Below are 144179 nucleotides of genomic sequence, written 5' to 3'. Positions count from 1 at the left end.
AGGGATGGGAATACCTGTGAGTAGAAAAAATCCATTTCAGTACGTTTGGGATAGGTTGCTTTGTCTATACAACTATCTATCTATATACGTCTGTCTGTATACCCGTGTTTATGTCTGTAACTATATCTGTTGAAGACGGCTATCAGAATTTGACTCATTCAAAGTCCGGAAGTGATTTGCTTAAATAAATACTATAACCTATATGTAAAAGTATGTTTCTGAGTAGCATGGGAGAACCTAAACCAATGTAAGCATCAATTTCTTGTCTGTCATAATCATCATGTGTGATAAACTGGTGGAGCTCAATTTATGTAACTTTTAGGGCTCAGTAACAGTTCTGTGCTGAGCTATACTGGAGCCTGAGGGTAAAAAGAAAACTCAGTAATATTGATCCTGACTTTGTTGAAGGTTTTGATGTTTTGTTCATCATGGATTTTGTTTGCATTAACTTTGATTTTTAAAAATATTGCCCTAAATATTATGTATCTTGATAACTGAGATTTTTGGTATTCTCTTAAATTGTGTGCCCAAGGGGAGTGCCTCATTGGCTTCACCTTAGTCTCAGCTCTGACACTGACTCTATTTAGAGTTTCTTAGGTAAAAGAACTAGAAAACTGAGTGGCGATTTATTCATGGAGAAACCAAGACATAGATTAGATTATTTGCTGTAGTCATACAGTGACCTAACTGGGGATCAGAAGAATTTCTCCTCACTCCTAGTCTTGTATCAAATCATAGGTGATACTCCCTTGTTAAATATTTACTGAAGTCTGATCCCTTCACCTCAATTCCAATTTCACATATTCGATTAGAAAAATGAAATATTTCTAACATTTTCAATATTGCCTCTCCAATTTTTTAATACTCACAAAATCAGTACAAATTTCCCAATCACTAACAATTCATTCCTCATTCCTGACCTTTTAGAATTTTCTGTATAGGATAAGCACTCTATTTTAAAACCAAGAAGGAAATTAATACTACACTGGAGTGGAATTTGGATTTTTTTCTGCATAATTCCTTCATTCCTTTCAGAGAGATTAGGGACCAAAATCTCTGAATCTTTCTTTTTAGCCTACTCCTAAGAGCAACCCACTCCAGTGTTCTTGCCTGGAGAATCCCAGGGATGGGGGAGCCTGGTGGGCTTCTGTCTATGGGGTCACACAGAGTCGGACACGACTGAAGTGACTTAGCAGCAGCAGCAGCAAGAGCTTTTCAGTTTAAAAGTAAGATAGAAGGGCCAGAGGGTTATGGAAATTTAGTGCATCGAAATGTTTGTCAAACCCATTGGAAAAACAAACAGCACATCCTGGAGCTATTACTGGTACAGCAAATAATGAGTGACATTCAGAGTTTATGCTGTTTGCTCTCTGATACTGCTGGAACGAGTTTACGTCACACATGGGAGTTACCAAGTGGTGACTCTTTCTGGGCTGACCAATAACTATTTGTTCTTCAGTTTATTATCACAATGAAATAAAATCTTTATTTTTTGTAGTTCAGATCACTGGGGAAGAAAGAAACAGACCCATGAGAAGAGAGCATCATTTTAGCCCAGCATTTTCCAAAGTTATCCCTTGAGGGTAGTTATAAAAATGGTTTCTTGGAAAAAAGAATTGGAAAATACTGCATATTAAATGCCAGTATTGGAAATGTACATCCTCATTAGCATAGGAAGGCTCTGAGAAATCCTTCAAGGGGAAACAAAAGTCTATAGCATTTTGTTTAACCCAATTTTTTGTTATAGAAACTTTTTTGTGAAACAAATGCCCCCAAACTTAGAGTTTCAAAACAATAATCATTTCCTTGTTTTTCATAGTTTCTATGAGTCAGGAATTTTAGAAGGACTCAACTGGGTCGTTGTGGCTTGGAATCTTTCATGTAGTCCAGATAGGTGGTGACTGGTGCTGGAACAGCAGGTAGGAGAGATGGGAATCTCTCTTCATATCTCATTAGGGCTTCTCCTTGTGGTCTCTCAATTTAGTCTCTATTGGGCTTCCCAACAGCATGGCTCCCTCAGGGCAGCAGGATTGTTCCATGGAAGCTCAGAGTTCCAAAAAAGTATTTCAACTCACAAGGTGAAAGCCACAGTGATATAACCTTGAAAATAACCTTAGAAATTATGCAGCATTACTTTCACTGCTTTCTGTTAATTACAGGTGAGTCATAAGACCACAAGAACAGGGGAATTCAATTCCACATCTTTCTGAGAAAGTGGCAAAGTTCCATAAGAGCCTGTAGACAGAAGATACTATTGCTACTGTATTTGGAAAATACAGAACCCTGTTTTTCCTATGGTATCTATTCAGTGTTGGTTCCATGAAACATACTTTGTGAATTTGCTTTAAGCAGTTATCACCAGAGCTGCTTCTGGTGGAAGCAGAAGTAGAAAGACAGACTGATTGGTCAAAAACATCTGTCTTCACAGATTCTGGAGATACCGAGATATGCAAATCACAAAAGAATTACTTGGCATGACTGTACTAAAAGGTAACATTATTTAAAATCCTACGTGAAAAAAAAGATATCCTATGTGGATGTACCCACTTAGGTATTTAGATTTCATGACTCAGAAAAGGTTAATACTCTATCCTTCTTCATTGGGGCCAGTGACTGAATCAGGTTGTATGGAATCTCTTGGCACTTAGATTCTAGACTGCAGTAGGTTCACAAGTGATCTACTATAATCTATAATGGCCCTGGACAATATTCTGCAAGTAAAGTGGGTCTTTAACAAACTGAATGTCTTTGAGAAAAATACCAATAAGCCACTGGTGTTTTAGAGAGACATACCAATAAGCTACTGGTGTTTCCTGAACCTCCTAACCCTCAAATTCTTGTCCCAGGGTCTACTTATGGGACAACCCAAACTACGATATACCATTGTTAGGAGTGGAAAAGTATTGATACTTAAATATTTGAAATATTGTGTATGGAATTGCACCAACACCAATAGCACAGAGAAAATCAGTTGAATTTTGCAAACAGAGTGGGGAGAAAGATTATTAAATGCATTGTTAGAGAAATGGAAGGACCTTGTTCGATTGAAAAGCAGTAATTTACTCAAGAGAGCTAGCTTGAGAACAGTATCCCCCAGCTGGAGGTGACTCCCAAAACATCAGGTACTAGATTTTCAACATTTGAAAGTTGGGGGCTTAGATAAAATCTTAGTCATCACACTAAAACCATCTCCTCAGAAATGGAGGACTTGGTGATATGTCTCTCAAAACTTGGCTACCCTGCCTCATAAATATTTTTTCCCATCTCAGATGTTCTTCACACAAGCTTGTTTTCAGGCTAAGCCTAGTCTAAGGAACAGTCACTCATTCTAAAAATAATGAACAAGCTTCCACTTAATATCTCACTCATGTGAACTGTAGGCTTAAATGAGAAAAGGGCACCTCTTTTAGAAATAAATACTCCAGAATGATAACAATGTTTGACCATAAAGCAAGAGCCGTTTAATCTTAATTGATTTTAAGTCAAAGTACTTAAAATTCATTTCCACACTTAGTGATGAATTTTTATTGCTTTTATTCAGAGTCCTCTTGGCCCTATTGGAAAGTCATCTGACAAGGGTGAAGAGTATATAGTCCATGACATACACAATAACTTGCTTTTTTTCTTTGTTTTTATTTAAAGGTCATGACATCTGGTCCCATCACTTCATGGGAAATTGATGGGGAAACAGTGGAAACAGTGTCAGACTTTATTTTTTGGGCTCCAAAATCACTGCGGATGCTGATTGCAGCCATGAAATTAAAAGACGCTTACTCCTTGGAAGGAAAGTCATGACCAACCTAGATAGTATGTTAAAAAGCAGAGCCATTACTTTGCCAACCAAGGTCCGTCTAGTCAAGGCTATGGTTTTTCCCGTGGTCATGTATGGATGTGAGAGTTGGACTGTGAAGAAAGCTGATCACCGAAGAATTGATGCTTTTGAACTGTGGTGCTGGAGAAGACTCTTGAGAGTCCCTTGGACTGCAAGGAGATCCAACCAGTCCATTCTAAAGGAGATCAATCCTGGGTGTTCGTTGGAAGGACTGATGCTAAAGCTGAAACTCCAATACTTTGGCCACCTCATGCGACAAGTTGACTCACTGGAAAAGACTCTGATGCTGGGAGGGATTGGGGGCAGGAGGAGACGGGGACGACAGAGAATGAGATGGATGGATGGATGCCATCACCAACTCGATGGACATGAGTTTGAGTGAACTCCGGGAGTTGGTGATGGACAGGGAGGCCTGGCGTGCTGTGATTCATGGGGTCACAAAGAGTCAGACACGACTGAGCGACTGAACTGAACTGATGGCTAATGCCTGTGATATTGCATGCTCAGTCACTCCGTCGTGTCAGACTCTTTGCAACCCTATAGACTGTACTCACCAAGCTCCTTCTGTCCATGGGATTATCCTGGCAAGTATTTTGGAGTGGGTTGCCATTTCCTCTCCCAGGGGATCTTCCTGACCCAGGGATCGAACCTGTATCTCCTGCAGCTCCTGCATTAGCAGGCAGTTTCTTTATCACTGAGCCACCTGGAAAACCTGCCTGTGATATTAAATGATACAAATCTAGACTACAGAACCTTAGAGGACAGGAACAACATCTCAGAGAGTGTGTTTTAATTCTTCTTTGGAACTCTAGTCCCACAAAGCACCTGTGGGAAAAATACGTTATTTTTAAGCACATTAAAAAAAATGTAGCACATTATCTTCTGCATAGAGATTTATGATAAATGACTTGTATATCAAAATCCCTGAGATATTCTACAATGAGGACATTTACTAAATATTGTCCAACCTAGTGTTATACAACTTACTTGATTATGAGACTTTTGGGGGTAAAACATCAATTAACATTCATGGAGCTATCAACGTGTAGATGTGCTTTCAAAATGCCATCTCATGCTGGTAATATCTTATTATCTGGCATTTTGAGGGAAATAGTTTATTCCACATTTGAAGATTTTCATAACTTAAGTTTCCAAGATGTATGAGTAAAAATGACAAAGTAGACCTTCAAATGTGCCCCTCCATCAAGGCAATGAAAAAAACTGGCAACAACTGTCAGAATCAACTTTTTCAGAACTCTAACTTGAAGCAACCCTGGACACATTTATACGAAACAAAACAGCTGAATCTCTATAGGAACAATGAGCTTTGTAGTGTTTTTTAACTTCAGTTCAGTTCAGTTCAGTCGCTCAGTCGTGTCCGACTCTCCGCGACCCCATGAATCACAGCACGCCAGGCCTCCCTGTCCATCACCAACTCCCGGAGTTCACTCAAACTCATGTCCACAGAGTCCGTGATGCCATCCAGCCATCTCATTCTCCGTCGTCCCCTTCTCCTCCCGCCCCCAACCTTTCCCAGCATCAGAGTCTTTTCCAGTGAGTCAACTCGTCGCATGAGGTGGCCAAAGTATTGCAGTTTCAGCTTTAGCATCAGTACCTCCAATGAACATCCAGGATTGATCTCCTCCAGAATGGACTGGTTGGATCTCCTTGCAGTATAAGGGACTCTCAAGAGTCTTCTCCAACACCACAGTTCAAAAGCATCGATTCTTCGGCGGTCAGCCTTCTTCACAGTCCAACTCTCACATCCATACATGACCATGGGAAAAACCATTGCCTTGACTAGACGGACCTTGGTTGGCAAAGTAATGTCTCTGCTTTTTAATATACTATCAAGGTTGGTCATAACTTTCCTTCCAAGGAGCAAGCGTCTTTTAATTTCATGGCTGCAATCAGCATCTGTAGTGATTTTGGAGCCCAAAAAAATAAAGTCTGACACTGTTTCCACTGTTTTTCCATCTATTTCCCATGAAGTGATGGGACCAGATGCCATGATCTTTGTTTTCTGAATGTTGAGCTTCAAGCCAACCTTTTCACTCTCCTCTCTCACTTTCATCAAGAGGCTTTTGAGTTCCTCTTCACTTTCTGCCATAAGGGTAGTGTCATCTGCATATCTGAGGTTATTGATATTTCTCCCGGCAATCTTGATTCCAGCTTGTGCTTCTTCCAGCCCAGCGTTCCTCATGATGTACTCTGCATATAAGTTAAATAAGCAAGGTGACAATATACAACCTTAACGTACACCTTTTCCTATTTGGAACCAGTCTGTTGTTCCATGTCCAGTTCTAACAGTTGCTTCCTGACCTGCATACAGGTTTCTCAAGAGGCAGGTCAGGTGGTCTGGGATTCCCATCTCTTTCAGAATGTTCCACAGTTTATTGTGATCCACACAGTCAAAGGCTTTGGCATAGTCAATAAAGCAGAAATAGATGTTTTTCTGGAACTCTCTTGCTTTCTCCATGATCCAGCGGATGTTGGCAATTTGATCTCTGGTGCCTCTGCCTTTTCTAAAACCTGCTTGAACATCTGGGAGTTCATGGTTTATATACTGCTGAAGCCTGGCTTGGAGAATTTTGAGCATGACTTTACTAGCGTGTGAGATGAGTGCAATTGTGCGGTAGTTTGAGCATTCTTTGGCATTGCCTTTCTTTGGGATTGGAATGAAGACTGACCTCTTCCAGTCCTGTGGCCACTGCTGAGTTTTCCAAATCTGCTGGCATATTGAGTGCAGCACTTTCACAGCATCATCTTTCAAGACTTGAAATAGCTCAACTGGAATTCCATCACCTCCACTAGCTTTGTTCGTAGTGATGCTTTCTAAGGCCCACTTGACTTCACATTCCAAGATGTCTGGCTCTAGGTCAGTGATCACGTTATCGTGACTATCTTGGTCGTGAAGATCTTTTTTGTACAGTTCTTCTGTGTATTCCTGCCACCTCTTTTTAATATCTTCTGCTTCTGTTAGGTCCATACCATTTCTGTCCTTTATCGAGCCCATCTTTGCATGAAATGTTCCCTTGGAATCTCTAATTTTCTTGAAGAGCTCTCTTGTTTAATTACCCACCCCCAGCTTAGTGATCACCTGGAAAATAACAGTCCACATTTCTGATACTAGAAAGAGCAGACAGGAGTTCCTTCCCAAAGAACTGTCATTATTTCACCTATCCAGTGATTCCTTGTAAGACCTCAATCAAAAGATTTGTTTTTATTTGGCCTCATTCAAACTTGAGTACCAGAAGCATCTCCTAAGAGAGCATTTGGTAAATATTTTTACAGTACAGCTTCTTGAGGCAGTGGAGAACAGCTGACACAAATAATACACTAACCAAAAGGCTCAAAAGGAAAGAGATGTACATGTGCAAAGCTATGTTAATAATCAAAAAATACCTGAGAAGGTCCATGTTACTCACAGGACTTGAGGGTCTGTGAAAATATGAAGTAAAAGCTAAGGCAGAGTTACTTACCTGACTGAATATTGACAGCATGCTTCGACACACACAGGGAGTCCCCTGGAGAATGTAATGGTTCCAGATGTTTAGGAAACATTTTGTGAAGTCATTGGCTAACCACTAAACTAACTGAGCAGAGATTTCAGCAGCTGCAAATGATAAAGAATACAGAATTTAAAAATTATTTCATAGAAGTCACTAAACAATAAACACCAACAAGAATTATAAATAGCAACAACAACAGACTCGGAAGGGGGAGAATCTGAATTGTAAAGTTGCCTTATTATATTATTTTAAATGTCCAAATTTGGTTAAATTTTTGTTAACCAAAATTATGTGACATGTAAAGAAACAAAAAAGTAAAACCCATACAAAGGGAATTAAATCAATTAGTAAAAACTGTCCTGGAGGAATCTCAGCCATTGGGTTTCCTAGACAAAGACTTTAATTCAGCTATTTTAAATATACTCAAAGACCATGTCTAAAGAATTAAGGGAAAAGTCTGATGATAATGTGTATATCAATAGAAAATATTCATATCAATTAGAAAATACCAATAAAGGTAAGTATAAAAAGAAACCAAATAGAAACTATGCAATAGATAAGTATAATAATTGAAATGCAAAATTAGCAGCATATTTGACCAGGCAGAAGAAAGGATCAATGAACATGAAGATAGGTTAACTAAGAGTATCTAGTCTGAGGAAAACAGTGAAAAGAGAATGAAGGAAAATGAACAGAGCCTAAGAAACCTGAGGGGAATCTTAAAGCAGATCAACATGCATATAATGGGGGTTACAGAAGGAAAAGAACAGAAAGTATATTTGAAGAACTAATGTCCCATAATTTCTAGAATGTGATGAAAAACATTAATGTATACATCCAAGAAGCTCAATAAATTCCAGGTAGTCTAAACTCAAACAGATCCATATCTGGATAAAATCATCATTAAAGACTAGGACAAAGAGAAATGCTTGAAACCAACAAGAGAAAAACTCATCATCTATAAATGATGTTCATTAAGATTAAATGAGCATCAGAGCTGATTTTGCACCAAAAACTCTGAAGGCCAGAAGTTAGTAGGGTGGCATATTCAAAGTACTGACACACATAAAACTCAACCAAAAATTCTAAATCCAGTAAGAACTATCCTTCAAAAATGAAGGCAAAATTAGAAATTATTACCTTACAAGAAACAATAAAAAGAGTTCTTTGAGCTAAGTGAAAAGACAATAAAGAGTAATGTGAATCAACAGAAACAAATAAAGAGCACTGGTAGTTAAGTAAATATTTACTACTAGGTGAATTTAATGGGGCTTCCCTGGTGACTCAGAAGGCCAATGGGTACATGAAAAGGAGTTCAGCACATTAATTATTAGAGAAATGCAAATCAAAACCACAATGAGATATATCTCACACCTGTCAGAATGGCTATCATCAAAAGACCATAAATAACAAATGTTGGCGAGGATATGGAGAAAAGGGAACCCTCATACACCGTTGGTGGGAAAGTAAACTGCTGCAGCCACTTTTGAAAACAGTATGGAGGTTCCCCCAAACCTAAAAACAGAGCTATCATATGATCCAGCAACTCCACTCCTGGATATACACCCAGAAAAAATGAAAACACTAATTCAGAAAGATATATGCACTTCAGTGTTCACAGGACTGTCATTTACAGTAGCCAAGATAAAGAAGCAACATAATTGTTCATCAACACATGGATGGGTGGTTGAGGCCTTGCAGGATATAAAGGTGCAAAGGGTTCTTTACTCCTTTATAAAATGACACAGCTGGGCATTTACATTTAAACTTGCATTTTTTGGAGGGCTTCTATGGTGGCTCAGAGGTTAAAGCATCTGCCTGCAATGAGGGAGACCCAGGTTCAATCCCTCAGTGGGGAAGATCCCCTGGAGAAGGAAATGACAACCCACTCCAGTATTCTTGCATGGAGAATCCCATGGACTGAGGAGCCGGTGGGCTACAGTCCATAGGGTCGCAAAGAGTCGGACACAACTGAGCGACTTCACTTTCACTTTCACTTGGTAAACTATCATTTCTTATCACATACGAATGCCTCCTCTACAAACCTGATGTTTTTATTCGGACACTGACTGGTGAAAGTGAACGTGCCTCAGTTGTGTCCGACTCCTTGCGACCCCATGGACTATACAGTCCATGGAATTCTCCAGGCCAGAATACTGCAGCAGATAGCCTTTCCTTCTCCAGGGGATCTTCCCAACCCAGGGATCAAACCCAGGTCTCCCGCATTGCAGGCAGATTCTTTACCAGCTGAGCCACAGGGGAAGCCCAAGAATACTGGAGTGGGTAGACTTTCCCTTCTCCAGCAGATCTTCCCCATGAAGTAAAATCTTAATGGCCCCAACATTCTGCTAGCTCATGTCTCCTGGGGAAGTTTCCTTTAACTGACTGCCCCTAAATCTGCCAGATTTGTAATTCCCACTAGCCAAGTGGCCACACTCCCACTCATCTATAGTGTGTGTCTCTCAAAGAAGACCCAGTGATATGTCCGTCTGTCTGCAGAGTCCAGCAGCTGCCTTTGTCTCTGCTGTCTCTGCTCTGGCTGCTTATGCTGTTCCTCCGCTTTTTTCTCCTAATTTCCACTTGCCATGGTGATGGGGCCACCACCCTGTCTCTTTGGACACCCAAACTGTGAAGCTGAACTATTCCTGATTTCAGCCACTCTGCTATTCCTTGATATTATCTTTGGGACCTCGGTCACTTACTTCTTTCTCTAGGAGTTAGGGAAAGCCTTCTATTTCTTGGGCATAGCTTTTAAAAAGTCATTCCATTTGGTTTATTGAACACCTAATGATATAGCTCTTTCAATTTTACCATCTCTTGGAGTTTCTAGAAATATATTCTTTTTGTTTTATTTCAAACCCTTCTCACCTCCAGAGCCCAGAACTGGTATATCCAGAACCACTGCTCCCTGGCCTTATAACATAAAGTGTGAATACTCTGCTCAGGCTGCCATAGCAAAATAGACTCAGTACAAGAAAACAATGAAATGTATTTCTCACAGTTTTAGAAGCTGGGAAGTTCAAGATCAAGGTGTCAGCAGTGTTGTGTTCCAATGAGAGCTCTCTTTCTGGCTTGCAGATTGCTGCCTTTGTGCTGTATTCTTAAAGAGGGTGTGGAAGGATGGGGGGACTGCAATGCTCTGGTGTCTGTTTTTATAAGGGCACCAATCCTATCATGATGGTCCCACCTTCATGACCTCATCCAATGTTTACTACCCAAAGACCCCATCTTCAAATACTGTCTCACTGGGAGTTAGGGCTTCAACATATGAATTTTCAGTTCAGTTCAGTCACTCAGTCATTTCCGACTCTCTGTGACCCCATGGACTGCAGCACACCAGGCTTCCCTGTTCATCACAAACTCCCAGAGCTTGCTCAAACTCATGTCCATCAAGTCAGTGATGCCATCCAACTATCTCATCCTCTGTCATCCCCTTCTCATCTTGCCTTCAACCTTTCCTAGCATCAGGGTCTTTTTCAATGAGTCAGCTCTTTGTATCAGGTGACCAAAGTATAGACGCTTCAGCATCAGTCCTTCTAATGAATATTCAGGACTGATTTCCTTTAGGATGGACTGGTTGGATCTCCTTACAGTCCAAGGGACTCTCAAGAGTATTCTCCAACACCAGAGTTCAAAAGCATCAACTCTTCAGTGCTCAGCTTTCTTTATAGTCCAACTCTCACATCCATACATAGCTTTGATTAGATGGACCTTTGCCGGCAAAGGTCTTTTTAATATGCTGTTTAGGTTGGTCATAACTGTTCTTCCAAGGAGCAAGCATCTTTTAATCTCATGGCTGCAGTCACCATCTACAGTGATTTTGGAGCCCAAGAAAAGTCTGTCACTGTTTCCATTGCTTCCTCATCTATTTGCCATGAAGTGATGGGACCAGATGCCATGATCTTAGTTTTTTGAATGCTGAGTTTTAAGCCAGTTTTTTCACTCTCCTCTTTCACTTCATCAAAAGGCTCTTTAGTTCTTCTTCACCTTCTGCCATAAGGGTGGTGTCATCTGCATATCTGAGATTATTGATATTTCTCCAGGCAATCTTGATTCCAACCTGTGCTTCATCCAGCCCAGCATTTCGCATGATGCACTCTGCATATAAATTAAGTAAGCAGGGTGACAATATACAGCCTTAACATACCCCTTTCCGAATTTTAAACCAGTCCATTGTTCCATGTCCAGTTCTAACTGTTGCTTCTTGACCACATACAAGTTTCGCAGGAGGCAGGTAATGTGGTCTGGTATTCCCATCTTTTTAAGAATTTTCCACAGTTTGTTGTGATTCACACAATTAAAGGCTTTAGCATAGTCAATGAAGCAGAAGTCTGTCTAATAATGTCTAATAATGAAATAAAAAACATAGAACAGGTGTCAGTTTGGAATGTGTGCAGTGTGAAGCATCTCATGCACATTATTAATTACTGTTTGAAGTTGTGCAGCTTCTTTTTAACGGTGCTTCAGTGATTTCATCTTGTGAAAATGGAGATTTTATATCTGTAAATGATACTAGTTTAGGATACCTAAATATAGACAATCAACTCCCTATAATTAAAAGAAGTCCATGGACTCCCTGGATTCCAGGTATTATCACCATTACTACTTCTTAGTTTTCAGTGAAGTAGGAGGCCATGGTGGTAGCTGTGAGTTACTGGAGGCAATTTTGCTCTCCTGGAAAGTTAAATGATGTTCTTATACATATTTGTTGTTGCATTTTTAAAATTTCAAATAAAAGACTGCATTGTTGTTGTCTTCTTTGTGGAATCACAAAGCTGAGTGTGCTGAAAAAGATGCAATAATACAATTCCTGTCATTTCATTTAACTGATATGTTTTAAATATATAATAAATTCAAAATAATTACAATGAGCTATTTGTAGTGAGGGATAGAAAACAATATCTAAGACAAGTCCTTCCCTTGAGGTACTTGTCATCTAATTAGAGAAAAAAAAATCACACACACATACAGAAATCTAAATGGCATGCACATCCTTTGAAGAAAAAAAGAGATTGTTAGAGCTTTAGGAGTGGAGATGGCTTTTTGGGAAAGGGTTTAACCTTGAAGGACTGGTAGGATTTAGGTAGGCAGAAAAAATGAAAAGAAACTCCAGAAGAGAGAAAATTCTTCTACACTGTGATATATTTTATATATATATACACATATACATAAAAGTGTGTGTGTGTATTAGAGTTTACATTTGCCAAAAGTTTCCCTATACATCAGATTCTTGGCACAGTCCTGCGAAGTGCCTCAGGCAGGTATTAATATTCCCACCTACTGAATAGGACATTTTAAACCAAAAAGTAACTTGAGAGCTTACCAAGTTAGTTACTAATGTGGGGATAGGAACTGGAAAATTGTAGTCAGCTGCAGGTTATTTTACATGGCCTACAAGCTAAAAACGGTTTTTACAACTTTAAATGGTTATAATTTAAACGGTTGTATAAAAGTATAAAAACCTCTATTATACCTTTGCTATTTTTCCTCTTAGCCTGTGATCAAATACAAATTACATCCCACAAAGCCTAAACTATTTACAATGTGGCCTTTTAAGAAAGTGTGTCAACCACTGATTTAGGATTTTCATAATCAAATAAAATATTTTTAGGTTATTGTAATGAAATTAAGATATGGAATTAGTACAGTATACTTAAGTATGTGTCATGCTGTAAATACAGTTTTGTATCTTTCCATCTGAAATATTTTTATTATAGTATTTTTATTATAGTATACTATTATTGTAGTATAATATCTGTATTATTTTTTCAAAATCATTGTTTTGATGCTTGCTTGCTATTCCATTATAGAAATTCAATATTATTTATTTAAACATTATCCTATTATTGAGCATATAGATTGCTGATTTCACTCATGAAGAATATATAACAGTAAAAAATACCCTTGCACATTTACATTTTATTACTTAATTTGTATAAAGCCCTAGAAACAAAATTACTAGTTCAAAAGTTACAAAATGAACAGCCTAAAGGATTTCAAATGAATAATACTATGTTGCCCTCAGAAAGGCTATACATTTTATTCTTCTAATAGTGATGTATGAAAGTGCTGAGTTTGCCACACCTTTGGACTTCAGTGCTCTCAAATATTTAGCCAACATTATGTCAAGAGTGTCTTATTTTGTTTTGCTGATGATATATATTTTAAGGTAGAATATATGAGGATATATAAAGCATACATGCTTTTAGATATGTCAAAATGATAAAACCATAAAGCTCTTAAACTCAAAAATCTCTAATTAAAGATAATATGTGAGATAATCATTTATCAATTCAAGAGTCACAGACAAAGCTCTTACAGAACTCACCTGCTCTAAGGTGGCAGTTAAGTTGTGACCCACTGATGTTCCAGAAGAGAGAAAATTATTGTACTGAGTTTCTTCCTGTGGAACTGTGTGTTTAATTAGATATAGGGTCCAGGAATGGATCGGAATGGGAAAAAAAATTGGGCCATATTGGAGAGACATGAAATCAAACTACTCAGGTATTTTTCACTCATTTATCATAGATGTATTTACTGCACATACATAGCACTGTACTTGCACATTAGTATGCTCACAACACACTCTTGGGTTTACAAAATTGATATGCTTCCCCTGCTGTTTACAGTGCTAATGCTAGTGTTAGTCACTCAGTCATGTCCGACCCTTTGTGACTCCATGGACCGTAGCCCACCAGGCTCCTCTGTCCATGGAATTCTCCAGGCAAGAATACTGGAGTGGGTAGCCATTCCCTTCTCCAGGGGATCTTTCTGAACCAGGGATTGAACCCCAGTCTCCTGTAGTGCAGGCAGATTTTTTACTCTCTGAGCCACCAGGGAAGCCCTTCTTTCTAGTTATACTTCCATCCATGGTCTCCATCATTTATGCAGCAGGTGGTAGACGGAGTAAACTTCTGAGTCCTGCAAACTTTTATATGAGAAAAATCAAAGTAAATAGAAAGAAAGATATAATAAATTTACTGTGATTCAGTGGGTAAGGAATCTGCCTGCAATGCAGAAGATGTGGGTTTGATTCCTGGGTTGGGAAGATACCCTGGAGGACAGCATGGCAACTTGCTCCAGTGTTCTTGCTTGGAGAATCCCATGGACAGAGGAGCCTGGTGGACTTTAGTCCATAGGATCACCAAGAGTCGGACACGACTGAAGAGACTGAGCATGAATGCACACAATTATAGCTCTGAAGACTCATTTGAATTTAGGCCCAACTTGATTTAAGTCCTATTACAGATGGAAATTCTCTCTCTGCATTTCTTTTTGTCTTTCATCTGTGAATATCTGGATAAAGATTGCAGTTATGATCCCTTTGATGAACTTGTTATAGATTCTTGAATTTCACTTATAACTATCTTATTAACATATAATGAAGAAAAAATTGAATATGGGGTATGCTGGGGCTAACGATAAGCCACTGTTAGATTTTTACTACTGATTTTGTCTCTGAGATAAAGTAGCTTCCTTGGGTGAAGGAGAACTAACAAAGGGCGATTCAGCTAGAACCACAGTTTCCTGGGTTACAGATAGTGCTGAGCTTTGAAAGTCAGATCAATTCTCTAACTAGGAGATCATCTTCATTTTGGAGGAGGTTGTGTCTCTCATTACACAGCAGAAGCTCCAAAGAGAGCTTCATAAGGATAGAATGTTGCCAACAGGCAGAATTGAAGACACTTTTTTTTTTCATTGTGGCTTGTCTCCAAAGGCCAAGATCACACTAATTAAAGCACAGAGGAGAGAATAACCCCTAATTTAAGAGCTTATTATGCCGCATTTTCAGTTTCCTTCTGACACTGAGATTTTAGGCAGTGTGTGTTTCCTGGAAACTATGGCAACATCTCCATTTTTTGTTGGCTTTCCAGGCACTCTCTTAGAGTATTTCAGGCCTCCTTGTTGTCTTGCATTTATATTGCCTTGGACAGAAAGTTCATTCAGGTTTTTCTGTAAGATGCAACGGAAAAATCCAAATGAACTTTCTGACCAACCCAATATTTTACTCCCATTTCTTAAAACATTCTGTTGATTCAAATGTTCATTCAAAACAAGTACACTGTATTTTTATTGCACCCAAGCCAGTACTTCAGTAGTTTAATTTACAGAGCGGTGACTGAGTAGATAAATGTATGCCAGGCACTCAGGAACATAAATGTCTCATTGTTTTACTACAACTCTTGGAGCTATGATACCTCTTGAGCAGAGCCTCGCTAATTTTAGCAGGATTTACTCAATGATGAGAGAAAAGAATGTTTTGTTCTAAAAGTGATAGTGATGAGAACTTCCAGAGACCATTAAATAATGTGAGAGAAAAGTGTTACAGCAGTATAAAACCTGTCTTTGCATTGCGTTTCTCACATTAGCGAATTTGTTTTCCTAGAAGCACCAGTCTTGTGCTCATGAAAATACTCAGCAGAAATCTGTGGGGGCAATAACGAGGTTTTTATGTTAACATCTAGGTTAGGTCCAGAAATGAATAAGAACAGTTATACAAAAACAGTCATTCTATTCATTTACTAATAGACTATCGGAAATGAGAGGCAGATTCAGTTCAGTTGAGTTCAGTTGAACCGTAGCACGCCAGGCCTTCCTGTCCATCACCAACTCCTGGAGTCCACCCAAAACCCATGTCCATTGTGTTGGTGATGCCATCCAACAATCTCATTCTCTGTCGTCCCCTCCTCCTCCTGCCCCCAATCTTTCCCAGCATCAGGGTCTTTCCCAATGAGTCAGCTCTCCGCATCAGGTGGTCAAAGTATTGGAGTTTCAGCTTCAACATTAGTCCTTCCAATGAACACCCAGGACTGACCTCCTTTCAGATGGACTGGTTGGATCTCCTTGCAGTCCGAGGGACTCTCAACAGTCTTCTCCAACACACAGTTCAAAAGCATCAATTCCTCAGTGCTCAGCTTTCTTTATAGTCCAACTCTCACATCCATACGTGACTACTGGAAAAACCATAGCCTTGACTAGATGGACCTTTGTTGGCAAAGTAATATATCTGTTTTCTAATATGCTGTCTATGTTGGTCATAACTTTCCTTCCAAGAAGTAAGCGTCTTTTATGATTTCATGGCTGCAATCGCCATCTGCAGTGATTCTGGAGCCCCAAAAAATAGAGCCAGCCACTGTTTCCACTGTTTCCCCATCTATTGGCCATGAAGTGATGGGACCAGATACCATGATCTTAGTTTTCTGAATGTTGAGCTTTAAGCCAACTTTTTCACTCTCTTCTTTCACTTTCACCAAGAGGCTCTTTAGTTCTTCCTCACTTTCTGCCATAAGGGTGGTGTCATAGCAAATGACAAATCTTTATTTCTAGAAAAAAAAACAGAAGGAATATCTTTGCAACTCTGGGTAGACAGAGACTTCCTAGGTGGGTCACAAAAATATAAACCATAAAATAAAACATTAAGTTGGATTTCATCAAAACTAAAACCATGGTCTCTTCAAAAGACACCATTAAGAAAAGGAAAAGGCAGAGCATAGAATGGAAGAAAAATTGCAAAGTGTATAGATGACAGAAAACCTGTTTCTAGAATATATGAGGAATGCCTACAACTTATTAGGATGGCAGCTCAATAAAAAATGGGCACATAATTTGAACAGACATTCCCTTCAAGAGGATACAAGAATAGGCTAAGCATATGAAAAGTATACATCAGTAGCCATCAGGGAAATGCAAATTAAGACCACAGTGGGATATGAGTACACACTTACTTTTTACACTTTGAGTAAATTTGAGTAAATCACTGTGATGTAAACTTGCTGACACAGTCTTCTTTGTAAATTTTTCAAAATTTCCTTATGACTTCCTTAGGAATAAGAAGCCTTGAGTTTTCAGGGCTCATGTGAAAACTCAGAAGTTCTTGCAGGACCATGTTTGTTTAGGAGAGTTCCTAAACCTACTAATTGGTCCCTCAGTGGTATGCCATTACTTGGATATCTAGTTCCATCTTAATAGGCTTATCAGATCTTTCTGGGGCAGAGTAACTTCAGAGTTAAGTCAAGCTCTGAGGAAGGGTCTTGTACCCGCAAGGAGTCCTTGCGGGTCGATTACAACAGGCTTCCAACAAAAGCCTCTCCCATTTACTGGGTGAAAAAGAGGTTAAGTGGTAGTGCTCATTCCCTGTTATAGGAAGTTGGGGCTATTTAGGATAGGATGCAGCGGCAAAGAATAATTTCTCATGACTCATTATGCTTGTCATTGTCTATCACGAGATTTCCCAAAGTATGTTCTCAAGAGCACTAATTCTGTGGATAACCCACAGAAATGGGAAAAAAAAAAAAAAACCTAAAAGCTTCCATAGTCAAATACATTTAGAAAATATTAAACAAGTATAAACGTCATTCTTTATCTTAGAAGGGATATGGTAGGATTCTTTTCCAAATGTATTTGTGTTTTAGAAACGTATTTGATCACAATAGTATCTTTCACTCTTGAGAAACAAGCTCTAACAAGATTATCTCTGATTTTTAAAATCCTTGAGCAGCCATAAAGCAAGCTAATCTTTCTAAAAAGTCGTGCTGATAGCTACAAGCAAGCTCTCCTTACCTACCAATTCACTGGCTCTCAAAGGCTGCTCTGTTATCTCCAATTCCTCACTAGCTGTTTCTGGACACTAAAACTGAAAAGAAATGCCTTCTATTTCTTTCTTTTCCTCTCTTTCCCCTAATTCTTCAAAAAACAAAAATTAGAGACAGATTATATAACCTTTGCCTTCCCCTGAGTATATTGCTAGAAATATTCAAAAGCATTCCTAAGTACCTGGTGAGGTACTTTAAACACTTAAAAATACAAAAGGCAACTCAATAGGGCTCCTTTAGGAATCTTTTTATAAGCTCAAGATGTGAATGATTTCTCAACAAACAGACTAGAAAGTCTAGAAATAAACTCCAATATGTACAGGAATTTAGTATATGCTAAAGGTGGTATTTAAATCCATGAATAAGAGACTGTTAAATAAACAGTGTAGAAATAAACTAGGTAGAAAGTCAGAAAACAATAAAGTTGAACCTACAATTCACACCTAACACAAAATAAATTCCAGATGAATCAGTTTTAATATGAAAAATAAAACTGTGAAAAAGACTAATAAAGAAAAGGAAAAAGCATTTCTGTGGCCTGAGCTGACATAATACATACTCAGCAGTGTCCTTGTAAGTGACGGGTCACAATAAAATTGTAGAAACTCTGGTAGGAAAAGCAAGATCCAACCCTTCCCCTGAGGCTGAGATACAGTTTGATTTGGCAGAAGAGAAAAAAACTAAAAGATGTTTGATATTTTCATTTTTTCATGACAATGAGAAGCTATTAAGTAGTCATATGATCAAGTGTGGCATATCTAGGGGACAGTAGGAGCCCTGATGGAGATTAAAGGGAAAGATGTTCGGATATGTAAGGAGTCAGATTGTAGAGGATTTGGGACGCCCAGATGAAGAGATTACCTTGGATTCTCTTTTTATTGGAAGAACCCCTACTAGGGGTTGATGAGCTAGGGTGCAGGCTTTCTTAATCTCAGGACTATTGATATTTTTGACCAGATTATTTTTTTGTTATGGGTGGCTGAGCCTGTACATCCTAGGATGTTTAGCAGCATCCCTGGCCCCTAGATACTAGCAGGATCTCCCACTTTTTGAATTGTGACAACCAAAAATATCTCCAAATATTGCCAAATGTTTCCTGGAGAACAAAATTATCACTAATTCAGAACCACTGAGCTCCAGAATGACGGAATAACTGGCATTTTAGAAGGACTGTCCAGCTGTGTTTGTACTGGGTTGGCCAAAAAGGTCATTTGAGTTTTTCCATAATATCTTACAAAAACCTGAACAAACTTTTTGGTCAACCCAATAGAATGAAGAGAGAGACCAGCAGGACAGGAGCCTGAGAGAATGTATCAGAGGCTGGGCATGGTATATTGTTATAATAATTGCCCCCGATGAAGTACATCTCCCTGTACCCATGACCTTGTATAATTTCCTCCTCTACTGACTTAGGGCTTGGCCATGTGACTAGTTTTGATCAATGGAATATCAACAAACATGATACAAGCTGAGGCTTGAAAAGCATTTGTGCATTGGGACTTAACCCTCTTGAGACACTGCCACCATGTGACAAAGCTGGCGCCAACCTCCTGAAGACGTATGTCCAGCTAACAGCCAGCACCAACTTCAGACATATGAATGAGGCATTCTAAAACCATGCAGCCATGATAACCCTACCATGACTACATGATTCTAGGCAGGCCAGCAGAAAACCCACCTACACTGGAGCCCTGCTCAAGTTGAGGGCAATGAAATTATGAACAAATAAAATGGTTGATATTTTAAATCACTAGGTGTTTGTTGTGCTGTTAGGTAGTGAGAGATAACTGTTATAGTATGTCTGGAATAGATTTGAATCAGTGGAAATGAGACGATGTACACAGACATTTGTAATAATCCATGTTTCTTGATGACTTTTCAACAAGGGTTAACTGGAAGGACAGAGCAGGACAAAGAATACAAGAATTCAGAATTGAGTGCAAAGATCAGAGTGAGTTAAGGAAGGAAGTTGCAAGAGCAGTCATTAAAAAAGACTTCTGCCTAAGCAGTAAAAAATAACATTAATTTTATCTATTTTAAAAAACACCGATATTTATTAATTGTTAACAGAATAATGATAATATTTCAAACATTCAACTTAGGTATATTTATAAAGCTTTAAAGGTATTACCAAGCTAGCCATTTCTTCATAGGGAAAAAAAATATCAGCCTTTAGAATAAGCAAGAAAGCACATAAACTCAAAATCAATAACAATCTATATTGAACTAATAATAAAACTCATTTTAGTGTACTACCATCTACTTGTATAGAACAATATTCACTTACTGATTAGATTGCTAAGGCCAGGGCTTCTAATGGAATGCCTCTCAGGTGGCACTAGTGGTTAAGAATCTGCCTGCCAATGCAGGAGACTTAAGAGATGCAGGTTTGATCCCTGGGTCAGAAAGATCCCCTGGAGGAGGGCATGGCCACCCACTCCAGTATTCTTGCCTGGAGAATCCCATGGACAGAGGAGCCTGACAGGCTACAGTCTATAAGGTTGCAAAGAGTTGGACACGACTGAAGCAATGCATGCACACATAATTTATCAGTTAAATTTACAGATGGCAATTATCAATGGTAATTACAGCTTGACAGATGTTGTGAGTTGACTTTATCTATTGTACTATTCAAAAGAAACAGTTCCTCGGATGTTTAGCACTTAGCTTTCTGTTTAAAAACATCCGCTTGAGGAAGTGTGTCAGTCAAATCCTCTATTTTTATTGTATTGAAAACAATCAAGTGATAAGAATAAAGAGAATCCAGAATGAAAAGAAAAGAAAATGAAAAGGAAGAGGAACCAGAGATCAAATTGCCAACATCCACTGGATCTTCGAAAAGACAAAAGAATCCAGAAAAACATCTACTTCTGCTTTACCTACTAAGCCAAAGCCTTTGACTGTGTGGATCACAACAAACTGTGGAAAATTCTTCAAAGGATGGGAATACCAGACCACCTGACCTGCCTCCTGAGAAATCTGTATGGAGGTCAGGAAGCAACAGTTAGAACTGGACATGGAACAACACTGGTTCCAAATCAGGAAAGGCGTACATCGAGGCTGTATATTGTCACCCTGCTTATTTAACTTCTATGCAGAGTACATAATGAGAAACGCTGGGCTGGAGGAAGCACAAGCTGCAATCAAGATTGCCGGGAGAAATACCAATAACCTCAGATATGCAGATGACACCACCCTTATGGCAGAAAGTGAAGAAGAACTAAAGAGCCTCTTGATGAAAGTGAAAGAGGAGAGTGAAAAAGTTGGCTTAAAGCTCAACATTCAGAAAACTAAGATCATGGCATCCGGTCCCATCACTTCATGGCAAATTGATGGGGAAACAGTGACAGACTTTATTTTGGGGGGCTCCAAAATCACTGCATTTGGTGACTGCAGCCATGAAATTAAAAGACGCTTGCTCCTTGGAAGGAAAGTTATGACCAACCTAGATAGCATATTAAAAAGCAGAGACATTACTTTGCCAACAAAGATCTGTCTAGTCAAAGCTATGGTTTTTCCAGTAGCTCTCACATCCATACATGGATGTGAGAGTTGGACTATAAAGAAAGCTGAGCACCAAAGAATTGATGTTTTTGAACTGTGGTGTTGGAGAAGACTCTTGAGAGTTCCTTGGACTGCAAGGAGATCCAACCAGCCCATCCTAAAGGAAATAAGTCCTGAATATTCGTTGGAAGGACGGATGCTGAAGCTGAAACTCCAATATCTTGGCCACCTGATGTGAAGAGATCTCTTGTCTTTCCTATTCTGTTGTTTTCCTCTATTTCTTTGCATTGATCGCTGAGGAAGGCTTTCTTATCTCTCCTTGCTCTTCTTTGGAACTCTGCATTCAGATGCTTATATCCTTCCTTTTCTCCTCTGCTTTTCGCTTCTCTTCTTTTCACAGCTATTTGTAAGGCCTTCTCAGGCAGCCATTTTGCTTTTTTGCATTTCTTTTCCATGGGGATGGTCTTGGCCCCTGTCTCCTGTACAATGTCATGAACCTCCATCCATAGTTCATCAGGCACTCTATCAGATCTAGTCCCTTAAATCTATTTCTCACTTCCACTGTATAATCATAAGGGATTTGATTTAGATCATATCTGAATGGTCTAGTGGTTTTCCCTACTTTCTTCAATTTAAGTCTGAATTTGGCAATGAGGAGTTCATGATCTGAGCCACAGTCAGCTCCTGGTCTTGTTTTTGCTAATTGTATAGAGCTTCTCCATCTTTGGCTGCAAAGAATATAATCAATCTGATTTTGGTGTTGACCATCTGGTGATGTCCATGTGTAGAGTCTTCTCTTGTGTTGTTGGAAAAGGGTGTTTGCTATGACCAGTGCATTCTCTTGGCAAAATTCTTTTAGCTTTTGCCCTGCTTCATTCCGTGCTCCAAGGCCAAATTTGCCTGTTACTCCAGGTGTTTCTTGACTTCCTACTTTTGCATTCCAGTCCCCTATAATGAAAAGGACATCTTTTTGGGGTGTTAGTTCTAAAAGGTCTTATAGGTCTTCATAGAACCATTCAACTTCAGCTTCTTAAGCGTTACTGGTCGGGGCATAGGCTTGGATTACCGTAATATTGAATGGTTTGCTTTGGAAACGAACAGAGATCATTCTGTCGTTTTTGAGATTGCATCCAAGTACCACATTCAGGCTCTTTTGTTGACTATGATGGCTACTCCATTTCTTCTAAGCGATTCTTGCCCACAGTAGTAGATATAATGGTCATCTGAGTTAAATTCACCCATTCCAGTCCATTTTAGTTCACTGATTCCTAGAATGTCGACGTTCACTCTTGCCATCTCCTGTTTGACCACTTCCAATTTGCCTTAATTCATGGACATAACAATACTTTGGCCACCTCATGCAACGAGTTGACTCACTGGAAAAGACTCTGATGCTGGGAAAGGTTGGGGGCGGGAGGAGAAGGGGACGACCTAGAATGAGATGGTTGGATGGCATCACCAACTTTGTGGACATGAGTTTGAGTGAACTCCGGGAGTTGGTGATGGACAGGGAGGCCTGGCGTGCTGTGATTCATGGGGTCACGGAGAGTCGGACACGACTGAGCGACTGAACTGAACTGAACTGAACTGAATGCAATATAGTTCTTTACAGCATCGGACCTTGCTTCTATCACCAGTCACATCCACAACTGGGTATTGTTTTTGCTTTGGCTCCATCCCTTCATTCTTTCTGGATTTATTTCTCCACTGATCTCCAATAGCATACTGGGCACCTACTGACCTAGGGAATTCCTCATTCAGTGTCCTATCATTTTGCCTTTTCATACTGTTCATGGGGTTCTCAAAGCATGAGTTTGAGTGAACTCCGGGAGTTGGTAATGGACAGGGAGGCCTGGCGTGCTGTGGTTCACGGGGTCGCAAAGAGTAGGACATGACTGAGCGACTGAACTGAACTGATGTGAAGAACTGACTCATTGGAAAAGACCCTGATGCTGGGAAAGATTGAAGGCAGGAGGAGAAAGGGATGACAGAGGATGAGATAGCTATGGCATCACTGACTCAATGGACAGGAGTTTGAGTGAACTCCAGGAATTGGTGATGGACAGGGAAGCCTGGTATGCTGCAGTCCATGGGGTCGCAAAAAGTTGGACATGACTGAGTGACTGAACTGAACTGAGAATGAAAAGAAATGAAATACAGAGTCATAACTAAAAGAAGTGAAAATAAATAAAAGGAAGTCTTAAGAGTGGAGGGACTTTATATGAATAAAGTAAAAATTATCCAAATACATTTTCACAGGCTGTAAGAATCACCAAAGGACACATACACATAAGTCATACGACAAAGTGAGGGTCTCTCAGAAATAAGACAAAAATTTTTTAAAAGGATAAAAATAGATGAATTTTAAAGATCTGATACTCAGGAAGCAGCCAATATCAAAGACACAATGGCACTGTTGAAATACAAGATCAAAGGATAACATCAGTTCAGTTCAGTTTAGTCGCTCAGTCGTGTCCGACTCTGCAACCCCATGAATCACAGCACGCCAGGCCTCCCTGTCCATCACCAACTCCCGGAGTTCACTCAAACTCATGCCCATCGAGCTGGTGATGCCATCCAGCCATCTCATAAGCTGCCTAATTTCCATAAGATTTGTTTAAAGGGAAAAAAAGCTGTTAATACCTCAGTCCTTGTTTAAATATTGCTGCCTGAAAGATTCTGGTTATTAATTTTCTCTCAGGTTGAGGAGACAAGGACTGAGAAAAATTACTTGGATTCGAGGATCTGGAAGATCTATGTGATTCCTAATGTGCATCAACTAGTTGGAACTCGATGTTGGACCGACATGCATTAAAGAAAGGCCATGGGACTTCCCTGGTGGCCCCGTGGTTGAGAATCCGCCTGCCAAGGCAGGGGACACGGGTTCCATGCCTGGTCCAGAAAGATCCCACATGGCCAGGGCAACTAAGCCCCCATCCTAGAGCCCGTTCTCTGCAAAAAGAGAAGCCAGGGCAATGAGAAACCCCCATCTCCTGGCAAGTATAGAAAGCCAGCACACAGCAACGAAGAACCAGCGCAGTCAAAAATAAATGTTTTTTTTTAAAAAAAGAAAGCCCGTAACTTCAGAGAACGGGGTCTTCTGGTAAATCTCACACTTTGGTTTGGGATATACATATGTTTACCGATTTTCCAAAATCAGAAAATAATACGATACACATAACGTTAACTAATTTGCAATCCTACCCCTAACCTTCCTTTCCTCTTTCTATCCAGTAGATAGCTTCTCATACCAGCGCTCGATTTACCGGAGCAAACACTGTTTACGCAAAGGGCCTGGCAACGCTACTGCCTCCCCCCAGTTCCAACCGGGTCCACCAACTGCAGAAGCCCCAAACCCAGGCTCCAGAGCCCTGCACGCGAAAACGTGGGAACTGGAGCCGGTCGCTCCTCCTCCCCGGCGGGGCGGAGCCGGGCACCTCCCAGCCAGTGCGTGCGGCCGCGCGGGGCTCTCAGTCGCGGCAGGCGCTGCTGAGCGGGCCGAGGGTGGCCAGAGGCGCGCTCGCACGGCTCTGGGACTGGCGGAGCCGGCCCAGGTCGGCGCGCGAAGCCGCGTCGGAGCGCACAGTACCGACCCACTCAGGCGCTTCGCCCCGCCCCGACGTCCGCGCCAGTGGCCTAACCTGCCAGACTCGCCGAACTCGCCTCAGCTCCCAGCGGCAGCAGGTGGCCCCGGACTCCCTGCGGTCGCCGCAGCCGAGGTGGGCCACGCGCCCCGGAGCCCTCGCGAGCGGGATGGAGGCGGACGGGGACCTGGAGGAGCTGGCCCGGCTGCGCTCCGTCTTCGCCGCCTGCGACGCGAACCGCTCCGGGCGCCTGGAGCGGGAGGAGTTCCGCGCGTTGTGCGCGGAGTTGCGCGTGCGGCCGGCCGACGCCGAGGCCGTGTTCCAGCGGCTTGACGCGGACCGCGACGGCGCCATCACCTTCCAGGAGTTCGCGCGCGGCTTTCGCGGGGCCCGCCGCGGGGGTCCGCGCCGGGGCTGGGGGCCGCGCGAGCCCGCGCCTGCCGCGGCCCAGGTGGGGTCCGACCCCGGGTCCGGCGAGGAGGGCGAGGGCGACGAGGACGCGGCAGCGGCTCTGGCCGCTCCCTGGGACCCGGCGAGCTCCGGCCAGGCTTGGCAGGACTTCCAGGCGCGACTCGGGGACGAGGTCAAGTTCATCCCCAGGTACGAGTGTGGTTTGGAGGGCGGGAGGTGGTGGTGTTGTTTCCTGTCCTTCCCGGGACCCTGACATCTCTCCCCCTTACCTTCGGAGTGTGCAGACCCCGTGGATCCTCTGTCTCTCCCTTGTCTCCATTTACTGATTCACTTTAACTTTTCCCAGATGAGACCCTTTAAGGAACGAGAATCCGCTCAGCTGCAAAGGGCACTTTGTTAGTTACACAGGCCACAGTGAAACCCGCAGCGTCCGGGGATTCTTCCGGGACACTGGTTTAGGAGTGCTCCCCAAACCTCAGCGACTTGATTATATCGTCTCCTATTCCTGGCCTCCAAGCTGCACCCGCAGCGGCAGCCCGGAGCAGTGACCTGGGCCGCTAGCCAATTTGGCATTCTCAATAGTAGTTTTTGGTATTTTCTCCTACTACGTAGAAAACAAAACCTTGGTGTGCGTTTATTTTGCTGCACACAAATATTCATCACTGCTACGTGCTGAGCATTTACAAGTTCATTCGTTTAATATTCAGAATAACTTTGGGGATGGACTTTCTTATCTTTGATTGATGGAGCAATTTCGACCTAAAGACGTTAACGGACTTGTCCAGTTGCTGAAAGAGCAGTATTTGATCCCAGATGTTGTGAACTGAAAAACTGTCACTTTTTATACCACAGAATAAAATGATAAAATAACACAATAAACTACTCTTGTGGCTTTGACAGAAATAGCATAGGATCAAGTTACTTTTCAGGCAAAAGGGGGATGCCTGCAGGTTCAGGACTTGGTGGGAAAGATACTCAGGTTTTATTGAGATTAATTTGCGTCTGTCTCTGCTTGGAGTCATTGTATGTCTTGAGCCATTCTCACATCTTCCTCGGGCGCAAACATCTTAATACTACAAAATGTTTTTCCGTTCTCTGGATTTTCATTGAAATTGTATGGGTCTCTGGCTGTCATTGTTGGAAGATCTGAAAGGCATCACTTTGGTCGACAGTTCACATATCTGAGACCGAAGACTGAGAAAAGGAAATAGCTCTGAAAGGCAGCAGTGACCTGGCTCACCCATTCACAGCTTACACCTACAGGGCTAGGAGTTCTCACTTCCTCCACCGCCCAGCTTCTTCTCCCTCCAGTTTAAAAAGTTCAGGGAATACTGGGCATGGAAAGTGACTCACTGCAGTATAAGAGGGATGGTGTAGAGAAAGTGGGTGTGATACCCATCTCTCCTATTATGTACAAATGAGTGAAAATGCAGTGTCTCCATCAGGGAAGTTAAAAAAACTTTGTAAAAAATATATATATATACTTTGAATCAGCTTCCATCTGTAACTTGTTTTGGGTCCAGCTAGGTAAAAAAGGAAACAATATTAAGAATAAGAAAAGGCACACCCATACCATATTTTATACACACACACACACGCACACAAAACTACTTTTCAGAGTTGTCAAGTCTCAGCAGCAGATATTTGACTCAGCCTCTAAATGATCAAAATTATCTTGTTAAGGTCAGCATACAACCAGGATTTAATATTATTGGTGGCATTATTCTTATCACAGTGCCTTTCCAATTCTTGAGAACCTATTAAATTTAATGGCACCAGTGTCACCTGGTAGACTTGTGTCCTAAGCCCCACCCCGACTTCTGTGAGATTAACAAATACAATATTTGCCTTCCTGTACTTGTTGAAGAACTAAACTGAGTCACTTCATCTGATTGTTTCTATGGCAGCCATTAGCTGTTTGGGTAAATTGGGTTCCTTCTATTCCACTTCCTCATATAGCTATTCACCTTCTCTTTCTCCCATTCAAACTTGATAAAAATCTGTTGTTATTGACAATGCCATTGTCATTATTTTAGCCAAATTAATTCTGCAAACATTATTGAGTGCCTCCTTTGTGCCAACCACTGTCTTAGGTACTGTCCTAGGCCCCTGGAGACAAAGAGCAGGAGGCCGTGGTTCATGCCCTCAAGAAGTTCATAGTGTGAGTAAAACGTTTCTCAAAAATTTCCTTAGAGGGCATGTAAAAGCGGAAAAATTATTTGCAGGAAACTCCACATATGGTGGGCTTCCCTGGTGACTCAGTGGTTAAGAATCCGTCTGCAGTGTAGGAGTTGCACAAGGCTGGGGTTGGATCTCTGGGTTGGGAATATCCCCTGGAGGAGGGCATGGCAACCACTCAAGTATTATTGCCTAGAGAATCCCATGGACAGAGGAGCCTGGCGGACTACAGTCCAAAGGGTCGCAAAGAGTCAGACATGACTGAAGTGACTTAGCACAGCACGACTTGTGGGCATAGCCCAACAGACTGCCGGCAAGCAGGAACTTTCTTTGAAGTTTTGAATTTTTATCTCAAAAAAGAAGTCATATATTTGTTCATTTTACTGTATAATGTCTTGGGACTTGGTTTAACATAAAATATTATATTTTCTTCCAGAGAAAAAACTCTCTTTTTGGGAAGTGTGCCATTTCACCTGGTGCCTTAATTTCCCACCTGGCACTCCGTCTTCCTCCGGATAGCACCCTGTCCCATGCCTGTCTTTGGGGAGTATTCATGTACAATTTTAAGGAGAACAGATATCAGATATAGGAATGTTTGGTTCCTATAGAGACAAAACTGGGAGTGATTGGTGATTTTCACTTCAAAGATCATTCAAGCTCTTAGACCAAAATGTTAAGCAAATTTGGATTAAACTCCTCAGTAATTGATAATTGTGATATTAGAGAAAAATAATTTGTACTGTGAAAGAATAAAAATGGTCTCTGGGATATGTGTTAATACCCTCATAAGTTGGTTTTCTCTTAGAAAAGCAAGGGAGTCTTTGCCTTCAAGCCTGGGGAGGGAAGCGTCCCGAGTAGCCGTGTGACCTGTTAACCTGAGGTGGACGTATATAAATGGTCCAGAGGGTCAGGATGGGCCATTGCCACTTCCTGGTAAGCTGGAACAAGGTCGGCCAGCAGGTGAAACCAGAATGGGCAAGGCAGGGTAGTTATGTAAGAGAATTCCAGAAGGAGGGTTGCATCAGGCCAAGAAAAATTCATGAAGTAGAGAGAGAATGTTTAGGGAGAAACAGAGAGCAGACTTGTGGAGCCAATTTCTGGGGCCACAGGAATTATCTTGGTGAAAGGAAGGTTTTTACACAGTGGGTACTCAATAAGTATTTGTTCAGTGTTCTTTGATTGTTTGCTTCATATCCTGAGAATGCAGTTAGTTCATGCTGTATGCATTCTCTTCTTTTGTTGGTTCCCTCTCTTTATTTGCAAGTTCCTGATGAGAGCTCGTGTGTCCTGAGATTGGCAAGGAGAGAAGGATACAAGGTGTGTGCGTGTGTGTGTGTGTATGCATGCATTGACCATTTGACCGAGGAGGGGGCATGGCAGGAATTCATCTCCCTTGTCTAGTCAGAGCCAGAACTTTTCAGGGTGTTCTCAGTTCCATCTGTAGAAATTTTGAGTGTCATTTGTGGACTGATTAATAATTTAGAACCCCACATTCTCATCAACAGAAGCACAAGGGTCCGGCTGGCACCAAAACCACAATGGACTTGTGAACGGGCACAAGTTTTGCCACAGTGTTTGGAGCAGACCCAGAGTGAGTGCCTCTGGTGTGATAAGGGTTCGCACAGCTGATGACCTGCCAGACAGGGTTAGGGTGGAATTTGTTCAGGCACCAAAATTAGACCCACACAGTCAGTTGTTTCACATGGTCTGTGCCCTTTCTACATGCACAGTGTTGAAGAAGTCTTCCATTGAATGACTTAGAAACAAGAAATTTAATTGAGAAGAACCAGAACTATGCACGTGTGAACTGTTACGTGGATCATTAAAACAGCTCGCCTCAGCATGTCTGTATAACTATGAGGATGACAACTAAAATGGAGTGGAAATACAGCAGCTGACACCAATCCCATTTAACTTGTAGGACGAAGCTACAGTAGGCAGAGGCATAGTTTCCTTTACATTTCCCTTTCTTGGGGTCCACTTTCGGGCTCTGATTGTCTTCTTTTGTAACAGTGCAGTTGCTTCCTAAGCCCACTTCACCACTTCATGATATGGTGCTTGGCAAGATGGAAAAGGGAGAGGAGAGAGGGATGCACAGAGAGGTAAACACAGGGAGAGGGCTGGAGAGCCAGCGTGAGGAGGGCAGGGTGAGAGGAGGCAGAAGACCAGGAGGCAGATGGAGAGACACTGATGATTGATTAGCTAGCACCTGAGTTTCCCCCTCTTCCCACTCAGTGTGGTTCTGGCCCTGAGCCAGCTTGAGGTGCGAGAGTTAAATTAGCTCTTCTCTGCTTGAGTGCTGCTCTTAAAAGTATCTTCCATATGTGAGCATCTGATGCTTTGGATGGTGTTTGTAGTGTTTAAAGATAAACATATTTGTCACTCATGTGACTAATCATGTCTGGTGTTCGTCCAGAAATAAAGATTGGGTTGGACCTCAGTCCTGGAAGACGTTCAGAGATGTTTTTGACCATGTGTGATGCTTACCTTTGGCACTAACTTTGGGGCCTATCAGTGCTAGCCCCAAGCTTTCCAGAGATTTTCTGACTCTTCTTCATTCAGAACTGGGAGTGTGTGTGTGTGTGTGTGTGTCTGTGTGTCTGTGTGTGTCTGTGTGTGTGTGTGTGTGTCTCTGTGTGTGTGTGTGTCTGTGTGTGTGTGTGTCTGTGTGTGTGTGTCTGTGTGTGTGTGTGTCTGTGTGTGTGTGTGTCTGTGTGTGTGTGTGTGTGTGTGTGTGTGTCCTAGCCAGGCTCCTCTGTCCGTGGGGTTTCCCAGGCAAGAATACTGGGGTGAGTTTTCATTTCCTTCTCCAGGGATCTGCCCAACTCAGGGATCAAACTGGCATCTCCTGTATTGGCAGGCAGATTCTTTACCACTGAGCCACCTGGGAAGCCCACGTGTGTGTGTGTATAATACATATATGTTATATATTTTTATGTGTCTGTCTGTCTCTATATAAATTACATATGTCTTTATTTCTAACTGTTGCTTGTCTGTTGCTTTTTGTTTTTTCTTTTCACAATTATCTGTGTCATTACCCTACTGCTGAGTGGGAAAAACCTGTCTGTTAAAACCACAGCCCTTCCTTGAACCTTCCAAACCTTACTCCTGGGCCCGGCAGGTGTCTCTGTGTGGCTTACCTTTTATGAGCTCTGCTTGCTGGTGGTGGCCCCTTCTGGTTCTGATATTGGAATTTCATCTCAGGGTAGCTTCTTTTTGGCCTCCTGGCCCCAGAAAGGTATTCTGGCCTTCCCAGCCTTAGGGGACTGTCAGCTTTGGCCATATGGACAGGGGGCTGCTCTGAACCTCAGATCTCACTGACTGTTCAAAGCACTGCTGTCAGGTTTTGAGGAGAAATTGTTTGCTCTGCCCTTATGGTGTAGGTACCAAGTAAAATGCCTAAGACGGGATGCCATTGGAAGACTACTCTCCAAGAACTACAGACTCTTCTCTAGCTTGTCTTTTAGCCTGAATTTTTCATTTACTCCTCTCCTAAATCATTGTTGAAATTCAGTCGTGCTACTCCTATCACTTTGCGTGTAAAACCTGTTTCTGGATTTCTTCCCAGATTATATGATTTGATTTTATTTGTAAAACAGAAGTAGCCAAATTTGGCTAATCTTCCTGAGATGGAAGCGTAGAGGCTGATGGCAGAGCCTTTAGATGATGGTGAGGTTAGGGTGCCAAGGTGATTCAGATGTCAGCATTTTTCTCCTAAGAGAATATACACAAGATCCTTTCTTGCTTCCCATATCACTTGTTAAAGTTTAGTTGTACCTGACTGCAGTCTATTGTTGGAGGGAAGAAATGGGAAGAGACGATTTATCATGGGTATTCAGGCTGCTTCTATCTAACTCTTAGTCTCATATCAGGTTGTAAAATGGAAAGTAAATACTGTTTCCCAGAGGGAAGTTGTAATGATGGAATGACATGTATGATTTCTTTGATATTAGTTCCTCAAAAAAAAACTGTTTCATTGCTTCAACTGGTAAATATGTGGGGTCTTCCAAATTATAATTGCTTATGTCAGAGTAATTATAAAAAGAGAAAGGTGAATTTTAACTCTTGTGGCCTTCATCTATATGCCTTATAAAAGCAAGACAAATAGATGCAGTAGCTCAGGCATGTTTCTTTCATTCTTTCTCTAATTCCCCCAGTATTCATGTGCCTGCCAGTGTCCCAGGCACTAGAGAGACTCCCTTGCAGACCTGACCTTGACCTTCAAGGAGCTTATTGTCTCACCTTTTTGAATACCTAGGAGTTTCTGACACCCAAAGGAGCTGAGATGCAGTATAATAAATACAGAAAAATGCCTCGGGGCATATCTCCAAAATGTAGAAATTTCATGGCAAGATAGTTTCTCAAACTGAGGGCCCTTTGGGTCTTTACGTGTGTGCTTGGGAATCTTAGAAGTCTAAACAGTTTTGTTTTCATTTTATGTTATCATTATCTGATAATATAAAACAAATTAATTTGAGCAGATTTGGAATCACCTAGATGACTGTGACATGACAGATTTGACTGTTTCAGAACCTGCCTCTGTGGTATTTAAGGTTGTGTGGCATCCACAGCACTCTGTTCCTTGTCATGGGCTGGTGAGGAAGGCACAGCTGTGGGCCTAGTGTAGATGACGTGTCCATGTAAATTGAAAGTGACCAGCAACACAGAGTGTTGGGTTGTCTGCGTTCTCAGTCAATAAGTAATTGGGGAACAGGGTTTTGACCCTGAGAGTGTGGCTGGAGAGTGCAGCACACAGGCTTCCAGGACCATGATGCTATTGGCTTTGGGGCTGTGGTTTCAGTAGCGGAGTGTCCCTTGTCAGATTAAATAAATGTTGCTCATTCTTACTCCCTTGATTTTCCAAACATGTGTTGGTCACATAAATGCTTGGGAGCTGTAGGGATAAGGAGTTTATATCTGGTTTATGTTTGTTCATAGTTAAGTTACATGATATAAACAATGTTTATGTAACCTCTGGAATCCATAGGAGACATTTTCTTTAGTAAGGCCTACATGTTTATCAAGTGGGAGAAATACCGTTCCAAAAGGACTTGAAATCCTCAAGAACTATATAAGATGGAAAACATTAGCTTCCCTGGTTTTCATTGCATATCAGTCTTGTCCATCATTTAAATTGAAGGCATAATACAAACCAGCAATCCCACTGCTGGGCATACACACCGAGGACCCCAGAATTGAAAGAGATACGTGTAGCCCAGTGTTCATCACAGCACTGTTTACAATAGCCAGGACATGGAAGCAACCTAGATGTCCATCGGCGGACAAATAGCTAGGAAAGCTGTGGTACCTGTACACAATGGAATATTACTCAGCTGTTAGAAAGAATGCATTTGAATCAGTTCTAATGGGGTGGATGAAACTGGAACCTATTATACAGAGTGAAGTAAGTCAGAAAGAAAAACACCAATACAGTATACTAATGCATATATATGGAATTTAGAAAGATGGTAATGTTGATACTATATGCGAGACAGAAAAAGAGACCCATATATAGAACAGACTTTTGGACTCTGTGGGAGAAGGCGAGGATGGGATGATTTGAGAGAACAGCATTGAAACATGTATATTATCATATGTGAAACAGATCACCAGGTCAGCTTCAGTGCATGAGACAGGGTGCTCAGGGCTGGTGCACTGGGATGACCCTGAGGGATGGGATGGGGAGGGAGATGAGAGGGGGTTTCAGGAGGGGGAACACATGTACACCTATGGCTGATTCATGTCAGTGTATGGCAAAAACCTCTACAATGTTGTAAAATAATTAGCCTCCAATTAAAATTAATTAATTAAAAAAATAATAAATTGAAGGCATAATATCAATATTGTGGAAGAAGTTCAACTTAAATTGCTCTCAGTCTTAAGGATCATTTTTGTTATTTGCCCAAAGAAGAAACTCTTCCTGCCTTTTTCCTATGTCATTCATTTACTGTTTCATTTAAAATACTTTTGTAATCCATGTGTGCCTGGGACTACACTAGAAACTGGGTGCTTTAAAATTGTATCCAGTCAAAAAATCAAAATTTCTTGGCCATTTGGTCTCTCTCCAGAGGTGATGGCACCAGGGAATGTAATGAAGAGGGAAAATCACAAAGTCTGGGTCCAGCTCTCAGTGGGAGTCAGGAAACAAGCAGATGAACTTAATTCAGGGAGTTTGTTCTTCTCTTTAGTGGAGCAGTCATCGTGTGTGTTAGTGTTACAGTTCCAACAAGAGAGACTCTCGGCTCTGATCAGATTATCTCCTCAGTCCCTCTGGTGGACTGTGACTGATGTAATGGACTGGGAGCTCATGGACACCAAGGCCTCCAGGGCTAGGCTGGTAACACTGACCTGGTGGAATGGAGTTGGGGCCCAGTACCCACCTCTGCATCATCTGCTAGGAGTATAGACGCACATGCTGCCATGCAGGAGGTAGGCCTGGTGTTGTCACTGATGCCAACTTACAAAGGATGGAAAGATATCCAGATGTTATGTAGGAATTTCCAATTTTGTGTTCTCTGTGAAGGACAGAGCGCAAAAGTGGGAAAGATACTTTTCCCAGTTTGCAGCTCCTGTTTCCTACCTGAGAACATGCATTTGTAAGTTCAAGTGTCAGATGTGATCTTTGCTTTGAAGGTCGTGTTGATGTGAACATGTGGTTCCGTGGCACTCTAACTGAGAACCTTAACCATGCTACTTCCTCCCCGTCCAGGTTTGTGGGATAGTATTTTGACTCAAAGGTAGTCTATCTGTACTCTCTTTTTTGCTCTTGCATGTTCTTGTACTTTCCCCAGTTACCAAGTTCAGGCTCATCAGATGTTACTGTTCAGTATTTTCTATCTCCCAGTTATGCTGCTCTGGTAAGTGTGTCCTTGGGGAAGGAGGGCTGAGCTCTGAAAGCACTGAGATGTCCAAAACACCTTTTACCTTGATGTCTTTCCTTCTTGTCATTTGAAGCTGAAAGTATTTGTCACAGATTTAAGACATAGAAAAAAATCAATTGGCATGGAATAAAAATAAGGGAATTTAGTGATAAGAGGTTATATTTTCTGGCAACATAGTGGTATATCCTTTCATTATTGGAATATTTTGTCTTTCAGTCAAAAGATTTTTGTGAGGATGAAAAGATGCTCATCACTAACCATGAGAGAAATGCAGATTGAAACTGCAGTAGATCATGTTGATGTTTGGTAGAAACCAACACAGTACTGTAAAGCAATTACCCATCAATTAAAAATAAATGTTTTTTTTAATTGCAATGGAAATTGCCACTTATTGGCTGTTATCAAAAAAACAATTATAAGTGCTAGTGAGAATGTAGAGAAATCGCAACCCTTGTATATTGTTGGTGGGAATGTAAATTGGTGCAGTCACTATGGAAAATGGTATGAAGGTTCCTCAGAAAAGTACAAAGAGAACTGCCATATGATCCAGCAATCTCATTTCTGCATGTATATCCAAAAAAATTGAAATCAGGATCTTGAAGAGCTATCCGCACTCCTATGATCATTGCAGCACTAGTAACAATAGCCAGTAGGTGCAGACAGCTCACATGCCCATTGACAGATGAATGAATAAAGAAAATGTGGTATATACTTACAATGGAATATTACTCAGCTATACAAAAAGAAGGAATTTTTGCAGTATGTGACAACCCTGATGGACCTGAGGACATTATGCTGTGAAGTAAGGGAGTCTCAGAAGGACAAATACTGTACAGTTCCACTTATATGAGGTATCTAAAGTAGACAACTTTTAGAAAGTAGAATGGTGATTGCCAGAGGCCAGGGATTAGGAAATGAAGAGCTGCTGTTCAGTGGGTTATGGAACTTCAGTTGTTCAACATGGAAAAGGCTCTACAGATCTGCATGAAAATAGGTATGTAGGCAACAACACTGCACACTTCAAAGTTTGTGAAAAACGTAGATTTATGTTATATGCTTCTTAACCACAAGAAAAGCAAACATGTAGAATGTAAAACTTCTTTTTTTTACAGAGGTAAGATATCTGGATAGCTACAAAGGCTCTGTGTCTCATATCTACTTGGATCAGTCCCGAATATAGGCTCCCTCAAGGGTTGCCCCTTAAATGTACTCACAGCTGTCATGTTTAGGTAACTGAGCAGAAACATTTGTGATAATGACACATTCTGGGTGCTCCTTCCCACCACACATACTGAAAACAACCACTCTCTTCAGTTTTAGTTTTAGGGGACATTTTATGGGAATGTTCAGCCATGATACTCCCTCATGAGCATTACAATTATGGAGCATGCTCAAGTGGCCATTTTGTTATAATGGTACCTCTGACCTAGAGTGTTTTTTTCTTTAATGTCTGGTTAGAAAACAAACAAGCACAAATCAGTTCCTTATTCTGAATCCGGATGCAGTGGTGGAAGTCTCACCTGCTGTAAGCCTCCTGTGACTACCGGGTCCCAAGGTGGAGGAGTGGTGGGAGGTTGTGGCAGGAGGTGGCAGCCTGTTGCCCATCTCTGTGGGCATGATGGCTGCAGTTTTATCTCCTGGTGTGACCTCATAATTCTTGCTCCTGTAGAATAGAGTGACAGTCTTCCCTGGCTGAGGTGGAAGAATTCCTGAGGAGTCAACCAACATTTGCTTAGAAAATCCATGTTTTTATGATGCAGCGATCCCACTGCTGGGTATACACACCAAGGAAACCAAAATTGAAAGAGATACATGTACCCCAGTGTTCACTGCAGTATTGTTTACAATAGCTAGGACATGGAAGCAACCTAGATGTCCATCGGCAGACAAATGGATAAGAAAGTTGTGGAACATATACACAATGGAATATTACTCAGATATTAAAAAGAGTGCATTTGAATCAGTTCTAATGAAGTAGATGAAACTGGAGCCTATTATACAGAGTGAAGTAAGTCAGAAAGAAAAACACCAATACAGTATATTAATCCATATATATGGAATTTAGAAAGATGGTAACGATGACCCTATATGCGAGACAGCAAAAGAGACCCAGATACAAAGAACAGAGTTTTGGACTCTGTGGGGGAAGGCAAGGGTGGGATGATTTGATAGAATAGCATTGAAACATGTATGTTACCATATGTGAAATAGATGACCAGTCCAAGTTCAATGCATGAAACAGGGCACTCAAAGCCAGTGCACTGGTATGGCCCAGAGGGATGGGATGGGGAAGGAGGTGGGAGGGGGGTTCAGGATGGAGGACACATGTACATCTGAGGCTGATTCATGTCAATGTATGGCAAAAATCACCACAATATTGTAAAGTAATTAGCCTCCAATTAAAATAAATTAATTTTTTAAAAAAACTACAGATTCCTGGATCTCCTCTCAGACTTGACAATGTAAGTATCTAAAGACAAAAAAGAAAATCCATGTTTTAAGACATTCGTATGCCATGTTTTGTAATGGACTTGCCATAAACTAGTGTTCATGTTTGTGATGCAAATATGTTTTCTTTTCCTCCTTGGCTATATGTTGGCATGGCATGTACTTCAGTCTGGCAGATATAGTTAGGTTGGGGATATTAATGAGTGAAGTATAGTCACGCATTTCTGCTCTAACACAGTATCTGTATTTCAGAAGAACCTGATGTTCTGCAAACACACAAAGGGTGTGTGAGGGAAAAAATAGGGATGGGGCCAGTCTCTCTGTATCTATACAGATTTGTATCCATAAAATTCAGAAAAATAATAGCACAATTCTTAAAAAGTCACAGATGCCTAATAGAAACATGCAACAGTCCAGAATATCAGTACAAACTGTTACTGTTTTAAACAATAAAAGTATAGTATTTTGCAGTTTATTTTTTAAGGTGAAGGTAGCTTCATGGATGGAGGTATATGAGTTTTGGTTGCTGAGTTATGGGGACAAGACAAAATGCACAAAGACAAAGCATGTGGACAGTTTGTGCCAAGAAGACCCCAGGGAGTGGGCATCGTGTCTAGCACCATGTCCACTTGCAGCCAGCTGCCTTCAGCTGTGGTAATGGGCTTGCATTGGGTGGCTGTTACCTGGGCACAGAGCATTGACATGCTGGGAAATGCAACTTCCAGTTCTGCATTATTCACCTATTAATGTAGGGGAAAGCTAATTGATGTTGTAGGAACATGCACTGTGTCTGAGCAGTCCTAGTCGTGGGTACAAATTCATCGGAGACTAAAACAAGGCACCAAGCCAAAAATGAAGGTTAGACTGATTCTGTGTGTATGAGTCCAGAGGTTTTACATTGGTCTAATCCTTTTCAGTTCAGTTCAGTCGCAAAGAGTCGGACATGACTTAGCGACTGAACTGAACTGAACTGAAAAGAATAATGCGTTGCCTGTCTGCCGAAAGATTACAGTGAATAAGCTGTCTTCAGGTGAATAGATATCAGTCCACAAAAGTCCACAGATCTATTAGATAGGCTGTTACAATCCTGATGAACTCTGATGAGAATTATTATAATATTATGTTGTAGGTGAGCATTTGGACCATTAAAAAGTGACCTATTCTGTTGAGTAATATTTAAAATTAAGGTTCTTATTCAACAACTGAATAATAATTCAGTTCTTATTGAATTCAGTTTTGATTCAACTGTTTTAAGCAGTGCTAGCATATATTCCGGAGAAGGCAATGGCAAGCCACTCCAGTACTATTGCCTAGAAAATCCCATGGATGGAAGAGCCTGGTAGGCTGCAGTCCATGGGGTCGCTAAGGGTCAGACACGACTGAGCGACTTCACTTTCACTTTTCACTTTCACACATTGGAGAAGGAAATGGCAACCCACTCCAGTGTTCTTGCCTGGAGAATCCCAGGGACAGGGGAGCCTGGTGGGCTTCCGTCTGTGGGGTCACACAGAGTCAAACAAGACTGAAGTGACTTTGCAGCAGCAGCATATATTCACTGTGAAGCTGGTACATTTGTTTGTGTGATTAACCCCAGTGAAAGTACAATGATATAAGCCATTGTGTTAGTAGGCTTCACCAAAGGAATAGAGCCAATAAGATGTAGTGGCTAGGGAAGAGTATGGGGAGTGTGGGGGGAGCAAGGGGGGCAAGGTTGGATTTATTTTGAGGAATTAGCTCACACCATTGTGGAGGCTGGCAGGTCTATAATCTGCAGGGTAGACCAGCAGACTGGAGACCTAGAGAAGAGGTAATACAACAGTTTGAGCCCCAAAGCAGTGGGCTGGCAGAATTACCTCTTCTTTGGGGGTACTCAGTCTTCATTTAAAGGTCTTCAACTCATTAGATGAAGCCTGCCCTACATTCTGGAGGGTAATCTGCTGTACTCAAAGTCTTAATGGATTGAAATGTTAATCTCATGTACAAAACACCTTCATGAAGCAATTATTCTTCAATTAAAAATAAATTTAATTTAAAAAGGACCTTCATAGCAACATCCAGACATGTATAAGCAAGTAATTAAGCACTGCAGCCTCGCAAAGTTGCCACATAAAATTAACCATTGTAGCTACTAACAAAAGTTCTCCAGATACTCTGTTTTTGAGATTCCCTGTTTTATGGGAATCACCTCTGGAGAGATCAGAGAGCATTTTTTATTGCTCCCAACTTAGAAAATGTGCACTAGAAAATTTTCAAATATTTGTTTAAATCTGAAAAAAAATCCCACGTACATTATATTCCCCTTGTACTGTTTCCAAATGCCTAAACACTTCCAATTTTCTGGGGCGGCTTTAAAGTTTATTAACATTTTTCTATCTGCCAAGAAAAGACTTTGCCTCCTTGTGTTCATGGCTCTGAGGTGACCCCTAGGGAGAAGAGGGCTTATTCACCCTGGTGTCCACCCCTCCATGCCCACCCTCCAAGCTCACTCATTAAAATGTCCATAACCACGCTGAGCCCCTCATGGAAGACACATCTTGAATTTAAGCAGCCTCAGTCATCTGGCAAGTCACACCAGCACTTACCATTGCTACACTCCCCCAGGCAAATGAACTGCCTGCTCCCCACCTTAATTCCCTCCCCTCCTCCCTTCCTTCTGCATAAGCTGTGGGAAAAGCACTGTGCTCAGAAGTCCTTGAATGAGAAACAGTACAGAACTCCGTAGGGTAGGAAACAGTTCTTACTTTACTGTCCCCAGCTACTAGTTCTTGTCCCTGAGTTGGTAGCTTAATAACAGGGGTGCAATCCAAGAGGCATAGGGAAGCCCAGAATGTTCCACCAGATCTAGGTCCTAAAATTCAGCCATAAGAAAGCGATGAGCTCCATGCTCAGACTCCCAGGACCAGGCATTATCTCGCTCCCAGGAGCTCAGCAGACACTGGTTTTTAAATCACATCTTTTCTCTGCAGCTTGAGGCCTCAGACCAGGGGCATTGGCCACCCCTGGGAGCTTCTCTAGCAATGCAGACACTAGGCCCCACCACAGACTTACTGAAGCAGCTGTGCTTTAACAAGGTCCCTGGGTGATTTGTATGTCTTAAATGCTAATAAAGAAATGGGAAGTGAGAGTGTGGGATGTGGTCGAGAGATCCTGTTAAAAAGGTAAAGGGGCTTCCCTGGTGGTCCAGTGGTTAAGAATCCACCTTCAATACAGGGGACGTCAGTTTGATCCCTTGTCTGGGAGGATCCCAGATGCAGTGGAGCAACTAAGCCCATGTGCCACAACTACTGAGCCTGTGCTTTAGTGTCCGTTAGATGAAACCTGCACGCCGTAGAGCCTGTGCTCCACAACAACAGAAGCCACTACAATGAGAAGCCCGTGCATCACAACTAGACAGTAGCACCCACTCTGCAACTTGAAAAAGCCTGCTTGCAGCAGTGAAGACCCAGCGCAACCCCAGAAAAGTAAAAATAATTAAAAAAAAAAAACAGAAAAGCCCGAGAAAGACAATGGGGAACAGAGGTAGAAAAGATAAACATCACCTGCTTCAAAATTTTTGCCTTGAACAAGCACGGAAATAGAGGAAGTAATCAGAAAGCTTCCAGCAAACAAAAGCCCAGGTCCAGACGGCTTCACAGCTGAATTCTACCAAAAATTTAGAGAAGAGCTAACACCTATTCTACTCAAACTTTTCCAGAAAATTGCTGAGGAAGGAAAACTTCCAAACCCATTCTATGAGGCCACCATCACCCTAATCTCAAAACCTGGTAAAGATCCCACAAAAAAGGAAAACTACAGGCCAATATCACTGATGAACATAGATGCAAAAATCCTTAACAAAATTCTAGCAATCAGAATCCAACAGATCTTCTTAAGAAGATCATACATTATGACCAAGTGGGCTTTATCCCAGGAATGCAAGGATTCTTCAATATCCGCAAATCAATCAACGTAATACACCACAGTAACAAACTGAAAAATAAAAATCATATGATTATCTCGATACGCCCGGCTCCGGTGGCGCAGACGCGGGAGACGCCCGGCTCCGGCGCAACCGACCATGTGCAGAATCGTGGCTGAGATGAGCTACCCCGCGCCCAGGGTTAGGGCGGTGGCCGAGAGGAGCTGTACCACGTCCAGGAGGCGGTGGCTGCTTGGGCACCGGAGGGCCGAGAGGAGCTGATCTACATTCAAAGCAGGAGGCGCGGCCTTGAGGAGATACCCCTCGTCCAAGGTAAGGTACAGCGGCTGCGCCTTGCTGGAGCAGCTGGGAAGAGATATTCCACGACCAAGTGGAATATAAGAATCCAGTGTTCTGGGGAGGAAGGAACAAGATGGCGGAGGGATAAGATGGCAGGACCACTTTCTCCCCCACAAATTCATCAAAAGAACATTTGAACGTGGAGTAAAGTCCACAAAACAACTTCTGAATACTGGCAGAGGACATCAGGCTCCCAGAAAAGCAGCCCTTTGTCTTCTAAAGGAGAGAGAAGAAATCCAGCTCCACCCACCAGAACACCGACACATGCTTCCCTAACCAGGGAACCCGGACAAGTCACCCGTCCAACCCCACACACAGCGAAGAAACTACGTAATAAAGAGAACTCCACAAACTGCAAGAAGAGGGAAAGGCCACCCCAAGCAAAGCAATATAAGCAAGATGAAGAGGCAGAGAAATACTCAGCAAGTAAAGGAACAAGATAATTGCCCACCAACACAAACGAAGAAGATATAGGGAATTTACCTGATAAAGAATTTCAAATTTTGATGGTGAAAATGATTCAAAATCTTGAAAGCAAAATGGAGTTACAGATAAATAACCTGGAGAAAAGGATTGAGAAGATGGAAGAAAGATTTAATAAGGACTTAGAAGAAATAAAAAAGAGTCAATATACAATGAATAATGCAATAGATGAGATCAGAAACACTCTGGAGGGAGCAAACAGTAGAATAACAGAGGCAGAAGACAGGATAAGCGAACTAGAAGATAGAATTGTAGAAATAAATGAAACAGAGAGGAAAAAAGAAAAACGAATTAAAAGAAATGAGGACAATATTAGAGTCCTCTGGGACAATGTTAAACGCTCCAACATTCGAATCATAGGAGTCCCAGAAGAAGAAGACAAAAAGAAAGACCATGAGAGAATACTTGAGGAGATAATAGTTGAAAACTTCCCTAAAATGGGGAAAGAAATAATCACCCAAGTCCAAGAAACCCAGAGAGTCCCCAACAGGATAAACCCAAGGCGAAATACTCCAAGACACATATTAATCAAATTAACAAAGATCAAACACAAAGAACAAATATTAAAAGCAGCAAGGGAAAAGCAGCAAATAACGCATAAGGGGATTCCCATAAGGATAACAGCTGATCTTTCAACAGAAACTCTTCAGGCCAGAAGGGAGTGGCAAGACATACTTAAAGTGATGAAAGAAAATACCCTACAGCCCAGATTACTATACCCAGCAAGGATCTCATTCAAATATGAAGGAGAAATCAAAAGCTTTACAGACAAGCAAAAGCTGAGGGAATTCAGCATCACCAAACCAGCTCTCCAACAAATGCTAAAGGATCTTCTATAGACAGGATACACAGAAAGAGTGTATAAACTTGAACCCAAAGCAATAAAGAAAATGGCTACGGGATCTTACTTATCAATAATTACCTTAAACGTAAATGGGTTGAAATTTTCAAAAAGGCTAGGAAACAATTCTCATAGCCATCAATAGTTCAGTGTTGAGTTCATGAATAGTTTTTAAAGTTTGGGACAAACTGTAGTATTTGCTATTTGAAGTACTATTTGTAATTGGCATATTACGATGTAACATTGGTCTTCATTTCCATCTTAAAACGCCTAAAAATGCCTAACAGGTTTTTAGATTTGTGAATTTTAGTTGAAATGTATTTTACGATGTTACTAAACCTGCAGAAATATTGAAATATTTCAGAGAACTTATTCACTGTACATTTAATTTATTTTATTTATAAAAGTTATGAACTGTAGAAAGTTTTACTTGTTGGGTCAAATGCTTGTTGCTTCAAATGCTTGTTGCATTTGAAGTGCTAGTTACAAGAAAATCAAATACCTTCAATGTATAAATGCTATTAAGTTTTTAAAGGACTCTGGAGTATAAGTAAGTTTGTTTAAAGAAATTTAGTCTGTTCAACTTGAAAAAAATAAATAAAATTGGGGAAAAAAAATCATATGATTATCTCAATAGATGCAGAGAAAGCCTTCGACAAAATTCAACATCCATTTATGATAAAAACTCTCCAGAAAGTGGGAATAGAAGGGACATATCTCAACATAATAAAAGCTATATATGACAAACCCACAGCAAACATTATCCTCAATGGTGAAAAACTGAAAGCATTTCCCCTAAAGTCAGGAACAAGACAAGGGTGCCCACTCTCACCACTATTATTCAACATAGTTCTGGAAGTTTTGGCTACAGCAATCAGAGCAGAAAAAGACATAAAATGAATACAAATTGGAAAAGAAGAAGTAAAACTTTCACTGTTCGCTGATGACATGATCCTCTACACAGAAAACCCTAAAGACTCTACCAGAAAACTACTAGAGCTAATCAATGAATACAGTAAAGTTGCAGGATATAAAATCAACACACAGAAATCCCTTGCATTCCTATACACTAATAATGAGAAAATAGAGAAATTAAGGAAACTATTCCATTCACTGTTGCAACGAAAAGAATTAAATACTTAGGAATATATCTACCTAAGGAAACAAAAGACTTGTACATAGAAAACTATAAAACACTAGTGAAAGTAATCAAAGAGGACACTAATAGATGGAGAAATATACCGTGTTCATGGATTGGAAGAATAAATATTGTGAAAATGAGTATACTATCCAAAGTAATTTATACATTCAATGCAATCCCTATCAAGCTACCAACAATATTTTTCACAGAACTAGAACAAATAATCTCACAATTTGTATGGAAATACAAAAAACCTCGAATAGCCAAAGCAATCTTGAGGAAGAAGAATGGAACTGGAGGAATTAACCTGCCGGACTTCAGGCTCTACTACAAAGCCACAGTCATCAAGACAGTATGGTACTGGCATAAAGAGAGAAATATAGATCAATGGAACAAAATAGAAAGCCCAGAGATAAATCCACGCACCTGTGGACACCTTATCTTCGACAAAGGAGGCAAGAATACAAAATGGACAAAAGACAGTCTCTTTAACAAGTGGTGCTGGGAAAACTGGTCAGCCACTGTAAAAGAATGAAACTAGAACACTTCCTAACACCATACACCAAAATAAACTCAGAATGGATTAGAGAGCTAAATGTAAGACCAGAAACTATAAAACTCCTAGAGGAGAACGTAGGCAAAACACTCTCTGACATAAATCACAGCAGGATCCTCCAAGACCCACCTCCCAGAATACTGGAAATAAAAGCAAAAATAAACAAATGGGACCTAATTAAAATCAAAAGCTTCTGCACAGCAAAGGAAACTCTAAGCAAGGTGAAAAGACAGCCTTCAGAATGGGAGAAAATAATAGCAAATGAAGCAACTGATAAAGGATTAATCTCCAAAATATACAAGCAGCTCCTGCAGCTCAATTCCAGAAAAATAAGTGACCCAATCCAAAAATGGGCCAAAGAACTAAACAGACATTTCTCCAAAGAAGACATAAAGATGGCTAACAAACACATGAAAAAATGCTCAACATCCCTCAGAATCAGACAAATGCAAATCAAAACCACAATGAGATACCATTTCACACCAGTCGGAATGGCTGCTATCCAAAAGTCTACATGCAATAAATGCTGGAGAGGGTGTGGAGAAAAGGGAACCCTCTTACACTGTTGGTGGGAATGCAAACTAGTACAGCCACTATGGAGAACAGTGTGGAGATTCCTCAAAAAACTGGAAATAGAACTGCCATATGATCCAGCAATTGCACTCCTGGGCATACACACCGAGGAAACCAGAATTGAAAGAGACACGTGTACTCCAATGTTCATTGCAGCACTGTTTATAATAGCGAGGACATGGAAGCAACCTAGATGTCCATCTGCAGATGAATGGATAAGAAAGCTTTGGTACATATACACAATGGAGTATTTTTCAGCCATCAAAAAGAATGCATTTGAATCAGTTTTAATGAGGTGGATGAAATTGGAGCCAATTATACAGAGTGAAGTAAGCCAGAAAGAAAAAACATCAATACAGTATACTAACGCATATATATGGAATTTAGAAAGATGGTAACCTGAACCCTGTATACGAGACTGCAAAAGAGACATAGGCATATAGAACAGTCTTTGGGACTCTGTGGGAGAGGGTGAAGGTGGGATGATCGGGGAGAACGGCATTGTAGCATGTATATTATCATAAGTGACCAGTCCAGGTTCGACGCATAATACAGGATGCTTGGGGCTGGTGTACGGGGATGACATGGAGGGAGGATATGGGGAAGAGGGAGGTGGGAGGGGGGTTCAAGAAAGGGAACACATGTACACCCGGGGCGGATTCATGTCAATGTATGGCAAAACCAACCAATATATTAATGTAAGGTAATTTGCCTCCAATAAAATAAATTAAAAAAAATTTTTTTTTGCCTTGGGTTGCCTCTGAACTTGAAATCTGAATTGTGACATGTTAGTGATTGAATTCCCCATGAAGGTAAGAAATTTATACTTCATCAAGTCTGTTGTGTATTATTTTGGCAGTGTGTTCTTCAGAGACAAATAAACCTACAGAAAACTGCACGGAGCTTGGTGTACAGCTTGCTGACTCCACATTGACAGCATCCAGATCAAGAAACAGCATGTTGAAATAACAGCGTGAATCAGTTTTATGTATACATACATCCCCTCCCTCCAGAAAGTAACACACTGTTGTAGTGCAATTATACTCCAATTAAAAATAAATAATAATATTTTAAAAGAACTTAAAAAAGAAACAGCATGTTAACTAGAAGCCTGTGTGCTCCCTTCCAATCACTACAGTCCCTCCCTGACCTCCAGATCTGATCTCCTATGTGTTTTTTCCTTACTCCATGGTTTGGCTTCTTGCACTCAACATTATGCTTGTAGCTCTGTCATTTCCACTACTGTAGAGTATTCATTGTGTGAAGATATAACTTATTTATCCACTTCACAGTTCATGGCCATTTGAGTCATTTCTACTTTGTGGCTATTACATAGCGTGCTGCAATAGGCCGTCTGTCACACATCTTTTGGTCAGCATATGGACTCACATAATGCCTTTCTTTCTCTTTTCCTTTTTTAAAAAGATTTATTTATTCTTTTATTTTTGGCTGTGGTGAGCCTTCGCTACTGCACGCAGGCCTTCTCTAGTTGCAGAGAGTGGGGTCTACTGTCTAGTTGTGTGGTGGCTTCTCTTGTGGAGCACAGGCTCTAGGGCACATGGGCTCTGTAGTTGCAGCTCATGGGCTCTAGAACAACAGGCTTAGTAGATGTGGTGGATAAATTGAGTTGCTCCATGGCATGTGGAATCTTCCCAGACCAGGGATCAGGCCGGTGTCCCTTGCGGATTCTTAACCACTGGGTCACCAGGGAAACCCCACCCAGTGCCTTGCTTTTAATAACTGTTTACAAAATAACTTCAGCTTTCCTTGCTAACCCAGGGTCATCATTATGAAGTCGAGTTTCATCCTGGACTAGTATAGTGTATCCCCAGCATTTGTGGGGATGGTAGTCCGACTTGGCTTTTTGAGTTCCTGTGTGCATTTTCTGTTCTTGCTGTCAGGCTGCTAGGTTATAGTTTACTATTGTCAGATCCTCCTTCCTTCCTTCCTTCCTTCCTTCCTGGGTACATTAGTATGCTGAAGATGCAGAAAGCAAAATGATCAGATATACTAGAATTGTGTTTTTAAACCCCCTTTTGAATGCAGGTTATTCCTGTGCCAAAGCAAGGTGGCTCACAGGCTGCTGTTCACGGTTTCTTGATTTTCAGTCTTCTTTTGAATTCTTTATGGTACCAGATACCTGAGTTTCAGATAGCTGGAATGCTGCCCTTGTTTTAAAGTTATTATTATTTGTAGTGTTGTTCCTTTTCCATTTTTATTTATATTTTAATTTCTTGCCCCTTTTTGTTCATTCTGAAAGTTCCCCAAGGTATACACTGCAATTCTAAATTGTCTTTGTAGAAGTTATACCATCTAGAGAAGTAAGCACAAAACATGCATTTATATTATTATGAATACATGTGAGAGCTGAGATGAATCCACAGGAGTCTGACAAGATGTGAATCTTGGGCCCCTGGCCTGAAGGTTGGTTATTGAAATTATTTTTAATGTTCTTTTTTTGAGTGTTGGGGAAATGCTACAAAAACTGTACATGGAGGTAAACAGATACTACTGCTGTGTGGGTTCCTCTTGGCCACTCGTGGATTATCATAATAACCTTTTTACAGCTCCTTCTTTAGTACCATTTGTATTTAAAGCAATCATTCAGCATTTATTTCCATTTTGTTTCGTAGCTATTAGGCCATTTGTACTGCTCAGAAGGGATATTGCCCACGTAGGTGAGAGAGGGTAGCTCATACCTCAGGAACAAGACCTGGAAAACAGGGAAGGATAAAAGTTTGGGGTGAAAAATGTAAACTGAAATAAATGTAAATGCACAGCTGACTGAAATTGCTTTTTCATGATCTGATGAACCAGTGAATTAAGATGATGACTCAGTTAAGACTGGTTTCTCTTTGCATGGCTCTCCTGAGTGGTTGAGGTCAGATTCCATCAGAAGATAGGATTTGTAGATCTGCAGGTCATTTGCTCTTTTCATGAGCGTGGCTCCGGGAGCACAAAAGTAGATTCTTTTCAGCACAACTGATCCTGGTATAATGTGACAAAGTCACACTTAAACAGGATTTTTGGCTACCATTTTTTTAAATCACATTTCAGAAAATCACTCTATAGTTCAGAAAACCAGATGAAAAGTAATTAAACTTTCCTGCAGTTTGCTAGGGAAGGAATGAAGGGCAAAGTTGATGAGCAGTGGACTCTTATCTCAAGAAACTTCCACCTTGTGGAGAATACATCCCAGGCATTGTTGAATGAGACCAAGAGCCTCTCAAAGGGTTTTAACTGTTGGAATGTTGAAATTGAAGATGTCAGCATTTTATGTTAAGGTTTTTTGATGTGGACAATTTTTAGAGTCTATTGAATGTGTTGCATTACTTTTGTTTTATGTTTTTTGGCTGCAAGGCATGTGAGATCATAGCTCCCCAACCAGGGATTGAAACTATACCCCCTGCATTGAAAGAGGGAGTCTCTTAACTGCTGGACCAGGGAAGTCTCAGCAACATTTTATTTTAAAGGAGAAGTGTGTTCAAGAAGATTTATAAGAAAATCTCTACAACTAATTTTGTTTTAGTTTAATATTTCTTGGTCCACATCTGCACAGAGAGACTGAAAGACCATTATTGGTTTATCTTTGTGTTCGATGGTTAGGTAGCAAGGTAGGTAGGTAAAGGCAACGATTCTAAAGGTTGATTAAAAATCTTCTGTGATATTTTTATGCAAAAACTAAAAAAATACTAAATGTTTACAAATTGTTTTAAGATAGCTCAAAGATGCCATGTTAATATAAAAGAAATTCTCATTTTAATTGCATGATTTTCAGAGCAAATTCTTATAACCTGTGAGAAAAACTTTAAAGAAGGCCAGAGCAGGTCGTGTGTAATCTCCAACAGATCTTCTTGCCAGTATGATGTATACTCAAGTTTAAGGTCGAGATTTAACTTTTGAAGAAAATGTGACTGTAGCTTATGCACCTAACAGTTCTATAATGACAATAATAATTTAGAGTGAAATGCCAGTCATTCAGTAGTTAGTAGTAGGTATTCAATGTATGTTAAAGTATGGATTTAAGAAATAAATTTACTGCTGAGGTAACAGAATACACCTGTATTGTGGAATATGCTAATTTTAGGAGAGAAAATGCGTTCTTTCTTCGAATTCATGATTTTGCAGTATGTCAAGAAGTTGGGAGATTTTAGAAAGACAAGCAAATCCTTATCTTGTATAGAAGCTGGTGATGAGTTATCTTTGTAATACAATATTTTAAGTCCGTGTTGATCTTCATAAAATCATGTGATTTAATTCATGTTTTTGAAATTCACATATATATGTAATAGTATTTATAAACTTAAGTATAAATATTACTTTAAGATGCATCCTAGTTTAATTTCTTGAAATATGTTTGTAATTCACAGCATTGTTGTAGCCCACTCAGCTTGGAGTTCTGATTTCAGCATCCTCAACCCACAAAAACACAAGTCCAAGGTGGAGGAAAATGAAGGGGCCTCTGTATATCAGAAATATTAGAAATCCTCCCAGGACAGTTTCTCCAGTTGACCATTTCTGACTCTTTTCAGCTTTCTTAGTAAATGTTACATAGCAAATATTGGACACTTCCCCTGCTGGAAACAACGTGAAAATAAAATCAAGGCAAAAGGCAGTCAGCAGGTTGAAGAGGAGTGTAGATTTTGAAATCTCTTGCCTGTAGATATCAGATGCAGTCTGGTGTGTTTTCTAGAATCTCTCCTTTCTCACTGTGTTCAGAAGGGGATTGACCTGTTTCAGCTTGGCAGTCAGATTCACCATAGTGTGTCTCCTTCCTGATCCTGTGCCCTGAAGTCCCCTTTGATCCCTCCTCACCACTGTCTTCTTTACCCTCCGTAAGACAGAGTCCTTCGCCTGCCTCAGATCCAAACAAAGCTCTACCTTCTTCACTTTACCTCCCACTGTGTCCTCCTTCCCCAGGCTCCAGCCTCATTCACTTATTCATGCAGGATCTGTTGCTGAGTGCTTCAGGAGATATAGAAAGACATCCACAAAAAACTCAGTACATAGAGTTTCAGATAAAATGTGGCAGGGGAAGAATCTTCTTGTGGTTGAATCAGTCAGGGCATGCTTCATGGAAGAAGTGACTTTTGGGAGAGTCTTGACTGATAAGCAGGGTTTGGTTTCTAGGTAGGAAATGCAAAAAGTTTGGGTTTTGGTCAGAGAGTAATATTAAAAGATAAAGCTGTTTCCCAATTCTTTTCAGTCTCAAAAATTGAAAACAAAAATAGTTAAGGGATGGGATGATGTGAAATCAACTAAGATAATACATCTGTCTCCTTTGTTGAAAGTTTATGTGTTGTGTGTTGGGCATGGTGCAAAATACTTGGAACTGTGAGCACCTGAGTTTAGAAAGTGGGAAAGTTGAAGGAGATGAGATAGGCAAGTAGAGTGGCCATAGAATGAGTTTCTAAACCAGAATTTTCCTATGAATAAAATGAGAAGGACTAATATACTTTAAATTACCTAATATTATCTAAATATTATATTATTTTCTGACAAATTATTTTTATTATATATGTTGTCCTTTAAAAGAGCTCTGTATAAAAAGTTTTTTAATAAATAAAAGTTATTTCTAAAACTTAAAAACTTTAGGTGTATTAGCACAAAGAAAATCTTTTGTTAATTCCATGAATATTTTAAAATTACATAAACAAGAATAGTTAGTTTTGGAAAATAGGTAAGTGTTTTAATCAGTTACTTTTTCATGTGTACCTCTAATACTTTTCTGAAGAATATATATATTTTTCAATGTAACCTTATTATGCTTTTTCCCCCATAAAATTGCTTGTAATCTATTTTAGAGTTATATTTTATGATTATTAAACTTGAAATTGTTGGAATCAGCAACTGACTCTTCTCTGTAGGTCATAATATTTTAATTAAGAAAATTATTCTCTGTACAAGGACTGAAGAGCACTTTAAGAGCAAATTATGTGATAGTTGAGTTCAGTTCAGTCGCTCAGTCGTGTCCAACTCTTTGCAACCCCATGAATCACAGCACGCCAGGCCTCCCTGTCCATCACCAACTCCCGGAGTTCACTCAAACTCATGTCCATCGAGTCGGTGATGCCATCCAGCCATCTCATTCTCTGTCGTCCCCTTCTCCTGCCCCCAATCCTTCCCAGTATCAGAGTCTTTTCCAGTGAGTCAACTCGTTGCATGAGGTGGCCAAAGTATTGGAGTTTAATTATGTGATAAGCCTAGAGCAAATTCTACAAAATGGAAGATATTCTCAATTTTGTTTTTCTTTTGATATTGACATGTATAAATATTGACTTCTGTAACTATTTCAGCTCTTGATTGTCACAAATTCTGTTTTTGCCTCCCTTCAAAGTACTTTCTTTGACAAATATCTTGACAAGTTTCTTAGTTTTTATGAGACAAGACTTATCAAATAAGTTGTCTCTATTGAAGACCCTTGAATGTTTTCCCATACGTAGATGCTTCAAAATTATAGGCCTTTTCAAATTCATTTTATTTTGATACAAGATGTAAATTTAAAAGATGTTGATGTTGATGCTTCTTCAGTTTTGTGTCTTGTGGTTCATATGGAGAATAAATGTTGACAGACTTTTTTATAAGCTTACTTTTTTCATATTTATTTAGCTTTGGTAGTGCTGGGTCTTTGTTATTTCACAGGCTTTTCTCTAATTGAGGCAAGCAAGGGCTACTCTATAGCTGCGTTGTGTAGACTTCTCATTGTGGTGGCTTCTCTTTTAGAGCACAGGCTCTAGGGTGCCCAGGCTTCAGCAGTTGCACTGTGCAGGCTCAGAAGTTAGGCCCACGGGCTTAGTTGCCCTGTGGCATGTGGGATCTTCCCAAATCAGGGATCAAACCTGCATCTCCTGCATTGACAAGTGGATTCTTTACCACTGCACCATCAGAGAATCCCCTGTAAGCTTATTTTTAAGCTTGCTGCTGCTACTGTTGCTATTGCTAAGTTGCTTCAGTCATGTCCGACTCTGTGCCACCCCATAGATGGCAGCCCACCAGGCTCCCCGTCCCTGGGATTCTCCAGGCAAGAATACTACAGTGGGTTGCCATTTCCTTCTCCATTTTTTTGAAACTTATAGAATCTTAAAGAAGCTTATAAGAATTTTTTCAGATTTACAGAAAAATTGTGTAGACAGTACAGAGAGTTTGTATATAACGTGTACCCTCGTTCCCCCATTATTAACATCTTGCATTGGTGTAGTACATTTGTTAAAGTCATTGAAATGATATTGACGCATCAGTTCAGTTCAGTTCAGTTCAGTTCAGTCGCTCAGTCGTATCCAACTGTTTGCGACCCCAGAATCACAGCACGCCAGGCCTCCCTGTCCATCACCAACTCCCAGAGTTCACTCAAACTCATGTCCATCGAGTCGGTGATGCCATCTAGCCATCTCATTCTCTGTCGTCCCCGTCTCCTCCCACCCCCAATCCCTCCTAGCATCAGACTCTTTTCCAGTGAGTCAACTTGTCGCATGAGGTGGCCAAAGTATTGCAGTTTCAGTTTTATCATCAGTCCTTCCAATGAATAGCCAGGATTGATCTCCTTTAGAATGGACTGGTTGGATCTCCGTGCAGTCCACGGGACTCTCAAGAGTCTTCTCCAGCACCACAGTTCAAAAGCATCAATTCTTCAGCGATCAGCTTTCTTCACAGTCCACCTCTCACATCCATACATGACCACGGGAAAAACCATAGCCTTGACTAGACAGACCTTGGTTGGCAAAGTATTGTCTCTGCTTTTTAATATGACACATCAGTAGCAAATAAAGTCCATATTTTATTCACATTTCCTCAGTTTTTCCCTGGTGTCCTTTTGTAGTTCCATCATTCCATCCAGGGCACCACATTATACTCAGTCGTCATATCTCCTTAGGCCCCTCTTGGCCATCTTGGACAGTTAAATATTTCAAGCAGATTACACATTTATCACCATCTTAATTAAGGACAAGAAATTTGGTGCATTAAGCATGCACTTTTGTTTTGTGAAGTCATTGCTTCTAAAAGGATTTATTTCCAAATATAAAAAGCATTGCCAATACAATTAAGCGCATCACTACGAACAAAGCTAGTGGAGGTGATGGAATTCCAGTTGAGCTATTTCAAATCCTGAAAGTGCTGCACTCAATATGCCAGCAAATTTGGGAAACTCAGCAGTGGCCACAGGACTGGAAAAGGTCAGCTTTCATTCCAATCCCAAAGAAAGACAATGCCAAAGAATGCTCAAACTACCGCACAATTGCACTCATCTCACACGCTAGTAAAGTCATGCTCAAAATTCTCCAAGCCAGGCTTCAGCAATACGTGAACCGTGAACTTCCAGATGTTCAAGCAGGTTTTAGAAAAGGCAGAGGCACCAGAGATCAAATTGCCAACATCTGCTGGATCATGGAAAAAGCAAGAGAGTTCCAGAAAAACATCTATTTCTGCTTTATTGACTATGCCAAAGCCTTTGACTGTGTGGATCACAATAAACTGTAGAAAATTCTGAAAGAGATGGAAATACCAGACCACCTGACCTGCCTCATGAGAAACCTATATGCAGGTCAGGAAGCAACAGTCAGAACTGGACATGGAACAACAGACTGGTTCCAAATAGGAAAAGGAGTCCATCAAGGCTGTTTATTGTCACCCTGATTATTTAACTTATATGCAGAGTACATCATATGGAATGCTGGGCTGGAGGAAGCACAAGCTGGAATCAAGATTGCCAGGAGAAATATCAATAACCTCAGATATGCAGATGACATGACCCTTATGGCAGAAAGTGAAGAGGAACTCAAAAGCCTCTTGATGAAAGTGAAAGAGTAGAATGAAAAAGTTGGCTTAAAGCTCAACATTCAGAAAACTAAGATCATGGCATCTGGTCCCATCACTTCATGGGAAATAGATGGGGAAACAGTGGAAACAGTGTCAGACTTTATTTTTTTGTGTTCCAATATCACTGCAGATGCTGATTGCAGTCATGAAATTAAAAGACGCTTACTCCTTGGAAGGAAAGTTATGACCAGCCTAGATAGCATATTAAAAAGCAGAGACATTACTTTGCCAACAAAGGCTATGGTCTAGTCAAGGCTATGGCTTTTCCAGTGGTCATGTATGGATGTGAGAGTTGGACTGTGAAGAAAGCTGAGTGCCAAAGAATTGATGCTTTTGAACTGTGGTGTTGGAGAAGACTCTTGAGAGTCCCTTGGACTGTAAGGAGATCCAACCAGTCCATTCTAAAGGAGATCAGTCCTGGGTGTTCATTGGAAGGACTGATGCTAAAGCTGAAACTCCAATATTTTAGCCACCTCATGTTAAGAGTTGACTCACTGGAAAGACTCCGATGCTGGGAGGGATTGGGTGCAGGAGGAGATGGGGACGACAGAGAATGAGATGGCTGGATGGCATCACCAACTCAATGGACATGAGTTTGACTGAACTCCGGGAGTTGGTGGTGGACAGGGAGGCCTGGCGTGCTGTGATTCATGGGGTCACAAAGAGTCGGACACGACTGAGCGACTGAACTGAAGTGAAAAATGGTTAAATCACAGTAGCAAGGATACTCTAGTTACCCTCTGTTGCTCTGTAGCAGGACTCTCCACCTTCTGTTTTCTATACCCATTTCACATACATTGTGCCTGTAATTTTCTAATTTCCCATCAGTTTGGTTGAAAGGCTGCCCTGCAGCACTGTGCATCTACAGGTAGCATCACAACTGGTGGGTTCTCCCGGTGGCCTGCAGGGCAACCCTCTCCATCGTTCTCCATCAGCATCGAGACTAATAGGAGTGATTTGTCTCCAGCTTCTCTTGCCTATGCTTAATTTGTCTTATCAGTGAGTATTCCTGTTCCCCTACTCCTGAAAGGAAAATCTTAGTTATATTGTGTCTGGAGAGAATCAGGAAAGGAGAGATGAGTTATCACTGATTGTCTTCTGATTTAGCTGCACGTTAATGAGAATGTTTCCAACTGCACGGATATCTCACTACCAGCTGAACGCCAAAGGTGAAAAGCGAACATCCACCAACTCATCTTGGCTTATTTTAACACAGCTGTTAATAACTTTAATGCATGGTATAATAACAGTTACTGTTAATGTAACTTTTTGATTACCGAAAAGGCGAAATGATAAATGCTGAAGCAGACTGAATACAAGACAATAGGCTTAAACTGGAGTTGTTCCTGGCAAACTTGAGAAGGTGATAGATGTCATATGAAGGGAAAATTTAACATAGAAACTGACATGACACTCTTTAGTTTCTTCCCAGTCCCTCTCTTTCTTGCCAAAATGAAAGACATTTTCAGCGAAAAATAACTATAATACACCTAATTGCGCTAACATTACTAGATTATGCCTACATTTGACTTGACTTGAGGTAAATTGATAGAAGAGAAATATTGGGAGAGTAGATGTGCATTATAAGTTAAGAATTCTGAAAGAGGTGCATATTCCCACATATACCTGTTTACTGTCTGCATATATAAGCACATTGACAATGTGATGCCCATAAATGAAAAAATTTGGTATGGACCCAAGATGTGAGCAAAGGTTTATTTTCCTGGGTATTGCCCCATCCCCATTCCTGTGCTCAGGGCTTTATGCTAATAGACTATAACAGGAATCAAAGTAAGGCCCATTTGGCCCTTTGCCTGTTAGTATAAATAAAGCTTTATTGGCGTACAACCAAGTTCATTCATTGTTGTTTATGGCTGCTTTCATGCTACAATGACAGAGTTAAGTAGTAACAACAGCGATGGTAATATTTTATATCTGGTGCTGTGAAGAAAAGGTTTACTGACCCCTAGACTATATACGTTTTGCAGACTGACCTCAAGTGTGACCTAACTCTCATTTGTCAGTTTCCTTTGCACTGGTCCCAGAAGACAACATTTCTGTCCATGGGGCTTCCACACCACACAACTTTCTTCCTTTCAGCCTTTTTCCAAAACACAATGTATTGATAGAAGCAGACAGGAAATTACCACCTACTTCTGTCTAACTCATTTGAATAGAAGAGTCAAAAAGAATAACAGGTTGTAACAATGGCTATCATTTATCAATTACCTACAGCGTGCCTTGTGCTGTTGAGTGTACTTCAGTACAGTTAATCCTCATTTTCGTGGTAGGTGCCAGTACTATACCCACATTGTACCTGAGGAAACTGGAGCTCAAGAGATTGTTTTGCCCTGGGTCAAGAAGCCAGGACGTGCTGAGGAAGCATTTGAATTTAGCCAGGCTGTCAGGCATACCCCATGTGCTATTCCTTCCTGACTTCAGAAGCCCTCAGCTATTTGATGTGGGCCATCTCTAAATCTTCAGCACAGTGCCTCTTGCTGGCTCTGTCTTCCTCCATTGGCAGACTCCCAGTGAAACTAAATTTCAGTGATTTTAAATAGAAAGCAATTTTCAATTTGAAATGTTTCTAGATTTTTAATACATCTCGTTAACATGCTCATCTTCCAGGAAGTTTCCATTTTAAGCCTTTATGAGGAATTGTTACCCAAATAAGTACTTGTGAGTGCATGCTCAGTCACTTCAGTTGTGTCCAGCTCTGTGTGACTCCATGGACTCTGTCCATGGGATTCTCCAGGCAAGAATACTGGAGTGGGTTGCTGTGCCCTCCTCCAGGGACCTTCTACTGCCTGTAAGTACTTAGGCAAGTAAGACATTTTGAGAGTGGCACGAACCCAGGAGGAATTTTACCTACAGAAGGTGTATTCGGGCTGGGGGAACTGGGGGATTCAACAGTGGTTGAATACCTGGACCAGGTCATGCTCTGACTCTGCAGCATCAAAACAGCTGGAAAAAGCCCAGACCACTGGACTGGATGGCTTTCCCAGTCTGGGCAGAGCAGCACCAGGTTGAATAGACCATTGTTTGTTTTCTCTAGAAGGGAGAGCCAGTTACAGGTGGCCAGCACGAGGCTGTTAGCAGGCAGAGGCACATCCTGTCTGGAAAGCAAGCCTTGAACTAATGCTGCCCTGTTCTAGCAGCGCTGCTGGAGTTTGGCTGTTGGAATTTATTTTTCACGTAGTTGGGGCTTATTCTGCAAGTACGTGTACTATGTAATGAAAACACATTTTGAAATCATTCATTTTCATTTAACTTGTATGTCCCCTCAATTGACATATGATAGTCTGTTCAAGGCAACTAAAAACATTTGCTGGTGTTACCTGAATAGGAATTATTCTTACTTTCAAAGAGAAATAACTATCAGATTTTTAAAAAAGTCTTTATTTTATAGCAATTTTAAGTTCACAGCAAAATTAAGAGGAAGGTCTCCAGTACTCTTACCTGGAAAATCCCATGGACGGAAGAGCCTGGTGGGCTGCAGTCCATGGGGTCGCTAAGAGTCAGACACGACTGAGCAACTTCACTTTCACTTTTCACTTTCTTGCATTGGAGAAGGAAATGGCAACCGACTCCAGTGTTCTTGCCTGGAGAATCCCAGGGATGGGGGAGCCTGGTGGGCTGCCATCTATAGGGTTGCATAGAGTCAGACACAACTGAAGCGACTTAGCAGTAACAGCAACAGAGATCTCCCATATATCCCACTGCTCCCACATGTACACAGCCTCCCCCATTAGCAACAACTCCCACCAGAGTGGTGCAGTTGTTGATGAACCTACATTTATACATCATCACCCAGTTCCTTATTTTAGATTGGGGTTCAATCTTGCTGTTGTACATTCTGTGTCTTTGGACAAATGTACAATGGTATGTAACCTTCCTTATGGTACTATACAAAGTATCTTCAATGCCTTAAAAATCCTCTGTGCTACACCTATTCATCTACCTCCCTGCTCTCCAATCACTGACAACCACTGATACTTTTACTGCCTCGAAATGTTCTGTTTTTGACAATATCATGTAGTTGAACTTTGGCCACCTGATGCAAAGAGCTGACTCATTGGAAAAGACCCTAATACTTGGAAAGATTAAGGGTAGGAGGAGAAGGGAGCGACTGAGGGTGAGATGGTTGGATGGCATCACTGACTCAGTGGACATGAGTTTGAGCAAGCTCCAGGAGATGGTGAAGGACAGGGAAGCTTGGCATGCTGCAGTCCATGGGGTCACAAAGAGTTGGACACAACTTAGCAACTGAACAACAGTAATAATTTAGTAATATATATTTAAAGTTCCTCCATGTCTTTTCATGGCTTGATAGCTTATTTATTTTTAATGCTGAGAAATACTCCATTGTTTGACTGCTGAGTAATATTCCATTGTCTGGATGTACCACAGTTTATTAATTCATTCACCTCCTAAGGGACATCTTGGTCACTTCCAAATTTTGACAGTTATGAATAAACCTGCTGTAAGAATAAATCTGTGTGGACATATGTTTTCATCTCCTTTGGATAAAAACCAAGGAAATTGATTGCTGGATCATATGATAAAAGAGTATTTAGTTTTATTACAATTTGCCAAATTGTCTTCATAATGGCTATACCATTTTGCATGCCCAGTAGCAGTGAATGAGAGTTCCTGTTGCTCCACATCCTCAGTAACATTTAGTGCTGTCAGTGATATGGATTTTGGCCCTTGTAATATATGTATAGTTAGAGTTCATTGTTATCATTTGTATTTCCCTGATGACATATGATGTAGAGTATCTTTTTCATATTCATTCAGTTCAGTTCAGTCACTCAGTCATGTCCGACTCTTTGCAGCCCCATGAATCACAGCACGCAAGGCCTTCCTGTCCACCACCAACTCCCAGAGTTTACCCAAACTCATGTCTATCGAGTTGGTGATGCCATCCAGCCATCTCATCCTCTGTCGTCCCCTTCTCCTCCTGCCCCCAATCCCTCCCAGCATCAGTGTCTTTTCCAGTGGGTCAACTCTTCACATGAGGTGGCCAAAGTATTGGAGTTTCATCTTCAGCAACAGTCCTTCCAGTGAACACCCAGGACTGATCTCCTTTAGGATGGACTGGTTGGATCTTCTTTCAGTCCAAGAGACTCTCAAGAGTCTTCTCCAGCACCACAGTTCAAAAGCATCAATTCTTCGGCGCTCAGCTTTCTTCACAGTCCAACTCTCACATCCATACATGACCACTGGAAAAACCATAACCTTGACTAGATGGACCTTTGTTGGCACAGTAATGTCTCTGCTTTTTAATATGCTGTCTAGGTTCATCATAACTTTCCTTCCAAGGAGTAAGCGTCTTTTAATTTCATGGCCACAGTCACCATCTGCAGTGATTTTTGGAGCCCAAAAAAATAAAGTCTGACACTGTTTCCACTGTTTCCCCATCTATTTCCCTTGAAGTATTGGGACCAGATGCCATGATCTTAGTTTTCTGAATGTTGAGCTTTAAGCCACCTTTTTCACTCTCCTCTTTCACTTTCATCAAGAAGCGCTTTAGTTCCTCTTCACTTTCTACCATAAGGGTGGTGTCATCTGCATATCTGAGATTATTCATATTTTTCCCAGCAATCTTGGTTCCAGCTTGTGCTTCTTCCAGTCCAGCGTGTCTCATGATGTAGTCTGCATATAAGTTAAATAAGCAGGGTGACAATATACAGCCTTGACATACTCCTTTTCCTGTTTGGAACCATTAGCCATTTGTATATCTTCTTTGATGAGCTATCAATTAAGATCTTTGACCAATTTTATAATCAGGTCATTTTTCTTATTATTGAGTTTTAAGAATTCTTTTTATATATTGGATAACAGTTCTTTATCAGATGTTTCTTTTACAAATGTATTCTCCCCAGCTTTTGTCTTATCCTTTCATTCTCTTGACATTGTCTTTTGCAGAGCAGTTTATTTTAATGAAGGCTAGGTTATTGATTACATCTTTCTTGGATCATGCCTTTGGTGTTAATCTAAAATGGCATCACTATATCCAAGTCTATTCTGATTTTCTCCTAGGCTTCTCTTCTAAGAGTATGATAACTTTGCATTTTACATTCAGATCTGTGATCCACTTTAAGCTAGTTTTTATGAAGATTATAAAATCTGTATCTAGGTTCATGATTTTTCATGTGGATGTCCAGTTGCGCCAGCATGATTTGTTGAAAGACTGTCTTTGCTTGATTGTGTTGTCCTTGCTCCTTTGTCAAAGTTCAGCTGACTGCAGTTACGTGGGTCTACTTCTGGGCTGTCTCTTTGTTCCACTGATGTGTTTGTCTATACAATCAGATTTTAGTTGTCTGTAATTTTACATGTTTTATAATAAAGGAAAATAGAAGTTCATGAAAATTCCTGAGGCCCCACATTGCTGGATTAAATTATAGTAGACTGAGGTTTACCTTTATATCTGTAAACTTGTTCCACAATCCTTTGCTTAATTCTCTGCTTGAGCCAGAACTTTGTGAAGATGGGAATAGTTAAGATGTAAACTTGATCGTGTCGTCTCCTTCTTTAAACCTTCCAGCATCTTACTCCCCTCTCAGGATAACTGCCTCCTTGCATGTCTTATCTTTATCATGCTTTCAGGCTCTGTACAGTCACCTTGCTCCTGTTAATACCTCTTCCAATCTAATGCTGCTGGCCCCTCCCCACTCCAAACTCCCCAGCCTCTTCCATTTACAGGAACTTCTCCTGGCCCCTCCCTTGCTTCCAAACCCTTCAGCCTATGGTTATCGGTTCCTGGGAGAGGTCCCCCATACCCTACTTCTGCCTCATTCGCATCTAGTCATGTTTCAGGCCATCATCCCCCAAGGCTTGGTCTCGTTCACCTGCTCTGGGCTGTCAGAGCATCTTATACTTAATCTTCATGGCGAGCCCCATGAGGAAAGGTACTCAGTCTGTTTCTTAGCATTTTATTTCCAGGATCTAACATAGTGCCCTTTGGATTGTGTGGGTATTTCATTTCCCATGCTCGGATGTTAGGGTCATAGCATCAGTCTTCCAGCCATCCTTAATGTAGAATGATGTAGACATTGGCATTGAATACTCTTTGCTTTTGTCTACAGAAAGTCATTTAAAGTTTTAAATATATATAACTCATAGTTTAAGTAGTTTAGCTCTGTATTTCAATGCTTTAAACAGCAAAACATGGAATCTAAAGGCCAACTTTTCTTACCAACCTTACTGGTTCACCATGTTCTTTAGCCTGGAGTGGTGTTGCCTGTACTTGACTATTTCCCAGGGTTGTCCTGAGACTAGAGGGGTCCAGGCATTCTAAATACTGGCCTTACTACATTGTGTGTTAGTCGCTCAGTCTTGTCCAACTCTGTGTGGCCCCATGGACTGTATGTAACCCACCAGGCTCCTCTGTCATGGGATTCTCCAGGCAAGAATACTGGAGTGGGTTGCCGTGCCCTTCTCCAGGGGATCTTCCCAAGCCAGGAATCAAACCCAGGTCTCCTGCATTGCAAGCAGATTCTTCACTGTCTGAAGCCTTACTCCATTACCAATATAACAGTTCAGTTCAGTTCAGTTCAGTCGCTCAGTCGTGTCCGACTCTTTGCAACCCCATGAATCACAGCACGCCAGGCCTCCTGGTCCATCACCAACTCCCGGAGTTCACTCAAACTCATGTCCATCGAGTCGGTATGCCATCCAGCCATCTCATTCTCTGTCGTCCCCGTCTCCTGCCACCCCCAATCCTTCCCAGCATCAGACTCTTTTCCAGTGAGTCAACTCGTCGCATGAGGTGGCCAAAGTATTGGAGTTTCAGCCTTAGCATCAGTCCTTCCAATGAACACCCAGGATTGATCTCCTTTAGAATGGACTGTACCAATATATAAACATAGACAAATATGTGCTCTTCTAAGTAAAACGTTAATTCTGTGGAAGTGTGTGACCTTTAAATTTTTTTTACCCATCTTAATGATACCTATTTTTTCTCCTAAATTCAGATAATTTCCCTCTCAGCTTTAATGGAAGTATTTACAATTTGCAATGTCTATTTCCCAGGGATAATCTTACATTTTTAAGTTGTGACTTTTTCATCAGCAGTTTGCCTCTAGCATTGTCTTTCTTACAAAGTCTTGTAATTTATTGAACAAGAAGACGAAAAGTCTCAGACTTTAGACAGCTAAAACCAGTTGGTAATCCAGGGCATGTTTTTCTCACTTCATTTGATCTCTTTCCTTAACATTTTAGTGTGAGCAACTCTCTCTGAAGAGAAGGAAAAACTGTTTTTCATCTTGGCTGACTAACGCATACAACCCAACCGTGAAGTTTTACCCAGTATTTGTCCAGTACACCTGTAAACAGGTCTGCACAGTGTTTGTGAATCCAAGCCCAGTTGTCTTATATGAGACCCTGGATTTAATGAATTCAGAATGTTCAGAGCCTGTCACTACCGGGCATCCTTTTTAACACCCAGAGGTACCACCCTGGGTCAGGGCCAGGAGAAAACAAGAGCTATGTGTACACTGTCGTGTGGTCTGCTTGTCTAACCTTTGACGTCAGCAGTGAGGACACTGGGAGAGGCTGGTGACTCCTGTCCTCTTGGAAGCAGAACAGAAGACTGTCTTGGCACCAAGTAATGGCACCCAGCCTGTTGAGCTGAAGAATCCATAGGTGTTTAGCTGCCTGTACAGGGTCTTACATAGAGGGACCAGGTATCATCTTTTGTTCAGATAAAGTATTTTTTGTTTTTGTTTTTGCATGAGGTGTGAAAATCTCCAGCTGTACTGCATTCCAGTCTCTTGGCATAATCCCAGTGGGTCTCCAGTTTCACAGATATGGACTAGATGAAACAAGCGGGCAAAAGGAGGGGGAGTTAGAAGTGTGCCCCCTGTGTACAATAGTGCTTTCCCAAATAGCTTTAGGTAAATAAGAATTGATAAGGTTATCTCATCTTAGTCATGCCTTCATTCTTTAAAGGAGTACCTTTGTAATATAGATGGTCCTTATAATAGTAATACCTATCCTCCTCTAAAATAATTTTCAAAACATCTTGGTCCATCAATTATTGTTATTGGAAGTATGCCTTTCAGACCCTGAATAGCACATTAGTGCTTACCCTAGGCCTAGAGATAGCTATTCCCTGAGAGCTAGACTCTGGAGCCAGATGGGGTGAATTGGAATCCTGGCTCTGAGACCAGGATGGTACTAACCTCCTTTCCTCTGTGGTGAATAGCATACCAGTGGTAATGTCTTCATAGGGTTGTCATAAACGTTAAGTGACTAGTACATGTAAATGCTGAGATCACCCCTGGGACTACATATGCAAGGAGCTTAATAAATGTCTGCTTCACTATAAAATACTTCAGAATAGTCTTTTATTCCCTTGAAAGAGAGGAGATGGTGGCAGTAAAGATTTACCTTCGTCATAGAAGTTTTATTGTTTAGTTAATATGAAGCTATCAAGGAAGGAAGGAAGAAAGTAATTTAATCTGGAAGATAATGATTAAAAAAACAAAATAGGAAAATGTAGTGCCAACTTTTTAAGTCCAAGTTGACTTTTACAAAGAACTTCCAAGTCTTAAGCTCTGCAAAATACTAACTTCTTTCTCTCATGTTGGGAAGATTGATGTAGTTAGGCAGTGTCTTTCAGTGTGGTGATCCAAACACATTTCATCACGTGTTTGGCCATGCTAGAGATTTTCACTTCAGCTGCGAGGGTGAGGAAAGGAGGAGAGAGGCAGAGGAGACAGGTAGTGGTGGGGGTGGGGAGGAGAGAGAACAGGGGTGTGAGAGTGCAAGCGAAACAGATGCAGGAAAGAGATGATGAGAATGAATATCAGCTAGCTTCCAGCTAGCATGTTACAAAGGATTTTAGCAGCCAAGCACAGAAGTGGCAAACACATCATTTCTGTTCCCATTCCATGGGCCACAACTAGTCACATGGCTCCAGCCTACCTGGGGTTCTGAAGAATCAGTTCTCCCCTATAAAAGAAGCAGGGTCATCGTTACCATCTTTCTAAATTCCATATATATGCATTAATATACTGTATTGGTGTTTTTCTTTCTGACTTACTTCACTCTGTATAATAGGCTCCAGTTTCATCCACCTCATTAGAAATGAAATAGCTTGCCAGTCCAGGTTCGATGCATGAGACAGGTGCTCAGGGCTGGTGCACTGGGATGACCCTGAGGGATGGGATGAAGAGGAGGTGGGAGGGGGTTTCAGGATGGGGAACACATGTACCCCCATGGCTGATTCATGTCAATGTATGGCAAAAACTACTACAGTATTGTAAAGTAGTTAGCCTCCAATAAAAATAAATTAATTAATTTTTAAAAAAATACCAAAAAAAAAACCCAAAGAAGCAGGGTAGATCCCAGCTATAGTCCCTGATACAACAGTTAACCATGTAACATATTTCCTGCTAATGGCAGACATTTCCTACAATTAACCTGTTTGTACGCTTCACTGTAAACTATTCCTGACATTCTGTATAATACCAGGACCAGCAAAGGACCCAAGAGAATGTACATACATTATGCATCTTTCTTATTTTAGAAATTTTCAGAAATTCAGGGAATCTTCTGAGATATCTACTTCTGAACATTTTATTGCTGTGCAGTTAGCCAAGAGATAAGGACTCTTGGTGACTATTTTTTTATTTTATTTTTAATTGGAGAATAATTGCAATATTGTGTTGGTTTCTGCCATACATCAACATGAATCAGCCATAGGTATACATATGTCCCCTCCATCTTGAACCTCCTCCCCCATCCCACCCCTCTAGGTTGTCACAGAGCACCATTTTAATGGCCATCCTTGACAGGCAGGTTCCTATTAACAAGAAAGTTTTTATGCTTTGTGTACCACTGGTAGTCAGTAAACGAAAAAAGGTAAAGAAGTTCGTGATCCATTAAAGTTACATGGGACAATCTAAAAGTAGACTTTTTTTTTTGCTGCCCTTGAATATAAGGCTCACTACTGTGGGCAGTGTTTGTACTCGGCTCTGATAGGAGGAATGAGTACCTCGTATCACCAAATAAATTGACATATTCCTGCAGATTTATTAATAATACTTCACATGACCCATTCTTTTGGATCATAATTGGCCTCTACACAGACCAAGCAGTTTATTTTTAAGAGCAAACCCTGGGAGAGTTTATAGCTACGTGGACACACCTCAGGGCCATGCTTAACTAAGCTTCGGGTTAATGTATACCTGACACTTTGCAGTGTTTCATAGTTATTGGAACGAGTTTGAATCCCATTTCTTCTGCCAAGTTTCAGATGTTTGACACCACTAGGAAGCAATATAATGTAATGGTTGGCCATGTGATAGTATCAAAGTGAGTTTGAATCCCAACTCACCAGTCAGTCAGTATATGACCTTGGAAACTGTCACTGTTTGCTGTGGTTGCCTGGGTATCTCTGATAGCAAATATTTCTGACTGGGTGTCCTAAACAAGAGAGATTTATTTTCTCACAATTCTGAAGGCTGGAAGTTTAAGATCAAGGTATTGGAGGGTGGGAGGTGAGAGCCTCTCCCCTTGGCTTGTCACTGGCCGTCTAACCGTGTCTTCACATGGTCTTCCCTCAGTGTCACTCAGCGTGTGTGAGCTCCCAGACTTGGGTCAAGGACACCACTAGCCTCACTGACTCAGCCCTTTGTTCCCTAGCAGGTCAGCTGCTCAGTCTTGCCAGTTTGGCTTTTACAAATAATAACAAGTATGAGGATTGTCACATATAAATAAATGAAATAATTTTTAACTGACTATAAAATGATAGGTATATGTACTTTTATGATCATAAAGTCTGAAATACATCTTATAGAGGTTGGTGGAATATGTCATAAGTAATTAGTTGGTTGCCTAATTTTTTTCTATAAATCTATGTACCTTTCTGTGAAAGAAAGGAAATAGCTAGCTGTGACAAAAAATATCCTTCCCTATCAGACCTTCCCTGTGAAGAAGGCCACCATCTTCTAATATTAAATCACCACTTTGTACACATTGTACACCTTTTATAATCATATGGTACAACCTAAATATATACAATTTTTATTTATCAATCACATCTCAATAAAGCTGGGAAAAAGTGAAGTTGATGTTCACTGTTAAAAAATAATAATAATATGTAGAATAATGTTTAGCATCTCTGACTTCTGTTTTCCCTCCATTCTGGTCATTCTGATATTACTTTTTCTTCCTCGGTTCTTATATCTCTCTTTCTGAAACATATTCTGAAAATTTGAATTTTTTTATTTGTTTTTATTTAATTTTTAATTAATTTTTTTTGGACAGAAAAGAGCAAGTTAGTACCTTGTATCAAAACATCAACCTCGTGGAGCCAAGACTGATTCAACCATATGAACATGTTATAAAGAACTTTATCCGTGAGATCAAACTTCAGAGCACAGAAATGGAAAACCTGGCCATTGCAGTGAAGAGGTATTAAAGTCTTTCCTCTCTCTATGGCAGAAGGGGTCCTTTAAGTGGCTCTCTGACCGAGTGGCACAAAGATGAAACACATTATCACGTTATGATATGGGGGGACTGCCCAAACCTGAGGAATCTGGAGCCTTCTGAACTAAGCCAGCACGAGGGAAGCTGAGTCTGGCAGTACTTTGTAGCATCAGCCAGCAGTCCATCAGCATGTCCCCATGATCCTATCGTATAAACCTTTCAAGGGCTGTGATCCATACAGAACTGTTCAAAGAGTTTCATTATCTTACATCCAGCCACTTGAAACCTACAGGAAACTTTTCATCCAGAGAGAGACAGGCAGAGACTCCATTTGAAACCTGACCTTGTTACTGACAGGAGTGACTCTGGGTGGGTTACTTACTCTCCCTGAGTCTCAGGTTCTGCATCTGCAAAGTGAGGCTATAAATTTTCATATCCTTAGGGTGTGGAGAGTTCATGGGTGAGTCATGGGTGATGCCCATGGCACAGGGCTTACCACATGGCAAGTGCTCAGCAGTGCTCCTTTCCCTCTCTCTAGCCCTCCTCACCAGCTTAAACTGAAAGTCTGAAAATCTCTAGCCCCTGACTCTCATCAACAGTTTATGAAAGCCACAGCTGGCTCACACAGACTTTCTTAATGGTTTCAACAGCAATGCAGTGCCAAAGAAAAATTTATATTTGCGATATAAATATAATTTATATGTTACAATCCAAACATCAGTGAAAACACACTCACTCCCTGTATAAACATGGACCCACACAGATACATGGGACACACATAGATATACACACATTCACACAGGTGGCCTGTAAGGACAGTCCTGTGTAAACCCATTGGGAAGAAAGAATGGCATTCTCTCCCCTCTGTTCTCCTTCCCAGCCAGGCTGCTCTCCACTGTGGAGGGAGTGGAACTCTTGGTGCGTCTCTCCCCTCTCCTTCTGTGTGTGGGATCCAAAGTCAGGCTCTGGTCTAAGCACAAGGCCTCTTAAAGGCCGCTTCTCTGAGCTGACAGAAACCTCACTGACGTGTTTAGGTGACTCCTGTAAACATTCTCTTACCTTCTTGACTAAGGACCATCCATCCTCATTTGTTTTGGGTTGGGGGAGGGCCTCAGTCTTTTCACTCCCTGGTGGCTCAGAAGTTAAAGCGTCTGCCTGGAATGCGGGAGACCCAGGTTCAATCCCTGAGTCAGGAAGATCCCCTGGAGAAGGAAATGGCAACCCACTCCAGTACTCTTGCCTGGAGAATCCCATGGAGGGAGGAGCCTGGTAGGCTACAGTCCATGGGGTCACAAAGAGTCGGACATGACTGAGTGACTTCACTTTCCAAACCACAAATCTTTTACATCTGAAGAAGGGATTCGCAGTGTCCTAGAAGGAGCCCTGGACTAAGGTTTAAGTGGGCATTCCCAGCATGCTGGGTACATTTCTGGGAGTTGAGTCTTACTGCCATGGGGTCGCAAAGAGTCGGACACGACTGAGTGACTAAACTGACTAACTGAGTCTTACTGAGGCAAACAGTGTGTCATTATAGACTACCCTGATTTAACCCTCCAAAAAAAAAATGAAAGAGAAAAAGAGTTGTTCAGAAGTGAAGAAGGCAGAGAGGACACATTCGGGAGCAGTCCTGATTGCCCAGATGTTTGGCACTGGATGTCTAGAAGGAGTGGCTGAGGAAAATGAACATATAAAGGGATAAACAAATGTGTGGCTTAGCTACTTACAGTCCCAGAGCTGACCAATAAAACCTGCAAGTTTCTGTGGAGATACATGGTGCCTGCATTTGAAATAGCAAGAGTTTGTAAACAGACTAAACTAGAAGACAGTCCAGACTTGGTTAACATAACCTCAGCGGGCTGTAAGGTGAGGAGGAAGTTAACGGGAGCAGAAAACAGTGATAAGTCACCCAGAATTTTACTCTGGGGTCTTCCCTCCACCCATCAATGCTTGTTTGGAACCTTATGTAGAAATTAAACTAATGAGCAAATTGTATGAGAGGGAGTAAATGAATTAAAAGCAGGTAGGATGGTGTGGTCAGAGAAGGCAATGGCAACCCACTCCAGTACTCTTGCCTGGAGAATCCCAGGGACAGGGGAGCCTGGTGGGCTGCCATCTATGGGGCCACACAGAGTCGGACATGACTGAAGTGACTCAGCAGCAGCAGCAGCAGGATGGTGTGGTGGAAGCCATTCTCCTTTTATCAACACCATATCATTGGGGCAAGTAAATGACTCTAAGTCTCATGGTGGCTGCTTTCAAGTCACAGTCTAGTTGAGTTGGCAAGACATATGCATGTCAAAATTTAGATAATTGAACATTGACCTGAGATAGAACCAAAAAATTTTAGCCTCAATTATTGTAAAGTGACAGATGTCTTCATACTGGACAATTATTAAATAAAACTATCTGAACATCATCTCAAAGAAATTTTCCTGTTTCTAACTTTTTGGCAATTCAGTATGCTCTGTCCCCATAGAAATATGATTTATAGATTATATTCATAAAAGAAACAGGAATTTTCTAAAGGGCAACAAAATCTACATTGCAAAACTTTAGGAAACTGACTAGAAATAATTTTTGAGATCTTTTTTCCCATTTAACTATAGCATATAGCATTGTGTGTTTCATGTAATAAAATTTCAGAATTGTATCTATCCATGGAGGCTTTTTTTTTTTAATCCAGTGTAGCTCAGCAGCAAAAAAAATTTTCAGAATTTACTGAGAGCCTCTCAGTAATCTGGTATCTTTCTCAGTTCTTTGCTACAGCATAGTTTAATACCATTTAATCTATTCTGTTCCATTTATTTAATATCTAGTTTCAATGTCCCTTTACACCCAGCTGGTCAAATTGCCAATCTTACTTTATTATGTGGAAGGAATGAGGAATATTATTTTAAATGGTATGTTTCTCCTCATCTGTGAAATAGCTTGAAATAGCTGAGGTCAGAATTTTCTCTTCATGCTACAAGGCCAAGAGTATAATGAAAAGGCGTGTACCCTCTTGAATTTCAGAGCCCAGGACAAGGCAGCCATGCAGTTGAGTGAGCTGGAAGAGGAAATGGATCAGAGGATTCAGGCTGCAGAACATAAGACACGGAAAGATGTGAGTTTGTGGGACTGTCCTGTTTATGCGATGAATCCTTGGACTACCTTTTATGTACAGGGCATGGGGCATTCTCTGGGTACAGCACATGCAGGTTGCCACAGGCACTCTCAACAAGGGCTTTGTCAGTGGTGCTTTTGAGGGGGATAGACAGAGACAGAGAGACAATAAGCAATCAGATAAAGGGGCTAATTTCAGATGGCAACAAGCTCAGTAAAGAAACATCATGTGTGGTAGACAGGCTGCTTCAGACTTGGAGGTCAGGGGCCTCCCTGAAGAGCGGACAGGAGAGCTGAGGCCTAAAGAAGAAGGCCGAACCCATCTTCGTAGAGGAGGTTGGCTTCACCCTTAATACCACTGTCTCTCAGCTCATGGCCACTACTGCTTTAAATCTAGATTACAGGGACTTCCCTGGGGTCCAGTGACTAAGTCTGCAAGCTTCCAATACAGAGGGCCCAGGTTCGATCCCTGGTCAGGGAACTAGATCCCATATGCTGCAACTAAGACCCAGGGCAGTCAAATAAATAAATAATATAAAGTAAATAAATCTAGATTACAATGAAGTTAAAAACATTCTGTTACGGTGGGATATGCTTTTACTTATCAATACAGGAACTCTCTTAGTTGGAAGTTGGGTGTTACCTTTAGTGACTTCCACAGGAGAAATAATTGTCTTTCTTCCTTATAAAATATATTTGAGTGTTAATGTTTACTGAAAACAGAAAAGAGACATATTTCTTTGAGTAGCTAATGTTAGGTTGAACGTTCTCTTTTTTCTGTTCGTTTTCCCCATTAACTCTGAGAAGAAGAAAATTGAGTGAGAAGGGCCTGGGATTGGCCTTTGATAGACCTGCAATAGAGGAAACCTGGGTTCAATTCCTAAGCTGGGAAGACCCCCTGGAGGAATGCATGGCAACCCACTCCAGTAATCTTGCCTGGAGAATCCCATGGACAGAGGAGCCTGGCGGGCTACAGTCCAGGGGTTACAAGAGTTGGACAGTGCTTAGCAACTAAACTGCAGGCCTTAGTTTGCCTCCCAGCTCTGCCCCACCTCAGTTAAGTGGCCCTGGAAAAATCACCTAACCTCTAAGCCTCTGTTGTTCCAACTTTAGATAGGGTAAGCCACCAACCTGCTTTAGGGAGTGTGGAGCCTGATAGTCTATATGCATGCCTAGCCCAGTGCTGAGGTGTGGTAGGGGCACCATGGCTGTTACCCTTCTCCTCTTTCCCATTGCTCTGAATACCTTATGACCTTTCAGATTCTTCACCTTGCTTTCCTTTTCCACATACATGCCTTCAGGTCTCTTTGTTCTCTTATCTCTTAATAACACATTTAATAACTTTGGATATCATGTAAATGGTTCAGAGTCCATGGTCCAGGGTTAATGTAATGGTTATCTTATTCTTTTGTTAGCCCTTTATCTTTCTAGTCTAAAAACAATAACATCCTAATTTTTCTGCCTTTCCCCTCTCTAGGCATTTAATCTGCGCTCACTCATTCATCACACATATCAAGCACACGTTTTTTTTCTGCAATAAATTTTTGCCTCATCCAGCTAAGCATTTCCCAAATTGGTTAATGGATACCCAGGCTTCCCAGGTGGCACAGTGGTAAAGAATCCTCCTGCCAGAGCAGGAGACAGAAGAGACTCTGGTTCGATCCCTGGGTGGGAAAGCTCCCTTGGAGTAGGAAATGGCAACCTTCTCCAGTATTCCTGTCTGGAAAATTCTATGGACAGAGGAGCTTGGTGGGCTACAGTCTGTAGGGTCGCAAACAGTCAGAGATGACTGAGCACACACTCGCACACAGTGGATACCTGACCACAGACCCACCCCTTATAACTTCATGTTTTGTTCATTATAACACCTTCCTCGCTTTCCTTGGCTCTGGTACAGGGGTGGTGCTTATGTGGCATCCACAGCAGCATTGCTGTGTTCCACAGAAATGGCATAAGCAGCCCGTGAGTCACTGCACAGACACAGTCTCTGAAAACCTCAGCACATGCTGCCAACAGAGCACCTTTGATCCTGGGGTGACACCTGTTTGTCAGTCTGTCCCAGTCTCCTAGTCTCTCTGGAATAACATGTCTAGGCTGATTGAAGACTTTCCGTAACTTACGTCTACTAAGCATGTCTCACCTGGCTCTCCACGGCTCATTGCTGTGCTTTCACTCCAGCTGTTTTCTTGGCCTTGATGACTGCTTTCCACTTTCCTAAATTTTGCAAAGCTCAGAGAAAGCCTTCCCTTCTCCCCAGTGCCCTGCCGTAGTCCTCCAACCACATTCACCTTCTCCTGACCTTGACTCCTCTTGCACAGGTAGTGTTTATCCCATTGTGTCAATTAGGGTTTTAAAAAAAATATGCTTTAACAGCTTTATGGAGGTTTAATGGGCAGGCAATAAACTGTATATACTCAAGGAGTAGACTATGATGAGATTTATGTATATACTGAGGAACCACCATCACAGTCAAGATAATGGTTACATTCACATACTACTGGTTTCCCTGCGCCTGTGACATGCCTCCCTCTCGGCCCCTCCTTGTCAGAACCATTTGGTGTCTTCTCCAGTGAAGCATCTGTCAGAATCTTTTGTTCATTTTTAAAACTCCATTTGGTTGTCTTCTTTTTTCTTTTTTTTTCACCACACCACAGGGCAAAACGTGTGGGTTCTTAAATCCCCAACCAGGGATCAAATCTGTGCCCCTTGCAGTGGAATCATGAAGTGCTAACCACTGGGAGCCAGGGAAGTCCCTGGTTGTTTTCTTATTGAGTTTTAGGAGTTGTTTATATATTCTTATCTGTAAATATTTTCTCCCAGACTGTGACTTATCTTTGCATTCTCCAAACAGTGTCTCTAAAAGAGTAGACATTTTTTTGTTTATTTTTAGTCCAGTTTGTCAGTTTTTTCTTTCATGTATCCTGCTTTTGATATTTAAGAAACCGTTGCTAACCCAAGGTTGCAATGATTTTTCTCCCATGTTTCTTCTATGAGTTTTATTGTTTTAGGTTTCACATTTAGGATCCATTTTGCAAGGTATGGATCAAAGTTCTTATTTTTTTTGCATGTGCATATCTAATTGTTTTAGCCCATTTGTTCAAAATACTATCTGTTCTCAGTTGAACTGCCTTTGCACTTTGTCCAAAATCATTTTTCTTTATCTATGTTGGGTTTATTTCTGGGCTTTCCATTCTGTTCCATGGGGTCGCAAAGAGTTGGACACAACTCGGTGACTGAACAACAATGGCAGCAATGCTGGTATTGCATTGTCTTGATGACTGTTGCTTCATAAATAAGTCTTGAAATCAAGTAAAATTAATTCTTCAACTTTGTTCCTTTTCAAAGTTTGTATTTTAGGTCCTCAATTTCCATAGAATCAGGTTGTTGTTTGTTATTTAGTCGCTAAGTTGTGTCCGACTCTTGCGACCCCACGGACCGTAGCCTTCCAGGCTCCTCTGTTGATGGACTTCTCCAAGCAAGAATACTGGAGTGGGTTGACATTTCCTTCTCCAGGACTCAGGTTGTCAATTTCTTAAAAAAAAAAAAAAAAAAAAAGCTCTGCTGGGGTTTGGCAGCACTTAATTGCATCACAGATGAATTAATTGGAGGAGAATTGGCATCTTAATAATAATGAATGATCCACAAACTTGATATATTCTCTGTTTATTTAGGTCTTATTACACTCAATTTTACGTTATAAACTTAAAACTTTATTTGAATACAGAACACAGGATATAAAATTCCATAATATGTAAAGAGAAAAAGGAAATTAAGAGATATTTAGGCTCATGAGAGCTACAGCCCCTGACCCAGGAGTGCCCTTTTGCCATTCTCTGCACCAGGGGCAACACATATGAGAAGTACCAGCCTGTGAGCAGCACTTTGCATGGAAATTTGCAGTTGGTGTGATTTGTATTTAGATAAGGTATAGTAGTAGTGTTAGTTACTCAGCCGTATCCAGCTCTTTGTGACCCCCATGGACTGTAGCCCACCAGGCTCCTCTGTCCATGGGATTCTATGGGCAGGAATACTGGAGTGGGTAGCCATGCCCTCCTCCAGAGGATCTTCCCAACCCAGGGATCAAACCCAGGTCTCCTGCATTGCAGGTGGATTATTTACCATCTGAGCCACCAGGAAAGCCCAGATAAGGTGTAAACTCTTGGAAAAACAGTGAACATACCAGGTCTTCATGAGTCCTGATAACATGATGGGACTCAGGCAAGTGATGGGGCCCTTGGCTGAGCCAGAGCTTTTCATTAAACATAGCAGTATTTAATTAGCTAGTTAGTTAATCAATGTGCTACAGCCCTCTATCACAATCAAGTAGTGGCCTTAGAGGTGTCACCCCAGGTAACGTGTGTATATATAGATTGTGGGATTCCACAGTTCCTTCACTCTTGTAGGTTTCCATTCTGGAAGTGCTGGGCATCTAAAGTTTGGTTACTTCCCTTATGCCTTCTCACCATCTCTGTGTAGAAGATTTGGGATCAGCCTTTAGTTCAGTTCAGTTGCTCAGTCGTGTCTGACTCTTTGCGACCCCATGGACTGCAGCATGCCAGGCCTCCCTGTCCATCATCAACTCCCGGAGTTTACTCAAACTCATGTCCATTGAGTCAGTGATGCCATCTAACCATCTCATCCTCTGTCGTCCCCTTCTCCTCTGGCCTTCAATCTTTCCCAGCATCAGGGTCTTTTCCAATGAGCCTGCTCTTTGCATCAAGTAGCCAAAGTATTGGTGTTTCAGCTTCAACATCAGTCCTTCCAGTGGACGTTCAGGACTGATTTCCTCTAGGATGGACTGGTTGGATCTCCTTGCAGTCCAAGGAACTCTCAAGAGTCTTCTCCAACACCACAGTTCAAAAGCGTCAATTCTTCGGCACTCAGCTTTCTTTATAGTCCAACTCTCTTGATTTGACACAAATGTTTCTCACCTATAGTATTTTGAAGAGCCTATTTAAATCAACAAGTTGGTTTTGTGTGTGTGTGTGTGTGTGTTTTCCAGGAAAAACGCAAAGCTGAGGAAGCCCTCAGTGACCTCAGGCGTCAATATGAAACAGAAGTGGGAGACCTACAGGTGACGATAAAGAAACTCAAGAAGGTAGGTATACGGCAGCTGGACTGAGGGATAGCTTCAGTATCTCAGTGTGTCTAAATTTTTAGCAACTAAAAACATAGGGAATCATATTGAAGCTGTAGATGGATCAGATTTCAGAATCAAATTGGACTCCTTGGCAAGAATGTTTTTAAAGGCCTCAGTTTCTTTTTCTAAGGGCAGCATATCTTTTGCATAGATCTAATGGATATTTCTGATCCCTTGAACAGTTTTCCATCAAACCTCAGGTTTCTTTCCATGTCTTTACCAAGTGCCCTCAAGTCCCACGTGTCTGGTGAACTGTCTTCTCATGACAGCAGGAACAGTCGTTCCTGTTCATGTAGTCCTTCACCCAGCTTACTACAGGTTACATGTATTCACTGAATATTTATTAAATGAAATGAATATTTCTCTTCTCTGTAGCAAGTTCCAGATCTAGAGGACCCCTGATCAGAGCACAGGGTGGGAGAGAACCTGTTGAAGTGAAAGCAAAGGTGTGATTGGTTTTGGCCTTTGTTCTATTTGTTTTCTAAAGATTCGGGTCCATTTTACTGTGTGGTGTGCTGGTAGGTGTTTAACAACAGGCTCTGGAGTAATTCCCATGTGGTCCAGTGGTTAGGACTCTGAACTTCCCCTGCAGGGGTTGTGGGTTAGATCCCTGATGGGGGTAAGATCCCACATGCCACACCTGGCACAGCCTTAAAAAAAAAAAAGCAAGCTCTGGAAAGGGGAGGAAAGAAGGAGGATTTCTGATATTTGCCAATTTCCATAGTATAAATATTTCCACCATTACCAGTTTCAAGCTGCCAAGTTGACATCACTGAATGCAGTTTGGGAAGAAATGCTTAAAATAAATAGACTCTCACCTGCTGATACACATTGTCTCCAGCACAGTATTGGATTCACTTCCTGCATGTGGATTGTCTCCATAACTAATAGAAATATCTTAGCTAAAATGAAAATAGGTACTTAAAAAATAATCGTCCCTGCAAGTGGCACTGTGAATGTGGGCACATCACTTTGCTTCTCTGATCCGTCATACGATAACCTTTAATGCTCCTTTCAGTGTTCATACTGAATGAGATTAAGTGACAACTGTATTTTGTGGGTTATTGCGGTTTAAACCTCTGACATATTAAGAATTCTCCCCAGCATTTTTCTTGGAAAAGTATTATCAATGTCAACCTTATATGTGATTTCCAGAGGTCATTAGACCATAATACAATGCTTATTACAGAAGTTGAATGGACCAATCCTTTGCTTTATGCTAGAGTCATAGATTCTCCTAGTCCCCGTCCTTACTTATTTCCATGTCATCCCAAATCATTATACTAAGATATTGTTTGCAAGAGGAGACATAGAGGGACTTCACTGGTGGTCCAGTGGTTAAGAATCTGTCTGCCATTGCAGGGGACACGCATTCAGTCCCTGGTCAGGGAACTAAGATCCCACATGCCATGGGGCAGCTAAGCATACAGGCTGCAACTGCTGAGCCCAAGCACTCTGGAGCCTACCCACCACAACAAAGATCCCACATGCACAGCTACGACCCGACGCAGCCAAAAATAAATAAATAAATATTTTAATAAAAAAAGAGGAGACACAAGAATTTCTTGCCCTCATACAACATAGTGATGAAGACCAAAAAGGCACTGAACAGTAAGAGTCAGGAGTGATGAGACCTGAGTCTTTATCAAGGCTGTGCCAATTCCTTCCTGTGACACCTGGGACAGTTGGCTTCATGATTCTGATGGTTAGCTTCTCATCTGTAAAATGGGATTAATAATAAACTGTCCTGTCTAACCATAATAACTGATGTTTTATTGACTGTGTAGCTTATTAACCTCTTCTTCATTATTTAAGAAAATAGAATTCTCAAACTTTCTCTGAGGAAAGTATAAGTTTCCCACTTTTACAGCTGAGGACATTGAGTTCCAGGTTTAATAGCTTGTTCAAGGCCTAACCGCAACTGCCAGTGGAGAAGTAGCCCAAATGCCTGCATCCACCACCAGTGAGCGGGTCACTGGGCAGGGAGATGCGGGCTGGATCATCAGTGCTTAGAGTAAGGACTGGGCCTGACTGCTCTGAGGGCAATCTGAGGAAGCTAACATGAGGTAGCAACCCAAACTGTGGGATCACCAGAGAGAGGAAAAAAAAAAGAGAGAACTTTCCCGCAAAAGCTCTAACGTTCAGCCTGGCCCACTCACAAAACAACGGATTGAATGAATACCAAAGGAGAGCTAGTCAGCTGCGCACAAGCCCCTTCCCCCCACCCTCCCTGAGGCAGAGAGGCAGGCATGTGACAGCCAGAACTGGAAGGCAGGGGGCTGCTACATCTAGGCCCCAGAGACAGCATCTTCCACCAAACTGTGAGCAGGCTTCCAGTTGCTAACCATGTCTTCCTGGGATCCTGGTTGGTTGACATCTGCGAGGAGGGTTGCAGCCTGAGATCAGCTCCCCAGAGGAGACACATGGCACATCTGAGATGGTGCTCTCGCAAAGCACCCCGAGTGGCTGGGACCAGGGAGGTTATTAAGATGCACAGTCCCCCGGGACAGTGCTCTTGCCAAGCACCTGGTCACCTGAACTACTCGGACCTGGGAAGGGCTCAAAATGCACACCAACCCATGTCTATGCCCTTGCAGTGTACACAAAAACCTGACGGACTTAGACCTGGGAAATGATTGAAACGTAGGGCCCACTTCAGACAGTGCCCTTTCAGAGCACCTGGAGCCTGAGCAGTGTAAACCCGGGAAGCACATGCCACCTTGAGCTATGGCAGGCCTAGTGTGGTCCATACACTGCAAGCACTCCCCACACACACAGGCAATATTTGTTTGCAGTGTCCCTCCCTCCCCACAACACAACTGAACAAGTGAGCCTAAATAAGTGATCCCCAATCCCCCTTGTGTCAGGGCGGAAATTAGACACTGAAGAGACTTGCAAACAGAGGAAGGCAAAATAAACAAACAAGAGGGAACTGCTCCGGAAGTGACAGGTGCAACAGATTAAACCCTGTAGTTAACATTGACTATGCATTGGAGGGGGCCTATAGACCTTGAGAACAAGTACGAGCTGGAACAAGGAACTATCTTAAACTGAACTGACCCCACACTGCCCATAATAGATTAAGGAAACAATTCCATTCACCGTTGCAACAAAAAGAATAAAATACTTAGGAATATATCTACCTAAAGAAACAAAATATCTATATATAGAAAACTATAAAACAGTGGTGAAAGAAATCAAAGAGGACACAAATAGATGGAGAAACATACCATGTTCATGGATTGAAAGAATCAATATAGTGAAAATGAGTATACTACCCAAAACAATCTTGTATATTCAATGCAATCACTATCAAGCTACCAATGGTATTTTTCACAGAACTAGAACAAATAATTTCACAATTTGTATCTAAACACAAAAAACCTCAAATAGCCAAAGCAATCTTGAAGAATGGCACTGGAGGAACCAACCTGCCTGACTTCAAAGTTACTACAAAGCTACAGTCATCAAAACAGTATGGTACTGGCACAAAGACAGAAATATAGATCAATGGAACAAAATAGAAAGCCCAGAGATAAATCCACAAACCTATAGACACCTTTGTTTTTGACAAAAGAGGCAATAATATACAATGGAGAAAAGACAATCTCTTTAACAAGTGGTGCTGTGAAAACTGGTTAACCCACCTGTAAAAGAATGAAAATAGAACACTTTCTAACACCATAAACAAAAATAAACTCAAAATGGATTAAAGATCTAAACGTAAGACCAGAAACTGTAAAACTCCTAGAGGAAAACAGGCAGAACACTCTCTGACATAAATCACAGCAGGATCCTCTATGACACACCTCCCAGAGTATTGGAAATAAAAGCAAAAATAAACAAATGGGACCTAATTAAACTTAAAAGCTTTTGCACAACAAAGGAAACTATAAGCAAGATGAAAAGACAGCCTTCAGAATGAGAGAAAATAATAGCAAACGAAGCAACTGACAGAGAATTAATCTCAGAAATAAACAAGCAGCTCATGCAGCTCAATGCAAGAAAAATAAACAACCCAATCAAAAAATGGGCCAAAGAACTAAACAGACATTTCTCCAAAGAAGACATACAGATGGCTAACAAACACATGAAAAGATGCTCAACATCACTCATTATCAGAGAAATGCAAATCAAAACCACAATGAGGTAACATCTCACGCTGATCAGAATGGCTGCTATCAAAAAGTCTACAAACAATAAATGCTAGAGAGGGTGTGGAGAAAAGGGAACCCTCTTACACTGTTGATGGGAATGCAAACTAGTACAACCACTATGAAGAACAGTGTGGAGATTCCTTAAAAAACTGGAAGTAGAACTGCCATATGACCCAGCAATCCCACTGCTGGGCATACACACCAAAGAAACAAGAGTTGAAAGAGACACAGGTACCCTAGTGTTCATCGCAGCACTGTTTACAATAGCTCAGACATGGAAGCAACCTAGATGTCCATCAGCAGATGAATGGATAAGACAGTTGTGGTATATATACACAATGAAATATTATTCAGCTATTAAAAGAATGCATTTGAGTCATTTCTAATGAGGTGGATGAAACTGGAGCCTATTATACAGAGGGAAGTAAGTCAGAAAAACACCAATACAGTATATTAACGCATAGCTGGGAAAGGTTGGGGGCGGGAGGAGAAGGGGACGACCGAGAATGAGATGACTGGATGGCATCACCGACTCTGTGGACATGAGTTTGAGTGAACTCCGGGAGTTGGTGATGGACAGGGAGGCCTGGCGTGCTGTGATTCATGGGGTCGCGGAGAGTCGGACACGACTGAGTGACTGAACTGAACTGAACTGAAGGAATTTAGAAAGATGGTAACAACGACCCTATATGCGAGACAGCAAAAGAGACCCAGAACAGAGTTTTGGACTCTGTGGGAGAAGGCAAGGATGATGATTTGAGAGAATAGCATTGAAACACGTATGTTACCATATGTGAAATAGATGACCAGTCCAAGTTCAATGCGTGAAACAGGACACTCAAAGCCAGTGCACTGGGACAACCCAGAGAGATGGGATGGGGAGGGAGGTGGGACGGAGGTTCGGAACAGGGGGACACGTGTACACCCATGGCTGATTCATGTCAATGTATGGCAAAAACTACCATAATACGGTAAAGTAATTAGCCTCCAATTTAAATAAATTTTTAAAAAGTAGGACCTGGCAAAAATAAATAATTAAACCCCCATTTCAAATATTTTAATTATTTAAAGCAAATTTTCAAATTCTTATGGATTACATCTAATTTAATGATTTATGTGGTTGTATAATGTTCAAAATTGAAGATGTTTAGAATTCCCATATCTGAATGTGAATATATTCCTAAACTTAGTGGAACCAACTAAAAGTGAGTTTGTAAATGTTCAACTTTTACTTGATCTTTCAGCTAGAAGAACAATCAAAACACATAAGTCAGAAACAAGATGTGGCTGCATTAAAGAAACAAATTTATGACTTGTCAATGGTAAGAATTACCTTTTCATTTTCAGTAATGTATTTCCTGTTAGACTACTGTTTCTTAAATAAAATCATGCTATGATTTCAGTGTTCCAGGAATAAAAACTTAAAGAGAAATTAATACTACAGTTAGAGAGTGTTTGAAGTAACTCTGACTAAAGGTGTTACATTTTTGGCAGACTTTTCCCTCAGTCTATTACCTAATACCTATTGTAAATGCTTTTATTTATCTTTTACTGAGAGCAATGATTATGTGGCCTTTAAACATTTATTAGTTAACCCCTGCATTCATATAACATCAACTCTGTTTCCCTAGCTTTGTAAGATGAGGTCTTATTGCCCTGTCCTTCCTCTTGCTGTCCCTTTCCATCTTCTGCTGACAATATCTCTAGTATTTCTGTTGCCAGAACTGGTAATATCTATATCTGTTTTATCATCGTCATTTTCTTTATTTTCCAGGTTGACTCAAACACTGAAAGCCAATAATGAATATTTCCTTCATTATGAATGTATATATTCTTCCTTGCAGAGCCAAGACGTGAGCATGAGTGAGCTAGAATTGCATTTATTTCTCTCCACTTATTATCCCTGTGCCACTCAAAAAGAAAAGGTCCCCCAGTTCTGTGGTTAGGATCCATTTATGCACTACCAATACCAGATTTTGCTACCTCTTAGTTGGTTTCGTGCTTGAATCATGACTTTAAAGAGTTGCTTACTTCTCTTGGATTCTCTTGGTGGGGTTTTTGGTTACTTATAAAAAGAAAACTCTGCCATCCTCATATCCCTGATACCTTGCAACTTCTATCTATTCTTTCCAGTACATGGAATTTGTTTTTTCTTCTCCTGAAAATATTGGAGAAGTTTTGGAGTCCAGGAGATTTCAATTCTTATTGGATTGATTGCTTTTTAAACTTGCTACCCAAATGTCACCTTGGAACTTCTGACCATTTCAGGTAGCCAATGTGTGATTCCTGTGCAGCTAGGCAAATAGATCTGTTTACCTCAGGGCCTCTCTTCTGAAAGACAGTCTCCTTGGAGCTGTGTGTGTGAAGCTGGCTGTCAGACATGAAACCCCAGTTACCATATGCATGAGGCATGGATATGTACAAAGAGAAGCCTTAGCTTTCCTTTGGGGAATCATTCAGTTATTTTTAAATAACTTGTTGCCTTTGGAATCAGCTCTGGCTTTCTGCTTCTCTTTCCATTTTTTTTTTTTTAACTTTTTCAAGAATTTTATTTTTTTTAATTTAAAAAAAATTGTTTTTATTTTATTGGAGGCAAATTACCTTACATTAATATATTGGTTGGTTTTGCCATACATTGACATGAATCCGCCCCAGGTGTACATGTGTTCCCTTTCTTGCACCCCCCTCCCACCTCCTTCTTCCCTACATCCTCCCTCCAAGTCATCCCTGTGCACCAGCCCCAAGCATCCTGTATCATGCGTCGAACCTGGACTGGTGATTCATTTCACATATGATAATATACATAGTGTAAGAGCAGGTATGGGCTTGAGAGGCAGCATGACTTACTATACAATTTTATCTCTGTTTTCAGCCCTCTTCTCACTCTCTGGGCTTCTGCCTGACCAATTGTCTCTGCTCTGCTCTACAGCAGAACCTTCAACACCTATCATCTGGACCTCATTTTCCCCTTCTTTCTTCCCTTTGTCAGCGCATACAGTTTCTTTTTTCCAACAATGTTTTTAGATCACTTGACTGTTGACTGGCCCCTCTTCCATTCTTTTAACTTTTATTAGTTTATTTCCTTTGGTATTTCATGTTAATAGGGTCTCAAGAGGGAAAGAAGGCTAATTCATGTGCCCAGTCTACCATATTTAACCAGAAACTTCCAGTGACATTTTTTTGTTCTTTCTCTTTTGTTTTTAAGAAAAATACAGAAATTTCCTAACCACACAGGCTTATTTTTAAGTGTAAAACTTAACAATGTTAGGTGATAGGACTTTTCATGAAAAGTAGCCCGTCTACCTGGTAGTAGATACTGTCAGTTCCACAGACTATCAGTAATTCCACAGCTCTCGTTAAGTAAAGCAGATGTTTAAATGTTTGGTCTCCGTTGTTTTACCAATGACATGTTAAAGTATCATCATGATAAACTCTTACTGTTGTAGTTTTGCACCAAATGCCCAAGTATTTAAAAAAGAACAACAACTTTGAGGATTTAATTTTGACATTTTAATACTTTATTAAAATTTAAAATTACCTTGAATTGATAATTAGTTCTTTGAACACCAAGGTTTGAAGACTGTGGAGGGGTGAGAGTGACATGTGGGAAAGTTACACTGTACTTGACTTCACATCTCCCTGTGGAAGAAACTCTGAGTCTAATGACCTGCACTGTTCCTTTCCTCTAGGAAAATCAGAAAGTTAAGAAAGATCTTTTAGAAGCACAGACAAACATAGCCTTTCTTCAGAGTGAATTAGATTCTTTGAAAAGTGATTATGCTGATCAGAGTCTGAATTCTGAAAGGTATGAAACTTCACATTTTACTTTGTAGTTTGAATGGAATGTTTATTCGGGTAACATCCATGTGAATGAAGCTTAGCTGTGTAGTAATAAGGGGTTATTTATTAACTTTGCTAATATTTTCTTTGCTTTCTAAAGATTTTATGTTTAGTGTCAGATCTAGTGATTTTTGTGTTTTTAATTTTTTAAAAAACAAACTGATTAATTAGTTTAATTATTGACTGCTCAGAACAGTGCAGGGCTTAGAAATGTTTGAATTAAATGGGAGCAGAAGAATATACCTCAAGTATCAAGAGGCAGTGCTAACTGAGGTGCTTTGAAGGTAGAAATTCCAGCCCTGCAACATAGGCAAGTCATTTTATTTTACTATGCTTTAGTTTTGCAATATGGTGTTAATAATATAGGATCTAACACACACATGTACACACAAAGGCATGTAATTATACATAAGGAAGATACATATAGATATTCATATATGAGTATTATAAATATGAAAATGCATCTATATGCATGACTATATGAATGTATCCCCTAGTACATGTACACTTGAGAAAAATACCTTGTGTTTTGTTTGTTGTTTCGCCAACCTTATTCAGAATTAAGATCCTGTAATGGAAAGCTTCCCCAGGTGGCTCAGTGGTAAAAAATTCACCTGCCAATGCAGGAGATCCGAGTTCGGTCCCTGTGTTGGGAAGATCCCCTGAAGTAGGAAATGGCAACCCACTTCAGTATTCTTGCCTGGGAAATTCCATGGATAGAGGAGCCTGGTGAGCTACAGTCTATGAGGTAGCAAAGAATTGGACTTGACTGAGCATGCACACACACAGTGAAAAGCAGTCATACATTTATTAAGTGCTTACTATATACAGACCCCTGAGCTAGATAAGGAGTTATGAGTGTGGAGTACATTTTAAAAAAAGAAAAGATGTGGCCTCTGCTATTTGAGAACTTCAAATTTAGTTGGGAAATTTAAAAACTAAAAGGTTACAGAGTTAAAACAGCATAAGAACTCAACAATGCCAGAAACAATACCACCAGCAGTGTCACACGTTGGGTTTATTGCCATGAGATGGTAGAGAAAGTGTTCTTTTAGTTCAGAGAGCTGGAGACTTTATTAAAGAAGAGACACTTGAGTTAGCTTGTCAACAAGTAGCACAGGTCTCACTGACAACTGCCTGACACTGTCTTTAGTACTTCATTAGCATTAACTCAGTCAGTTTCCTATGCAATAGGAACTTTCCTTATCCCCATTTTACAGATGGAAAAAGAGTCTCAAGAGACAGTCCATGTGTGGCAAAACCCAAAGCAGAGGCAAGGACATAAGGAGGGATATGACTAGTTTGGGGAACAGTGGTCAGGCCAGTGGACAGAAAAAGATATTTTGAGTGGAAAGGTAAAAGTTTAAAAAAATTAAAAAGTTTTAAAACTAGTTTAAGGCTGTAATGTAAGGTCCCAGAATTTTTGGCTAATAAACTTAAATTCGTGGAGACAATTGGGAAACTTGTAGCCTTATCAAGAGTGCAAATGGGCAAGTTAGTTATTATGGACAAAATTTGACAGCCTGAGGGTTTGGGGAAGATAGTGATGGAGGTTGTCTGCTTAGAAATGGGGCTGGGGTGGGATAGGGGCTGGAGGGAAGTGGCTGATGTTCTGAATGGACATTTTAAGGAGAAGGCCAGGACTGCTTCATAGTAAAGCAATGGAGGACTTGCTGAGCATGAGTTTATAGTGAACAGAGAAAGCTTGGTTCTGTGGATCCCTCTATGGCTTAGGGTGGGGAGGGGATGGCCAACAGGACTGGGAGCACAGAGATGAGAAAGGAGTATTAATATAGCTGGGATTGGGATTGCATAAGGCTTGATGGCACCCCACTCCAGTACTCTTGCCTGGAAAATCCCATGGACGGAGGAGCCTGGCAGGCTGCAGTCCATGGCGTCGCGAAGAGTTGGACACGACTGAGCGACCTCGCTTTCACTTTTCACTTTCATGCATTGGAGATGGAAATGGCAACCCACTCCAGTGTTCTTGCCTGGAGAATCCCAGGACAGGGGAGCCTGGTAGGCTGCCGTCTCTGGGGTCGCACAGAGTCAGACACGACTGAAGCGACTTAGCAGCAGTAGCAGTAAGGCTTGGAATGAGCAGAGAAGAGTCAGAGGTGAGAGACTGGGTGGGTAATGTGAGCGCCTGTGGAGAGCAGTCTTAGTAGAAGGCCAGGGGTTCAGTCCCAGTAAGGAACAGAGCCAGGGCAGTGGGCTGGGGTGGAGGAGCTGTGGATGCTGCAAGGGGGAATGGAGGAAGCAGAGCCTTGCAGGAGGAAGCAGAGGTGTGGGTATGCTTGTGGCTCACAGGGGAGAAGAGGCTGCTAATGGGCTCAGAGGATCTGAGCAGGAGAATGGAGAGATAGAAACCATGGTCAAGGACACAGGACTTTGGAAGAGGTGGAAAGGAGTCTGGGAGAGTAGGTATAGGTAAGGCAGGACAGAACACCTAATGCTCATTCAAACATAAAATGTAATTTTACAGGGATCTGGAAATAATCCGAGAATACACAGAAGATCGAAATAGTCTTGAGAGGCAAATTGAAATACTCCAGTAAGTTCTCATATTTCTCATCACACTTACATTTAACTTATATTTTGTTAGTAAAACACGTGCCACATATAACACAAGTTGTCATATATCATAGGCTGGGTTCGGAGCTCCACACATGTTCCTTCTCAATATGGTGACTTTAGCACATCAGTTTAGCTTTCTGATGCTGCTAATCCTACATAAACTCCTCCAATCCAGGGACAAGATTATAATTCTCTAAAAGTCCTCTTAAATCAGGTTGGTATGTCCAGCGTATCTTTATAATACATTTATTATACTGTGAAGAACAACAGCCCTGACCTCATCAGCTTTCTGTGCAGCTCGGCACACTGAGAGGTTTCAGGCATCCCGCATCCTGCACGTCACATCACTAGGCGTGCACGATCATTCTCACTCAGTTTATTGTGCCTGGAAAATCCCGTGGATGGAGCAGCCTGGTAGGCTGCAGTCCGTGGGGTCACTAAGGGTCGGACATGACTGAGCGACTTCACTTTCACTTTTCACTTTCACACATTGGAGAAGGAAATGGCAACCCACTCCAGTGTTCTTGCCTGGAGAATCCCAGGGATGGGGGAGCCTGGTGGGCTTCCGTCTATGGGGTCACACAGAGTCGGATACGACTGAAGTGACTTAGCAGCAGCAGCAGCAGCAGTATGTTTTCTTTTTTTTAAATCTCTTGGAAATATTACACCTGCTCTGTCAGCTCTGCAACTAAGCTGCAAAATCCATTCTCTGAGGACCTCACTGACAAAACCTCCCTCTTCCCTGACGCCCTTTCTCTCTTTTCTCCCAGGCAACATTTTCTTCCGGTTTTACTTCCTCCAGATAATGTCAGGTCAGGCTTGATGATTTTTTCACCATTACAAATGCTTATTAAGCCTCACCTGTGGCACGGATAGAGTTGATATGTTACAAAAATCCTGTTAATTCATCTATTCATTTATTCAGCAAGTTTTCATTTAGCACCTTTTATGGTTCAGGTATGCCAGGAGCTGACACTCAGAGAGGCATTCAACCTCTCTCCTTATGGGCTAGTCTAGGGGAAGAAGATGGAACCTGATCAGTACTTCTAAATATAACGTCCCAAAGGAGAGAGGGTAGCCAAGGGGAGCCATGTATCTCATAAGGGCATTCTCCTATCCATGAGGGTCCAGGAAGTGTTTTTGGAGGAAGAAACAATTGAACTGAGTTCTGAAGGATGAATAAACCTGAAGCAGGGAAAGAGTAGCTGGTCTCTAAGGCAGAGACTATTTGATTTTAGAGGTTGCTGAGGCTCTGGCTGTTTAAATGACTTCTGTAAGATATATGGAAATTAAGTGCCTGAGTTGGGGTTTGAACCCTGAGTCAATATTGGAGCTTTTTTTAAATTAATTTATTTTTTAATTGAAGGATAATTGCTTTACAGAATTTTGTTGTTTTCTGTCTAACCTCAACATGAATCAGCCATAGGTGTACATATGTCCCTTTCCTCTTGAACCTCCCTCCCACCTCCCTCCCCATCCCACCCCTCTAGGTTGCTACAGAACCCTGTTTGAGTTCCCTGAGACATACAGCAGATTCCCATTGGCTATCTATTTTACATATGGTAATGTAAGTTTCCATGTTACTCTCTCCATACATCTCACCCTCTCCTGCCCTCTCCCCATGTCCATAAATCTGTTCTCTATGTCTTTCTCCATTGCTGCCCTGTAGATAAATTCTCCAGTACCATCTTTCTAGATTCCACATATATGCGTTAGTATACGATATTTAACTTTCTCTTTCTGACTTACTTCACACAGTATAGTAGGCTCTAGGTTCATCCACCTCATTAGAGCTGTTCAAATGTGTTCTTTTTTATGGCTGAGTAATATTCCACTGTGTATGTGTACCAAAACTTCTTTATCCATTCATCTGCTGATGGACATCTAGGTTGCTTCTATGTTCTAGCTATTGTAAATAGTGCTACAATGAACAATGGGATACATGTGTCTTTTTTCAGTTTTGGTTTCCTCAGGGTATATGTCTAGGAGTGGGCTTGCTTGGTCATATGGTGGTTTTATTCCTAGTTTTTTTAAGAAATCACCATACCGTCTTTCATAGTGGCTTTATCAATTTACATTCCCACCAACAGTGGAAGAGGGTTCCCTTTTTTCCACACCCTCTCCAGCATTTATTGTTTGTAGACTTTTTGATGATGGCCATTCTGACCAGTGTGAGGTGATATCTCATTGTACTTTTGATTTGCGTTTCTCAAATAATAAGTGATATGGAGCATCTTTTCATGTGTTTGTTAGCCATCTGTATGTCTTCTTTGGAGAAATGTCTGTTTAGGTCTTTTTCCCACTTTTTGATTGGGTTGTTTGTTTTTCTGGTATTGAGTTGTATGAACTGCTTATATATTTTGGAAATTAATCCTTTGTCAGTTGTTTCCTTTGGGAGAAAATGGGAATTTTCTCCCATTCTGAAGGTTGTCTTTTCACCTTATTTATAGTTTCCTTTGCTTTGCAAAAGCTTTTAAAGTTTAATTAGGTCCCACTTATTTACTTTTGTTTTTATTTCCATTATTCTAGGAAGTGGGTCATAGAGGATCTTACTTTGATTTATGTCATCAAGTGTTCTGCCTATGTTTTCCTCTAAGAGTTTTATAGTTTCTGGTCTTACATTTAGGTCTTTAATCCACTTCAAGTTTTTCTTTGTGTATGGTGTTAGGATGTGTTCTAATTTCATTTTTTTGCATATAGCTGTAACATTGGAGCTTTTAACTAGTATATAACGTGCCTGGCAGTATAGCACCAGGCCACAAGTAGGAGGAGCCAGAGGAAAGAAATGTGACAGAACACAGCAGATCTATCCCCCAGCATGGAGGGGAGAGAAAGTAAGTGGGGCGGACTGGCTTCAGGCCTTAAGGGAACAGAAAGGCCTGCACCAAACCTGTCTTAACAGTGGAGCTCCCTGAAGGAGAAGCATTTTCCACAGCATGACTGACTCACTCCTAAAATGCCTGGAGACCTTTAAAGAGAGTTGACACATTGTTAAGTTTAACTTCTAGTAATGAATTAACAATCTCAGTTTAGAAGATTTGAAGGAAAGTGGTAGAAAGTTACAAGAGGTAATAGGTCCAAGTTCTGAACATCACAGCCGAAAAGAAAGTGGTGACATTGATCCCATTAATACTTTGCTTATCTGCTTATTTATTGCATGTATTTACTCTGTAGAACAGCTAACAGGAAACTGCATGACAGTAACGACGGCCTAAGGAGTGCCCTTGAAAACAGCTACAGCAAGTTCAACAGATCCTTGGTATGTGACAGAACTTTATAATGCATTTTCTTCTTTCTTGTGGTATTTTGATTAAAAAAGCATGTATTTTCTTAGAACTTATAAGCATGAGAAAACAATTTCATATAATAAAAGGAGGCAACATTTTCCCAAATTAAAAAATATGCCACTCCTCTGCATAAATAAATGTGTAGATGTTTGCCAACTCTTTGTTCAGTGTTCCAGAAAACCATAGAAAAATGTAAAAGGTGTGGCCTGGGTCCTGGAAAAGTTTATAGTATGGTAAGGACTTTAGGGGGCTTCCCAGGTAGTGCTAGTGTAAAGAACCCTCCTACCAATGCAGGAGACATAAGAGACATGGGTTCGATCCCTGGGTCAGGAAGATCCCATGGAGGAGGAAATGGCAACCCACTCTAGTATTCTTGCCTAGAGAATCCCATGGACAGAGAAGCCTGGTGGGCTAAAGTCCATGGGGCTGCAAAGAGTCGGACACGACTGAAGCAACTTTGCACACACGCAGGGAGTTACGATGTGCACAGATACCACTAATATAAAAAGTAAGATGTCTCATAGAGGTGCAAATAAATATTTCCCTGTAGAGAGAAGAGGGAGAGTGTTCTGGCCGAGGAGTTTATTTAGACTCTTTGGTTGTTCTTTGTGGTTATGAGCACCAGAGTGGAGACCTTGGGCTTTTAAACCCTCCTACGAAGTTCAGACTTAAATTGAAGAAAGTAGGGAAAACCACTAGACCATTCAGATATGACCTCAATCAAATCCCTTATGATTATACAGTGGAAGTGAGAAATAGATTTAAGGGACTAGATCTGATTGATAGAGTGCCTGATGAACTCTGGACGGAGGTTCGTGACATTGTACAGGAGACAGGGACCAAGACCATCCCCATGGAAAAGAAATGCAAAAGAGCGAAATGGCTGTCTGAGGAGGCCTTACAAATAGCTGTAAAAAGAAGAGAGGCGAAAAGCAAAGGAGAAAAGGAAAGATATAAGCATCTGAATGCAGAGTTCCAAAGAATAGCAAGGAGAGATAAGAAAGCCTTCCTCAGTGATCAATGCAAAGAAATAGAGGAAAACAACAGAATAGGAAAAACAAGAGACCTCTTCAAGAAAATTAGAGATTCCAAGGGAACTTTTCATGCAAAGATGGGCTCGATAAAGGACAGAAATGGTATGGACCTAACAGAAGCAGAAGATATTAAGAAGAGGTGGCAGGAATACACAGAAGAACTGTACAAAAAAGATCTTCACGACCAAGATAGTCACGATAATGTGATCACTGACCTAGAGCCAGACATCTTGGAATGTGAAGTCAAGTGGGCCTTAGAAAGCATCACTAGGAACAAAGCTAGTGGAGGTGATGGAATTCCAGTTGAGCTATTTCAAGTCTTGAAAGATGATGCTGTGAAAGTGCTGCACTCAATATGCCAGCAGATTTGGAAAACTCAGCAGTGGCCACAGGACTGGAAGAGGTCAGTCTTCATTCCAATCCCAAAGAAAGGCAATGCCAAAGAATGCTCAAACTACCGCACAATTGCACTCATCTCACACGCTAGTAAAGTCATGCTCAAAATTCTCCAAGCCAGGCTTCAGCAGTATGTAAACCGTGAACTCCCAGATGTTCAAGCAGGTTTTAGAAAAGGCAGAGGCACCAGAGATCAAATTGCCAACATCCGCTGGATCATGGAGAAAGCAAGAGAGTTTCAGAAAAACATCTATTTCTGCTTCATTGACTATGCCAAAGCCTTTGACTGTGTGGATCACAATAAACTGTGGAACATTCTGAAAGAGATGGGAATCCCAGACCACCTGACCTGCCTCTTGAGAAACCTGTATGCAGGTCAGGAAGCAACAGTTAGAACCAGTCATGGAACAACAGACTGGTTCCAAATAGGAAAAGGTGTACGTCAAGGTTGTATATTGTCACCTTGCTTATTTAACTTATATGCAGAGTACATCATGAGGAACGCTGGGCTGGAAGAAGCACAGGCTGGAATCAAGATTGCTGGGAGAAATATCAATAACCTCAGATATGCAGATGACACTACCCTTATGGCAGAAAGTGAAGAGGAACTCAAAAGCCTCTTGATGAAAGTGAAAGAGGAGAGTGAAAAGGTTGGCTTGAAGCTCAACATTCAGAAAACAAAGATCATGGCATCTGGTCCCATCACTTCATGGGAAATAGATGGAAAAACAGTGGAAACAGTGTCAGACTTTGTTTTTTTGGGCTCCAAAATCACTGCAGATGCTGATTGCAGCCATGAAATTAAAAGACGCTTGCTCCTTGGAAGGAAAGTTATGACCAACCTAGATAGTATATTAAAAAGCAGAGACATTACTTTGCCAACCAAGGTCCGTCTAGTCAAGGCAATGGTTTTTCCCGTGGTCATGTATGGATGTGAGAGTTGGACTGTGAAGAAAGCTGATCGCCGAAGAATCGATGCTTTTGAACTGTGGTGTTGGAGAAGACTCTTGAGAGTCCCTTATACTGCAAGGAGATCCAACCAGTCCATTCTAAAGGAGATCAATCCTGGATGTTCATTGGAGGGACTGATGCTAAAGCTGAAACTCCAATACTTTGGCCACCTCATGAGACGAGTTGACTCACTGGAAAAGACTCTGATGCTGGGAAAGGTTGGGGGCGGGAGGAGAAGGGGACGACGGAGAATGAGATGGCTGGATGGCATCACCGATTCTGTGGACATGAGTTTGAGTGAACTCCGGGAGTTGGTGATGGACAGGGAGGCCTGGCGTGCTGTGATTCATGGGGTCGCGGAGAGTCGGACACGACTGAGCGACTGAACTGAACTGAACTGAACAGAAACAGGCTAAGACCCATTTAGAATTTTGAGGACGTTTTCCAAACCAGAAAGCCTCTTCCCTGACTTTTGGAGGTCAGCTTCAAGGTTGGGGTTCCAGTGCCACAGCTTTGGGTGTGGATGAGTCAGTCACTAAGTCAAATGATGATTTGAGAAGAGACTAATCCAAAGTTGGTACTTCAGGGTCCTGGCAAATCTGGGAGCCAGGATGCCCTTTGAGGGCTTATATGCAGAGTTTGGACTTCAGACATGATGAAGAGAGAGAGTCCTTTGAGCATTTGTTGTACTTTTTCCCTTGATATCTGTGCTTACATTTTCTCATGTAGGATACCAAACTCTCAATTACATTAGTAAATTAGTGTACTACAGGTTTTTAAAATGTATATAAAATGTTTAAATGGAATGACAAAATATTACTTCTGTATTTTATGTATTATAGCGCATAAATAATATCTCACCAGGGAATACAATTTCTAGAAGCAGTCCTAAATTTAATCTTCATTCTCCTCAACCTCTGGGCTATGACAGGTATGTTAACACCTTTTTAACTTTTTGTTTGAATTCTGGATCAAAGTTAAAAGGAAAGTACATTTACTTAGAGGTGAATTAAAAGAATATATTTTGGACACTAATTTTTATTTTCTACTCTCTGTAAATTTCTGAAACATGAAACATGTAAAAATTAAAGTGTTTTAAGATGTTTCAGAGAAGGCAAAGTGATTTCTTTAAGATGTTATCATGACTTGGTTTTATGTAGGCTCACCCTTACTTCATCCCTATTATGTCTTATTTCTTAGAAGTGCCTTTTGTAAGAGGTATTTCAGGGAAGCCAGTGGAACTACCATATGTGATGTTGTGGTGTATGATGTTAAGACTCTTGGAACAATCTGTAAATGTTTAGCAGCTCAGTGTATATTATGCAAGCTGTGTTCAAGGAAAGGGAAACTTTCAAAACAAATAGAAATGTAGAGAGTAGATGTTTATGAGTTAATGTACTAAAGGAGTCACAGAGGCTTTCCAGAAGTGAGAATTTAGCTCTGTTTTTAATCAAATGAAGTGAAATATTGGCCCTGCTATAACTTGAGATCTAGCAATGAAAACTGAAAGATTACATTTGTGTACACATGTGTGTACATATACAATCAATCCCCTATATACAAATGAGTTCTATTCCAAGAGCGCATTCACAAGTCCAGTTTGTTCATGAGTCTAACAAAGTTTGCCTAGGTACTCAACTAATACAACCGGTTCTGTGATACTATATTGTAATATAGTTTATAATATTTTCACACAAATAATACATAAAAAGCAAACTCAAAAAATAAAGCAAACATTTTTAATCTTACAGTCCAGTACCTTGGAAAGTACAGTGGTAAGTACAGCAGCTGGCATACAGGGGCTGGCAGTGAGTGAACAGGTAAAAAGAGTTACTGACTGGAGATAGGACAGGAGGTGGGAGATGGTAGAGCTGAAGGATTGTCAGCAATCTCCTACTGAGGGCAATTTCACTCATGCCTGACATTGATGAAATGTATGTATCTTTGAAAGTACACAACTTGAAGGTTCATATGTAGGAGATTTACCATACATGTCCAGTATTGCTACTTAGAAGGCTCATTTTGTAGTGTATCAGAGTTTGATGGTAGAAGTGAGTGCATAAACTGTAGATCTCTAGCCCTCCATTTCTGATGCCACTTTCATATTTTATGTTCCTTCCCTTTTCATTTGAGAATTTCTGGGCTAAAGAATAATGCATTTAATGTCTTGACAACAGCAAAATGGCCAGAAAGCTTTTCCAGAAGGTCTATTTTCAAAGGTTATTGGTGATCACTTTTTAATAAAATTTTATCCAAATATCAGAATTTTTTCACTAATTTGTGAAATTAAAAAATGTAATGTATCTCTAGCATCTGGCTTTTCTATTTTTGAGTAGATATTACTTTTTAAAATATATGGGTGTGATGCTATTTTTCTTTACTGATGCTTAAGGTCAGTTCTAAGCAAATAAGGGAAAAGCTAGATTACTGAAAATTATTTCAGAAGTTTCACCATGATTCATTTTTTAAAATAGTGGACACCATGAATAAGGCTGGTAGTACTAAACAAAAGAGCTCCTTAGCAATATGACTAAGGGACAAAGTCATCACATCCCATTGCCTCAAAGTGACAGGAATGTAGCACTTCTGTGCTCATAACCTTGAACAGTCACTAGAGGGCCACCATGATCCAGACTGATGTTCCTTTCAGTTCAGTTCAGTCGCTCAGTCACGTCTGACTCTTTGCGACCCCATGAATCAATCACAGCACGCCAGGCCTCCCTGTCCAACACCAACTCCCGGAGTTCACTCAAACTCATGTCCATCGAGTTGGTGATGCCATCCATCCATCTCATTCTCTGTCGTCCCCTTCTCCTCCTGCCCCCAATCCCACCCAGCATCAGACTCTTTTCCAGTGAGTCAACTCGTCTCATGAGGTGGCCAAAGTATTGGAGTTTCATATTTAGCATCAGTCCTTCCAGTGAACACCCAGGATTGATCTCCTGTAGAATGGACTGGTTGAATCTCCTTGCAGGGGGGAGTTATAGTTTGATATAGGAAGTTAATATTTCATTTTCTTTTTGATGCTAATGTAAAACTTATTAGTAATCAGATCACAAGAGAAAAGAACAAAAGAAGAAGGGAAAAAATACCTACAAAACAAGACCAAAATAATTTTTTAAATGACAATAAGATTGTTTTTGTTTGTTTGTTTAGTTACTAAGTCATGTCCCAGCTCTTTTGAAATCCCGTGCTCTGTAGCCTACCAGGCTCCATCATCCATGGGATTTGTGATGCAAGAATACTGGAATGGCTTGCCATTTCCTTCTCCAGGGGATCTTCCTGACCCAGGAATCGAATCCGTGTCTCCTGCTTGGCAGGAAGATTCTTCACATTGATAATTACTTTAACACATTATTGACCAGAGACATATTTATATGTCTTTTGTTACCCAAACATTCCTGACAAGAGACATTTCAACGTACACTTACATAATGAATCCCCAGCCACAGACATTAGTTTCTGCTAAAATCACCCTGTCAACAATGTGGTAATGTAAATGAACTAAATACTTCAACCAAAAGACATAGAGTGACTGAATGGATATAAAAACAGGACCCAGTACTTTGGCCACCTCATGCGAAGAGTTGACTCACTGGAAAAGACTCTGATGCTGGGAGGGATTGGGGGCAGGAGGAGAAGGGGACGACAGAGAATGAGATGGCTGGATGGCATCACCGACTCGATGGACGTGAGTTTGAGTGAACTCCGGGAGTTGGTGATGGACAGGGAGGCCTGGCGTGCTGTGATTCACGAGGTCGCAGAGTCGGACACGACTGAGTGACTGAACTGATATATGTATAGGCTACAAGAGACTCACTTCAGATCTAGAGACACACACAGACTGAATGAAGGGATGGGAAAAAGATTTCCATACATATGAAAATCCAGAGAAAGCTGGAATAGCAGTACTTATATCAGACAAAATAGACTTTAAAATAAAGACTGTTATAAGACGAAAAAGGATACTACATAATGATCAAGGGGTGAATCCAAGAAGACATAACAACTGTAAATATATCCAAATATAGAAGCACCTCAATATATAAGCAAATATTAATGGACAAAAAAGGAAAAATCAACAGTAACACAATAGTAGTGGGGGAGGGGGACTTTAACTTGCATTAATGGACAGATCATTCAGATAGAAAATCAATAGGGAAACATAGGCCTTAAATGACACATTAGCCCAGATGGACTTAATTGATATAGAGAGAACATTCCATCCAAAAGTAGCAGAATATACGTTCTTTCAAGTGTACATGGCACATTTGCCAGGATAGATTACATGATAGCCCACAAAAACAAACCTCAGTAAATTTAAGAAAACTGAAATCATATCAAGCATCTTTCCAACCACAACACAATGAGATGGAATCAACTACAAGAAAAAACTGTGAAGAAACACAAACACATGAGAGACTAAGCAGTATGCTCTGAAAGAACCAATGGATCACTGAGAAAGTCAAAGAGGAAAGCAAAAAAATACCAAGAGGTAAATGAAAACTAAAAAATAATGATCCAAACCTATGGGACACAGCAAAAGCAATTCTAAGAGGAAAGTTTATATAATACAAGCTTACCTCAGGAAACAAAAATCACAAATAAACAACCTACCCTTACACCTAAAGCAATGAGAAAGAACAAACAAAACCCAAAGTTAGTAGAAGGAAAGAAATCATAAATATCAGAGCAGAAATAAATGAAATAGAAACTAAAAGGTATAGAAAAGATCAATGATACTAAAAGCTGATTCTTTGAAAAGATAAAATTGATAAACCAAAAAAAAAAAGAGAGAGGGTCCAAATCAATAAAGTCAGAAATGAAAAAAGAAAAGTTACAGCCAACACCACAGAAATACAAAGAATTATGAGAGACTGCTACAAACAACTATATGCCAATAATGTGGACAACCTAAAAGAAATGGACAAATTCTTAGAAAGGTACAGTCTCCTAAGAATGAACTAGGAAGAAATAGAAAATATGAACAGAACAATTACCAGTAATGAAACTGCATTAGTAATTTTAAAACTCCCAACAAACAAGTCCAGGACCAGATAGCTTCAGAGGTGAATTCTGCCAAACATTTAGAGAAGAGTTAGAAATTATCTTTCTCAAATTAGTCCAAAAAATTGCAGATAAGGGAATACTTCCAAACTCATCCTCTGAGACCCCCATCACCCTGATACCAAAACCAGACAAAGGTATCACTAAAAAAGAAAATTATAGGCCAATATCACTGATAAACATAGATGTAAAAAAATCTTCAACAAAATATTAGCAAACCAAATCCAACAATACATCATGATCAAGTGGAATTTATCCTAGGGAGGCAAGGATTTTTCTGTTTCAGTGTGATATACCACATTAACAAGTTGAAGAATGAAAACCATATGATCATCTCAATAGATGAAGAAAAAGCCTTTGACAAAATTCAGCATCCTTTCACGATTTGAAAAACTTTCCAAAAAGTGGGCATAGAGGAAACATACCTCAAAATAATAAAGGCCATATATGATGGAGCCACAAAATACCATACTCAACATGAAAAACTGAAAGCATTCCTCTAAAATCAGGAACAAGGCAAGGATGCCCACTCTTGCCACTTTTATTCAGCATGATTTTGGAAGTCCTATCCATAGCACTCAGAGAAGAGAAACAAAAGGAATTCAAATTGGAAAGGAAGAAGTGAAACTCACTGTTTGCAAATGACATGAAACTATACATAGAAAAGCCTAAAGATGCTATCAGAAAACTGTTAGGTTCATCAATGAATTTGGTAAAGTTCCAGGATACAAAATTAATTTTTATATTAATTTAATTAATGTAATTTGTATATTACAAATATGTAATATTATAATAATATAATATTAAATATACAAATTTGTATATTATATTTGTAATTTATATATTAATTTTCTGTCAATTTAACAGAAATCTGTTGCATTTTTATACAATAATAGTGAACTATCAGAAATTGAGATATTTTCATTTACCATCTCATCAAAAAGAATAAGAATACCTAGGAGTAAACCTACATAAGGAAGTAAAAGACTTGTCTTGGAAAACTATAAGACAGGTATCCCCAACCCCAGTCTGTAGCTGGTTAGGAACCAGGCTGCACAAAAGGAGGTGAGTGGCAGGGGAGCAAGTGAAGCTTCATCTGTATTTATAGCCACTCCCCATCGCTCACATTACTGCCTGAGCTCCGCCTCCTGTCAGATCAGCAGCGGCGTTAGATTCTCATAGGAGTGTGAACCCTAACCCTAAAGTCAAGGCAAAATATCCTGAGGTTGCCACAAATAGAAATAAAGTGCACAATAAATGTAATGTGCTTGAATCATCCTTAAACTATATCTCCCACCCTGGTCCATGGAAAAATTGCCTTCCAATGAAACCAGCCCCGTACCAAAAGGTTGGGGACTACTGCTATAAGATACCAATGAAGAAAATTGAGGGTGACACAAATAGATGGAAACATATACTGTGTTCTTGGATTGGAAGAATTAATTTTGTTAAAATGACCAGTGCAATCTACAGTCAGTGTAATCCCCAACAGTGTAATCCTTAACAAAATACCAAAGGGACTTTTCACAGAACTAGAACAAATAATTTTAAAATTTGTGTGGAAATACAGGGATAGCCAACATCATCTTGAAAAAGAATATCAGAGCTGGAGGAATCATACTCGCAGACTTCAGACTATGCTACAAAGCTACAGTCATCAAAACAGACACATACATAGATCAGTGGAATAAGATAGAGAATCCAGAAATAAATCCATGCATTTATGGTCAATAAATCTATTACAAGGAGGCAAGAATATACAATGAAGAAAACACAATATCTTCAGTAGCTATCCTGGGAAAACCAGATAGCTTTATGTAAAAGAATGAAATTAGAACATTCTCTAACACTATATATAAAAATAAACTCAAAATGGATTAAAGACCTAAGTGTAAGATCAGGTACCATAGAACTCATAGAGGAAAATGTAAGCAGAACACTCTGATATAAATCATAGAATAGTTTTTGGATCTGTCTCCTAAAACAAAGGAAATAAAAGCAAAACAAACAAATGGGACCTAATTAAACTTACAAGCTTTTACACAGCAAAGAAAACTATCAGAAAATCAAAGACAACCCACTCAGTGGCAGAAAATATTTGGAAATGATATGACCGATAAGGGGTTAATATCCAACATACATAAACAACTCATATTGGGAAGATCCCCTGGAGAAGGAAACGGCAACCCACTCCAGTATTCTTGCCTATAGAATTCCATGGACCGAGGAGCCTGGTAGGCTACAGTCTATGGGGTCGCAAAGAGTCGGACACGACTGAGCGACTTCACTCTCTCTCTCTCACAACTTAACATCATAAAAGCAAACAACCAAATTTAAAAATTGGCAGAAGAACTGAATAGACATTTTTCTAAAGAGGATGCTAGTGGCCAATAGGCATATGAGAAGATGCTGAACATCACTAATTATCAGGTAAATTCAAATCAAAACCACAATAAGATATCACCTCTCACCTGTCAGAATGGGTATCATCAAAAAGAAAACAAATAACAAATGATATGACCCAGCAATTCCACATCTGGGTATGTATCTGAAAAAAAAAAAAAAAAACAAATTCTAAAAGATACCTGCAGCCCAGTGTTCACAGTAGCATTACAATGCCACAATATGTAAGCAACCTAAGTGTCCATCAGCCGATAAAAGGATAAAAAGGATGTAGTGTGTATATATAAAATGAAATACAACTCATCCATTAAAAAAAAGGAATGAAATTTTTTGCCATTTGCAGCAACATGGATAGACTTGGAGGGCGTTATAAAGTGAAATAAATCAGACAGAGAAAGACAAATACTGTATGATTTCTCTTATATGTAGAATCTAAAAAATGCAACAAACTAGTGAATATAGCAAAAAAGAAGCAGGCTTATAGATATAGAGAACCAACTAATAGCTACTAATGGGGAGAGGAGGAAGGAGCAATATAGGGGTAGGGTAGTAAAAGGTACAAACTATTAGGCATAAAAAAAGCTATAAGGATATATTATACAACACGGGATATAGCCAATATTTTATAACTATAAATGGAGTATATAACCTTTAGAAATTGTGAATCACTATATTCTGTGCCTATAATTTATGTAATAGTATACATCAACTTTTGGAGAAGGCAATGGCACCCCACTCCAGTACTCTTGCCTGGAGAATCTCATGGACAGAGGAGCCTGGAAGGCTGCAGTCCATGGGGTCGCTGAGGGTCAGACACGACTGAGCGACTTCACTTTCACTTTTCACTTTTATGCATTGGAGAAGGAAATGGCAACCCACTCCAGTGTTCTTGCCTGGAGAATCCCAGGGACGGCGGAGCCTGGTGGGCTTCTGTCTATGGGGTCGCACAGAGTTGGACACGACTGAAGTGACTTAGCAATAGCATACATCACCTATACTTCAATTAAAATGTTTTAATCAAAAGCATCTTGTAAATTTAATTTTATTTATTGCTTTTGTGTCCTTATTGGATTTTAAGTTGTATATTTGTTTTAGTTTTGTGTTTTTTCTAAGAACTCTAAAATATATAATAACTTGTGTTATATTTTTACATATTTAATTGTAATGAAAATATTCTTCAGGCTGAAAGACTAGTTTACTTTTGAAAGGGTATGTATTTAAGTTGAGTTTGAGAAAGTCTGATCTATACCTATATTTTTAATTTAGATTCTGTATGAAGGTATCTTTTCAATCAGGATTTTTTTCTCGGTCATTCCTAATCAGAAATACAAATAGGTTAAAAAAAAATGTTCTGACTAATCATAACATGGAGCTGATTTTGTACTATATTATAATGAAATGGTTTCTTTAGGTTCTTTACAGCTTTACCTAAAATCAGTGTCAGAAGAAGAGTTTCATAAAAGATGAGACAAATTTAAAAAATGTACACACATTTAGCTAAGCAAATTGAGATACGGTGTGAAATTCCTGTCCCAGGAGAAAGACTTTATAATTGAGCAACATATTTACAGAAAGTTTGGTGATTAAATTACCTTTTTAGTTAATTTTAAATATTTGCTAGTGATATCAAAATATTTTTGACTTCTCAGGTTTATATGGCTTATATTTCTGTAAAGATTACCCTTTCTTGTCTAAGAATATTCATTTGAGAATATTTCTCATATTTTATATGAGAATATTTCTCATATCTGGAGATCTATGTTTCCTTCCCATTTCCTCTTTCTGATGATATCATATACGCCAAGTGGCTAGAATGGTTCCCCTTGTGTAGTAGGGACTAAATAAGTTGTTACTCTTGTTTTCTTTCAATATAAACTTAGATACTTATGGGAATCAAATGGAAAAGCAAAATAAAGTGAGAAAATCAACATTTATAAAATATTGGAGTTTCCCAAGTGGAAAGATCCATCGAAGTCGGGATTTCTAGTTTTTCTATGGTGCACCTTCTTAGGAAACCCCTCCCATCAGAGTTTTTCCAGACATGTCAACACTTAGTGGCAGAAAACTCATCTCATATGCCAAACCATTCCAGGGTCATACATTTCTAATTGCCTGTCATTTTTCACCATGTTGATTAGAGATATGACTCCTGGAAAAGTTTATCAGTTGGCCCTTAGTGTCAACTCTTCCAAGTATTTGAGGAAAGAAGAAACAATTACAACTTAAGCCAAGTGCACTGAATCATTTCTCAGACCAGAGGATTTTAAGTCTCAAGTAACAGTAGAGATATTATCCAGAAATGAACACACTGTTCAGAATATGGTCCGATCACATTAGAATAAAAACGTTCCCATGTTCTGTATACGTTTTTGTTAACACAACTTGAGATTGCATTTACATCCTGGACATTCTGATTCTTTTTGTTTAAGGAAGGTGATTTTTTTTAATGACTTCCTTTATTAAATGTTTGACTTGACTTAAATGTCTTTATCTTAATCGATTGTTGCATAGAATGAACTGTTTCTTTGAGTTTTTTATTTCCCCTGATGCTTAATCATGGAATACATTACAGCTCTTGGTAAGAACAAAAATATTGGTCTTGATTGCATTGCTGTCTGATTCCATTGCTGTGTCATCTTGAGCATCACTAGCCCTCAGGTATAGCAGTCCTCTCCTTTATTACCAGATCATCCCGCTCTTCCTACGTGGATGAGGACTGTGACTCGCTGGCCCTCTGTGATCCCATGCAGAGGATGAATTGTGATGTTGACAGCCTACCCGAGAGCTGCTTCGACAGTGGCTTGTCTACCCTGCGAGATTCCAATGAATATGACTCAGAGGTGGAATACAAGCACCAGAGGGGATTCCAGAGGTCACATGGCATGCAAGAGAGCTTTGGGGGTGATGCTTCGGACACGGACGTAAGCCCTGAAGCCACTGCCTCAAGTCCTAGGCCTGCTCTCCTTTCTTCCACAGAAATACATATCCCACCCTGTTTGAGCTTTATCTGTCATGGGCATGGGCATTGTTTTAAAGGTTATACATGTGAAACATAGTTGGGAGAACATTTTTCTCTACCAAGTTAGGGAAAAAGGAAGATAGATTTCCTTTTTTGGCCACTCTGTTCCCTAACAGCATTGACTGTTGATTCAGTAGCATATTTTTCTTCTTTTTATTTCATAATGTATATGTGTAATGAAAGACTTTCTTTGTTTTTTAATGACAAACTTAAAAAAAAAAAAACAGGTTCCTGATATAAGGGATGAAGAGACATATGACTCAGAAGGCGTGGCTTCCATCCTGGACTGGAAGCCCCCAGGATCTGCTAGTGAAGGCAGTATCATTAGCTCCTCAAGAAAGCCCATCTCTGCGCTTTCACCACAGGTACGTGGTTTCAGAGACACTTCTCTTCATGAACACTCTTCATTTTCATGTCATATAACTTACTAGGAAGAAAGCGGGCACTGCCTTTGTCACCCACTGTGGCTTCCTCCCCCTAGACAGACATGGTGGATGAGAGCCATAAATCTTCCAGCTCGCAGAAGGCTTACAAGATTGTGCTGGCCGGGGATGCTGCAGTGGGGAAGTCGAGTTTCCTCATGAGACTTTGCAAGAATGAATTTCGAGGAAACACAAGTGCTACCCTGGGTATGGTTCTTTTTCAGAGGATAATGGGAAAATGACCTTCTTTAGGTTGATTCTATTTTCTTTAGGTATTATATTCACAGACCCACAGATCTCTCTCTTTTCCCTTTGTATAATACATATGTACATACGTGTGTCAGTGCCCACATGTCCTTCTCTATAGAACAGTCCTCTGCTTTGGCCAAGGCCTAAATTTGGGAAAGGAAGACTAACAAGGAACTGAGGTATCTGCTAACAAGGTAAGCAGTCCTCTGCTCGTGATAAGGTATCTGCTTACCCAGTGAGATCAACCAAACCGAGTTTAACTCCAGAGATGACAGATTCATTTATTCAGCAAGCACTTCTGGAGTCCTACTGTGAGCCACGTACTGTTATAGGCACTGCTTAGTCGCTCAGTTGTATCCGACTCTTTGAGACTCCATGGACTGCAGCTGCCAGGCTCCTCTGTCCATGGGATTCTCCAGGCAAGAGAATCCTGGAGTGGGTTGCCATGCCCTCCTCCAGGGGATCTTCCCAACCCCGGTCTCCTGCATTGCAGCCAGATTCTTCACCGACTGACCCACCAGTGAAGCCCTACAGACACCACAGATACATAGTAAACAAAGTCAGCTAGATCCCAGCCCACAGAAAGGGAAATGGATGAGAAACACATTTTAAAAAACAAGGTTTGGGAGAAGTGCCCTTTGGCACAGGATGCCCAGGGAAAGCCTTTGTGATCAGGTGTCACTTGATGTTGATAAAGTCATCTTACCAATGGCCAGTTTGTCATCATGGTCAGAATTATAGCCAAATGTATGTTCCCTCCCCTCCCTCACAATGGAATACATGAATAATACCTCTCAGAACAAGGAAAAGTAGTCTCCTCATTTCCACATTTGCATAATAATCAGTAAAAGGAGTTGAAGATATGCAAATTATCATATATTATTATTCTTTATCTAAAGAACTTTTATTTTGATAACCAGAAACCTTAAAACAGATTGGTTACCCTCTTCACAATGGATGTCTTTGTAAATTTATAGTACTGTTATAACCCTTCAAGATAACAAAGCTGAAAGTTCACTTTGAGTCATAAAAAGCCTAAAATATTTGATTCAGTTGCTAGAGCACCTGGCATATATACACACCATGTACATGTACTTATATACATACGCATACACACATGGATATACCTGCTTGTATACATAGGCATATTTGTGTGCATGCACACACATAAAACTGAGTCCATCTAATTACGTGAACACAGAACATAGATTTTCCTTTTGTCCACAGATTAAATCCTTCCCCAAGCCAGACAACCTGTGATGTGCATGTGTGGTCTGGCTTATAATTAGTATGTGAAGGTCACTCTCATTGAAGGCCAGGTTCTTTCCTCTGTCTCGCTGAACTTCACCTTATTGGCTTTTGTCTTATCTAAAGAGGGCTTGAAAAGTAATTATTTGGAATATAATAATTATTTAGTTTATAATAATAAATAATAATAATAAATAATAATTAGTATTATTATTTCCACACTAATTAAAAAGTGGAATTATTTATATCGTGTTCTCCATGTTCTCTTATATTCTTTTTCAGGAGTTGATTTTCAGATGAAAATGCTCATTGTAGATGGAGAACGGACAATACTGCAGCTGTGGGATACGGCTGGCCAGGAGAGGCAAGTGCTTTCCCCAGTGCTTTGAATTCTGCTGGGGTTTGCATGGACAAGCCTTGTAGGACGTTCGGTATCTTTTGTGCTCATGATATGATATAGTTCTGATATAGTGTTAGAATTTTAAGAATGCTCACTTTTTTCCATATCCTTTCCTTCTTCACTCTTCCATCATCAGTCATATGAGCCTCTCTATGCTCCCTTTGAACTGACCCATTGGGAAAAAGAGAGTACCCTTTCCTAATGAGAGAATGTTGGTGAGGCTGCTGCTGCTGCTAAGTCACTTCAGTCATGTCCGACTCTGTGTGACCCCATAGACGGAAGCCCACCAGGCTCCCCTGTCCCTGGGATTCTCCAGGCAAGAACACTGGAGTGGGTTGCCATGGTGGCAACAGTATGAGCAGCTGGGGAGCTGGGGCACCAGAGAAGATGGAAAAGAGGACCTGTCATGTCAGCTCCTCTGTTCAAGGGCAGAGACACAAACTAAACAGAGTTGCATATAGCAACAGACAGTACCCTCTCATTCTTTCATTGCTGATGGACAGAAGTGTGAAGCATAGGTCTTAATCTTATCTCTTTGGGAACAGACTGAATCTGGTTGTGCAGCAAAAAAGTTTGGGGGTACCTGCCAGCCTCTGTAATGGGGCACCACTTAGGGTATTCAGATTCAACAGTGAACAGACAAACACAAATACCTGCCCACACGGAGCTCATATTTTCTAGCAGCATTTTAAAAATGTGTGGTTGACAGGGCCCTATTTAAGATCTTGCAAAATATTATACTTGGTTGATTTAGGACATATAGGTTGAGGTGTGCTCTTCCCCTGGGAAGCCCCCCACACTCCGTGTGTGTACCCTGTGGTGTTCCACAAGGTTGGGTCTTCTTCCAGCCACCCCCAGTACTCCCTACCCACCACCCAAATCATAATTTTCCTCGGATGTGCCTCTCCTTCCATATTTCTCTGTCTCATACCTGGGTTCCAATAGCTTGTTGCTGGGGCTGACATTTTTAAAAGTTATGCTCTCAACCTTCTCCTGACTATGCGCTGGGTTTTGTAGACTTTCTTGAGATTGGTGGAGCAAATGATTGACTTTTCTAAATCACTAGCGCAGATTCTTCTCCTGTTACCTTTCACTAGGTCATTCTAGGCCTCTGGGATGACTGTTTCACAGAAATATGTTGCCATTAGATTCTTCTCAGTTGGGCTTGATTTTTCTTTTTAATATTTTTATTTATTTGCTGAATCAGGTTTTAGTTGTGTCATGCAGGATCTTTCATTGCAGCACACAGACACTCTAGTTGTGGCACAAGGGGTGAGCAGTTTCGCTTAGGCTTAGTTACTCTGAGGCATGTGGGATCTTAGTTCCCTGACTAGGGCCCGAACCTGCGCCCCCTACATTGCAAAACCAATTCTTAACCACTGGACCACCAGGGAAGTCGTCTTTAAAGATGGTGGGGGGCAGTGAGCATAAAAGAGATGAAGAATGAGGCAACACCAAACTGACTGATTAGAACTGTTACCTTCATGCTTTTTTCCAGATTCAGAAGCATTGCCAAGTCTTACTTCAGAAGAGCAGATGGTGTTTTGCTGCTGTATGATGTTACATGTGAGAAAAGCTTTCTTAATGTACGAGAATGGGTAGATATGATTGAGGTAAGAAATCAAAACAGACAACAAAAAAATTACATGGGAGAGCTATGGGCTGGATCTCAGGAAATGCTGTTTCTCTTCTTTGTAAAAATGAACTCAGAAACCATTGATCCAGGCTCTCAGAAAGAACTGGATGTGGGAGGCAGGGTTCCTAATAGTACTTAGCAGCACTGGTCTCCTCCTTAGTAGCAGGCCAGTTCCCACAGAACCAAGGACACTAATAAAGTGAGCTTCTGAGTGGTGGTGGGAGACGGGGAAGTCCTGGGTTTTAATATGATCAGAACCCGATTGCCAGCAAGTGAAAATCCAGACAACTCAAGGAAAAGCAGTTGTCACAAACAAGAGGGTGATGGAGCTGGGTGTGTAGTGTGACTGGAGGTGTAATAGGGGCTTCCACGTGTGCTAGATGTATAGGTGAAAGCACACCAACACGTGTGCTAGAAGTATAGGTGAAATACCATCACCACCTGGCACCACCTGATCCAAATTCTATAGGAACTATGTTCTCAGCCTTATTCTGATAGAGATTTGGGTCTTTACATACCCAAGGTACTACTTACATACTAATTGGTATTTTAAACATGTCTGGTTACTATCTACACTTTGTTTTGCTCAAATGAGATGGTGTCTTTCATCTGAGGAGCTTTCATATCCTTTGTTTCATGGTCAATAATTTTTTAAAGTAGGAAACTATTTTGACCACAGTTAATGTGCTGCCAACATTATTAATCACCGTAAAACTACAGTTCAAGCCATGATTCAGCGTAGTCTCTTGGGGAAAAAAAAAACCTAGTGGCTAATACAATTTTTCAGGTATGTCTATGATCTATCATTTTTTACAGGCACTAAGTGCAGTGGTGGCTGAACAGAGAACCGACTGCTGTCTGATCTCAAGTCAGCCTCTAGATTCTTTAGTTGGGCCTGTTTCATACCCTGTAAAATACTAAAATGTTCTCTTTCTAACTAAAGATGTAAGAAATGACTGACTGAAAAATGGCAGTAAGACTCAATGATAAATATGCATTTTGTTCAACTGAAAAATCATGACTTAAAATCAAATATACATCAAAAGTATGTTGATATTTATGTAGTATTTTTATTTCACAAAATTTTCTACATGTTATATTCACCTCTGTAACATATCTGAGAAAGGAAGTAAATGTGATGTTGTTCTCACTTTTTATGAGAAATCTGAGGCATAGAAAGTACATGACACTGGCTTTTAGTCATTTAGAGTTTGAAGTAGAAGGGAAAATTAGACCTTCTGATTCAACACTGGTTGTTCTTTTGATGAAGCTCCAGAATAAGCAGCAGGTTAAGAAAACCTCCTCCAATATCAAGAAAGGGTCTCCAGGGTAGTTAGTGCATAGAGGAGAGGCATCTACTCAAGGGAACAGATGAAGCTCTGGGGAGACCAACGAGAGAAGAATGGATAATCCCAACTAACTCATACACACAGATATTTAAGATCTATAGCAATACTGTTTATTGTTGAAACTTTTGGACTTGATCTCCCTTTTAAGACTTTGGATTATACTCAAGACAAGAAGGCACAAAAGGCAGGGTCAGCCATAGGGTTGAAAAAGCCCTGTGTGACTAGTTACGGCCTATGCCAGGTGCCCTCCTGCCATAATTTGCTAGATAAGTAAGCACCTACTTTCTGCAAGTGATTCATTTAGCTATTGGTGTTACCTTTCATAGGGTCGGAAAAGGGAGAAAACTGAATTCAAGATGAAATATTGAATTTGTTACTGGAGAAAAAATGAGATGCCACTTGGCATTTGACTGACTTATCTCAGTGAGTCTTCACCATGGCTCACTTTTTCTCATTTGGGGAAATTCTGTTGGGACAGTTTATACAGCCAGTATAATATGGGTCAAAACTAACAGTGAGATAGTTCAGATGCATGAAGGGATTGGGAAGCAGTAGAGTGTCAGTGGTGAATGGACCCTCTAATAATTAATATACTTCACTTGAAAACTACTGGGTTAGAATCTTAAAATTATGGCCGTTTCAGTCCTGGGTATTCACTGGAAGGACTGATGCTAAAGCTGAAACTCCAATACTTTGGCCACCTCATGCGAAGAGTTGACTCACTGGAAAAGACCCTGATGCTGGGAGGGATTGGGGGCAGGGGGAGAAGGGGGTGACAGAGAATGAGATGGCTGGATGGCATCACCAACTCGATGGACGTGAGTTTGAGTGAACTCCGGGAGTTGGTGATGGACAGGGAGGCCTTGCGTGCTGTGATTCATGGGGTCGCAAAGAGTAGGACACGACTGAGTGACTGAACTGAACTGAACCTGTCATGAATAATTTGTTGATTGGATATTTGGGTAAAAGTTGAATGGAGACACTTGAGACATGAGATCTCTTTCCGACTTTTACACATTCAAAAATATTTTGGGCATCCCTGTTTTGTGCGTGTATTGGCAGTATATCCATCTAAAAAAAAACAAAAGGTCCTACCCTTTGGAGCTTGTATTCTAGTTAGGGAGATGTAAAAGACAACCAACATAAATCAAATGAATGATGGGAAGTGCTAGATGTAGAAACAAGGCCAGGATAAATGGCCTTATGGTGAAGCAGACTGCTGCAGGTAGTGCAGTCAGGCTGGTCAGACCAGGAGGTCATATTTAAGTCAAGACTTGAAGGAGGTGCCGTTACTTACCCATGTGGCTTTGAGAAGTCTTGGCTGGCTTAAGTGAATATTTGATTAATGGCTTCCATATGATCCTGAGCAGTTCCCTACAGAATGCAATTACTTAACACATTAATGGGTGGGGTGTCTAGTCTGGGGGAGGGCTTTTCATTTCCTTCTCCCCTTTGCTTTTACTTCACTCTGATGCATTCCGTTGGAGGAAAATGGTCAGAAGAGAAAGGAAGTATAATTTTAGTTTCGAGGCTCATTTTTGATGCTATATCAGGTGTGGCACCAAAGTGGGTAAGCACCCGGCTGTGTTTAGGCACCACAAAGAGTCATTTCCCCACGTGTCAGGAACCACTGCTGCTTCGCTTGTTTAGGAGCCAAAAGGCTGTTTTTCTAGTCACGTAGTCTTCTGTTCTTATCATAGCCTGCTGAGAGGGGCTTACTGACCCCTTCGTTTCACAGACAGGGAAATGGAGTCAGAAACAGGAAGAGACTTGCTGGATTTCACGCAGTCACAGCCTGTGAGCAGCCAGGTGGTGGGAGGGGTGGAGTCTCAAACTTACTTCTGCCTCTCACATCTTCCAGTCAGTCAGTCAGCTCCTCTGTGAAGGCCGTACCAGTGCGCACATGCTAACTGGGGAGCGTTATCCTGAGAAACTGGTACTTTGAATGACTGCTCATCGACTCCTCACAAGAAATATGTTGATCTTTAGGGCCTTTGTATTTTTTTGTTTGTTTGTTTGCTTTTCTGGAGCTAGACAAGTTGATTTGATTTGATTTGATTTGATTTTTTATTTTTTTATTGGAGGCTAATTACTTTACAATATTATATTGGTTGGTTTTTCCATAAATTGACATGAATCCACCCCGAGTGTACATGTGTTCCCCTTCTTGAACCCCCCTCCTACCTCCTTCCTCCCCATATCCTCCCTCCGGGTTATCCCCGTGCACCAGCCCCGAGCATCCCGTATCATGAGTTGCCAGATAGCAGTGAATGTGGAACTTTCAGACTCCTTTTTTTGTCCCCTCATAGCTGAGGGAATATTTGTGTGTTTTGTACCTGGGATAATGAAGCCGGCTTGTTATCACCTCTAGAGTGAAAATTAGAGCAAATTATGTGAGCACTACAGCTAAATGTAACTCTAGGTCATGCGTCTTGAGTTTGTATTGTTTTCTGTAGTGGCAAGGATGATGGAGTCAGTTTGGACCTCGGCCCTCACCATTAGAACATCTTATTTAACCTCTCTGAGTTTCAGTGTTCTGGTCTGGAAATGGGGAATAGTTTGTCTCCTTTTAGAGATAATTTGAAGTTTAAAGATATTGTCTGTACACCATGTGGCATACAAGGGGCATTCAGAAGTGGTAGCTGTTGTTGTCATCATCCTCATAACTTGTCCAGTGTTTCATGCATGCACCATTTTTTCTTTTCTTCATGGTAGGATGCAGCCCATGAGAGCATTCCTATCATGTTGGTAGGAAACAAGGCTGATCTTCGTGACACTGCTGAAGCAGAGGGACAAAAATGTGTCCCAGGGTACTTTGGAGAAAAACTGGCCATGGTAAGAGTAAGAGTGGGTCCAGACTGGAAGAGGTCTTTCACTTTTCTCTGTGTGTGCTGAAAAGGTTTGACAAACCTCTGCTCTGTTTGGGTCTTCTGTCCTTACACAGACAGAATTCCCAGTGCCCCCAATCCACCCTATGAATGTAAATAATTAACAAGAATTAAGTCCCTTGTGGGGGTAAAGCAATCATGTGATCATTTTCCCCACTGAGTATCAGTGACAAACAGGAGGCAAAATTCTCCTGTCTTCTTCCTCACTTTTCCCCAGTTCCTGGAATCCTCCTCTAGTCCTGGGATCCAGGTAAAGGAATAAGAATGGGTGTCCTGTTTTGAAAAGTTGACTTTGGTTCCAGGGGGTCACTGTGCCAAAGGGCAGCAGATGATGCAGTGTGTCACTTGGGTGACAGGGTAAAGAGAATTGGTAGACATGTCCTTTTTTCTAAGATTTGTACTCAGTTGGAATAGTATCAAATTGTTCCTGGTTACGCATTTGTATAAGGAATGGGCCTCATTTCTGTTCAGATTACTATTGTGGGCAGTGCTTATTCTCTCATCACTGTCATTGTGTCAGAATGCTTTGTGGCCCTCTTTTGACTTGTTTTACCCGAACAAGGAATCAGATGACCCTTGGGTCAAATAAGTTCTTACTATAACAATCTGATTTGACATGGCTATCATTGTTGTCTGTCATCATCAATGAAAAGACTGCTCTATAACATAAACAAGTGAACTTTAAAAAGAGGTTTCAATTTCCCTATTTTAAGTTGGAATTGTTTATTATTTAAAATGTGATAACTGTGAGCCAAATATGATAAACATTAAAACTAGGCAATGAAATACAGACGAGATCCATTCAACACATATTTAATTGTATTTACCGTGTGAAAAGTACTTTATTGTGAGCTGAGCAAAGGGTAGAGAACAAACATAGTTTACTGTCTAGGGGAGACAGACATTAAACCTATGTAATCCACTCGTCCCCCTCGAGAGCCATCACTCCTGGCCGCATGCCAACTTTATTCCTTCTCCACAATTTCTTATCGATTCCCCAAGGTTTGCTTACTTATTATGCATCTCATGTCCACCACCCTCCTGCATCCTCAAAGACCATCTCTATTTCACCCGATAACATCCTGACTGTGAAATTCAGCAGCAGCACCACCCATTTCTACTAGACATAAGATTCATTTGGGGAATTATTCTAGCATTTCTGTGGATTGAGGGGGTCATGAGTAAAAGTTTCACAGTAATCTTTCCCCATTGTTTGGCTGTTCCCTTTCTCCCTGCTCCAGAGTATCCATCACATCCTCTCTCAGTCTCACACAGGAACCAGGTAAACCACACCTGGCCCCACAGCACACACAGTCCTCCTTTCCTAAAGGAGTGGTTTCCAGCTTGTTAGACAAAGACACATTTCATCAATTACAATTGTGGCAAGTGCCGTGCTGGAAAAATACATGTCAAGAGGTTTTGTAATAGGAATTCCTAATGTTGACTTTTTCAGAGTTAGGAAACAATCTTAACTTCAAGGAAGGATTACCTAAAAATCGAAAAGGTAGGTAAAAGTCAGCCTGGTGAAGGGGGTTACTAAGGATATAGGATAACCTAGGTAGTGGTAACAACAGGTACAAAGGTCCTGAAAGTGAAAGTCGCTCAGTTGTGTCCCGACTCTTTGCGACCCCATGGACTATACAGTCCATGGAATTCTCCAGGCCAGAATACTGGAGTGGGTAGCCTTCCCTTCTCCAGGGGATCTTCCCAACCCAGGTATCAAACCCAGGTGTCCCACATTGCAGTCGGATTCTTTACCCACTGAGCCACAAGGGAAGCCTGCAAAGGTCCTAAGGTGGGAGGAAATTTGGAGCATTGGAGAAATGGATGGCCAGGGGAACTTGAGCATTGTGAGGGAGAATGGCCACTGGTAGAACTGGGAGGTTGGCTGGAGCCATACAAGCATACCTAGGCCTTGTCGGCCAGGTAAGTGTTTAAATACTTGTGAGGGATGGGAAACATCAGAAGGTCTGAAGCAGAAGAGTGATAACAATCAATGACTGTGTGTATAACCACTGGGAGGTTAAATAATAGAGGACTAGAAAATGTCCATTGGTTTTAGTAACACAAAGGGTGCTGAATCTCAATAGAAAAGGATGATAGGGTGAAGAGGGGTGTGTTAGCTGCTGGCCTAAAGGAGACATACTGCTGATGGACATTTAATTCCTGTGTGGTTACCTTAAGCTATCATTTTTATCTCTCTCAAGTTATTTGATAGAAAACATTTGGTGGCATGTGTGACTCTTGGATATAAGAACCTTAAACTATGAAATTTTGTGTAGTTGGATGGGGTTTTTTTGGGGGAGATGCAAAATAAATATTCCCTGATTGGGTGGAATATTATTCGGCCATTAAAAAGAATGAAATAATACCATTTACAGTAACATGGATGGACCTAGAGAGCATCATACTGAGTGAAGTAAGTCAGACAGAGGAGGAAAATTGTATGATAGCCCTTATATGTGGAATCTAAAAAGAAATTATACAAATGAACTTACTTAAAAACAGATTCACAAACTTCGAGAAGGAACTTATGGTTGCCAGGGGAAGGCTGGGGGAAAGGGATAGTTAGGGAGTTTGGGATGGACACGAACACACTGCTATATTTAAAATGGATAATCAGCAAGAAACTACTGTATAGCACATGAAACTCTGCTCAGTGTTATGTGACAGCCTGGATGAGACAGGGATTTGAGGGAGAGTGGATACATGTATATGTATGGCTGAGTCCCTTTGCTATTCACTTGAACCTATCACAACATTATTTGTTAACTGGATATACCCTAATAAAAAATAAAAAGTTTTTTTAATTCTTTTGACTAGGAACTGTTACTGGAATAACTAAGCTCAAATGTGTTTTTTTTTAAATCTTGAAACTTTGAGTCCAATTACTTAACTATTATTTTTAGCATACTCAACAGGGGAATATTATTATTTTATTGATTTTAAAAGTGAACATTCCAGGAAACCTAATCAAAGCTTTCATTTAATTGTATATATATATATATATTTTTTTTTTTTTACAGACCTATGGGGCATTATTTTGTGAAACAAGCGCCAGAGATGGTTCAAATATAGTGGAAGCTGTTCTCCATCTTGCTCGGTAAAGTTTTGCCTTATATTTGGAAAACTGAATGCAGGATTGAATTTTCACTTAGCTGCTGTATGTGTCAAATATATTGACCATAAAGTGAATCTATATTGGGGAACACTGTCTTGTCTTTCAGTAGTGGTTGGAGAAACAGTTTTTGAAAAAACTGGTAATGCTGCTTGTTCCCTGTGAACATTGGGAATGTACCTCTACTGCCAAACAAAAGCAGGTGCATCTGGGGTATCGTTGACATTTCTGCAAAATGTCACTACAAAGCTAACAGCTGACATGTATGAATCATTTCCAGGAACCAGATTTTAAACACAAGAGACCATTATGAATATAACTATCTATTATGACATTTTCCAAGGTAAAGGAAAAAAATTTCACAAAGCAAATTGTATATCATGCCAGGAACCAGATTTTAAACACAAGAGACCATTATGAATATAACTATCTATTATGACATTTTCCAAGGTAAAGGAAAAAAATTTCACAAAGCAAATTGTATATCATGGAAGCACTTTGTTTACATTATTACCCAGGTAATTTTTAAGCTTAGACAATGGTGTTAATATGTGGATTAGAATGAAAACTGCATCATTGAGGAACTTGGATTTAACTGTATTTCAATCTTTGCAGTATTCTTAGGAAATAACAATGTTTTCTGTTAGACTTATTTCTTCTGCTAGTTTTCTGCCACAAGTGAAAAGATGATTCTTTACTGGTCTAACAGTTTAAATACAAAAAAAAAAAAAAAGAAAGAAAAAATATAAAAACATGCATTATCAAAATCCAGCCAATGAACTTTAATTGCTGACAAAGCAAAACCACTTTGGGCATGTAGTTCTTTTTCTGATCATTTGTGAGATTCTGGTTTTATAAGAATCTTAACTTTAGTAGAATAAAGCGTTCACCACTACCTTCACCTCAGGTAGGAGGTGCTACATTGCTGCCCCAGCTGAGCAGGAAAGGAAGCTGCAGCTAAGGCGCTCTGCCTGGCTGAGGGCTTCTGCCCAGCACACTGGAGGAGTGTAGTTTCAGGAGGCTCAAAGTCCAATCTTAAATCTGCCCCGAACAGCTGTGGAGTCTTGACTAAGTCCAGCATTTCTAATCTGTAAAATGAGGGAAGGGGCTAAAGAAAATGATCGATAAGGCTTTCTAGTCCTGACAGCCTATGATTCCATAGATAAGAGTGTTGAGTCAGCCTAGCAGCCACCATGTATACAATGTAGCTTTACTTAAAACAGCTATGTGACCTTTGATAACAAGGTGACTTCTTGTGAATCACTCATCAAAGAGCTTTTTAAATTATTGTTGAGACGTCTAGGTTATGTTGCTAAGCTAAGTCACTTCAGTCGTGTCCGACTCTGTGTGACCCCATAGACAGAAGCCCATCAGGCTCCCCCATCCCTGGGATTCTCCAGGCAAGAACGCTGGAGTGGGTTGCCATTTCCTTCTCCAATGTGTGAAAGTGAAAGTGAAGTCACTCAGTCGTGTCCGACCCTTAGCGACCCCACGGACTGCAGCCTACCAGGCTCCTCCATCCATGGGATTTTCTAGGCAATAGTACTGGAGTGGCTTGCCATTGCCATAACCTTCTTCTAGGTTATGTTAACAATATGTTAAATAGGAAAATTATAAATAAAGCAAATATGTAGAGCTTTAATTTGCTTTATACCATGTCATCTGATTGTTTGTCAAAGTACCAAGTCTTAAATGAAAACAGTTTAGTTTCCACCAGTAAGATTACTTTTAAAGGTTTTACAGCCTTCAAAATGTTGTGTATAATGCAAAACATTAAATTCTTGACTTAATCTCATAAAATAGTTCCCATAATTCCATTTCATACCATGTCGTGTCTTAAAACCTGAACTGGAAAAGTTAATGGATTTGCACTGTCTGAACCAGTGTTTGTTTTTAGAGGGAGGCCATAAGGGTTTGGTTAACAACCTGAATTCCTTTGCCTTTTCTTGAAAAACCTCTCAATCCCAGGAAAAGTTGTTCCTAGAAATTCAGTTTCCCTGTAGGGCTGACAGGACGTTCATTCCAACTACTGTCCATCAGTAAGTCAGTCTGCCACCACTAGAGCCACAGGCTTTAAACATTTTGCAATAGATTCAAGTACAACAGGCATCAAATTGGTCAATGGCCTGAAATTTGAGAAAAACATAAAAAGCTCAGGCTGATATATCAGTTCAGCACCGTTGCTGAGCCCACTGGGTGTAAATCTGTCTATAAGACTGATTCATTTAAAATGCAGTTAAGCATATGGCAGTTTGGGGTGAGGTAGTTTAGTTTTCCCAGACTTAAACCTGTTTTAGATGTTTGGAATTGTATTTTCCTGAATCCCTTAAAGTGGCAGTGCCTGCATTTTGAGTAGATTTAAGGAAACTGAAGGCCAAGTGAAAAATACAGCCTGTTTTTCTCCCTTAATATTTGCTTTCAAGGTTCAGTAATGTCTGCATTATTATGAGTGCTCAGCATGAAGGCCTAGTAGAGATATCAGGGTATGTAAGATAGGCTGTGCAATTTAAAATTAGAGAAAAAAAAGAAAAATATGACCAGGCAGCCATATGATACATAGCTGAGGGGGCCTGTTGGACCTCCCAGAAGAGAGAGATGTGAGTTGTCTTGTAAAGATGCTGTGTTTACTGTACCCACTGTACAGATAAGAAAACTGAGAATTAGAATGCTTTATCAGCTTGCTCAAAGTGACACAGCTACTAAGTGGCAAAATTAGGACTTTGCACTACTCTGAATCTCTGATGTGCCTTTTAAATGCTGGCAATCTCAGGATTCTATTCTGCACTCTCTTGCTCTTACTTTCTCTGCCTAATGTCTTCCATCCCCATGGTTCCTAACACTGTCTAGAAGGTGACTTATTCCAATATATTTTTAACTCCCATTTATTTTAACTCCCATCTTTTTTAAAATTCCATGTTCCCACCCACCAACAAATGGAAATTCCATAGGTCTGATTAACCCAACATAGCTAAATCCTAATGTGTTTTCCATAAAATTATTCTTCACTCTATACTCCCCTTTTCAGGAAACTATTAACATTATAATTAAAAAAAAAAAGTAACCTAGAGTCAGTCTTGACTCCTTCCTCTTTCTTCATCATCTGTCTGTAGTGGGTTCTGAGGCCCTAATGATTCAGTGACCTCTCTACACTTTTTCTTCAATCTGTCCATATTCTTTCTCTAATCAGGGTGATCTTTGTAAATAAAAATCCACTTAATACTTTCCTGCTTGCACCCCACATTGGTGTCTGATCTACAGCAAAGAACCCAGTCTCTTTTAGCAAGTGGTTATATGCAGAGTACATCATGAGGAACGCTGTGCTGGAAGAAGCACAAGCTGGAATCAAGATTGCCGGGAGAAATACCAATAACCACAGATATGCAGATGACACCACCCTTATGGCAGAAAGTGAAGAGGAACTAAAAAGCCTCTTGATGAAAGTGAAAGAGGAGAGTGAAAAGGTTGGCTTGAAGCTCAACACTCAGAAAACAAAGATCATGGCATCTGGTCCTATCACTTCATGGGAAATAGATGGGGAAACAGTGGAAACAGTGTCAGACTTTATTTTTTGGGGCTCCAAAATCACTGCAAATGCTGATTGCAGCCATGAAATTAAAAGACGCTTACTCCTTGGAAGGAAAGTTATGACCAACCTAGATAGTATATTGAAAAGCAGAGATATTACTTTGCCAACAAAGGTCTGTCTAGGCTATGATTTTTCCAGTGAGCATGTATGGATGTGAGAGTTGGACTGTGAAGAAGCTGAGCACTGAAGAATTGATGCTTTTGAACTGTGGTGCTGGAGAAGACTCTTGAGAGTCCCTTGGACTGCAAGGAGATCCAACCAGTCCATTCTAAAGGAGATCAATCCTGGGTGTTGATTGGAAGGACTGATGCTAAAGCTGAAACTCCAATACTTTGGCCACCTCATGCGACAAGTTGACTCACTGGAAAAGACTCTGATGCTGGGAGTGATTGGGGGCAGGAGGAGACGGGGACGACAGAGAATGAGATGGCTGGATGGCATCACCGACTCGATGGACATGAGTTTGAGTGTACTCCGGGAGTTGGTGATGGACAGGGAGGCCTGGTGTGCTGTGATTCATGGGGTCACAAAGAGTCGGACATGACTGAGCGACTGAACTGAACTGAACAATCCCCCAGAGCCAGATCTCACCTACCTTTCTGTTTACATCTCTTCTTGCTTCCCAAATGAATGATAATCTCTAGACACAGCAAACGTTGCCTCCAGTCATGGCCAGGTTCTTTTATTCCTCTTTGTCTCTATGCAAGCTGTTCCCTAAACCTGGAACCTCCCATCCGCTTTATTTTTTTTTAGTTAATTCATTTATTTTAATTGGAGGCTAATTACTTTACAGTATTGTATTAGTTTTGCCATACATTGACATGAATCCGCCCCAGGTGTACATGTGTTCCCCATCTTGAACCTCCCCTCCCACCTCCCTCCCCATACCATCCCTCTGGTTCATCCCAGTGCACCAGCCACGAGCATCCTGTATCATGCATCAAACCTGGACTGGCAATTCATTTCACATATGGTAATATACATTTTTCAACACCATTCTCCCAAATCATCCCATCCTTGCCCTCCCCCACAGAGTCCAAAAGACTGTTCTATACATCTGTGTCTCCTTTGCCGTCTCGTGTACAGGTTTATCGTTACCGTCTTTCTAAATTCCATATATATGCGTTCAGTTCAGTTCAGTTGCTCAGTCATGTCCGACTCTTTGCGACCCCATGAATCACAGCACACCAGGCCTCCCTGTCCATCACCAACTCCCGGAGTTCACTCAAACTCATGTCCGAGTTATATGCGTTATATATGCGTTAGTATACTGTATTGGTATTTTTCTTTCTGGCTTACTTCACTCTTTATAATAGGCTACGGTTTCATCCACCTCATTAGAATTGATTCAAATGTATTCTTTTTACTGGCTGAGTAATACTTCATTGTGTATATGTATCACAGCTTAATGAATTCCTGTCCTGCCAGTAGGTCGGCTCCACTGTGCTTGTGTGTGAGCAGCTTTCAGGACCTGGTAACGATTTATTTAGAAGATATCTGGCTCTCTCTCAGAACTCACTAGTTGAGGATCCCAGAGCTTGGCATAAGTTGGACATTTGTTGAATGACCCAGTGGTCAAGATTTTGTATTTGAAGGCTGTATTAGTTTTCTGTTGTCACTGTAACAAATTCCTACGAACCTAGTGGTTTAAGCAATACAAATGTAGTTCAGTTCAGTTCAGTCGCTCAGTCATGTCCGACTCTTTGAAACCCCATGAATCACAGCACTCCAGGCCTCCCTGTCCATCACCAACTCCCGGAGTTCACTCAAACTCATGTCCATTGAGTTGGTGATGCCATCCAGCCATCTCATTCTCTGTCGTCCCCGTCTCCTTCCACCCCCAATCACTCCCAGCATCAGAGTCTTTTCCAGTGAGTCAACTCGTCACATGAGGTGGCCAAAGTATTGGAGTTTCAACTTTAGTCCTTCCAATGAACACCCAGGATTGATCTCCTTTAGAATGGACTGGTTGGATCTCCTTGCAATCCAAGGGACTCTCAAGAGTCTTCTCCAGCACCACAGTTCAAAAGCATCAATTCTTCAGCGATCAGCTTTCTTCACAGTCCAACTCTCACATCCATACATGACCACTGGAAAAACTATAGCCTTGACTAGACGGACCTTGGTTGGCAAAGTAATGTCTCTGCTTTTCAATATGCTATCTAGGTTGGTCATAACTTTCCTTCCAAGGAGTAAGCGTCTTTTAATTTCATGGCTGCAATCAGCATCTGCAGTGATTTTGGAGCCCAAAAAAATAAAGTCTGACACTGTTTCCACTGTTTCCCCATCTATTTCCCATGAAGTGATGGGACCAGATGCCATGATATTTGTTTTCTGAGTGTTGAGCTTCAAGCCAACCTTTTCACTCTCCTCTTTCACTTTCATCAAGAGGCCTTTGAGTTCCTCTTCACTTTCTGCCATAAGGGTGGTGTCATCTGCATATCTGAGGTTATTGATATTTCTCCCGGCAATCTTGATTCCAGCTTGTGCTTCTTCCAGCCCAGCGTTGCTCATGATGTACTCTGCATATAAGTTAAATAAGCAGGGTGACAATATACAACCTTGACGTACTCCTTTTCCTATTTGGAACCAGTCTGTTGTTCCATGTCCAGTTCTGACTGTTGCTTCCTGACCTGCATACAGGTTTCTCAACAGGCAGGTCAGGTGGTCTGGAATTCCCATCTCTTTCAGCATTTTCCACAGTTTATTGTGATCCACACAGTCAAAGGCTTTGGCATAGTCAATGAAGCAGAAATAGATGTTTTTCTGGAACTCTCTTGCTTTCTCCATGATCCAGCGGATGTTGGCAATTTGATCTCTGGTGCCTCTGCCTTTTCTAAAACCTGCTTGAACATCTGGAAGTTCACAGTTCACATATTGCTGAAGCCTGGCTTGGAGAATTTTGAGCATGACTTTACTAGCATGTGAGATGAGTGCAATTGTGCGGTAGTTTGAGCATTCTTTGGCATTGCCTTTCTTTCAGGAGGTCATAAATCTGAACCAGGTCTTATAGGGTGTTACGGGTTGAACTGTGTATCCTCCTTCTTTTCCTGAGTCTTTGTTTCCTCATCTGTGAAGACAGTGATGCTCACCTGTCACGTGACAGTGTGTGTGTTGTGTGTAATAAGGACTACGTGAAAACGTGTAGCATAGCATTTATTAACTGGTCTTCAGCAAGAACTAGTTTCCCTTTTCTTTCCTACTCATGGTGCAGTGGTTTTCAAAGGTTAGCATATCAGCTCCTTCTGGGGCTGTGATGACCAGTTAGTGGCCACTATCCACTGGAAGTGTGGTTATCCAAACTGAGATGTGCTAGGTGTAGTAAATAAATACTGGGTTTTGAAGTCAGTATAAAAATTGTAAAATACCTCATGAATATTTTTATTGGTAACATGCTGAAGTGATAGTATTGTTGTAATACCAAGTTGATTAAAATATATTAATGAAATTAATTTCACCTATTTCTCTTTACACTTTTTACTGTGGCTGCTAAATTTTTTTTAATTACATCTATGAATTACATTCTATTAAATAGCACTGCTGTGCTGGGAACATGCCAGTTCCCAGGATCTGGGAACAAAGCACACAAAATGTAGTCCCCTGGAACAACTTTTCTTTTCTGAAATTACCTGAAAAGACTGGATCTCACTGGAGGGTCCTTGGCTGCTCTTCCTCGGGTGTTTCATGCATCTGCGGTCATGGCTGGGTCTGCTGTGTGTTGCCAAGGTGCTCCTTCCTTTGGCATCTCAGCCCCCAGGACCTCTCTGCTGTTCTCTGTCGAGTGAGGAGCCCTCGGCCTCTTACATGGCAGCTCAAAATGATCAGGCCTTATTAATGCCTCATGTGGAAGTGCCAGCACACCATTCCCTCACCATTCCATTGGACTGAGAGGTCATAGAGCCGGTCCCGACCACAGGAGAGCGGCACAAGCTTCATTCACCACTAGTGGGGCAATGCCAGACACTGACAGAGAAGGTGGAATTCTCTGCGGCCATCCTGGGGACAAGCTGTCACACCCTCCTCACCACATGACATTTCCATTCAGCTTGTCTAAGGTGGGACTTCCGAATGTGCGTATTTCACAAGCATCCTCAGGGGTAGGAGACTTCCTTAGGGGGCTTTCACAGGAGATCATTGGTGCAGTGTTGCCTCTGTTAATTCTATAAGAAATTTAGGAAGAGACAAAAGGATTTTTTGGATTTTAACCATCTGCTGTTATCTCCATGATCAAGTATTATTACAAAATGGTTATAAAGCCATCATTGCTTTTGTTAATGGTAAGCATTAGCTGGGGGTGGAAGCTAGGTTCCAAAGTCCTAAGGAATGAGCTGTGCATGTGGCAGACTATGCACCATGCATAACCACAGGAGACAGCAACAGTAGTCCGTGTGCGTGTGGGTGTGTGCACATGTGTGTATGCACCTGGGTATGTGTTTCTGTGTACATGCATGAGTGTGTAGCCTACTGTTCAGAATGCAGATGGCTGGAGCTCACCTGCATGGTTGCAATCCAAGTTCTGCCACTTCTTCAGCTATGTGACCTAAGAGAAATTTCTTAACATTTTTTGTTTGCCTTCATTTTCTCACATATAAAATGGGAGACAGTAAAATCATATACCTGTGAGGATTAAATGGCAACACCTACAAAGCATTTAGCACCCTGTCTGGATGGCACACAGCAAGTGCTTAGCAGTGCAGTTTTATTTCTACCGAGTTGTTTATGGTTCTATTTTATACCTCAGTAATCTTCTCTGTCTGTATGTCTCTCTTTCTCTCTCCAGGGAAGTAAAAAAAAGAACTGATGAGGATGACAGCAAATCCATTACCAATCTGAGTGGCACTAGTTCCAAAAAGTCAACCCAGATGAAGAACTGTTGCAATGGTTAACTCCAAAACATCCTTGGCCCCTAAAGCCTTCATTCCCAGAGTGTTGAATGTACATGACTTATTTGCTTCTTACATGAAGTGGTACATCCTACAGACACTTGCATGGAGAGTTACAGTGTGGGGAATCTGAACTGTGTTCTCAGGTCCCTCCAGAACCTCGGCTCTTTTTTGCTATTTCAATGAGTGATTTGGGCCCCCTGGTTAAATATGCCTGCCTTATCTTTAGAAAGTCTTTTTATGCTCAGATCAAAGCTATAAAAGAAATTCACTAACATTAGATTCATGTGGTAGATGACATTTACTTCCAATATTCAGTACTATTGGGTTGGCCACAAAGTTCGTTCAGGTTTTTCTCGATTTTACAGGAAACCCCAAATGAACTTTTTGGTCAACCCAATAGAAAACTAGTAAAAGGGGGTCACCTTCCTACCTTTGCTGTAAACTAGCTTTCTGGTCTTGACTGCCACCAACCCACATTAGATCCATTTCCTCATCTGTAAACAAGCAGCTTGGCCTTTCAGGCCTTGGCTCTCTCAGCTCTGAAGCTCTTTAAGGAGTGAGGAAGAGAGTGTGATGGCCCACGGCTTATAAGGACTCTGGTCGTTCATCTTTTTAAATATTTAAGTATCAATTTTTCTCACTTCTTGTACAAGAACAGAATTTAATTGAGAAAAAAATGGTAATGTTTATGCTCCAGTGGAGATAGAAAAATCTATTGTTTTATATATAAAGAAAACATTTGGGGGACAAAAATCATTTGTATATTAAAAAGGGTGTTTTACAATCTCAGAATACTTATAAAGACCATGGTTTGAATTCACTGCTAAAAATTCTAACAAAAAATATAAAGTCACATGCTACTGAAAATACAATGCCCAGGGAAGTTGTCCCACTTCACTTAAAAAAAAAAGCAAGAGACTGCAGGTGCTGGTGAAAGGGAGTAACTGAAAGTGACTACTAATGGGTATATAGTTTCTTTGGGGATGATGAGAATGTTCTGGAATTATATTGTGCTAATGTTGCACAACTTTGTGAATATACTAAAATCCACTAAATTGTATACTTTAAATGGTGAATCTTATGGTATGTGAACTATATACGTGTATATATATATATAGTTTTTAAAATATACTAGTTTAATTTATCATTTTGCCAAATGAAAATATGCAAATTCAAACCTCCCCATGACTTAAGAGCATAATCTCTTTTCTATAACAGATACTCTAACACCTTGGCTGCCAGCATTCACATCCTTAAATAATGAACAGCGAAAGAAATGTTATGTATAGTTTTGAAAAATCATCTCTTTTGAAGAGGAATTGTGGTTAGGGTACAGGTGAGTCAGTCCTTTGTCTGCGGTGACTTGGGACTCATCCTCACCATCAGCTTCAGGGATCTTGCTCTCCTAAGAAGCTGTGCTGCCTCCCAGACTTCCCCACTGAAATGTCTCCAAGAGCCAAAGGAGTCAATACCTGACCCCAGGGTGGGTCAGCGAGGCGTGGTTTTTGGTTTCAATTTTCTGTGGCCAGAACCAAGTTATTCCCAAACAGAGACTTGAACTTAACGTGATTCATAGATCCAGGCCCCAAGGAGCCTGCTGAAAAAAATAATAGCTCTTATTTATTGTACTATGTAAGCTAAAAACATCCCTCTTATAGAATTAAAACAACTCCACTTACAGTTTTTATGATCAGACCTTAAATTCTCCAAGGTTTTTGTCTTTTTTTTAATGAAAGTTGGGTAGTATGTTAACACAGCTTATAAACAGCCACAACATCCATTTAGCTTTTCAAAGTGTGCCTTCTCCCTACTGGTGAGATCTAGTTCAGTTTTGTTCTTTTTCACTGGGAAGTTGGTTCTGTCTTCAACAACTCTACCATGGATTCCTGTTTCCTGTTTTTTGGTCCCAGAGGGGAAAAAAAGTTTACATTTTTTACTAAAAAGAATACCTTGCTGGTGGGGAACTGTCAGACTGATCCAGGGAGGGATGGTTATTTTTGTGCCATGGTGCGATGAAAGTTTTGCCACTACTGTTTGCCTCGGTGGCATCTGTGGAGCCCAGGTTAGAACAGACCTAACAGACCTGTGTGTTGATATATGGTATTCAGCTTTAGGAGTTTGGTACAGTTGCACAAAACTGTGTTAGTATACATGTTATTGTGTTGTCTTTATTTATTTTCCCCCAAAGTGTCTATATTTGTCTTACAATATGTATATAATAGTATATACCTTTGATACAGAAGTATTATCTTGGTCTTTGCTTCTGGACTATATGGGCAGTAACTCAAACTGATTAGATTACATAGGTGCCTATGATAAATGAAGCAAACATCTTTAACTATCTTAACGTGGATAAATATTTTTGCAACAAAATTCAAATTAGACTTATAGCTCTGGTTAGCGATCCTATTTAAAGAAAAGCTACTGATAGCTCTTTTACTGCCCTGCTAGGAAACTAAGTTTATTAGCAACATTTTATTTTATGAAGCTGTTCCCAAATTTAGAGTTTATTTTTGGTAATAACAAAAACAGCTAGTGTTTTTAACTTGAACTTAATTTGCTACACTTTCTACTCATCTTGTCTCAATTACTCCTGGTAGAGATTTTAAAATCACAACTACACTACACTCTTTTTTATGTATCCTGACACACTGGATATTATTTTAGTTTCAACATGAAAAGAACACTGGCTGTAGAGACATTTTTCCCTGTTAACTTTTAGCCTCATGCATTTTCATAATTTATTTTTTTCCACTTGCTGCTTTATATGACATATGTGACATCTGATTATTTAATACTAAATGTGATTTGCATAAGGCCCAAACCACACAACCCTCTTGCTGAAGATAAAATTGAGCTTAAAGGTAAAGATTTATTTTCATATTTGTACAGTGATTAGCTTCAGAGTCATGGTTTTCATGGGCTTTTATTGTATGTATGTGTAAGAAATTTCATACATATATATTAAGAAGACCTCTAAGTAATTAAATAATTATTTTATGATTTTTATTTACATGGTTTACATTTTCATAATATTGGCTGTATTTCATTTATATTGTTTCTCTTCAAACCATTAATAATTATCCCATAATGTGTAATTTATGGTAGTACAAATGTCTAAAGAATACATTATTTGTTCTGCATCATAAATTCAATTAAAAAAAAAACCACTTGCTTTGGTCTTCTGGTATTTCCTCAGCTTTGCTGCAGGCATTGCTGAAGTAATTTTAGTTCTAGGATGTGCCTACATGAAACTGAGCCTCTAAAACTCTGGCCCAGGCAGCTAGCTGGGGAAGAAAAGGGTTGTGTATGGTACTGTGGCACATCTCGACCAGCGGGGCTATAGGTCGACCAGCTTTGGGGTGTGACATCCAGGAGTAGTGAGGCTTTAGTAGAAAACTGACAGGACGTACTCTGGCCATCCTCATGACCTTGGGTTAGGGCCCTTCTCTGACACCCCTCTGTACCCCCCCAACACACCCTGCCTAGCTAAATCCTGCTTTAGCTTAAATGTCACTTCCTTCAGGAAGTTTCCCTGCTCATCCTGGTTTGGATGCGGCTGCCTGCTCTCACTTGTTTAGTACCCTTTCTGACTGGTCAGCATCCTTACTGACCTCATACTTGTTTAACTAGACATATTCTTTGAGCTTTATCCCTGTTGTTTGCTGCTGCCTCCCCTCTGCTGTACACAGTACTTGAATGGGTAATCAAAGAAAACTGTTTAAAAAGTCAGGCTTTGCAGAGTTTCTGCAGACACACATACACAGAGACACACACACACAACAGAATAAGAGGCAGTATATTTTAGTGGCCACAGGTCTGAGCTCTGTAGCCAGCCTGCTTGGGTTTGAACCTTGCCTCATGAACCTTCTAGTCAGTAACTGAATAAGGAGCTTATTTAACCTTTGTGTACCCCAGCTTCTTCATTGGTAAAACAGAGATGATAACAGAACCTTTTTCATGGAGTGGTTATGAAGACTAAGTAAGTGTATGTATTCCAGGAGTTGGTGATGGACAGGGAGGCCTGGCGTGCTGTGATTCATGGGGTCACAAAGAGTCGGACATGACTGAGCGATTGAACTGAACTGAACTGAAGGAAAGTGCTGAGAACAGTACCTGGCACTTTGATCAGTTTAGTTCAGTCACTCAGTCATGTTCAACTCTTTGCAACCCTGTGGACTGCAGCACCCCAGGCTTCCCTGTCCTTCAGTCTCCCGGAGCTTGCTTAAACTCATGTCCACTGAGTCAGTGATGTCATCCAACCATCTCATCCTCTGTCGTCCCCTTCTCCTCCTGCCTTCAATCTTTCCCAGCATCAGGGTCTTTTCCAGTGATTCAGCTCTTCACATCAGATGGTCAAAGTATTAGAGCTTCAGCATCAATCCTTCCAATGAATATTCAGGGTTGGTTTCCTTTAGGATTGACTGGTTTGATCTCCTTGCAGTCCAAAGAACTCTCAGGAGTCTTCTCCAACACCACAGTTCAAAAGCATCAATTCTTCAGCACTCAGCCTTCTTTATGGTCCAACTCTCACATCCATACGTGACTATTGGAAAAACTATAGCTTTGACTAGATGGACCTCTGTTGGCAAAGTGATGTCTCTGTTTTTTAATATGCTATCTAGGTTTGTCATAGCTTTTCTTCCAAGGAGCAAGCATCTTTTAATTTCATGGCTGCAGTCACCATCTGCAGTGATTTTGGAGCCCAAGAAAATAAAGTCTGTCACTGTTTCCATTGTTTCCCCATCCGTTGCCATGAAGTGATGGGACCAGATGCCATGATCTTAGATTTTTGAATGTTGAGTTTTAAGCCAGCTTTTTCACTCTCCTCTTTCACCTCATCGGGAGGCTCTTTAGTTCCTCTTAGCTTTCTGCCATAAAGGTGGTGTAGATTAATTTTTGTCCTTGTGATTACCATGTATCTCAGCATGTTCCTCTTCGGGTTTAACCTGCCTGGGACTCTCTGTGCTTGGAGAGAGCACCATGGACTTGGCTGACTATTTCCTTTCCCATGTTAGGATTTTCAGCTATTATCTCTTCAGATATTTTCTCAGGTCCTTTTTTCTCCTTCTGGGACCCCCTATAATGCGAATGTTGGTGAGTTTAATGTTGTCCCAGAGGGGTCTTAGACAGTCTTCGTTTTATTTCATTATTTTTTTCTATAGTCTCTCCTGTAGCAGTGATTTCCACCATTTTGTCGTCCAGGTCATTTATCCACTCTTCTGCCTCAGATATTCTGCTATTGATTACTTCTAGTATAATCATTTCATCTCTCCTTGTTCTTTAGTTCTTCTAGGTCTTTGGTAAACATTTCTTGCATCTTCTCCATTCTGTTTCCAAGATCTTGGATCAACTTCACTATCATCATTCTGAATTCTTTTTCTGGAAGCTTGCCTGTCTCCCCTTCATTTAGTTGTTTTTCTTGTCCCTTCATCTGGGACATAACCTTCTGCTTTTTCATCCTGATTAACTTTCTTTAATGTGGTTTTGGTTCTAGCCGCTGTGAGATTGTGGTTCTTGCTTCTTCTGTCTGCCCTTTGGTGGATGAGGCTAAGAAGCTTGTGTAAGCTTCCTGATGGGAGGGACTGGAGGTGAGTACTGGGTCTTGCTCTAGTAGGGCCATGCTCAGTAAAGCTTTAACCCAATTATCTGCTAACAAGGGTTGCACTCTCTCCTTGTTAGTTGTTTAGCCTGAGGCAACCCAGCCCTAGCATCTGTGGGCTCTATGATAGGGTTATTGATGACCTCATGCCAAGGGGCTCCTTCCAGGACTGCTGCTACCAGTGCCCCTGTCCCCAAGGTGAGCCACTGCTGACCCACACCTCCACAGGACACCCTCCAACTCTAGCAGGCAGGTCTGGTTCAGTCTCCTGTGGGGTCACTGCTCCTTTCCCCTGGGTCTTGGTGTGGACAAGATTTTGTTTGTACCCTCCAAGACTAGAGTCTCTGTGTTACCCAGTCCTGTGGAAGTCCTATAATCAAATCCCACTGGCCCTTAAGGTTAGATTCCCTAGGGATTCCCAGTCTCTCTGCCAGATTCCCAAGCTGGGAAGCCTGACACAGGGCTTAGAACCTTCACAACAGTGGGAGAACTTCTTTGCTATTATTGTTCTTCAGTTTGCAGGTTGCCCACCCGCCAGGTATGGGATTTGATTTTATTTGGTTGCACCCCTCCTATCATTTTATTGCCGCTTCTTTGTCTTTAGACATGGTGTATTTTTTTTGGTGGGTTCCTGTGAAGAAAGCTGATCGCCGAAGAATTGATGCTTTTGAACTGTGGTGTTGGAGAAGACTCTTGAGAGTCCCTTATACTGCAAGGAGATCCAACCAGTCCATTCTAAAGGAGATCAATCCTGGGTGTTCATTGGAGGGACTGATGCTAAAGCTGAAACTGCAATACTTTGGCCACCTCATGCGGCGAGTTGACTCACTGGAAAAGACTCTGATGCTGGGAAAGGTTGGGGGCGGGAGGAGAAGGGGACGATGGAGAATGAGATGGCTGGATGGCATCGCCGACTCTGTGGACATGAGTTTGAGTGTACTCTGGGAGTTGGTGATGGACAGGGAGGCCTGGCGTGCTGTGATTCATGGGGTCACGGAGAGTCGGACACAACTGAGCGACTGAACTGAACTGAAGTGTCCTCCTACGGATACTTGTTCAACAGCTAGTTGCAATTTTAGTTGCTCTCAGATGATGAGTGTACGTCTTTCTACTCCGTCATCTTGAACCAGAACCATAAAAGAGAAGAGTAAATCTTTTGAGAGAAAAATGAAGGCCTGAAAACTAGAATGGAATCTTTGTAAATGCAGACCCTCCATTTATTAAGGGGTGACTGGATGAAGTAGTTAAAAGGAAGAAGAGCTCCAACTGGGATTTCAAATCTGAAAGTGAAAGTGAAGTCACTCAGTCGTGTCTGACTCTTTGCGACCCTATGGACTGTAGCCTACCAGGCTCCTCAGTCCATGGAAATTTCCAGGCAAGAGTACTGGAGTGGGTTGCCAACATGACAGTAAAATGATGGTGGGTACTGGGGTTATTTAAATGGAAACCAACCTTTATGTTTATATACTATGATGCCTGTTGACAAGGATTTCCAGCGTATATATCCAAAAGTCCACAGAATAGGAATGAATTGCCAACAAAGCATATTTTGCAAACCTTAAAATAATATCTTTTCTTTCCAGATCTAGACAGTAAGATGTTTTCATAGCTAAAAATAGGAAATAGGCACAAATCCTTGCTTCAACTTGAAAATACAGAGTAAGATAAATTTTCAAGTGCAAAACTTAGGAATAACTATCCAGTTCTAATTTTTCGTCTGCATTTGTTTATCAGGTTTATTTGAGAATTTATATTTCTTAAATTTCCATAGAGTGGGAATTTAGTTCTAAGGACCTTTAACTTGTGACCTCTCAGGCTGACAGTTCAGGAACCACATTTCATGGCATTTAGCATACATGTTTATACAGTCCTTCACTGTCTTTAGGATTTTGACTTTCTGAAAATTTTTCAATTTCAGTTTGCTGGTACATCTTCCCATTGATGTAAAGCAGGGTAGAACTCAAGAGCTGGATAAACATCTCTTCAAAGGGAGTTTTATGAGTTCCAGTGTAGTTTTAGGAGTAAAATTAATGCTCTTTAATTCATCACAAATCTATTCTTGATCAATCATTTCAGAAACAGATATATTTACTCTTAGATGAAATCCAAAAATTTCTTAACACGACCTGTCAGGCCCTCTGTGATCTGGCTCCTAGTTGTTCTCTAATTCAGTTGTTTTTATTGAGCCTGACTGTGTCATGGGTGCAATTCTAGACCCGGGCAAAGCACGGTAAGACAGATCTTAAGCAGACTATATTCTGGTAGGGGTTGACAACAAACTTAATAAACAAAGAAAATCCACATTCTGCCTCCGCCCCACCTTTCTCCACCCCAAAGCCCCCAGTCAGACCCAGGAAAACTTTATTCCTCTCAAGCCTTGTTCTCTCTCCTCCAGCCCTTTACTCATTTCCACTCTCTGCATGGAACACCACTCTGTCTGTTCTTGGCATCAGCCTGCCCAACTCCTCTCTGTCCTGTATGTCTCAATTCAGAGACTCCCAGCAGCTATGCCCAATCCTGGGATCTGAGCTAGGGCCTCTCCCCCCATGATTTCTATCCTAATACCCATCACAGCACCTGATCAGACTGCATGTGATGAGCAGGTTACCTGTGTACCTGACATGCTGGATGACTTCTATCTCCTGCAGCCCTTTAGAATTTACTGAGTAGGGGTAAAGATTTCCCCACCCTCAATGCACACTGCAGCAGCCTCATGACTTTATATTCCTCTGGATCAAGGTCTCAGTTCAGTTCAGTCGCTCAGTCGTGTCCGACTCTCCGCGACCCCAAGAATCACAGCACGCCAGGCCTCCCTGTCCATCACCAACTCCCGGAGCCTACTCAAACTCATGTCCATCGAGTCGGTGATGCCATCCAGCCATCTCATTCTCTGTCATCCCCGTCTCCTCCCACCCCCAATTCTTCCCAGCATCAGAGTCTTTTCCAGTGAGTCAACTCATCGCATGAGGTGGCCAAAGTATTGAAGTTTCAGCTTTAGCATCAGTCAAGGGTTTTTTATGTCACAGACTCCTCTGAAATTCAGGATCCCCTTGGAATAATGTTTTTAAATGAATAAAATAAAATAGATAAGATTATTAAGGAAGCCAATGATATTGAAAGATTATTCCCAAGAGAGTTAAAATGTTGTGGGGAATTCCTGGCTGTCCAGTGGTTAGAACTCTGTACTATCACTGCTGAGGGCCTGGGTTCAATCCCTGGTCAGGGAGCTAAAATCCCACAAGCCTCATGACATGGCCAAAATAAACGAAAAGAATGAAACAAGTTCAAAGAAATAAATATTTTTAAAATAAAAATGTTGTAATATTTGATGTTATCAAAGTAAAGGTCGCTCAGTTGTGCCCAACTCTTTGTGACCCAATAGACTATACAGTAGATAGAATTCTCCAGGCCAGAATACTGGAGTGGGTGGCCTTTCCCTTCTCCAGGGGATTTTCCCAACCCAGGGTTTGAACCCAGGTCGCCCACATTGTAGGCAGATTCTTTACCAGCTGAGCCACCAGGGAAGCCCAAGAATACTAGAGTGGGTAACCCATCCCTTCCAAGAGATCTTCCCAACCCAGGAATCTAACCAGGGTCTCCTGCGTTGCAGGCAGCTTCTTTACCAACTGAGCTATCAGGTATTAATGCTGCTTTACTGGCACATTAAATTATAAGAACTGATGGTACGTGTATTAACAACCATAATTTTGACATCATGATGAAGGTAAATGGTATTCTGAGACATCTGCAAAGAATCTAATATAAATATCTGTGATTTCTATTGGTGACACAGTCACAGATACCAATAATCCTCCTGGGGTTTGGTGCTAGTATTTTATACTAAATGTAATGCTAAATTCCAGTTAGTTTAGTAAATAAATAAACATTATTTTTTCCCATTCAATGTAGAAATACAGATTTTTTACCCATAGACCCAGTGGGTCCATGGCCCCAAGTAAAAACCCTTGCCCTGGGTGAGAAGTTGTAACCATAGACTATTTAGAAGAGAATTCTCACATAGTAATCAAAACTCAAAAGCTGGACAGAGCAGTATCAATCCTCTCCCTGATCCAGTTCAGGCCTGCTTCAGCCTGGAAGCTTGCTGTGGGAAGGGGGCCTTGGTCCCCCTGCTCTGTCCTGCACCCCTGACTACCACTTATTGCTGATATATTCCCCTCCAGGCTCCAAGCAGGGGAGCATGATACCAACAATCAGTTCAGTTCAGTCACTCAGTCATGTCCGACTCTCCGCGACCCCATGAATCACAGCACGCCAGGCCTCCCTGTCCATCACCAACTCCCAAAGTTCACTCAAACTCATGTCCACAGAGTCGGCGATGCCATCCAGCCATCTCATTCTCGGTCATCCCCTTCTCCTCCCGCCCCCAACCTTTCCCAGCATCAGAGTCTTTTCCAGTGAGTCAACTCGTCGCATGAGGTGGCCAAAGTATTGGAGTTCCAGCTTTAGCATCAGTCCTTCCAATGAACACCCAGGATTGATCTCCTTTAGAATGGACTGGTTGGATCTCCTTGCATTATAAATGTCATTTATATGTGAGCAGGCCAAATCTCACAGAAGAAAAAGAATGTATGTAGCCAACTGTTCTTGACCATCAAGTGTGCTGAAGTTTAAGGATAAAATGCTGTCCTTGCAGGAATGTGTTGTAGTCTACCTCTTGCCTTTACAGCTGCAGCTCTGTGAAGGAAGGAGAGAGTGGGATGAATTGAGAAAGCAGCAATGACATATATATACTATCATGTATAGAATAGATAACTAGTGGGAAGCTACTATATAACACAGGAGCCCAGCCTGGTGCTCTGTGACAACCTAGAGGGGTGAGATGGGATGGGAGGGAGGCTCAAGAGGGAGGGGATATACATATAATTAAGACTGATTCATGTTGTTGTACAGTAAAAACCAACACAACATTGTAAAGCAGTTACCCTCTAATTTAAAAATTAAATATTACAAATAGAGTACAGCTAAAAAATAACTGCAGCTCTGAAGCAAATCTGATTTAATCTATCTTATAGTCATGAACGTGGACTGAGGAAGTTAAGAAAGGTACAAAGATTGGGGATAACTGAGTTGAGAAGCAGAAACATTGAATGTTTTCTGGGATGTGATGGCAATCATTTTTCTCCTCTAAAACTCCACTGAAACTGGAGTCAAATGCATTTTTCTTTTAAAGAATCAGAACCAGAAAGGCAGAACAGGGACAAAATTATGAAGCTGGAAAGTAGATGGAAAAATTGGAACTGAGTTAACCTAAGAAGGCTGAATCCTAAGCTAGTAGTGTGGGGAAACTGAGCAATCTAGGTTTACACTGCAGATTTCCCAACAGACTCAGGAACTGGCAGAAGCAGGTACCTCTGGAACTAGGGGTAGGGGTATAAGGGAAGTTGGGGGTGAGGGGGTGAAAGCAATTTGAGAGGCAGTTTTATCCATAAGTATTGTTCTCTCATGCTATGCCACTACTACTCTAACCTAAGTATGGAGATCTGCTTTCTGCAATAAAACAAGGATGCTAGATTGGGGGCTATTCAAGGCATGGTTGAGTGTGCTGGTACTATTCAAACAGCAAGGGAGTTAAATGACATGTCATCTGAGTGCTCAGCTCTAAAAGCTACTACTACCCACTCAACTTTCAGAACACTGATGCCTTTATCTTTCAGAGACTGAAAGACTTTACCCTGGCATACTGACCAGATAAAGAGGAAAGACCTTTACAAGAAATGCACCCTGCCCCCATCACCCTACCATAAAGTTCAAAATTGATAAATAGCTCCCATCACTTGAGCTTTCAATTAGGATGTTAGCTCCTCTGAACAATCGAAGGATCACTGGATTTTTATGGAAAGGATCTAACATGGAAAATGGAGACCAAATAAAACAGGAAAATATCAACTTGGGGAAATAGAGCTTATGCAGAGGAAAAAAATCTTTCATTAATATATCTTGAGAGACAGACAAAACTGCTGTAGCCATGAAACAAGAATAAGATAGTATCAATAAGGAACATTCATAGAGCAAAAAATAAGATCTTAGAAATGAAAAACATGACAACGGAATTTTTTTTAAAGTAAACAATATAGAGTTTTGAAGACAGATTTGAGGAGTCTTCCAGAAAGAAAAGCGCAAAGAAAGAGAAACCAGGAGAGGAAGGAAGGAAGTCTAATAGCCAAAAATAGCTGTTCCAGAAGGAAACAACTGAGAAAGCAGGATAACATAATCAATCAGTAGTCATTTATGGATGTGAGAGTTGGACTATAAAGAAGGCTGAGCACCAAAGAACTGATGTTTTCAAACTGTGGTGCTGAAGAAGACTCTTGAGAGTCCCTTGGACTGCAAGGAGATCAAACCAGTCAATCCTAAAGGAAATAAACCCTGAATATTCATTGGAAGGACTGATGCTGAAGTTGATGCTAAGAGCCAACTCATTGGAAAAGGCCCTGATTCTGGGAAGGATTAAGAGCAGGAAGAGAAGGGGGCAACAACAGGATGAGATGGTTGGATGGCACCATCGATTCAATGGACATGAGTTTGAGCAAACTCCAGGAGACTGTGAAGGACAGGGAAGCCAGGTGTGCTGAAGTCCAGGGGGTCTCCTGGTTTCTCTTTCTTTGAACTTTTCTTTCTGGAAGACTCCTCAAATCTATCTTCATAACTCTATATTGTTCACTTTTTAAAAAAATTCTGCTGTCATGTCTTTCATTTCTAAGAGTCAGACATGACTAAGGGACTGAACAACAGTATAATCAAATGTCAAAGGTAAATGGTAGAATCTCTCCTCTCTGCCCCTGTTGGTTATTGGTTACATATTTCTGAGCTTCCCAGGTAGTACAGTGGTAAAGAACCTGTTTGCCAATCCAGGAGATATAGGAGTCAGAGTTTCAATCCCTGGGTCGGGAAGATCCCATCGAGGAGAGCGTGGCAATCCACTCCAGGAGAGAAGCCTGGCAGGCTATAGTCCATGGGGTCACAAAGAGTTGGACATGACTGAAGCAACTTAGCATGCACGCACACACCTGGGAGGCTGCTGTAGCTCTCTTGCCTATATCCCACACCCACTGCCTATCAGCTGCATGGAGTGAATGACACCTGGAGTGAAGATCATGGACTTGGAAAGTAGTCCGTGGAAGCAGGACATGGGAAGGGGCTGGACCCTTCCCTTAAGGGTAGGCAGGAAGAGAAACAGAAAGACAGATCATGTAGATGGGGGTCTGAGTACCTGGGATAGAAACTGACATGTTCCTGAAGAGGGCATGATAAGAGACAAGGATGGTTTGCTATCTAAAACCAGCAAAAGAACCTTGGTTCAAAAGAACCTTGAGCCAGGAAGCCATCTCAAGGTCCTCCTTTTGGAAGAAGAAGGTAAGTAAATCTCAGCTTCAATATTTGCCCACAGTGTAATAAAGAGCAGTGAGTTTAGCACTGAAGCTTCTGGGAGAGTACAAGCACAAGATTTTCTATACAGATCCTTGTGGTCAAGTTAACTGCCAGCCCTACTGTCCTACTGTCTCATTTCTACACCACCTACACCTGGGATCCTTCTCCACTTTCCTCCTTTCCACCAGCCTTGCCTCCCTGCATATTTATGTGTGTATATATATATATATATATATATATATCTTATATGGTGCTAAACTCAAGTCAGCTGTGGCCCCTGCCAGGATTTTCCTGGTGCCTTCCTCTCAGAGGGTGACTCCTTTCCTTTCCCCAGTCAAAGATTCATCATATAACCTTGCTAGCTCCAGCCCTCACTCCTGTCATCCTTCCCCCTTTCTTCATTATGTCTCACTGCATTTCAGAAAGCACCAGATGACTCACCTTGACTGTCAAAAGGAAATTTTTAAGGCTTTGGAAAGTGTCAGGTTCCATTAAACAGACATGGAAAGTGGCCAGGAATCTAGAATGTAATGCCACACGTGAATCTTCAAAAATCAGATAAAATGCTCAGAACAGAAGAGGGTCTATGGCCCCTTTACTCCTCTCTGATGATGTCCAATAACTGGATATTTCAGAGAAATATCTGTTTATCATTAATGTAATTTCATGAAATTCTCTGAAACCCTTAGATTGAATGGAGAAAGCTAAGGGAGGAGGTCGGGGGGCTGAGAGGCAAGATGAAGCAGCTGCAAAGAAATGTAAGCCCCTCCAAACTACATGTTTGCACCGACTGAATGGAGTTCCTCCTACATACTGTTATAGGAAGCCTCTTGAATAACTTGCCATACTGAGATATTCCTAGAGCTCTTTCCTGCTTCCTGTGCAGTCAGCCTGCATCCCACCCCCACATCCAGTACCACCACCCAATGCATGATCCACAACCACCAGGAGCCTGGCCACAGAATGGATCTCTTTTCAGGGGCTAAACCCTGGTCTCTAGCATTGCAGGCAGATTCTTTACCACTTCAGTCACCAGGGAAGTCTATATATATATTATTTTTGGCTGCACTGGTTCTTCTTTGCTGCATACGGTCTTTTGCTAGTTGTTGTGAGTGGGGGCTACCCTCTAGTTGCAGTGTGCAGGCTTCTTGTTGCAGTGGCTTCTCTTGCTGCGGAGCACAGGCTCTATGTGCAGGCTTCAGTAGTTGCAGCACTTAGGCTCGGTAGTTGTGGTGCACTGGCTTAATTGCTCTGCAGAATGTGGGAATCTTTCCTGACCAGAGATTGAACCAATGTTTGAACCAGAGATTGAATCAGTGCAAGGCAGATTCTTAGCCACTGGACCACCAAGGAAGCACCAGAATGGACCTCTTAATGTGGCCATCATACTCATATTCCCTTGACCTCCTGAGGAGGCATAAGTGGACCCTGTCCTAGCTTCTCCTGTTAACTAGGTTGGAGCAGGAACTGGTCTCCCTGGAAGGAAGACTGGAACCACAGACCATTAAGGAGTTCATGGCAGAACAGCATAGCTCAAGGCTGTACTTGTTCTACTCAATGTAAGGTTAAGTATAAGTAAAAGATTTGGATCACCCCTTTCCCTCTGGAAGGAAACTTCTGGCTAAAGTGGCCAGAGAACCATTTCAGACAACGATGATAAACATGAATAAAGGGCAGCAAAACCACAACACAAGGAAAACATTACAAAATCCCTGGGCATGTGTTTTTGCAATTTTCAGGCCAAATGTGTGACCCTTGGAGAGGACGCAGACTTTAAGGTCAATTTCACAAGAATGGAATGTGGAAAAAATCATAAGGGTCAGAATCTGACATTTGACAAGTTACTTAATATTTCTGAGCCCCAGTTTCTTCATCTGAGAAAGAGAGAATAACAGTATATCCCAACCCAAAACATCATTCACTATTAATGTGCTGGTAATTCCCAAAGCCACTTCTCTGCACTAGCCTTTCCTCTGAGCTCTAGTTGTACAGTCAGTAGCCAGGGGAAGCTCTGTCTTGCTCCAAAGACAGTGCAAATTAAGTCAAATTTTCCAAACATCCTCCACACCACCAAACTGTTTTCTAATGTCAAGAAATGGATGCCACTATACATCTACTCAGACCATACACCGAGTCAGTCACTGGGTTCTAATTTTGATATCAAGTTGCCCCCCTTTCCTCTATTTTTTACTGTCTCTGCTTATAGTTCAGTTTCTCACCCTTTCTTTCCTAAACAACTACAGTATCCCCAGGGCTTAGAATAGTGGCTAGTACATGCATTCAAGTACTTAATAGTACTTGAATGCAAAGTCTGGACTGAGGGAGCAGATAAATTAATACATCAGTGTGATGAGTGCTATGGTATGTGTTGTCCTGCCACAGGAGGAAGTACTCAGCTGATGAGGATGACTGTAGGGCGGCATAAAGGGGTCACAATAAAAATGACCTTGAGAGGCATCTTGCATTTAACAGTTAAAATATCTGAGTACTTACTATGTGCCAGGAACTGTGTCAGACATAACAGTCGCCAAGACACATGCCTTGCCTCTACCAAGGTCATTATCTTATGGGGTAGAAAGTCTTACACGCACAAACCGTCTAATCAAAATATACTTGGATGTCCAATGTTTATCTCAAAAGTGTTTATCCCTGTCCCACCACCCCACCACCCAATCAGACATACTAAACCTGCTCCAGTCACAGTATTTGCCACATTAGTTAATGGCACCTGTCTCTTGCCAGTTGTTCAGGCCAAAGACACTGGTGTCATCCCTGACTTTTGTTTCTAACAATCAGCTTCCAGTACATCAGTAAATCCTATTGTCCCTGCCTTCAAAATGAAACCAGAATATGACCCCTTCTTGCTTCCTCTGCTACGATGATTGCAGCAGTAGTTTCATAACTAATCACCCTTCTTCCTGAGACCATACAGTCTATTCTCAACACAGAAGCCTTATGTGTTCAGGAAGGGTACTGGCTACAGATGATAGATGGATGGACAGATAGAGGAATATAAAACCACGAGACCAGATAAGGTCACCAAAGGAAAGCATGTAAATGGAGAGACCTGAGGACTGGACTCTGGGACATTTTAACATTAAGAAATTGGAAGGGAAAAGAAGGACCAGGAAGCAGAGGAGACTGAGAAGCAGTAACCAGGGAGGAAGAAGGAAATCCAGAAGAGTGTGGCATACTGGAAGTCAAGAGCGGGAAATATGGCAAGGAGAAAGTTGGTCAACTGCACAAAAAGTTGTGAATTGATCAAGTAAGATGACGATGCAGAGTTGACCATTAGATTTAACACAGAGATCACTCGCAGCTTTGAGAACAGACTCACACGTGATAGAGGTGACGGCATGACTGGAGTGGATTCCAGAGAGAATGAAAGGAGAGCAATTGGTGATAGCAAGTGTAATCAATTCCTTCAAGGAGGTTTGTTCCACAGAGGTGCAGAAAAACAAGGATATAGCTATAAGAGGAAATGCAACCCAGGGAGGGGTTTTTTTAAAAGGGGGAGCAACCCCCCGGTGGCTCAGATGGTAAAGAATCTGCCTGTAGTGTGGGAGACCTGGGTTCGATTCCTGGATTGGGAAGATCCCCAGGAAGAGGGCATGGCAACCCATCCCAGTATTCTTGCCCGGAGAATCCCCATGGACAGAGGAGCCTGGAGGGCTACAGTCCATGGGGTCACAAAGAGTCAGACACAACTGAGCAACTAAGCATCCACAGACATAATGTGCTGGATACTGGCATCAATGATGCAGTTGAGGAGTGATAAAATGATATTGCAGGAGAGGAAGGAGAGAAGGCTGGAGCCCTGTGGTGGGGTAGAGATGAGGAGATAGGAGCAAATATCCAAGTCCTGGAGCTGGTCTTGGAAAAAGCACAGTTGGCTGGTAGTTAGTACAGAGAAGAAACCATTAATGAGATAGACTTTGAATATTAGAAGAAAGTTTGCTCCCACATGTAAGACAGCCTGGGCAAAGACTCAAAGGGTAAATGAAGGACTCCCCTTGTGGTCCAGTGGTTAAGAATCCACCTGCCAACACAGGAGACAAGAATTTGATCCCTGGTCTGAAGGGATTCCACATGCCACAGAACAACTAAGCCCATGTGCTGCAACTACTAGGCCCACATGAGCAAATACCGAAGTCCACAGTCTAAAGCCCATGCTCTGCAATAACAGAAGCCACCACAACGAGTAGCCTGTGCACTGCAAAGAGAGAGTAGGCCCCTACTCGCCAAAAATGGAGAAAGCCGAGTATAGCAATGAAGACCCAGCACAGCCAAATAAATAAATAAACATTTTTTAAGTTTTTTTTACAATCCTAAAGGAGGAGCTAGGAAGGGACCATGGCTGAGGGTAGAGGACAGGAGTATGAAGAACCAAAGCTGAAAGTCAAAGGTGCAGATGGATTCTGGAAGTTACCATGGCAAATTACTATTACAGCGTAAGCACTAGGTGTCCAAGGTGGTTAAGTTGCTGATCATATGTGTGAAGATGCTCCTGGAAGCAGGAGCAGCAGGAAAGACTGCAGAGATCTTCTAGATGCATGCAGCCTCGGGCACACAGAAATATTGCAGGTGTGGTATCCTAGTGTCCAGTCAGAAACCAGGGATGTCTGCAGGTGGGAAGAGAGAACTGGGAAGCAGAAAGACAAAAAGGCTGTCCTGAGTGGATGGGAGGGACATCTGTTGTGCATACCTCGTTTCTCTCACAAGGTGACACTTCTGCATTCTCACCTTCTGACCTACCATAGAGGAGGCAAAAGCTGCAGTAAGGACAGGAAGTGCTGCAGCTTCCTCGTGATATAGTGTGGGGGTCTGTGGGGTGCCCCTGCCTCACTGATACCTAAGGAAATCCAGGATGGTTCAACATACATCAAACCAGGAGGTGGAGGCAGGACTCTTCCTCTGTGAGGACCCAGCATGTAGCACAATGTGTCCTGCTAGCAGGATGCAGAAAAGCCAGGATGGGAAGAAGCATGAGTGTCCCTCTGAATGGTGATACTGTGCCCCCAAGGTGAGGAGGCACAAGGCCCAGGCCTGCCGAGCCACACCCTCAATTGTTTCCCCAAAGATCAGAGGAGGTCTTGTGGCAGGCACATCCTCTCTGCCTGCTGGGAGTTGAAAAGAGAGCCACAGAGAAGGAAAGGAGAGGGAGGCCCAAATGAAGGGAACTGACTAAGCATCAAGTGGGAAGTTGAGGTTAGTGTGCAAACATCCTGGCTTAGGTGGAGCAGGTCCTTCCGATGTATCCTACCTGCCGGATGCCAGCCTTGGCATCTGCTGCTGACCAAGTCCTGCAACAAAGGGCTGGGGGCAGAGAGATGAGCTGGAACCAAGACCCTCAGGATTCTCAATTTCTCAGCAAAACCAAGAGCTGAGAGAAGACAGGCTCAGAGCCTAGGATTCACGCAGGATGGTGTAGCAGGATGAAGTCTCATTCATTCCATCCTATAACCCTAGCACAAGCCCCACTATCCAGCTCCCCCTTGGCTCAAGAGCTAAAATCAGAATGAAAACCCTCACAACAGAGGACAAACTCCAGAACTGCTGGCAGATGCTAGGCATACAGTGGTGCTTGCTTGGGAACTTTGGAGTTTGCCTCTGAGCTCTGAGGTACCACACTGTCCTGACATGGAGCCCTTAGCCTGGTCTCTGCAGAGAGCCTTTCAGAATTCTAGAGAGAGGATTTCAGGCAACTGACTTCCTGCAGTGGGGAGATGGCTTCTTCACAGAATCACTTCTCCTGTAAAACACTGAGTCTCAGCAAACAGGGACCATGGCTGCTTCGTTTCTGTACCACCTCAACAAACACCGGGTGGGCACAGAATAAACACCACTGGAGATGCTGCTTCCTGTGCCGTGTGACAGGAGCTGAGTCTCTGCTCTTCCCCAGTCAGCCAAGCCTGTTGCTCCACCTGCTTCAGGGCAGAGGCCTGGGCTGTCTCAGAAGGAAGCACAGAGTCCACTGCAGGAAGAGGAAAGAAGGGAGGACAGCCCCGAGTGCAGGCAGGGACATGAGGATGAGAACAATGCAGGCACACAAGGTGCAGGGGGAGGCAGAGGACCCGTGCCTAACGGGGCTTGGAGAGGACTGTCCCTTCCCAGGCACAGACACAGTGAGGCCAGGACCCTGCGTACTCGCTCTGATGGGAGCACGGGAGGAGAGAGGGGGCCTGAGAAGGGGCCAGAAGGCAATCTCTGTTTCCAGAAGGAGGGGAACCTGCTGCCAACCGCCCCCCTTTCCCGCCCTGTCCCCCTCCTCCAGTGGAACGTCTCTGGGTCCACAGCCAGGCAGAGAGCATATTGGGGGCTTTCCAGAGTGTATCATTCCCAAGGTCAAGCCCCACGCTGAGGCCCCAGGGGCAGGGCCCTGGGCAGGCAGCCGGACACGTGGGAATCCAGACAGCGGGAAGGGAAAGGAAATTATCCCTTGCGGTAAACAGTGCTGGCAGCTGGGGTGCATCAGAGGAAAGGGGCAGGGGAAAGTGAGAGACCAGAGCAGAGCCTCACTGCAGTCAAAGACACATGGTTACCGACACAAGAGGACATAATTTCAGTGATGCCACTCAGAAACTAACTCAGAGTAGCCAGAGACACGTTCAGAAAACACACCTCCAGAGACTCATGAACACCCAGTGTCAGACGTGTCCACAGACCCTGGCACCACACACATGGAACAGACATAGCCCCCATCCTGCAGGCCACAAACACAAATGTATTCCAAAGTCAGCCTGTAAAGTCTTTCTCCTCCATAAATCCTCTTAGGCCACCTCCGCCCAGGCCTGTTCATCTGCCTCTAAACTCCAATTTGGAATTCCCTTAATAAGGACAGTCTTGTATCCATGTGCAAACCTCTGCCCTCAACAACTTGGCCATGTGCTTTGAAGAAATGTCACAGTCAGCAAGTGAGTCCCTAGTCCTCTTCAGCAGCCCCATCCTTCACTTACACACCCATTCCCACCCCCAGGAGTATCCCGAGTTTGCTGCAGGACCCTGACTCTAAGTCAGTCTCTCTGATGCAACAGAAAGAGAATCTAAAGAAAGAGTCAACCAAACAGACATACTCCGTCAGGGTAATACTAGTAGGTTTTACCAAAAAATCTTTACGTTACCTTATGCTTACCACTCTTTACTTACAATCTGTAATGACTATGTCAGTGCTATTCCATGCATAGTCCAAATGTTAAAACCCTGACCCTAGGCAGCCACACATGGGGTAATGTCTGCAACTACACTGAGCACACAAACATCACACGCTGATGAAGGAAAGGCTCATCTGCAGTCCAGGGACCCTATAGTTCCCTCAATAACATCTGCACAGTTATCAGGGCACCCAGTCCCTGGTGGCCTCAGTACTCAGCTGGGAGCCCAGGAGCACCAGTGTACCCAGGTCCTTTGACCCTTGTTAGATGAATGAGCCCTCAGGGGCCCAGCTCACCCCAAGCCCTGTTCCGGGACTAGGTCGGCTTCTGGGCTAAAATTCCTGCCATACCCCTCCCGGCTCCCGCCTGCCAAGCTGGGAGCATCTGTTGTCCTGGAACCCCCGTCAGGCAGAAACAAATGGGCCTAGGGCTGAAGGGAATGCGGGATCTTCCCAATGTGGGGGTTTCCAGACTCTGGTGAACCCACACCTAGAACCGCTACCCCAGAACCTGGCCCGTGTGCCTGTCCTAAAGAGGTGGCAGCCTGCCGACACTGGGACAAGTAGGGTGAACAGCACATCTCCTCCCTCTCCTCTAGGGTCTCGATCTGGTCACAGAGTGTGTTCACTCTGTGCTCATCAGCAAGTAAAGCTGAAGGGAGTCGCATGCACCTCACTCTCCTTCACCCTCAGCACAGGACCTCTGGTGTAACACACCTCTGTACCTCAGCCACCACAGAGACTGTCTAATACCACCTAGGCTCCATCGAGAGCTCATCAAGCCCAAACCCAACAGACTGGAACACTTAGGTGGCTACTCACATCTCATATGTGCAGCCATCCAAGTCTCTGTGTCACCTTCCTTAATGTCTACACCCAGGTTGGCCGCAGGACCAAGAGAGGGGTTGGTTCAGGGCTGTAAGCTCCAAGATATGCAAATGAGGTGCTTGAGAAATTAACAAAATCAGCTTACCATCTAGATAAACATGAGTGTCAAATACTGCGCAAAGAGTGAGATTTTACCCTATTTGTAAGTAAACTAGCTATTATGTACTGTTCCATGAATGCTGGCAGAAGACACAAGACACCTGGGTCTGACGTAAAGGATTTTATTACTCATAGCACAGCCAAAGCAAGAGCTTTAGCATAGGTTTTTGCATCAGTTTCCCATGCCTACCAAGTACCAAGGGGTTGGCACAGAGTATATGGTAGATGCCTGCACATACAGTGGGCTGTGTTACGAGAGGAATATCTGTAAGGCAGTAGGGCAAATGTGTGTGGCAATGAAGTTTGGTGATTCACTGCTTTTATAGTAAGAAGCAGCAGGCCTAATCTTTGTCCAGGGGAGATGTTGCTTTATCTGTCAAGGTTGCTTATTGCAAATTCAATCCTGAGAAATGGTCTGGGAAACAGGGTTTTGCAGTCTTGGCATACCTAGTAAGAACATTGAGGACTCCTAAAGGCCCAAGGTGGTTTGCCTCTCAACAGTGATTGTGTGTGTGTTAGTCGCTCAGTCGTGTCCGACTCTTTGCAACCCCACGACTGTAGCCCACCAGGTTTCTCTGTCCATGGAATTCTCCAGGCAAGAGTACTGGAGTGGATTGCCATTCCCTTCTCCAGAGGAACTTCCCAACCCAGGAATCGAACCCTGGTCTCCTGCATGGCAGGCAGAGTCTTTACCGTTTGAGCTACAGGGAAGTCTCAACAGTGATTAGCAATGGGTAAAAATAAATGGCTGGTGAAGAAAAAAACAAAACAAAACAGCTTTCGCTGTACCAGAAGTCCCAGGGGAGACACTCCAGTTAAAGGGGAAATCAATTAACAAAGCCTCAACAAAGTATGCTTATTCATTACTTCTTAACTGACAGGTGCAACTGGGGTTTTCTTGGTCCTTATCAAGGAAGAGAAAAGATACTATCGGGACAATGTGAATACTGAAAAAACTGGTAACTTGAGAATGGTTTGGAAAAAACTTCAAGGGGCAGGGGAAGGTGGTGGCAAAAAACAGTGGAACCTGAAAGCTGAATAGGTCCATTTGGCAGAATGAAATGGAAAAAATGAGAGCCAATGACAACTTAAACCTTTCCATGTTAGAAGTAAAAGTCTCTGAAGTGGCTTCTCCTCATGATTCCTACCTGGTATTCATGCTTTGTGTAATCTCATCCTCCTGAGTACGGGTGGACATGTGATTTTATTCTAATCCACAGAACACAGCAAAGGTGATGTCACTGCATGATTATATTACATAAGACAGTCTTCTAGCATACTCACTCTACAGACTACCTCCTGCCTTATTGAAGTGGCCATGCTGGGAAAGCCCATATGGCAAAGAACTGCAGGTGGCCTCTAGGAACTGTGTGTGGCCTTTAGTTGTTGTTGAGAGTGGTCTTCAGCTGAGAGTAAGCAAGAAGCTAGGCTCTCAGTACCACAACTGCAAAGAAATGAATTCTGCTAACAAGCTGAGTTAACCTGGAAGATTCTTCCCCAGTCAAGCCTCCACATGAGAACACAGCCCAGACAACACTGCCTTGACTTCAGCCTTGTAAGAGCCTAAGCAGGGGACCAAGCTGGACTCTTGACCCACAAAGATTGTTGTTGTTGAGTCACTAAATCATGTCCGACTCTTTGCAATCCCACAGACTGCAGCATGTCAGGCTCCTCTGTCCTCTACTACCTCCTGGAGTTGGCTCAGATTCATGTCCATTGAGTTAATGATGATATCTAACCATCTTATCCTCTGAGGCCACACAGACTATGAGACGATAAACCGTAGGCTGCTTTAAACTACATCTGCAGTAATTTGTTACCCAGTAATAGAAAATACACTGCTGTAACCATGAAAGTAATAGAACCATCTGTAAGGCAGTAAGGCACATGTCTGCAGTGTGGAATTTGTGTATAAGCAAGTCCAGTTCAATTCAGTTCAGTTCAGTCACTCAGTCGTGTCCGACTCTCCGCAACCCCATGAATCACAGCACACCAGGCCTCCCTGTCCATCACCAACTCCCAGAGTTCACTCAAACTCATGTCCACAGAGTTGGTGATGCCATCCAGCCATCTCATTCTCTGTCGTCCCCTTCTCCTCCCGCCGCCAACCTTTCCCAGCATCAGAGTCTTTTCCAGTGAGTCAACTCGCCGCATGAGGTAGCCAAAGTATTGCAGTTTCAGCTTTAGCATCAGTCCTTCCAATGAACACCCAGGATTGATCTCCTTTAGAATGGACTGGTTGGATCT

At 41.4% G+C, this 144179-nt stretch overlaps 1 protein-coding gene across 2 annotated transcripts; it reads left to right on the top strand.

Annotated features, from left to right (window-relative positions):
- The first annotated feature begins 24910 nt into the window (after positions 1 to 24910).
- RASEF (RAS and EF-hand domain containing) lies at positions 24911 to 123980 on the top strand. 2 transcript variants are annotated; one of them, XM_055427345.2, is made up of 17 exons: positions 24914 to 25624; positions 65888 to 66034; positions 69062 to 69152; positions 74154 to 74249; positions 79693 to 79770; positions 82138 to 82253; positions 84774 to 84842; positions 88040 to 88124; positions 91376 to 91464; positions 100690 to 100924; positions 101250 to 101387; positions 101504 to 101651; positions 103224 to 103305; positions 104840 to 104954; positions 109042 to 109161; positions 112241 to 112317; positions 120699 to 123980. In XM_055427345.2, exons 1-17 carry the CDS (start codon positions 25194 to 25196, stop codon positions 120802 to 120804), a joined length of 2223 nt encoding a protein of 740 aa, XP_055283320.2. In that variant the 5' UTR covers positions 24914 to 25193; the 3' UTR covers positions 120805 to 123980. The 2 variants fall into 2 exon arrangements, with proteins under 2 accessions (XP_088694193.1, XP_055283320.2); XM_088838067.1 differs by lacking the exon at positions 84774 to 84842 and having other exon boundaries at positions 24911 to 25624.
- Positions 123981 to 144179: the final 20199 nt, after the last annotated feature.

Source organism: Moschus berezovskii, chromosome 7 (genome assembly GCF_049115385.1).
Source record: "Moschus berezovskii isolate FMDL1 chromosome 7, NW_MosBer_1.0, whole genome shotgun sequence".
In the NCBI taxonomy this organism is placed as follows: Eukaryota; Metazoa; Chordata; class Mammalia; order Artiodactyla; family Moschidae; genus Moschus; species Moschus berezovskii.
Note: the sequence above shows the minus strand (reverse complement) of the source record. Positions and strands in the feature narration are given on the sequence as shown.

Coding starts and splice junctions, on each gene's coding strand:
- RASEF (XM_055427345.2), top strand. CDS start 25,194: ATGGAGGCGGACGGGGACCTGGAGGAGCTGGCCCGGCTGCGCTCCGTC. Junction 69,153..74,153: donor AACATAAGACACGGAAAGAT/GTGAGTTTGTGG, acceptor TGTGTTTTCCAG/GAAAAACGCAAAGCTGAGGA. Junction 91,465..100,689: donor CAACCTCTGGGCTATGACAG/GTATGTTAACAC, acceptor CTTTATTACCAG/ATCATCCCGCTCTTCCTACG.